This window comes from Saccopteryx leptura, chromosome 1 (assembly GCF_036850995.1).
Source record: "Saccopteryx leptura isolate mSacLep1 chromosome 1, mSacLep1_pri_phased_curated, whole genome shotgun sequence".
Taxonomy (NCBI): Eukaryota; Metazoa; Chordata; class Mammalia; order Chiroptera; family Emballonuridae; genus Saccopteryx; species Saccopteryx leptura.
The window spans coordinates 309,649,473-309,753,840 of NC_089503.1; the positions used below are offsets into that span (position 1 = coordinate 309,649,473).

Sequence of the window (104,368 nt, forward strand, 5' to 3'; positions counted from 1 at the left end):
AAGAAGAAATGCACCTTTTCTCCATTCCCGGGACCAGTAACCAATATGTTGCAGCCCTGCCTAGAGCAGGCCCTGGACATCTCAATCATTTTGAAGAAATACACATGCTCCAGTGCCTGTCCTCAGGTAGTTAAGCCAGGGCTGCAGGAACCCCTAGCAGAATAATTTCATCCAGGCCAGCAATGGCAGAGACTCCCTGGAAGAAGCCACTGCCTGAGATGAATCTTGACAGATAAATAGGAGTTGGTCAGCTGAAGAAGGTGAAGGATGTCCCAGGCTGCGGGAATGGCACGTTGCAAAGGCACAGACGTGTGAGACAGCTTGGTGTGTATGCTCAGGGGTCTCAAAGAAGTTGGGTTTTACTAGAGCAGGGGAAAAAATTTATCTCCTTCCTGTAATCTGAAACAGGGAAGGGTGTCCAGGGTGAGGCTGGGAGATCAGACAATCGGTGGGATGCAGGACGCCATTAGCTCTAAGTAGGTGACAGACTTAGGCGTTCCATCACAGCCCTCCACAGTTGCACTCCAGGCTGCCTGGCACACTCCTATCCAACCTTCAAGGCCCCTCACTGCAGACCCAAACAAGTCATTATGCTGTCTCTTCCCTATAAAAATGAGTCCTCCTAGAGGATAGGAACTTTATGGAACATGTTGTATGTCCCTTGTGCAGGGCTGGTCATGAAGCAGGGTCCCAGCCCAAAGTCCTTACTGGAGGAGCCTCCCCCCACCGCCCCATCCTCCTCAAGCTCAGACACAACGGCCCCTGCGCCCTCTGGCGGATCTAGTGCGCAACTGTAGCGTGCTCTTCAATTCACCCCCTTCCCTGCCCCGGTGCCTAAGGGTCTCTCCACCCCTTCAGAGGTGGGCACTGGCGAACGACCCCGACCCCCGCCCCGCTCCGGCCCAAGAAACTGAGCAATGATCCCAAGGAATAACCGGCAGCAGGCGGCAAAATGGCCTTTTCTGGTTCTGTTTGCATGACTTTCCCTGTCATCAGCCAAAGGGCAAGTCACTCCCCTCTTGCCCTTTTCAGTTTTCTCTTTTGTGAAATGAGAATGAAAAAAGCAGTCCTGTCCCCAGCACGATGCTGGGCTCACCACAGGGGCATTCCCTTCCCTCTTAGGACCTCCAGGTCTAGCTGGATTAGCTCTGAGCAGCTTTTGAGCTCTAAAACTTTCTAAGATTCTCTCTGGAGACTTTTCCCTACCAGGTTTAACTTAGCACTACTAGAGAGAAGACGGAGTTGGCCCAGGCTAACCACGAATGGTGGGGGACCACACTACCTGGGCACCCAGTTGGGCTTACTCTAGACCAGCACTGTCCAATAAAACTTTCGGCGATGGTGGAAATGTTACAAACCTGCCCTGTCCAACACAGGAGCTGCTAACCACATGTGGCTATTGAGTGCTTGAAATTATGGCTATGGGGACTGAGGAACTAAAATTTTAATTTTGATTTCATTAATTTTGATTTAAATCGCCGTATGTGGCTACTGGTAACCATGTTGGATAGTGCAGGCCCAGAAAGACAGCAACCTCCTCAATAAGACAAAACCCAGAGAGAGAGAGGGCGTGCACACACACACACACACACACACACACACACACACACACCCCGTGAGACCCTGAGCACTCTGGCCAGGCCTAGGGGGGTTGGGGTGATGAGGAGACTGCTTGGAATCTCTAGGTGGACAGGTAAGTTGAGGCAAACGTGAGAAGCAATGTGTCCATCCCCATAGCCACTGGCCTTCTAAGTTAGGCCTTGCCATCTTTTGCCTGGACACCTGGAACAACCCCCCTCCTCACCCGTCTATTAAAAGCCCTCATTAGCTCCCCAGAGTCCATGCAGGGATGTGGCATGTTTCATTTCTCATGACGTCAAATGATTGGCAGCAGCTGCGTAGCTGCTTCCTCTGCAGATAGTGTCATGATCAATTGTTGATGTCTGCCTAAGGTGCAGACAGAGACCAATGGTATAACCTCTCTGCTAGGGATTAAAATCCAAAGTCCTTAACTTGCCCAAACAAGGCCCTTTGCAGTTGAGGCCTTGCTAACCTCTCCAGCATCACGTCTCACCCTACACATACTCCGGGGCCCAGCGACAGCAATACCTGCCCTTTCCAGAACATGCCATGAATCTCTCATCCCAAAATCTCCACACCTGTGTGCTTTCTTATTTATTTTTTTATGTTTCCATTGAGAGGAAGGGGAAGGGAGAGAAACATCAATTCATTTCACTTAGTTGTTCCATTTTAGTTGTATATTCATTGATTGCTTCTCATATGTGCCCCAATTGGGGGTCAAACCCATGACCTCTGGCACATTGGGTTGATGCTTAATCCACTGATCCACCCAGCCAGGGCCACACCTGTGTGCTTTTTGATCCTGCTGTTCTCTCAGCCTGGAAGCCCTTCCTCCTCTCATATTCCTTTTCCACATGTCTACGTCCAGTCTGTCATCAGGTACTGCTCAAAGGCTGCCTCCTTCAGGTAGCCTCCCCTGACCACCCCTAAGCTAAGTTAGCTAAATTACTTCTTTCTTCATGGCTCCTAGGCTCCTCTATAGGCCTAATGACAGCATGCATCACATTATACTATTATGTGTTCTCACATGTCCTCCCCTAACTCTTTCCTAACTCTGTCACCTCTATCACAGCAGTCACCTGTGTAGCAGGGGCACACTTGGAGCCAAACATTATGCAGGGCCCTCTCATACATTATTCTCATTAATAAGTCACCAAAGTGGGCACTGGGGGAAGGAGGGCTGTTCTTCCCACCAATATCCCAATTTCCTCTCTCCCCACTGCTATGTATATAGTCTTGGGGAACGTGAATCAAAGTGCCTCCCTGTGCCCCAAGCTGGGCTACTTGACTTATGGGTGGAGTGTGGATATGTTGATAGGAAACGCAGCTGAAGCAGAACCATCCCAGAAGCCCCAGTGCCAGAGGACAGACAGGTATTTCCAGCTGTCTGGACCCCTGTCCTGAATCCTAGACTCCCCCTCTGTTCTGGAATCTCTCAGCTCAGGAGCTATCTCTAACAGTTCACCAATATGTATCCTTTTCATTCGAGTTGACGAGAAGTGACTCACATCCAGGTGACCCCACTGCCCTGGCCACATCACCATGAGACCTTTCTCCAGATCTTCCTTCTGCAGAGCCTCGAGAACAGAGCAGCCAGAGCGCTGAGAGCTTCACACACTGTTTAAGGGAAGATCTACTCTTTGTAGTTAGGTGAATTTTCTTCACTTGGTCTACATGGCATTTTGCATTGATGCTAAGAAAATTAGGTTAAGTGATTCTTCCAGAGAAACACACGTGCACACAGGAGCGTGGGGGGTGTCACATTCCTATTTTGGATCTAGGCCAAAAAGGAGATTTTCTGCTGTGCCTCCAATGCTGGAACTGAGGGCTGCAATCACTGGGGATGGGAACCAGTGATGAGACACAGGACCCAAAAGGAAAAGAAAAAAGAACGATTTCCCCCTAAATCCTCTGCCCCTTGCCTGCCATGGAACCATCCCAAGTGGAATATGAAGACATGGAGTCTCAGATGCCTTCTCAGGAAAGTGGTTCCTTTCTATTTTGTTTTACTGGGCACTGGGATAGGACAGGGCATACAAGGCTGAAAGTTCAGATAATCCCTGGGCCTCCTAAGGATGAGAGGGCTTAGAGCTGGGGGTTGAGGAAAGGGGGACAGGAGGCAGGAAATGAGACCACAGGTGAGGAGGAAGGTGAGAGGGAGGGAAGACCCCAAAGGAGACCTCCCCTGTGCCTTCCCTCCCCCACTTCCTCCAGAAAAGTCTACATGTGTATCATATTGGTCATCTGTTGCTGTGTAACAGATTACCTAAAAACCTGGTGGCTTACTTAAATTAGAAAAAAAAAAAGTTCTTATTTCACAGTTCGTGTGATCAGGAATTTAGGAGTGGGTGATTCTGGCTCAAAGTCTCGCATAAGATTGTGCCCAGGTGTTTTGCTGGGGCTCTGCTCATCTGAAGGCTGGACAAGGGCAGGAGGATCTCCTTCCAAGATGGCTCGTTCACATGGCTGGCAAGTTGGTACTGGCTATTGGCAGGATTTGTCACATGGACCTCTCCACAGGACTGCTTGAGTGTCCTCACAGTGTGGCAGCTGCTTGCCCCAGAGCGAGAACAAGGAGGCAGTCAGAAAATCTTGTATGGGCTACCCTCAGAAGTTATACACTGTCATTTTTGCAATTTCCCATTGGTTCCACAGGTCCACCCTGGTCACTGTGGAGGGGATGACATAAAGGTAAATTTCAGGAAAGAGGTATAATCAGGTGCCATCTTGTGGGCCAGTGGGCTTGAGATCAATCAGTTATATTAGGAGAAGCTGAGGGAGGTCCATGTTCTGCATCCAGACTAGCAAAGACAAAGACCAGAGGATCTAAATCCAGAGGATTCTATGGTTCTGAGAGTCTCTAGTTCTCCTCGTCCATGGATCAAGGGCAGCTCAAGGCTAATGGGGCATGAAGAATATGTATTAAGTTTATTGATGAGGCTGCTTTAAGAAGAAAGGGTGGCAGGTGTATAGCCCCCATAAGAAGTGCCTAAGAGGGCCAAAAACCAAGGTGACACTCCAAAGGATATTTTGAAGTGTTCAGGTGGATATCATTAGACCCAAAAATCCAGTTATAAGAGGGTTCTTAGGGAACCTCTGTAGGGGTGCTGAGGTACCTTGCTTGCCTGGTGTTGAGCTGAGATTCTTGAGTGGTCAGGTTGGCAGGCTGCCTCCCCACCAGATTCAGCAGAGCAGGCCTGGCATGTACCTTGGGCAGGGAAGGAATGGAGACCCCCTGGTGTCCTCACTAGAATATGAACAACTCCCAGACCCAGCCACATCTGATGCAGTCTGTGCCCTAGGTGCAAAGCCCCTCGCCAAGCACTGGGGGTGCTTGGGGAGGGCTGTCATGAACTGCCTTATCCAATGGTGCAAGTGTCAGATTGAAAGTGTCCTTGTCGCCCTCCAGAGGCCTGCTGCAACACAGGTGGGACGACCCTGTGATAGACCATTTTCCCTCAGCCTTCTGAGCCGGGAGTCTCCGCTAAGACACCCCAGGATGAGGTGGAGGGGGTGGAGGAGGCTCAGGGCTCGCTGCATCTCCCTAACTTATGCTGCCCACTAGCCAGAGGCCACTGAGCCCTGCCCTATGGAGGGGGTTGCCATTTGGGTCTAAGCATCCTAATGTGGGGCTTTAGAATTCTGCAGTCCAGGGATCCTGCTGGAGCCTCAGGCCTGGGCCCTGCAGCCATAGAAGGGGGGAGGGAGGTGCGTGAGTCTCAGCTGGCTCAGCGGCCATGAGGTCAACCAGGCAGCCTGCGTTATTAAACCATCTATCTGGCTCGGCCCAGAGGGAAACTGGGGGCGGGGGCAAGCTCAGTTCCACTGCCTGGGTCTGGAACTAGGGCAGCTGGAGGCCCCTGGGAGCTGGAGGTCACTGGCCTTGTGGCCAGGCTTGTCACTGCTAACCTGCTGCTGCTCCAGGCTCCGGATGCTGCAGGGACTGGAGAGCTGACTGGCCAGTTTCCTTGTGTTCTTCCTCCACTCAACAGTCCTCTGCTCCAACTCCAGGGGGGAAATGCCAACTCCTTACACGGCATCTGGAGTTCTCTGCAACCTGGCCACAGTCTACCTAGAACCATAATAATAGCTTGAAATGGGGGCATTTACTCTCTCTTTCAGGCTAATGTCAAGTGCTCCTCATAAATTAAAAGTTTTGATGAATAATGACAACAATCTTACAAGGGATTTAGTGTTACTATTCCCATTTTACTGAAGAGGCTCAGAGAGGCTAAGCAATCTGACCAAGATTGCACAGTGAGGAAGAAGCAAGGCCACAATTCACCCAGATTTTCCTGCTGATGCTGTGGCTGCAGGATCCAGGGGGATTTTAGGTCGGCCATCCCATTCTCAGCCCACATTTAGCTCGTCATTCCCAAAAACTTCCCTATATACCTCAAGTTCTTTCGGTCCAGAAACCTAGTGTCTGAAGGTCCCTGTGGGTGGGTGAGGAACTGTATGGCTCTGTGGAGAATGACAGGTGTGTCTGGCCACTACCAAGTTAATCAGGCTCAAAACCCAAATGCCACCTTGGTGTTGTTACCTGGGATTGCTGCAAATATGACCCATCAACAACTCTGTAGGGAAGCTGTGTCAGGCTTGCTTGCTGGTGTACCGGCTGCAAGCACTTTGCTTGATTAGTGCGTAAGCACCTGGCAGAGGCAAATGTGCACAGCCTATATAAGGTTATGGGAGCTTGCGGGGGGGGGGGGGGAGATCGTGAATGGCGGGTTATCTGCCCACCACTGTGAGGGACCATTTTTGCTGTTTGTGTGCCAGAGAAGAGGTTTTCCCCTGCCTGTGTGCTTGTCCGCCATTGTGAGACATTATCAAATGGAAAGGCCTAACCCTTTCCCGCTCTGCTGTTTCTCTACAGTTTGCCTGAATCCAATGTGAACCTGCCTGGCCTTGGCCACCAGCATTACATCTGGCATGGTGGGCAGGATTCGGAGCAGATTGGTATGGAGCTACCGACACCCTTGGGGGATGGAATAGAGGAGTGGCTGTTCCCAGTGGCTCTCCTGTTGGGGACTGTGGGCTGGGTGTTTTTTACAATCCTGCAAGAAGAAACTAAGAGCTCTATGCGAGAAGCTGAGCAAGGTTGAAAGCTCCAGGATGAGCTGCATATTGAGCAGCAATGATTGTGAACTACTAGAGCAAGCGCTGGAGAAGGAGCCTGACCAGGTTAGAGAGCTGCTGAGCACCGACAGCGCCCAGAACTGGAGCAAGCTACAGGTTCGTAAGTTGCAGTTTGCCCTGGAAGTTGAACGTTGGCAGTGGCAGTTGTTGAAGGAACAACTGTGGGTTCAGCTTCAGGCTGAGAGCCGGCAACCACAGGAGCTGAAGATGGCGCTGTGCCAGCAGCGTGGCTCTGAGTCAGTGGGAACAGGCCTTTCCAGCACCTCTTCTGAGGATGAGGAGTCTCGGGCTGAAGCTATCATTCACACACTCAGAGCTTGGCCAGAGGTCGTCCAGAAGGTAAAAACCCAGCAGCAAAGAGTACCTACTGAGCCCCTGGTAGGCTTGCTGCAATTGTGGGACATAGGGGTGAATGGCATCATTCTCTCTGGAGCAGAGGTGGAGAGGTTGGCCACTGTTGCCACTCGCTCCTCCTTGGGGCAGCATCTTCAGAGCTGTCATGACGGCAGGGATGAGGGGAGAGGCCTGAGGCCCTATGTGAACCTAGTTGCCTATAATGGACTTTTACCTTGGTGATTTGCACAGACAGCTGGGCTGTCAATCATGGACTGATCTTGGACTGCAATTATGAGAGACCCTGATGGGGGGCATGGCACTTGTGGAAGCCTTCCTGCAGCAGAAAGATGCTCGCACAAGTTGCAGAGACACAACAAGGACACTTTTTTTGTTTCAATAGACATGGCCCTGGACTGTACAGGCCCCCCACCTTGTTGGCACTATGGGGTAGGGAGTTGGAGGTGGGCTTCCAGTTAACTCCCTGGGCAGAGTGTTCAGGAAGACATTGTGAAGGGTACCTTTATACTTGTCATTTTTAGTATGTGAGCAACCCTAAGGGGTGGAATGTGGGCAGCTGTGTTAGGCTTGCTCGCTGGTATACCAGCTGCAAACACTTTGCTTGACTAATGCGTAAGTACCTAGCAGAGGCACATGTGCATAGCTTATATAAGGCTATGGGTGCTTGTGCTTGGGGGGGGATTGTGCATGACGGGTTGTCTACCCACCACTGTAAGGGGCCATTCTTGCTGTTTGTGTGCCAGAGAAGAGGTTTTTCCCCTGCCTGTGCTTGTCCGCCATTGTGAGACTTCATTAAACAGAATAGCCCTAATGCTTTCTGACTCCGTAGTTTCTCTATTATCTTCCCCAATCCAATGTGAACCTACATGTCCTCAGCCACAGCATTACAACAATAGTGCAGATTTTGTTATTTTTTTTCATTTTTAAATAAACATCTTATTTTGGAATAATTTTAGACTAATTAAAAAATGCAAAGTTAGGCCCTAGCCAGTTGGCTCAGTGGTAGAGCATTGGCCCAGCGTGTGGAAGTCCTGGGTTCAATTCCTGGTCAGGGCACATAAAAGAAGCGACCATCTGCTCCTCCTCCACCCTTCCCCCTCTCCCTTCTCTCTTTCTCTCCCTCTTCCCCTCCCACAGCCAGGGCTCCATTGGAGCAAGTTGGCCTGAGCACTGAGGACGGCTCCATGGCCTCCACCTCAGGCACCAGAACGGCTCTGGTTGTAACAAAGCAATGCCTCATATGGGCAGAGCATCGCCCCCCTAGTGGGCTTGCCGGGTGGATCCCAGTCAGGCGCATGCAGGAGTCTGTCTGCCTCCCCGCTTCTCACTTAAGAAATGAAAAAATGCAGTTAGCACAGAGAGTTGCTGTGTACCCTCCACCCAACTTCTCCTGAATTAACATCACATATAATCATGGTGCACTCATCAAAATTAAGAAACTAGCTCTGATACATTCCTAGTAACTAAACTCTAGACTTAGTCATATTCACCCATTTTTCCACTCATATTCTTTTTCTGTTCCAGGATCCCATCCAGGACATCACATTGCATGTAGTCATCATGTCTCCTTAGTCTCCTCTGGTCCCTGACAGTTTCTCATTCTTTCCTTGTTCTTCATGACCTTGACAGCATTGAAGGGTATACTGGTCAGGTATTTTGTAGCATGTCCCTTACTTTGGGTTTATCTGATCTTTTCTCATGATTGGTCTGGGTCATAGGTTGGGGAGAAGGCCACAGAGTTATAGTGCCCTTGTCATTGCTTGTCACATGACCGGTGGTGTTCATCTTGATCACTTGGTTAAAATTGGGACTTCCCCCACTTAACAGATTGGAAAACTGGGGTTTAGAGAGACTGAGCTGCTTGTGCTAAAGCAGGGGTCCCCAAACTACGGCCTGTGGGCTGCATGCGGCCCCCTGAGGCCATTTATCCGGCCCCCGCTGCACTTCCGGAAGGGGTACCTCTTTCATTGGTGGTCAGTGAGAGGAGCACATTGACCATCTCATTAGCCAAAAGCAGACCCATAGTTCCCATTGAAATACTGGTCAGATTGTTGATTTATATTTACTTGTTCTTTATTTTAAATATTGTATTTGTTCCCATTTTGTTTTTTTACTTTAAAATAAGATATGTGCAGTGTGCATAGGGATTTGTTCATAGTTTTTTTGTTTTGTTTTGTTTTTATTATTATTATTTTTTTTTCTTTTAGCTGGAAACGGGGAGCGATAGACAGACTCCCGCATGCACCCGACCGGGATCCACCCAGCACGCCCACCAGGGGCGACGCTCTGCCCCTCCGGGGCGTCGCTCTGCCGAGACCAGAGCCACTCTAGCGCCTGGGGCAGAGGCCAAGGAGCCATCCCCAGCGCCCGGGCCATCTTTGCTCCAATGGAGCCTTGGCTGCGAGAGGGGAAGAGAGAGACAGAGAGGAAGGAGGGGGTGGGGGTGGAGAAGCAAATGGGCGCTTCTCCTATGTGCTCTGGCAGGGAATCGAACCCGGGTCCCCCGCACGCCAGGCCAACGCTCTACAGCTGAGCCAACCAGCCAGGGCCTGTTCATAGTTTTTTTTATAGTCTGGCCCTCCAACGGTCTGAGGGACAGTGAACTGACCCCTGTGTAAAAAGTTTGGGGACCCCTGTGCTAAAGTGAGTTGTGAGACAGAATGTGAACCAGGCCTTTCTGACTCCCATTAAACCATGTCTTTGAAGTTTTAGGCAGGAAGTCTGAGGCTGGAGCCCATTCTACAAATGGGAAAGTGAGCAAGACTGCACCATGGACTCTAAATGAGGTTTGCAGCAACAAGACTGAGCCCAAGACTTCTTCTTGGGGGCAAGTCCCTGTCAGGACTGGCCTGGAGGCTCAGAAGCCATAATAGATTCTAACCAGGAAGGGGGAGGAAAGGAGACAGACTGGCACAAGGGCTCAATGGGAGAGGAAGGATGAAGGAAGGAAGAAATGACAAATATGAGTGGACAAGAACAATCCAGGAAGGCTCCCTGGAAGAGAAGGCTGTAATTTTAAGAACAGTCGGGAGGGTGAGTCGGATATAAGGTCCATCCCAGAAGAAAGGAAAGCAAAGTACTTTAGACCATGAGCCTTGGAGTTTGACAAGACTGGCTTCAGTTCTGTGTGCTACCACTTTCTGACTCGGTGATCTTGAGCAAGTGACTACTTCCCAAGCTAATTTGGGGCTTTCTAGCCCCCAGGCTTTTTCTGCCCTGCTCATGTGCCTGAAATACTCCTCCCTGAGCCATCTCTCAAAGCTTGGACCAGCTCCATACTTGGTAGGAGACAGAGCAAAATGAAATGTAAAACACCTTGTTCAAAAATTATTAAGCACTTCATCCTGGAGGGAAGGGGGGAGGGAGACGGGGGGGGGTGTACGGGGGAACACGGGTGACATTAAAATCTATGTAAACACAATGAATTAATTTTAAAAAATTATTCATCATTTCAAACAGTGCAGAATATTAAACCAAGTGTGAGTTTTTTCAAGGCAGAGAGGGTGGCCCTGAGTAACTGCACAGGTCACATGCCCATGAAGCCAACCCAGTGCCCAGCCCTCAGTGACCATCCTCACTCACCCTGTGATCTAACTGCCACATTTTCTTGACAATTCCTTGGCCATTAATCACAAGCTGCGGACAGACGCTGCCCGGGGCCCCGTATCCAGCGGTTGCTTTGCTCACACGTGGTTTGTCCTTGTCTTGCCCTGGGTGAAAGGTTGGATGAGATGAACTCCAAGGTGCTTCCAACAGTTACATTTGATGTCCATTAATTTTATGACTCTAATATTTTTTGCCAGGAAGCTTCTGAGCTCCCATGCCTCAGATGCTAACGGGTTGAGGGGTCAGGTCTTCCCTCATGTGGTCTCACAATCCTGACATTCCTGGGCAGTAGGAGGCTTTAAATGAAATAAAAAGAATTGGACGAATTTCATTCACTTACAATCCGCCAATCTAAAATGTGAAATTAATTGTGATTATTTTGCAGTAATTACTCCATTCTTAAAAGTGCTATGTTCCAAAGGCCATCAATCCATCTCCGAAGGTAGGTCCAAAGGCACTAACCTTCCCTCAATAGGTTCTGTTAGCCAGATTGGCACATTTTTCCATTTTGTGCATTACTGCTTGTTTGTTAACTTTGCTTCCTCCATCCCTCTTATTGTTGAGAGGCAGACTCTTAGAATCAGCCTGCCTGCACTCATCTCTTATCTCTGCCGTGAGAACGTGTGCGAGTTGCTTAATCTCTCTGGGGCTCAATTTCTTCATCTGAAAAACCCAGACTAAATGAGTTCTATGTCTTCTGATTACTATTGGTGCTTAAAAATTCGAGTAGTGCAATAAAACAAAAGAAAGCACACACAACCATTTTATTGCTCACAATTTTGTGGGTCAGGAATTCTTGAAGGGCTCAGGTGGGCAGTTCTTACTTAGGATTCTCATGCAGATGGAGACTTACACCAACCGGGGCTGCCATCACCTGAGCTTGCCTGGGCTGTACTGGGCATCCAAGATGGCTCACTCATACGGCGGGCACCTGGTGCCAACTGTAGGTCGGTGGCTCTGTTGGAGCAGATGAATGAAGTGCCTGCTTCCAGCATGGCAGAATGAGAAGAGTTCCTGGACTTTTTTACAGTGTGGCTGGCTTCCCCCAGAATGAGTGTCCCAGGAGAAACAGCGGAAATTACATGGCCTTTCAATACCTGGCCTTGGAAGTCACAAAACATCACTTCCATTGCCTCCTGTAGATGATGAGCGAGTCACTAATCCAGCCCAGATTAAAGTTGACAGGATATAGATATCCTCTCTTAACCCGAGCCATGTCAAAACATTGGGAGCCTGTTTTTAAACTACATACAACAGTATACATCAAGCCCTTAGAATAGTGCCTGGCATATAGTAAGTCCTCAGATGTATTTGCTGTTGTGTTATACCCCAAATAAAATAAATGGATTGATAAGGCAAAATGGTTTGTTGAAACAACGTAGGGATGAAAATATTAAGAAAAATTCTATAATTCAGAATAAGGCATAACCATAAATAGTGACTAGGATTTGATATGCCTGTAGAATGTGCTAGTTTGGAGAGGTATGATTTTGCAGAAGCAAAGAAGAAAATCAAAAATAGAAAGTACAACCCTAAATACCCCAAAATGGAATTGCATCATCCCTGTGACCAGTATGGGGTCTCTCATGTCAGGTCATCCGGTGCTGGCTGGGAGCCTTTGAAGCTTCCACATCTTTTTCCCCACAAAACAATCAAGGCATTGCTTTGGGGAACCAATGGAGTGTTTCTAGAACAAGTAGAAAATAAAGCTTCCAACACAAAATTGATGACTTCCATCACTAAAGACAGAGAGCAGACGCAAACCACAGAGGTCTTGTTTAAGGTAGCTGGCCTCATAGAAAAACCAGGTACCGGCCATTCTATTTCCAGGACATTTATAAAGCCAGCCACAGAGTGAGTGACAAATCAGAAAAAAAAAACAGAGTAAGGCATTGGCAAAAAATTACTTTTTTAAAAAATTACTTTTTATCAAATAACACTATTAGGCGTTGGGGGGGGGGGGTGGTCCATGAAATTAATGTCCAGTGATGTGGAAGATCAGTAATCAACATGCATGCTAGCTGCCTGACCAGGCGGTGGCACAGTGGATAGAGTGTCGGGCTGGGATGCAGAGGACTGAGGTTCGAGACCTCGAGGTCACCGGCTTGAGTGCGGGCTCATCTGGTTTGAGCAAGGTTCACCAGCTTGAGCCCAAGGTCGCTGGCTTGAGCAAGGGATTACTCAGTCTGCTGTAGCCCCCCGGTCAAGGCACATATGAGAAAGCAATCAATGAACAATCAAGGTGTCACAATGGAGAATTGATGCTTCTCATCTCTACCCCTTCCTGTCCCTATCTGTCCCTCTCTCTGTCTTTGTCTCAGTCACACACACACACACACACACAAACCATGGGTGCTTGCTGATATTTCCCTTTACAGATGCACAGAACTGCTGGGGGTGGGGGGCATTTCAGAATTCAGAACATGTATGAGAGGGTGTAACAGGCAAGTCCCCTTCTTTCTCTTAGCTGAACCCTGGCTGCATTCAATGAGGCTACGTGTTCTGCTCTAAATCAATCTTGAGAACTCTGTTCCTGATTTCCCAGCCTCTCTTGCAGCTAATGGTAGATATGCGACCCAATTCTGACCAATGGGATCTAAGCAGAAAGCAGTTGGTGGGTTTCTAAGAAAGCTTTGTGTTGTCTTTTCTTTTAAAAGAAGTCAGACATGACTGTTGAAGCCCCACACTTCTTACACTTTCTTCACGCCTGGAATGTGGACAGAATGCTGGAGCCGATTGTGGCAGCCATCCTGTCCCTTCTCAAGGCTTCTTGTCATGTGAGGAAAACAGCCCCTGGGTGGCAGGCGTGTTCCTTCTCCTCCATCCCCAAACTGCCAACCTCTCCTCCCCAAGTCATCAAAGACCTTGTTTCTCGATTCACTAAGAACACAGAACCAATGAGAAGAGACTCCACCAATGCCCACATTCCTCTATGGTTAACACTCAGGGTGCCCTAGACCCCGCCCCTCTCACCTCTTCAGGTTGCTCCTCCTGCATCTCTTCACTTTCTCCTGTCTCCTCGTTTTCATTTTTCACTCTCTAGAATCATTCACAGCACACACTGCTAATTCCTCATCTTTAAAAATCTGTGTACTTCGCATCCCCATTTCTCTCCTTTCCTTCACAGAAAGAGGAATACTCAAAGACCTATCTCTATTTGCTCACCCCAGTTCCTCTCCAGCAAGTCCCTCTAGGTGGTCTTTGTTCTTCCCCCACTCCTTGTCAAGGTCACCATGCTCTCACCTCACCTCTGACTTGCCCTATCAGCCATATTAGCCATAGCAGATCACTCCCTTATCCTGAAGCCCTCTCCTCCCACCTTACTGTAAGCTCCATGAAAAACAGAGTATTTGCTGATTCACTGCTCCTTCACCCTTAGGGAGGTCAACACTATTCATTGAATTAATGAAGAAACTGCTAGTTGTCCCCCCAAATCCATCTTCCCTTCTACAGAAATATGTTTTGCTGAATGCATAGATGCCAAGATAAAGACTACATTTCCCAGCTTACCATGCAACTAGGTGCAACAATGTGACTGCATTTTGACCAATGAAATGAGAGCAGAGATTAGTCGTGACATTCCTATTCATGACCTCAAAAGAAAAAGTATGTACCTCTCCTTTGTTTTTCTTCCCTTTCCATGGGCTAGAATGGAAATGCAATGGCAGGAGTGGGAGCAGCCATCTTAAACCAGACAGTGGAGCCACCTATGAGTTAAGGAAAGCAGGTAATAAAATAAATAAAAAGCTGTAACCTATCAGTCACATTAATCTCAGACCAGAGAGAGAGAGAGAGAGAGAGAGAGAGAGAGGAGAGAGAGAGAAGTAAACTTCTATCTCATTTAAATCACTGTTATTTTGTCTTCTGTGGTAACAGACAGACCTATATACTCAGGACTGCACCTTTATTTATTAAAGCATTTGTAGTTGGACTTTTTTCTATCTTTGGCAGCCTGATCTGTACATACTTAAGGGAAAGGTACTTTAGTTTATTCGGGTCCTGTTCATCACCCAGCACAGACACTGCAGGGGAGAACATTTCTGTTTAAGTGATGATGTGAGTTGTGAGCCACGCTATAGACCAGAAAGGGACTCTGAGATCAGGACTGGCTCTTGATCAGACTGCAAGGAAGGGCAAAGTTACAGCTCTGTGGATGGAGGCATTACTTGGGAATGCCAGCGCTCAGTGCTATTCACAGCGAGCAGCTGGTGGAAAACAATGTGCGTCCTGATCTTAATTCAGTACCGAGAGAAACTGAGAAAATTAGTGCAATCAAACCAAGGCCATTGAGTGGACATCTTTGTAGCCAGCTGTCAGAAGAGATAGGCCGAATAATGTCTGCTTTTCCAACCCTCACTATCAAATAAAGGTGCACAGCCAATTTTTTTTAAAACGAGCAACAAGATTAAAAGTCTCTGTGACACAATAACACCAGTGAAAACCATTCCTTTGATTTTAAGAAACATGACTTGGCTATGCAGTCAGCACCTTGAAAAATCTGATTCTGTCACCTTGGGGCTAAATTATGATTTTCACAGTTGATGAAAAGATACTAGGGTTTCATAAGCCCAAACTGTGGGGAAATTTTCTTGATCTCTAAGAGCCTGACTCTGTCTCAGCCCTTGATGATTTTCTCCACTGCTCAGGAGGAGAAATCAATGACACAGCAATGAACATATTAAAGCCACATCCAAGTGCTGCTGCCACCAAGACAGAATCCTAATCCTCTCCAGTGTGAAATGCAACCAAAGCGGAGTGTGGGCTGTTTGTCCTAATGACTCGCCAGCTTGCAGTGCACTGCGCATGGCCTCTTCTATTCTGATGGGCACTAGAAAGAGGCTTCCGTGAGAAATCACTACTTTGTCACTTCAAGGACTGTGTCCAATCTGCAAAGCCTAGAACCAGGCACTTGTGCCCATCTCCGACAACCTGTGGCTGAGTGATGGGCTGTCTGCTTTGGTGAAATCAAGAGCAAATGAAAAGCAGCTGCCTGGATGGGACCCACGAGTTGCTGGTCCAGCCAGCTTGTCACCCGGCTAGGCAGAGGTGGGCCTGGCCCATTCATCCACTCAGCAAGCAATGGTTGTAGGCCTACTGTGTGCCAGGAACACAGAGGTCTGAGGAATCAATAATGAACATTAAAAAATGAACACAGGCCCTGGCCGGTTGGCTCAGTGGTGGAGCGTCGGCCTGGCGTGCAGAAGTCCCGGGTTCAATTCCCAGCCAGGGAACACAGGAGAAGCACCCATCTGCTTCTCCACCCCTCCCCCTCTCCTTCCTCTCTGTCTCTCTCTTCCCCTCCCGCAGCGAGGTTCCATTGGAGCAAAAGATGGCCCGGGCGTTGGGGATGGCTCCTTGGCCTCTGCCCCAGGTGCTAGAGTGGCTCTGGTCGCAACAGAGCGACGCCCCAGAGGGGCAGAGCATCGCCCCCTGGTGGGCAGAGTGTCGCCCCCTGGTGGGCGTGCCAGGTGGATCCTGGTCGGGCGCATGCGGGAGTCTGTCTGACTGTCTCTCCCTGTTTCCAGCTTCGGAAAAATACAAAAAAAAAAAAAATGAACACAAAAAAGATTACAAACAAAATTATCTCAATAAAATGAAGCCTTTCTATTGTGGTAAAGTATACATAACAAAATGTACCATTTTTAAGTACAGTCACACTGTTGTATAACATTCACACCCATCATCTCCAGAACTTGATCATCTTTCTAAACTGAAACTCCATCCTCATTAAATACTAACTCCCCGTTCCTCCTCTGCCAGGCCCTGAGAATCACAGTTCTACTTTCCCTGTGAGTTTGACCATTCTAGGTACCTCAGATTAGTGGGATCACACAAACTTTGTCACTTTGTGTCTGGTTTCTTTCACTTAGCATGATGTCTTCAAGAGTCATCCAAGTGGTAGCCCGTATCAGAATCTACTCCTTTTTAAAGGCTGTACAATATTCCATTGTATATACTTGTTTTATGTGTTTTGTATTTTATCCATTTATCTGTTGATGGACATTAGGCTGTTGCCACCTTTTGGCTATTGTGAATATTGCTGCTGTGAACATCGGGATACAAGATACGTATTTGAGTCTCTGTCGTCAGAGTGCTTTCAAACATCTTTGGGTCTATACCTGGGAGTGGAATTGCTGGATCATATGGTACCTCTACATTTAACCTTTTGAGGAACTGCCACACTGTTTTCCACCATGCCTTCCCCATCTTACCATTCTATCATTAATTTTAAACATATTTTATTTAGATTTTTTAAAATTATGACAAGAATCTTTTCTTAATTTACCTACGATTGGTGGTTCACCTGGACATCTTGTGCCATTATATAATCCAGATGTCAGAGGTCAGAGCGAGGTTGCTCTGGGGGTTTTCAGTTCTGAGGTTCTTGGATTTGAGGGCTGAGATGCTAGGGCTAAGAAAGGTGACGCCGTGGAACAGGGTCTGTGAGTGCACTTCCAGGCCACCATGGTAGACATGGGCTCAGTCTGGTCCGTCTTGCCCAATCTGCTGGTTGCAGGTAGGGGTGTGGGGAGGGGCAGGGAGTCCTGATGAGCAGCAGACCCAGGCTGTGAGTATGGAGAGGAAGAGGCAGAGATGAGACAGATGGAAGAGAAGAGAGCAAGGCCTGGGGACCCACCTGAGAGAAGCCATGTGTCCCAAGCACCCTGGCTGCAAGCTGGCACCATGTTTGAGAAGGCATGAGAGAAGATAAAAACATTCATTCATTTAGCAAACATCCTCTGAGCACCAGCCCCACTGGGAGCTGGTCTACTACGGAAATAAGAAGCTCCAGCCCTTCTATGCATCTCTGTTCTCACTGAGTCTATTCAACCTGCTAAAGATCTTCCCCAAAAATCCATTCCCACCATTTATTAGGAGTTCACCAGGTGCTAGCTTGATTCTAAGGACTGTACGCTGGTTAATATTTAATCCTCACAACAACTCCCATTTTACATGTGAGAGGGTAACTACAGCTCAGAGATGCTGAAAACTTCCCCAAGATCACACAACTGGCACATGGAGAAGCCCACGCTCATCACTCCAAACCGCCTCTCTAAATGCAGGAACCTTTTCTGAAGACTCCGAAGGTGGACAGGAAAAGGGAGTTAACATCACACACTCCACAGGATTTGCTACTTTCTGAAGTCCCTCTTGGTAGCTAGAAACCACCAAGGATTTCTCCTCCCAACCCTCCTCTGATGTCCCTGGGTCCTCCTTCCTTCTGCCCAGATTCCTGCAGTGCCCACCCCCAGCCTCAGCCCTCTGCAGTGACAAATTCCTTCTCTTTCTGTAAAGCAGTGACTGACACACCCAAACCACCATGGCGGCCCCCATCAGAAAGCCCAGCCCTCCGAGAGCAGCCCCACCTCGCTGACAGCAGGCAGGACTGCTGAGAGCAAATATTTTTTCCCTTTGTCACATAGAGGTAATAGACTCTTGAAAAATCACATACTCAGAGGATCACAGCTGAATCTTATAATCTGAGACTCTCCATCAAAGAACCTTAGACCCATCGACTAATAGAATCTTGGAGTCAGTGACTTGAAAATCCCAGAACGCTTCAATCTCTCCATCACAGTCATGGAGCGGCCCTGGTAGGTGGGCCGACATAGAGCAGGTCAGGAAAATGAGGGGTTGGGGAGGCAGGAAGCCTTGGGGTGCAGAGGACAAGGCAGGGTGGAGGAGGGAGGTTCAGCCTGTTGTCACGCTAGAGGAAGCAGTTGGCGGGTGAGGCCTGGCTCTATTACTGATGGTTTTTAATTATGTAAATCAGCCCAGGGCCTGCGCCTGGCACAGGCTTGGCATTCATCAGCTGGCAGCAGAATTAATCAATAAATAATCAGCTGGATAGGGCCTGGGCATGAGCACTCAGCCATACACCCCCACCCCCACCCCCACCCTGGAGGGGTCCTCCAAAGCGGGCAGAGGTGGAGGGATTACATGAAAGCTCTCGCTCACAGCTGTCAGTGCACCTGCACACACACGTGCCTGCACATGTGCACACACATGCATATATGCACCACACATGCAGCTTCAGCTTTGGTCTCATTATGTATGAGCACAGGTGGGCATATCTCTGCACACAGACCGTCAGTCATAGCACCCCCCGTGCCCAGCACACATCTTTCCACTAAAAAACCTAGGCCCAGAAGCTCAGCAGCAGGAGCCACTTGTCACCTCATACTTGTCACCTCATACTTGTCACCTCTATGGTGACACAGAGCTTTGCAGCTCACAGTCACACCAATTCACCTTTACAACTGCCCCGTGAGGCTGGCCCTGAAGGGCTGAGCCTTCATTTCACAGATAAGGAAACTGAGGCTCAGAGGAAGGATGCCCAAGATGGTACCAAGGATCCGTCCTCCACACCCCATCTCCACTCAATGGTTCAAAGAGATTGCAGGCAGAAGAGGTGTAGGGAAGAGACATGGGGGCATTGGGGGAGTGCTGGGGCCATGAAGCTACCCAGATATGCCCTCTGCCACTAAAAGCAGAGTCCTTGGTGACCTGACAGAGAGCGGAGCAGGCTGAGTGGCCCAGTGGGGGTCAGGCCTCCCGACCAAGGTGATAAAGCTGGGCACTGGTCCTCTCCTATGGAGCTGTGATGAACTGCTCTCTCCCACCACTGGACCACTCACTTCCGCTCCCCAGCACTCCCCCCATAAATCAGCCTCCTCCCGTCAGCCTGGGCTGTTCCTTGATTACTTTCCAGCACTGGGGTCAGGGTTTTTCACCACCCCTAGTGGCAGGAGGGGGCTGGCAGGGAGAATCGTAAAATTAATGGACGGATTTCCTCTTCCCCTCTCTTCCTTCTCTCCGCCGCAGGCTTTCTGCCCACCTCTGCTTGTCTCTGGTTGGGATCACTAAATACTGAATGAGGACATGACCAGAGCCATGAATGGATTCCTGAGATCTGGAGCGTTGCGGTCTCTGTGTCTGAGTGTGGCTGACTGTGCAGCTGGGTCAGCACTCAGCATCCCCATCCCTTAGCCTCCGTCCAGGGGCTTCCCTGCAGCCATGTACCTACCCGAGAAGCAGGAAGAGGACTTGTAAGGTGCCCTGTGTGGTCACAGCAGACTCAGTGGGCCCTGGAGGAGACCAGGAAAGGACCTTGACAGTGAGGGGCTCCTGGGGCTTTCAGCCTTTTGAAGCCACCACCCCTTGGAGCAGCTGCTAGAAACTGTAGGCTTCTGCCAAGGTTTAGGGCACACAGTGCTAGGATTTTGAAATATTATAGAGCAGTGGTCAGTGCCTCAGCCAGCCTTTCCACGACCAAATCTAGGCTTAGCCAGTTAGAAGCTGTGTGAGCCTCAGCAAGCTGCTTCAGCTCTCTGTGCCTCAGTTTTCTTCTGTGTAGAGTAGAGTGAGTAATCATACCAGCATTTTGATCATTTAGGTACATACTCTTTTTTTTTTTTTTTTTTTTTTTTTTGCGTTTTTCTGAAGCTGGAAACAGGGAGAGACAGTCAGACAGACTCCCGCATGCTCCCGACCGGGATCCACCCGGCACGCCCACCATGGGGCGACGCTCTGCCCACCAGGGGGCGATGCTCTGCCCATCCTGGGCGTCGCCATGTTGCGACCAGAGCCACTCTAGCGCCTGGGGCAGAGGCCACAGAGCCATCCCCAGTGCCCGGGCCATCTTTGCTCCAGTGGAGCCTTGGCTGCGGGAGGGGAAGAGAGAGACAGAGAGGAAAGCGCGGCGGAGGGGTGGAGAAGCAAATGGGCGCTTCTCCTATGTGCCCTGGCCGGGAATCGAACCCGGGTCCTCCGCACGCTAGGCCGACGCTCTACCGCTGAGCCAACCGGCCAGGGCTAGGTACATACTCTTTAGAAATATCACTGATGAACACAGTTAAGTGCTCTAAAAATTAGCAATGGTTACCATAATTAAAAGCGCTGGTGTGCAGACCATAGTCTGCATCTGAATCCCCTGAGGGCTTTAAAACCCAGATGGCTGCCCCCCCCTCCAGTTCTTCTGCCTCAGCAGGTCTGGGGAGGAGCCTCAAGTTTGCATTTCTATCACAGTTACCAGCTGATACTGGGCCTGCTGATCCAGGGGCCACACTTAAAGAACTGAGTGAGGACCAGGTTGGTGCTCACTCTCCAGCTCAGCTCCCCACCCCCACCCCGGGCAAACTCTATCATTAGGGAACTAAGGCCCAGAGAAGTGAGTGTGTGTCCAAGGCCACACAATGAAGTGGCCCAGACCCCACGAGAAAGAGGAGAGGACACTGTCACCACCACTGCCCTCCTCACCACCCCCATGCTCCAGAAGCAAAGAGGCAGAATTTGCTTTCCCAGCCAACAGTAATCTTTTAATCTCTTTGGCTTTAATCTTTCAGCCCGGCATAAACCCAAATCCTCACCAGGGAAGCAAGGGGTTGGGGGACATGATCTGGTGCCCTGGGGAGGCAAGTAATCTAGGCTTTAACCCCCACACCTCTCCACCAATCTCCGATCTCCCATCCCACCTCTGCCTCCCTCACCCCTGCTCTTGGGCAGCACTTCTAATAGGAGATGAGGAGGCAGGGAGCAGCCAGGTGGGGTGAGGTCAGGTGGAGTCATGTGTTAAAGAGACTCTGCTTTGGGAGGCGAAGCTTTCTTAAACAAGACACCAAAATGTTAACGGTAAAAGAAAAAAAAAATGATAAATTTGGTTTCATTAAAATTAAGAACTTAGGTTCAGCAAAAGATACCATTAAGAGAAAGAAAATGCACAGATGCAGAAAAGATATCTCAATACACATATCTGACAAAGGTCTAGTACCTGAGCTTAAATAAAGAACTAGAAATCAATAAGAACAAAACAAACATCATTTTCTAAATAGGCAAAAGATATGAATGAGCACTTTACAAAAGAGAACATAGAAATGACCTATGTGTACATGAGGAGACATTAGACATTAGCAGCTATCAGAGCTATGCAGAAAGAAACCACTATAAACTACTCTTCACACCCACAGGAATGGCCAAATTCTAAATGACTCATAATATCCAATATTGGAAAGACAAGGATCCACCCTCCAGCACAACTGGTGGGAGTGTCGGTGGTTCAACCTGTCTGAAGAACAGTTGGGCAGTTTCTTACAAAGTTAAACGTAACACCATCTCTATGACCCAGCTATTCCACTCCTAGGCATTTACCCAGGAGAAGGGGAAATGTAAGTCTACGCAGAGACTTGGCCATAAACGCTCACTGAAGCTTCACTCACAATAGCTCTAGACAGGAAACAACCCAAATGTCGTCAATGGATGAATGCATAGAAAATGGTGGTCTAGCCTCATGATGAAAAATTACTCAGCAACTTAAAAAGAAGCAACTGCTGATACACAGGCCACAACCTGGATGACCCTTGCAGGTGTTAAGCTAAGTCCAAGGAGCCAACAGCAAGAGAACATGCTGTATGGCTCTGTTTACATGAAGTGCAAGAACAGTGTCTAGCAACAGAGGTCAGAATGATTGCCTTTGTGGAGAGAGTTAGTGACTGGGAAGGGACATGAGGGAGCCATCTCAGGGCCCCACAGGTGTGGAGGGGGAGGGGAATGAACTAGGTCTCTGGGCCTGGGTCACCTGGGGTTGGGCCTGCAGGAGAGTGTCAGGAGGTCTTCCCAGACAGGCCACCATCTGCTGACCACCCGCATATTTAAGACACCAGCCTACCCCTATCCTGCCGCCCCCCATGTGGACCACTCAGATCTCCCAACTCAGTGCCCGGATGGACCATCACCAATGTCATCACAATTCCTTCTGGAACATGCCTGTAGGCACAGAGCCCATTCTCTGCAGCCTTTTCATCTCCCCCACCAAGGTCCCCAAGGCTGGAACTGCTACAAAGTACTAAGGGGACAATTAACCCCAAAGTAGTAAGGCCCTGAGGGGCCTGGGTCCTGGACTCACTGCTGGGGGCTCCTTCCCCTCACCCTCTTTGGCTGTTTGGTCTGAAACAGTCACAGCACCTAAGAAAAAAAGACAAGCTCCACCTTGGGGTGCACAGAACTCTACTGTACTCTGGCAGAGATCGCAGGGTACCCTAAAACAGTGGTCCCCAACCTTTTTTGGGCCACGGACCGGTTTAATGTCAGAAAATATTTTCATGGACCGGCCTTTAGGGTAGGACGGATAAATGTATCACGTGACCAAGACAAGCATCAAGAGTGAGTCTTAGACGGATGTAACAGAGGGAATCTGGTCATTTTTTAAAAATAAAACATCATTCAGACTTAAATATAAATAAAACGGAAATAATGTAAGTTATTTATTCTTTCTCTGCAGACCGGTACCAAATGGCCCACGAACCGGTACCGGTCCGCGGCTCGGGGGTTGGGGACCGCTGCCCTAAAATATGTCTCCCATTTACCTCTCTAACAAACACTCATGTGGCAACATGCCCAGCCAAAAGGTTTGATTTCTCTGCATCCCTTGCTGCTAAGAGAAGCCAATGAGGGGCAAACGTTAAGTTGTTAGGTGAGATAGAGGAATATTGCGCCGGTCTGTTCCAACCCTCCTCCTAGGAAAGTAGACATGATGGTGAAGATCCGGAAACCATCATGGAGCATGAAGTGACCTTGAGGATGAAAGCCATATGCCCCACCATCAACCCTGGATGCCTACCTCCTGAAATCATCGTGTGTGTGTGTGTGTGTGTGTGTGTGTGTGTGTGTGTGTAACAGAGAAAGAAAGAGAGAGGCTTCAGTCTGCTTTAATTTACTGATATCTCCAGCCACTTATCAGCAATGGGAAGCAATCCCTAACTGATACACAGAAACCTTGTGGGGTAGTATTAGTGTGTACCCCCCACCTTTGCATCCCCACTTTGCAGATGCACCCACAGCCTCCCTACCTCCCTGACTTCCTCTCAGATATCCAGACCTGCATTCAAGTCTCAGCTCCCAGCCACTGTGAGTCAGGCCAATGTCAACGGCGCTCCATGCAGATCCGCAGATCTGCTGTCCGCAGCTGGAGCTATTGACACAAGTGCTGTTGAGACAGCACAGCGCTGGCCTGGACAGTATGCCTGTTGGAGAGATAAAGGGGGAGCTGGATAATAGGTACAAAGAGCAAACAAACAAACAAAACAAATACAAGCCAGGTAGCAGAAAAATCTCCTTGAAACTTCTCATCTATTTTTTTGTTTTTTGTTTTTTGGGTTTTTTTTCCTTTTCATATTTTTCTGAAGCTGGAAATAGTGAGACAGTCAGACAGACTCCCGCATGCGCCCGACTGGGATCCATCCAGCGTGCCCACCAGGGGGTGATGCTCTGCCCATCCGGGGCGTCGTTCTGCTGCAACCAGAGCCATTCTAGCGCCTGAGGCAGAGGCCACAGAGCCATCCTCAGTGCCCGGGCCAACTTTGCTCCAATGGAGCCTTGGCTGCAGGAGGGGAAGAGAGAGACAGAGAGGAAGGAGAGGGGGAGGGGTGGAGAAGCAGATGGGCGCTTCTCCTGTATGCCCTGGCCGGGAATCAAACCCGGGACTCCCGCACGCCAGGCCGACACTCTACCACTGAGCCAACCGGCCAGGGCCTCTCATCTGTTTTTGATGCATGAAATTGAGTAGCTAGCAAGAAGCTCTGGGGTGGAACTAAAGTTTTTAGTTGTCCGGAAAGAGAGGCACTGTTAACACCACACCTTAACCACCCTAACAGACTGTCCTACAACACACGGCTCAGTGGCTGGGAACTCAGAAAGGGCATCAAACTGCCTGCGTTCAAATCGCTGCTCTGTGAGCTGTGTCATTTCAGGGCAAATTCCTTATCCTCTTTGTGCCTTAGTTTCCCCATCTGTGAAATGGGCACCCAGGGTGGCCATGAGGATCATGAGAGCTGACCTGAGAAGAGTTTGGAGCAGTGCCAGCTACTCAGGAGGGGCAATGAGGATCAGCGGTTGTTGTTATGTTCATGGTGAGAAAGTCATATTTCTTTATTGTCTGTTTGTTACAGGAAACTGAATTTACTCACCGGTTTTGGCACATTTCATTCGCTGACTTCATACTCACTGCTCTTATTATAATTAACTCTACATAGAGTCTCCTGGCACCAGAAGGAGCAACCCAGAGCTTTTCCTCTCGCTTAGACTGATGCAAGTAAAAATAAGTGGTAATTATAAGCAATTCATTTGGCAAGTACAAGGTCAAGAATCTCATTTTGGACCCTGGCTGGGTAGCTCAGTTGGATAGAGCATTGTCCTGATATGCCAAGGTTGTGGGTTCAATCCCCAGGCAGGGCACATACAAGAATCAGCCAATAGCCTGGCCGATGGTGGCACAGTGAATAGAGCATCAACCCAGAATGCTGAGGTCCCCAGTTTAAAACCCCAAGGTCACCAGCTTGACCATGGGCTCACTGGCTTGAACTCAGGCTTACCAGCTTGAGCGCAGGGTTGCTGGCTTGAGCACAGGATCACCAACATGATCCCAAGGTTATTGGCTTGTGCCCAAAGATTGCTGGCTTGAAGCCCAACGTCAAGGCACATATGAGAAGCAATCAATGAACAACTAAAATGACACAACTACAAGTTGATTTTTCTCATATCTCTCCTCTCTCTCTCTCTCTCTCTCTCTCTCAAATCCATTTTTTAAAAAAATCAACCATTGAATGCATAAATAAGTGGAACAACAAATCAATGTTTCTCTCTCTCTAAAATCAATAAATTAAAAAAAAATTTCTACTAAAGAATCTCAATTTGTGCCTGACCAGGCGGTGGCGCAGTGGATAAAGTGTCAGACTGGGATGCGGAAGACCCAGGTTCGAGACCCCGATGTTGCCAGTTTGAGCGTGGGCTCATCTGGCTTGAACAAAAAGCTCGCCAGCTTGGATCCAAGGTCGCTGGCTCGAGCAAGGGGTTATTCAGTCTGCTGAAGGCCCACGGTCAAGGCACATATAAGAAAGCAATCAATGAACAACTAAAGTGTCACAATGCGCAACACAAAACTGGTGATTGATGCTTCTCATCTCTCTGTTCCTGTCTGCCTGTCCCTGTCTATCCCTCACTCACACTCTGACTCTCTCTCTGTCTCTGTAAAAAAAAAAAGAATCTCAATTTGTGTCATGAGACAGTACCAGGAAGCTCCCTGCCTCCCGAACTCTCCCCTCTGACACTGGCTGAAATTCCACCCTTAAAGCCAGAGGACCCCTAGGAAAAGAAGCAATTCAGAAGCACAGCATCTTGGAGTAAATGCATTCACGTATCCAGGTCAGCTAGAGGGGAGTGAATCATGCAAGGATGAGGAGGACAACGTCACAGGCAAATTTTGGACCTTCTCAGGGTAGCTGAGGATTCTGCAGCAACCAAAGGCTGTGAATTCAGTCTCATCCACCTACACATGTGCGCACACACACACACACTCACTCACTCACACACACATATAATCGCTTTATCCCAGCAGTAGGGGCCTTAAGCTGCTATCTAGGCTAGCCCCGCCCCTTCCCCAGCTGCACCAGACACCTCTGTCTTAAGGGGTAGGGGGTTCCCGGAGGCTCTGCAGGGAAACCCTGCAAGGCCAGAAGCTAAATGCAACAGGGCTAAATGCAACCAGTGGTAACACATTCATGCACAAACACGCAGTCAGAGACAACACACCAGACACAGACATACACCGAACTGTCCTCCCAAAGGTGTGACAAATCCAGAGACACTACACAGAACCATCCTGTCATGGACAAAGCCAAGGCTCTGCACTCCCAGAAACAAGGGAGACATGCGCAGAGAGAAGCATCTCACACAGACCAGTCTCCCGGGGGCCTCCCTGCCTCCGTGCCCTCATTTCTGCCCCTAGCCAGGCATTCCACCCCAGAGTCTCCCAGCTCCCCTCTTCCACGGGAGCCCCCAGGGAACTAAACCCCACCAGGGTTCCCTTTCATCCCCTATCCACTTCCCAGTACTCAGGCACCCTAGGAATCTTTTCACTCCCCCAGACTTCTTCCATAAACAACCCCCCTAGCCCTGGGAACTGGGGAAAGCCAGGAACAAGGCCCTCACTGCCTTTTTCCTGTGGTCTCCCCAGGCTCCATTACAGGGGCTGCATACAGTAGGTGCTGGGCCCCAAGCATCCCCCTCCTCTTGCCTGGGGCTCATGCCTCTGTCTGTGAAGCTGTGGGCTCGTTTTCCAGCAAGTGCATGAAAGCACAGATTAGAGCAATTACAGAAAAGTCATTGGAGGGCAAGGCAAGAGCCACCGCTGCACTTAATTACCAGCTCCAGCAAGGCATGGGGAAGCACAGACCCACTCTCATAGATTACAAATTTGCTCAGATTCCAGAGCAAGAAGATGTGGGGAGAAGGGTAGCCAGGTTCCATTTTGGATTCTCTTGCTTTTGTTTAAACCTAAGATCTCTGTTGTTCACAATAACTTTCACATCCGTACTCTCAAGAGAGGCAGGCAGGCAGGGAGGAAACGATTTCAGTCCCATTCTAGAGAAGGGGAAACTGAGGCCCAAGGGAGTGAAGAAGGACAGTTGCAGAAGACCAGTCCACCTAGACTGGTCTTACTAGCTGAAGAGTGGCCCCAGACCCCAGGAGAGGCCCCCACTGACTTTGATCCTGTTCTCTGCCCCTCTCCTCTCCCTGGAAAGAATCAGCAAAGGGTTGAGGTCCAGGGCAGGTCCTGAATCAGGCCACAGGCTTGCTGTCCGGTGCTCATGTTGGGCTCAGACAGCATGCCTATGGCCTGATTCAGCATCTGCATGTGGTGACCTTGCCTTTCACCAAATCTCAGGATTAATTGATGGCTGCTGTTCCTGACTGGTTTGTTGTTGTTGTTTTTGTTGGGGTTTTTTTTTCTGAACCTGCGGAAGAGATGTTCTGTGTGCTTTTTACCCCAGGCAGGAAGGAAAGGAGATTTTGCTTAAAATCTGAGTTCAGAGGGTTAATTTTCATGCTCCTTTATCCCATAAGACCTTTCCCAAGGCTGGTCTGGTCCACCTAGCAGCACCCCAGGCATCCTAACCTTCCAGCCAGGCTCACCTTGCTCTGGCCCTGGCCTGAGTGAGAAGCCAGCGGTGAGGCAGGTATGCCCCCTACTGGTGATGGCCTGCACTGCCCAGTGAGACTCCAACCAGGGGTCTAGGTAGCTGCACACCTCCAGAACTGCCCCACTAGGCAAAGCAACATTATAAAGACCTGAGAAGGAGCTTCATCAGGGCCTGGAATGTTAGGGATGGCTCTGTTCCTGTTCTATCAGCAGGGAGCATAAGAGGCTCCTGGGTGGCAAATGGACACCATGCAAGGCCTAGTAAGAGGACAGAAGAGGACCTAGCATCCACCATGGCCCATCAGAGGAACACAGGAAATGTGAGATGAATGAATGAAAGAATGAGTTAATGAATGAAGAGATGAATTCACAGTTCCCTAAAAAGCAATGTGAATATCACTAGTGCTATACAAGTTAGCATTTAGATAATAGTGATGAGTTTGTTTAAGAATTGTATACTTAGGCCCTGGCCAGTTGGCTCAGCGGTAGAGCATCGGCCTGGCGTGCGGGGGACCCGGGTTCGATTCCCGGCCAGGGCACATAGGAGAAGCGCCCATTTGCTTCTCCACCCCCCCTTCCTTCCTCTCTGTCTCTCTCTTCCCCTCCCGCAGCCAAGGCTCCATTGGAGCAAAGATGGCCTGGGCGCTGGGGATGGCTCCTTGGCCTCTGCCCCAGGCACTAGAGTGGCTGTGGTCGTGGCAGAGCTACGCCCCGGAGGGGCAGAGCATCGCCCCCTGGTGGGCAGAGCATCGCCCCTGGTGGGCGTGCCGGGAGGATCCCGGTCGGGCGCATGCGGGAGTCTGTCTGACTGTCTCTCCCCGTTTCCAGCTTCAGAAGAAAAAAAAAAGAATTGTATACTTATATTTGATGTGTGTACAATATAATATACCTGGTCCATCAAATTCATGATTTTAAAAGTGTCTTTGGGTTAGAAGGGTCAATGTAAAGAAAAACATTAGGTAAATAACATGTAGGTATTTCAGGACCTACCATAGAAGGGTTCAATAAATGCTAATGAATAAATGAATGAATGAAGACAGATTATGGATGGTATTTATAGAGCAGTAGGTTCCAAATTCGGCTGCACATTGGAATCCCCAGAAAGCTTAAAAAATCTCAGGGCAGCTATGCCTCTCTGAACCAGGTGTGGCTGAGGAGGAAGCTGGTGTGTCCTGAACAGCTCCCAGAGGAGAAAGCCACAAGCACCCAATATGGGTTCTTTCTAAGGATCATCCTGACTTCGCTGCCATTTGAGATCATGAAACTGTCATCATTGCAGGAAACAAGCTGTTCTTGGATGGCCTGGGATCCCTGTGCCAGGCGAGAGCTTGCACTGGATGAACTGGAAGATACTATGCAAGGAAAGCAAAGTGAGCTAATATTCATGTAAACTAGCTTCTAAATTGACACAAAGTATAAAGTTAATGTGTATTTACTATGGTTTTAACATACTGATTGAGGTTTCTTATTTCTTCACCCTGCACATCATGCTCTGTTTGGCATATGTCTTTATTATCAGATAATATAAATATGACATTACTTCCTAGGAAGAACATATAGAATTTTCTGCTTGAGTTTATTTACAAGGTAGTTCTTCATTTATGGGAATTTTTTCTCCAAAAATTTCTCTTTTTGAAAACTGTAACAAGTTAATTATGAACATATATTAATATAACATCATTAATGTGGTTATAATCTGTTTATCTGCTTTCATTGGATTCTGATTCACTCATAGCAATTTTCAGTTACTTTCTTGATTAGAAGTTGGAGGAGTGTTCAGTGTGGACTTTGTAAGGCGTGCTGTCTGGATCTAAATCCACACATAGTATGGGATGTGCCGGTGGAGTTAATATTGGACATGTGAGTTGTTCCGTTATCTTGTTTGGTATTATTGATAAGAATTTCCAATCATGAGTTTTCATGAATATACCTCTGGGAAAGATTTAATAAAAAATAAATGTTGTGCTATTTGAAAGGATTAACATACAAATTTAGATTGAGCCTGATTTTTTTCAAAAATTTTTATTAATTAGGCCCTGGCCGGTTGGCTCAGTGGTAGAGCGTCAGCCTGGCGTGCAGAAGTCCCGGGTTCGATTCCCGGCCAGGGCACACAGGAGAAGCGCCCATCTGCTTCTCCACCCCTCCCCCTCTCCTTCCTCTCTCTCTCTTCCCCTCCCGCAGCTGAGGCTCCATTGGAGCAAAGATAGCCCGGGCTGGGGATGGCTCCTTGGCCTCTGCCCCAGGCGCTAGAGTGGCTCTGGTCGCAACAGAGCGATGCCCCGGAGGGGCAGAGCATCGCCCCCTGGTGGGCAGAGCGTTGCCCCCTGGTGGGCGTGCCAGGTGGATCCCGGTCAGGCGCATGCGGGAGTCTGTCTGACTGTCTCTCCCCGTTTCCAGCTTCAGAAAAAAAAAAAATTTTTTATTAATTGATTTTAGAGAGAGAGAAAAAAGAGATCAAATTATTGTTCCAGTTATTTCTGTCTTCATTGATTGATTCCTGTATGTGCCCTGCCTGGGGATTGAACCCACAAACTTGGTGCATTGAGATAGTGCTCTAATCAGCTGAACTACCTGGTCAGGGTGAGCTTGATTTTTTATATCAGTTTAATGGTATTCAAGTAGCAATTTTTTAAACGGATTTTTAAGACATAAAACATGAATGGATTTTTCATAGCACAGGGTCAAAATTAGCTCTGTTGATGGCAAGTTATTCTATATTAATTCCATCTTATGAACAAATGCAATTACATTGCAAATCCCTTAACAGAGTACAGTATTAGGCCAGTGTTTTAATCCGTATTAGGAAATGTCAGATTAGCATCCTCAAGGCAGAAGAAACCTTTGACACAATGCTGAAAGCAAATGTGCTAGTTTTAAAGCTGTGCCTGGTTCTCTACATGGCTACAGGGAATACAAAGCTGGCTATCCACTCTCTAGGGCAACTGAGCACATCTACTTAAATGATAAATACACCATCTCTTTCATTCACCAATCCTACTGCTACATATTTACCCTCCAATATAGTCACAGTGCACATGATAATGTGTACCAGAAAATGGAGAAAATTCATTGTAGAATTGTTTGAACAGCACGTTTGGGAACAACCTGACTATTCATCAGTAGGTGACTGGTTAATAAGTAACTATATAACTATTCTTTTTTTTTTTTTTTACAAGAACAGAGAGAGTCAGAGAGAGGGATAGACAGGGACAGACAGACAGGAATGGAGAGAGATGAGAAGCATCAATCATCAGTTTTTCATTGCGAGACCTTCGTTGTTCATTGATTGCTTTCTCATATGTGCCTTGACCACGGGCCTTCAGCAGACTGAGTAACCCCTTGCTCGAGCCAGCGACCTTGGGTCCAAGCTGGTGAGCTTTGCTCAAACCAGATGAGTCTGCGCTCAAGCTGGCAACCTCGGGGTCTCGAACCTGGGTCCTCCTCATCCCAGTCCGATGCTCTATTTACTGCACCACCGCCTGGTCAGGCTATATAACTATTTTTGAAATGCTACTGGCTGTATAAAAGAATGACAACTCATCAACAACAAAAAACAACCCAATTAAAAACTGAGCAAGGAACTTGAACAGACACTTCTCCAGAGAAGATATACAAATGCCAATAAGCACATGAAAAGATGGTCAATAACACTAGTTATTATGCAAATCAAAGTATGAAATGCAAATCAAAATCACAATAAGATACCAGCTCACACCGATTAAGATGACTATTATTTAAAAAGAAAAAATAGAAATTGACAAGTGTTAGCGGGCCTATGGAGGGATTGAAATTCGTGTGTGTCACAGGTGGGGGTGTGCAATGGTGCGGCTGCCCTGGAAAACCATTTGGCCATTCTTCAAAAAAATTAAACATCAAGTTACCATATCATCCAGCAATTCTACTCCTTGGTATATTCCCAAAAGATTTGAAAGCAGGGATGCAAACAGATATTGGTAAACTTGTGTTCATAGCAGCGTTATTCACAACAGCCGAAAGACAGATCAACACAGGTGTTCAGGGTTGGATAAATGTATAAACAAAATGTGGCATACACACAATGGAGTAGTATGCAGCTGTAAGAAGGAATGGAGCTCTGATATGTGGTATAACGTGGATGGACCTTGAAAACATCGTGTTCAAACATTACAAAAAAGTTTTGATGGTGTTTGCACAACATCATGAATATAATTAGTCCCACTGAATGGTACCCTTTAAAAAGGCTAAAATGAAAACTTTTATGTAACATGTTAACACAATTTTTAAAATTTATAATGTCATTTTTAAACGGGAGTTGCAGGTAGTCAAAATCTCCTTTCTTTGAATATAGGCTGGCTTTGGTTATTGGCATCTCATGAAGTGATGATGCAGCATGACCTCGAGGTCAGGTCCTGAGAGGCAATCCAGCATTTGCCTAAATTTTTTGGCTGGAAGCCCCGAGCTAACATGTAGGAGGTCCAGCTACCCTGCAACTTCATGGAGATGCAGAGCAGAGCAAGGTGTCAGGCAAGAGGGATCCTGCGGGTGGTTCTCGCCCTAGACACAAGCTGCCCAAGCTGACACTGAGGTGGACAGAGACGAGCTGTCTTGTGCACCTTGCCCAGACTGCAGGCTGGTATTCAAAATAACAAGTGCTGCTGCTTTAAGCCACTAAGTTTTTTAGTTGTTTGCTATGCGACAATGGATAAATGGAATAGTAAGCATATCACTTATGTATTAGAATTTATTTCAATTTAATTTGAAAATAATCAGATACAAATAAAACAGCTTTGGACTACATAAATGTCCCTTGCAAACCAACTGATAAATTGGGTGTTTTCACTCTCATGGTCTGTATTCTGCCTCTATGAAATCATCAAAGGTTCAAAGATGCTTTCACCAGAATACTGAGTGAAGCTGGGGGAAGGGGTCAGCGGGCCAGAGAGACAGGAACACAGGTCGTTTCGAAGGTCTCACTCACCAGGAAGGCGAGGATGTGGGTGGAAAAGAGAAAGGTCACTGGGGCTACATAGCATGGTCTCCAACCCAGTGGGGCCAAATCAGAGACACACCCGGTCAGCAGGTCCTTGAAATAAAATCCAGAATGTGAGGAATCTGCATTTCACACAAAGAGGATGTTTCAAGAGGCTTGAGAGGAAGTTATATGGTCAAAGCAAGAGACTTTCAGACCAGAACCACTGAGGTGCTAAACGTTTATGAATTAAGCTTAGAAGAATTTAAAAACAAACCCACACTCTGTCTTCCCCCCTAAGGTCTCCCCTGTCTCCTTCCCATGCATGTTCCTCGTCACTCCATCACTCACTGGAACTCCTGCTCCTTTGTCTCCCGATGAGCTGTGTCTCCCTACATCCCTACATGAGTCAAGGTAGGCTAAGCCCCATAGCAAGCACCTCCAAACCCAGGGGCTCAACTCAACACAAGTTTGTCTTTGGATCTTCTAACAGTACATTGCAGCTACTTGGTACACAGACTGACACCAAGGGGAAAGATTGAGAGGCGATTCTGGGACCTGGGCTCCTCCCATCTCCAGGCTCCACCATCCTCTAACCTCCATCCAACCAGCAATGAGGACAGAGAGAGATCATGTCCAGTGAGAGGGTTTTATGAGCCAGGCCTGCACATGGGACATATCCATCAGTCAGAACTTCATCACATGGCCAAACTTACTGCAAGAGAGGCTGGAAATGTAGTCTAGCTGGGGGCCAGTAGGAAGAGGGAGAGCCACCTCTGCCCTACTCCCCAGTATAAGGTGCCTGGCACCATGACTGGCACAGATGTGGAGTCTATGAGTGAATGAATGATGCTTGGGTTGGGTCCTGGGCACTGGGCTGGATGGGCCCTTTCCTTACAAATGCTCAGGATGGACACCAGGGGTAGATTTAATCACTCCCATTTTTGTTAGATTAGGAAACTGAGGCTCTGCGAGCCAAAGCCTCACAGCTAGTCAGTGCCAGGGCCCGGTCTCCAACCCAGGCAGTTTCTGCCACCAGATGTCGATTCTTTCCACCACCATCCCACCCCCACCCCGGCTGCTTCTCCAGTATGCACACTCGCTAACTCGAGCCTCGTTATCTTCAAGGCCACTCTCCTTTCTAACAATCAATGAACCATGTTTGACAAGTGGTGGGTTCCTTGGGGTGGCAGTTGTATCTCGCTTATCCCTATGTGCCCCTTGGCTATCAGAACAGCCCTTAATCACAGCAGGTGCTCAAACCATATTTGGGAGATTAATTTGCTCACACTGACTCAGGCTTCATGCTTTGCTTCTTACACAGTATGGGGGCCACGTACAAATTATAAAAGAAGTGGAGGGGATATTTATTACACAATCCCTCCCTGTGCAGTCAGAGCTGTCTCCCACCACAGACCAGTGCCTGCCCTGAGACTTACTCCTGAAGCTCAGACGAGGGCTGTGGTACATGGAGGTCAAGACCACAGGTGTCACCTGGCCCCTATCAGGGTTAGACCATGAATTCCCACCTCATACACACATAGAATGAATGTCCTTGCCCCAGCTAGTTCTAGGAATAAGAGTAGCTAGAGGCCTGACCTGTGGTGGTGCAGCGGATAAAGCATTAACCTGGAACACTGACGTTCCAGGCTTGTCCATCAAGACACATACGAGAAGCAACTACTACAACTTGATGCTTCCCATTCCGCACCCCCTCCCACCCTTTCTTTCTCCCCTTTCTCTAAAATCAATAAATAAAATCTTGAGGGGGAAAAAAAAAATAAATAGAGGCAGTGGTGGTTCTGTCCATGGTGCTGAACTCCATTCAATCCCACCTGTTCTCTCACTTAGCAACTAGAGCCTCTTGGGGAACAAAATAAAAACATAGGTTCCCTGGCCCCTCCTTTGGAGATTTGGGTTCTGAAAATATATATCTTAAACCCTGGAATATGCTTTTACCAGCACCTGTAATTTTTGGTACTGGCCTGACTCACTCAAGTAGTCAGTCTTTCTGAAGTACCTGGTATATGCCTAGCACTGTGCCAGATACTATGAAGTACAGAGATGCAGCAAATAGGTTCTCTACTCTGGGGAGGAGATATACAAAATCATTCAGGAGGTGTAGGGAGTGAAGAGGGGTGAGAACTCTCCCTGGTTTATGTGGACACTGGGCAAGATACCTTCTTCACCTTCATCCTGCAACACAAGTAGGCATGGGGAAAACAGTTCTATTTATAACCGTAACATTTGTATCTTTCCTTAGATTCTCTATAGCACTCTCTGCAAGGCAGTGTGTGATGCATTCTGCTCCTTCTGACCTCCTCCTGGATCAAGACCGGAGGCGGATTTAATGGCGGGCACACCTGATGCGTACCCTGGGCCTTGACTCCTGAAAGGCCCCACAAAACTGCAACTTTACACTTTTTCTAATGTAAGGGGCCCAATATTTTCTTCTGTGCCTGGGGCCTCAACGACTAATCTGCCTCTGATCAAGACCCAGATTCAACATCATTTTGCACATACAACCTCTTGACCCCTGCTGCACCATAGTCCCCCCAAATGTCAGTCCTCCCCTCTTGTGCCCCATGGTTGCATGTTATCAGTGACATGATATGCTGCCCTGGCTGGGATTTAAGCTCCCTATTGAGGGTAGAGCTTGCACCTGATTCCCCTGTGTAGCCTCTGATGCAGAGACACTGCCCCTCCCAGGGGAGGTGTGCAGTAAGTCCTTATTGGCTGGCTGGCTGGGGAAGTGGTAAGTGGGTGGAGAAATGTATCCAATGATTGTGCCTGAGGAAAGTGCTGCTGGGTTACAAAGCAGCTGGGGCAAGTGCTCAGAACCAAAAGAAATCAGGGTAGGCCTTGAGGAAACCAGGCAACAAGCCAAATACAAATCAGGAAGGGGTCAAGGTCTGCTTCTCCTTTCTCTGGGTGTTTGCGGAGGACAGAAAGTGGAGTCAGGACAGCTGTTTCTGATGAAAACAGATGTTCTCTGGGCCTGAATGTGGGGCATGCAGGAGGAGGCGAGGGAAAGAGAAAAGGAATGGAGAGAGCCATAGCCAGCAAAACGAAATATCCACAGGCCCTCTTCATTTAATTTTACTTCTTATCATGGAAATTTTCAAGCACACACCAAAGTAAAAAGAATAACATAATGATCCCCTGTGTGCCCATCACCAGCTTCAAAAATCACCCCAATTTTGCCACTTTTATTTCATTCTCCCCTCAAGCACCCTTTTAAAGAAAATTCCAGATGTCTTATCATTTTATCCATAAATATTTCAGAATGTGACTCTCACATATTAGAACATTCAAGGAAGACTCAATATTAATATCATACCTAATAAAATTAAACTATCTCTTAATATCAATCAGATACAAAGCGCATTTTTCCTCAAAAAATGTCTTTTCAGAATCCATTTATTGAAACCAGAATTTAAACAAGGTCTATACATTGTATTTTGTTGCCATGTCTCTCAAAATCTCTTTTAATCTCTAACAGTCCTTCCTCTCTTCCTTCTTTTATACCATTTTACTTGTTGAAGAAACCAGATCTTTGTCCTCATTGTTGATTGGGTGGATTGAACCCTCATGGTGTCATTTAACACGTCCACTGCCCCCTCTCCTATTTCCAGAAAACTGGTATTTAGGTTCTGAGGTTTGGTCTGTGTAGAGCCAATTATTTTGACAAGCACTCTTCCTGGGTAGAGCTATGTCCTTCCTATTTCAGGAGCACTTAAAGTCAAATTTTCTTTTTTGGGTGATACTAAAAGTGACCAGCATCACCAGCCCAATCCCTCCATTAGAGCTCCCAGCCACCTTGCCCCCAGTCGTTTATAGCACCTTTTATTGAATCTTAAAGAACTAGTGGAGCTGGAGATCTGAGAAACCCACTCACTCGTTTTTCTTTTTTTTTTTTTCTTTTTTGTATTTTTCTGAAGTTGGAAACGGGGAGGCAGTCAGACAGACTCCCACATGCGCCCGACCGGGATCCATCCGGCATGCCCACCAGGGGGCGATGCTCTGCCCATCTGGGGCATCGCTCTGTTGCGACCAGAGTCATTCAAGCGCCTGAGGCAGAGGCCACAGAGCCATTCTCAGTGCCCGGGCCAACTTTGCTCCAATGGAGCCTTGGCTGCGGGAGGGGAAGAGAGAGACAGAGAGGAAGGAGAGGGGGAGGGGTGGAGAAGCAGATGGGTGCTTCTCCTGTGTGCCCTGGCCAGGAATCGAACCCGGGACTCCTGCACGCCAGGCCAACGCTATACCACTGAGCCAACTGGCCAGGGCCATCACTCATTTTTCTACTCCTCCCACAAATGTTTGTTGAGCATCTACTATGTGCCAGGCAGTGAGCTACAGTAAACAGAACCAATACGATCCCTGGGATCGTGGAGCCAGCAGTCAGATGGGAGCAGACAACAAGTACATGAATAAGCAAATGCCCCCAAAACAGACATGTCTATGAAGGTTAGAGCTATGCAGAAAGCTACTGTAGAGTAAGGTGACCAACAGTGACTGCTGTCAGGTGGCCACTTTGTGATGGGCAACCAGGGAGAGCCTCCCTAGAAGAGGACATTGGAGCTCTATCCAGCCATACAGAGATGGGGGTGCACTCCAGGGGAGGGTGCAAGCAAACAGCCCAGGCATCCACCAGGAGAAACCAGGGGCCAGTGTGCTGAAGCCTGAGCAGTAGGGAGGGAGGCCAGCGAGGAGGCTGCTGTGGTAACGCAGGCGGGACTGACAATAGTGGGACCAACAATAGCGGGACCTGTGGGTGAAGTGCAGGTGACGGCCAGTCCAGCACCCCTTTTACCCCTTTTATAGCTGAGAGCAGGGAGATTAAGATAGTTGAGATGCTACCTGCACCAGGAGCTTCCTGTGCAGTCTCTAGAGACCAAACAGCATGCTACTGGAAGTCTTTGTGCCTGTTTTACAGATGAGACCAGTGAACACTGGAGTCACCTGCCAAAGGGTATAGAACTGGGGGTGGAAAGGAGGGTGGAGCCAGGCCTACTGAGACTCCCCAACCCTTCAGAGTCCTCCCCCACTGAGACTACTTCGGTAGGACCAGATTACCTCAAACCTTGGTTCTGGCACCCATAGCCCTATGACCTGGACCAAAAGGGCCTTCTCGCTATCTGTGCCTCGGTTTACAAATCTGTAAATGGGGATAATATTTGCCTAAGGGGCAAAGCAAGGCCAAGATGGAGTAGTCCAATTTTTCCCCCTCCTCCCGGCCCCTGCCTGAGGGGCCCACGAGGGTACCCTTAGCACAGAGCACAGGCAGCTGCATACTCTCCCATACAGACACACAAAGGGTTAAATCCAGGCTTTTCCTCCATCCCAATTCTGGTCCTTGCTGACTCTGCTACCCATCCCTCTCACAGCTATTCTGGGACAATGGAGGCAGCAGATGGCCTGTTCCCTCCACTCGACCCTCAGAATCTGGGAACAACCCGCATGTCTGCTGCTGCTTCTAAAAGCAGGCCAGCAGGCAGCCTTCCACACAGAGTGGAGAGGACCACGGCTCTGGAGCACACCATACCATCACTACCAGGCTGTGGGGCCAGGGGCCAGTCCTCCCTGGCTCACATCCCACAAACCCAGCATTAGGTCAGCCCAGAAAGAAAGGAGGCTTTGGAAAAGCCTAAGCACTCTGTCTCAGCATTTAACCTGTTGTGTGACCACAAGCACATAGCAATCCCTCACTGGGCTCATATTCCTCCCTGCAAAACAAGGGCTGAGGCTCTGGTGCTCAGTGGTTCCAGAGAGAATTACATCAGAGACAAGGTCCTTCAAGGGATGGAGGGCGTGCTTACATTTATTCAGCTCCTACCTTGGCTGTCAAATCGCTCCTTTATCCGACACCAGGGGCTGAATCGCTCAGCTCCAAATATCCGCTCTGCCTTTTCTGATTCTTGGCCACCCCCAACCCAGGCCCTGAGGGTAGAAAAGAGGAGGGCTAGCTCCCGCATACCCGCACCTCACGGCACACACATACTTACACATGTGTACATACACACATGTGTAACCGGGGCACAACCACATACACACACTGCACATAAGCCTTATGCACAAACATGTAGAGGGTACGTGCTACACACAAACCCTGTCACATCATGACTTACACACAGGAACAGAAGTCACCGTTCACTGAGCCAAAGCCTTTCTCAAAGCCAGGCTCCAGCTGTGCCCTACAAACACCATCATTTCATCCAGACACCAACCATGAAGAAAGTATTGTTTTTCTTATCTATAAGAACAGAGACATCTGAGAAAACAAGCCCAGGAGACCCAGTGGATTCCCCAAAGTTTACACAGCCTGTGAGGGCATAGCAAGGATGTATAATTCGGGACCCAAATCAATACCACCATCGCCACTGTGACAGACAGATCAAAGACCCCACCCCAGTCAGGAACATTTTAGCAATGTGTAACAAAAAACTGGACCAAGAATGGATTGAGTAGATAAGGGTTTAATTTTCTTACAGAACCAGATGCTAGACAAGACAGGTGTGGATGGTTGTCTTGACCTTTCCTTCATGGCAGCAAGGTGGCTGCCCCAGATCCAGACATCACATTCACATTCACAGCAGGAAGAGGGACTATGGGGCTGCAAAACTTTCCACAGAATCCTCTCTATTGGCTTTGCTTAGTTCACACTAACAGACAGAGCTCCGACTCTAGGTAGAGCTGGGCACATAGTAGCTCCTAAGAGCAAGGGAAGCTGGGAAGTGAGCAAAAGAATTATCAAGGCTGGCTGGAGCCCATTAATGGTTCATCATCTGATCTGGGCAGGCTGATTATCCCAAAAAAATGGGTCTGTTAGCAAGGGGTGGGGAGTACGGAGCTTGAACTGGTCAGCAACAATAGTATCTGCCACAGACCCTGCATTCTGCCACATTTCCACCTGGGTCCCCTTGGTGGTTATGGATCCAGGAGTGGGTGGCCCAGTGCTTGACCCCAGGGGAATGACTGAGACACCAGAGCTGGGGGCGAGGACCACACTCCATCCAGGGGCCTATGTAATTCTCTGAGGGTTAGGACTCCTGAGCCCCAGCCCAGCTCATTGGCCCCTTCCCTATTAAAATCAGCCACCCAAGGCCCATGGGAACCCAGCCCCTGGGACCTCCCTGTCCTTCACCTGGTCCCCAGGTTGTCCAATCCACCGCCCAGGAGCCTGGATGCCTTCACCACTAGTCACCATCCAATGTGCAGCTTGCCCACCACTCAGAGGCCCTGCCAGGAATGACCCCCGCCCAGGGCACTTGCCATGGGAGGTGAGGGACAACCAGGGGCCTCAGCTCAGAGGTTGCTCAGCAGTTCAAGGTTCATCGGGCCACCAGCTGTGGGCACCAGGGTGTATCTGGATAAAGGAGGCAATGTAGGGAGCGAAACCTATGGAGAGACCAGAAACGGACAGAACGGTCACCCCACCCCTACCCTCACCCCCACAGGCGCCTAGGGTAGCACATGCCACAAAGAGAGTTTGGAGTAGGGTTTCTCTACCTCGGCACTATTAACACTGGGGCCCGCTATGTCTTCGTTGTGGGCTGTCCTGTCTGCTGTGGAATGTTCAGCAGCGCCCCTGGACTCTACCCACTAGATGCCAGTAGCACATCTCTAAGTTGTAACATTCAAAAATGTCTCAGACATTGCCAAATGTCCTCAGAGGGCAAAATGGCCTCTGGCTGAGAACCACCGGTTTAGAGAGACTTCAAAGGCCAGAGGAGCCATTAAAGATACCACAGCTGAGACTGGATCATCTAACCCTACATATCAGCATCCCAGTTTTTTCCCACCCCATTAGGCTGAAACTCACAGGTACTAGGATCTTCAGGCTTAGAGAATTCAACATTAATACTTAAACCTCTGGGCAGTATAACCATAGTTTGTACACCTCCACTGATGGGGAGTTCGTCCCATTAGAAGGCAGCTCCAATGCCCCAGATGGGGGCCTGCCGAGTAGATCCCGGTTGGGGCACACGCAGGAGTCTGTCTCTGCCTCCCCACCTCTCACTTAATTAAAAAAGAAAGAAAAAAATAAGAAGGCATCTCCCTGGCCCCACTACCCTTGGAAGAGTTTGAGCCTTCTGCCCCCAGACACACAGCTCTGTAGAACTTCAGAGCCAAGAGTCCTTGTTTCCCCAATGGTTACACACTGCAGATAAATCCCAAGTCCAGACACAAAGCCTTGGGAGAAGGGAGAGTCCCCTGCCCCCTTCCCAAGGTCCTTGTTTCCCCAATGGTTACACACTGCAGATAAATCCCAAGTCCAGACACAAAGCCTTGGGAGAAGGGAGAGTCCCCTGCCCCCTTCCCAAGTGAATTTGATGCCACCCTCCTCTCTTCTACCACATTCCAGTCACACTGGCTTCTTTTACTTCCTTGAGCAGGTCTTGTTCCCTCGTGTCACAGGGTGTCACAGGCTGTGCTCTAAGCTGCTCTGCAGTGGTCAGGGGCTGAGCTGAACAGCCCATAACCAACCCGTGGTCAGTTTGGGGGCAGAACTGGAAGGTGCCCTGGTGATACCTTAGCAACCATTCCAACCTTCTACCCACCGAAAAGAACCATTGAAGAATATCAAGGAAACAAAGAGCCTACAAAAGATCAAATAAAAAACTCCCCATTGGCGCCTGAAGGCCATCCATTAAAGCAGCTCCTTTGCTCAGGGGGAACATTTCAGTTTTCCAGGGGCTCCTGAAGAATCCCAGAGGATCAGGGCTGGGAGAGCCCTTCAGATCCACAACACCCAGCCTCCTTGTGTTACAAAATGGGGAGATTATGACCCAGAGAGGGCAAGGTACTTGCCCTAGATCACACAGCAAGCCAGTGATAGAGCAGGCACTAAAATCTATGCCTTTCACTCCCAGCTCGTGCTGTCAGCCCCAGAGTTGCTCCCACATCCCTCCCTCATTGCTCCCCCACCTTTGGGTGACTGGGCTCAGCCCCTATTCCTCCCATTCTACAGGTTCAGGCCCCAGACCCACCTGGAGGGGTCCTCCTTGGGGGAGAAGGGGCCCTGTAGTTTAATGACGTTGAGCTTTCCCTCAAAGACACCATAGCTGAGGGTGACCTGGGCAGGGAGAAACAGAGAAGAGAGAGAAGGATGGAGGGGTGTTCCACTGGGGACCTCACAAGGGGACAGAACTGGGGGAATCAGGAAGGTACACAAGGCATTTTGAGGGCTCAGAAAGCCTGCCTTTGCACCTGAACCCCCATTAGCAGTGGGCACTTCACTGAGGAGCCCACCCCACTCCCCAAGTACTTTAAGCTTCTAGACCACCTTTGGGCCCAACTCCCATTTGTGCCCCCAACAGTCCAACTTACCTGGGAGGCTACAGTGGTTCCCTCATCTACAGATCAGGAAACTGAGGCTCAAGAGGAAGGGACCTTTCCAGTAAGGTGTGTGCCTGGGTGGAGGTTTCCCAAAGGCCCTGGATGTTTCTCTCCCTCTACCCCAGAGTCCCAGGGACTCCATCAGCAAAAGGACATGGGATAATGACCCCAGTCAAAAGGCTGTCAAGGACAGTGGTTACAGATTTATACTTAGGAGCCACCCAACCAGGGTTCAAATCCCCCTCTGCCATGTACTAGTTGTGTGCCATGGTTAGTTCCACTCTCTGGGCCTCAGTTTCTCCATCGGTAGAATGGAAATAATGTTAGTAACAACCTCATATGAATGTTGTGAGGAACCAGAGTTAAAGAAGATAAAGCCACCTATGTGGTTCCTGGCAGAGAGGCTGCTCTGGAAACCCCGGCAGAGTGCCTTGGTTTTGCTTGCCCAAAATCTGTCTCCCCTTTCCTGGCTTCAGGCTCTGAGGTCCTAAAGGGCCCAAAACCACAGGCCAGTTCGGGCCTAGCTGATGTCCACTAGCTCTAGGCTCTGGAGACAGGTTACGTGACCCAAGCAAGTCATCTGACAGCGAGGCCAGCCTTGGGATCTGGTGGAGAAGACACTCTTCTCTTCGGGGTGAGAGAAACCATGGTTCTGCCATCCTGTCAGCAAAGAGGGCAAGCCTGCCAGAGAATGAGGCCAGCAGGGGGGAAGGCAGATGAAAAAGGGAACAGAAGCCAAGCGCCCAGACCCAGCCAGACCTAGCAAGGCAAGCCAAGCCCACAGCTTCTCACGTGCATGGGCCCATAAATGTCCTTTCTTTATCCAGTTCGAGTGACTTTCCTATCACTTGCAGCCAAAAGGATTCTGACTGGCACTGTTGGATGGCTGATCCCAGAGGCCTCCCACCCAGGACCACCCACAGGGCTGGAAACCGACAGGCTGGAGAAGGGCATCTGCGAGGCAGTACCAGTGGGGCCTCAGCAGTCATTATCTCCCTGAGCTTGACATTATGCTTGAGTGTCCTCACCACACACCCCGTGCTTCCCAGTCACATCTGGATTAGAAAGGGAAGCAATGAGCGGTGGACAGGTAAACCTTGATGAGAAAGGGGCTGCTGGCAGGCCAAGTTGGAAAGGGCAGGTCTGGCCCCTTTGGAGGGTAGTAGGGAGGATGGAAGGTTGAAGAAAGGAGAGAGGGAGGTAGTGGGTTGGGAACAAGGCTATCTGACCTGAAGACAAGCTTCATTTTGTCTGTGCAGGACCTTCCGGCCAGCACAGGGGACCAGATCAAAGAATTTTACCATCACAGCCATTGAGGTTTGAAGGTGGAGAGTCACTGTGTTAAGGTGACCAATTGTCACCCTTTAGGGAGGACAGTCCTTCTTTTGTAAGTTCCATCCTCCCTCGAAAAGTGTCCTCCTACATGTCCTCCTTTTTGATATTGGAAGACTAATCTGTAAATGTCCGTATTCGATCGATGCAGTCGATCCATTGCGTGTGATGTGACGTATTTGTATCTAAATGAGTATTTTTTTCTTACAATTATTATTAAAAATTAATAGGCATGTAAGCATAATGACAATGTAAAATATTACAAATGTTTTTATTATGCATTTATCATATTATAGTGTATTATTGTTGCAATAAATAAAATGTCTTTTATTTATGATATTATTTTCTTCAATTTATTTTTGTCCTCCTTTTAATTGTAAAAAAGTTGGTCACCTTAACTGTATGCCCTTAAGGGGGTCCTTTGCTACCCTGGGCCCTGAGTTCTCTGTTGACAGGGGAAAACCCAAACACAAACATCCCCCTTAGGCCGTCTCACCTGCTCCAGGAGCTGGGAGGCCCCCAGCAGCTGCAGGGTCTCCAGGTGGGAGTGGAAGAGGGGGCTGGGCTGCAGGTGGCCACCCAGCTTGCATTCAATTATGTAGCCCACAGTACAGTCATCAGGTAGCCGGATGAGCGCAGATGTGTCCACGAAGCGGGGGCCGCTGAGGGATAGAGCTGCACCGTGGCCGCCTGCCTGGACCCTCAATACCTAGATCCCTCCCTGCCTCCCAGAAGGCCCTACACTGAGACCAGCTGGCAGAGTAGAGCACAGCTCTAGCCTCTGCCTTCTGCATACTGTGTGACTTCCCAAGTTCTCCCTTAAGTCCTTCTTGCTGCAACGTCCCCATACACACACTAGGCTCTACCTGCTCTCAATACCCCTGCCCCCACCCACCTAAGGATCTCTGCTTACCTGGCCCACGGGGCCATCTTCAAAGCCAGTTTGCGGTTGATGCAGAAGCCAGCACCTCCCGTTGCAAACCAGAACTGTACCAGCCTCTAGGGGGAGAGGAGGGGAGAACCAAAGTGCAGACTGAGCCTGGGGTAAGGATGGGTAGGGGCAGATGGGTACAACTGCCAGGCTACCCCTCACCCCCACTGAACATGGCTCCAAAGCTTTTCATTTCATACTTCCCAAGAGTCCTGCTACAGCCTAACATTATTATGCCCATTTTATAGATAAGGAAACCGAGGCCCAAAGTCACATGGCTAATTAAGAGTGATGAGGACAGCAACTAAACCCCAATCTGGCTAGGTTCTGGTTAAAGAAGGCATGTGTGCTATGTCTGCCCTGCACACCTGACCCCTTTCCTTGGAGAAATGTCTCGACCTTATCCCATCTGGTTTGAGAGGGACTGTCAAACATAGAACCTATTCCTCTAGGCCACAGAGGTGGACAGGTACCCCAGGAATGATCACAGGGCCACACCCCTGGACCCAAGGGATTGGCTCAGTAACTGGCACATGATTTAGGCCAGCCAATCAGAGTCCTTTTGTGAACTTTATATGCTACCTGTGAAAAAGAAATATTTTCACCAGGCTCACAAGCTATAATCCTGGTGCCACCTACTTCGGGACACATACCCTGACTGGTCTTGCCACTCCTAACTCCTAGGACCAAAAATCTTTTCCACAAAAGGGGAGAATGAGACCTCTCACTGAGTAAAGAGAGAACAGACAGGCCTGTGAGCCGCTGAGGCCAGCAAGCTCCCTGACATCTCAAACTCTGGAACCAATAACATCCTTTTGGGATCTATACCACTTTCTGCTCCCGCCCAACATCATGAAGGCCTCTTCTAGTTCCTCTGGGAGGACCCATGAATTCACCCATGAATTTCTCTAAGATTTTTGAAAAACACAGTGTTTTGAGAAACACTGTGCCCTTTAAATTCATTGTGACCCATCTCTAGGTCACACAAGTTCCCTAAAGTTAGCTTTTCCCAAGTACACCGTTGTTGCTTCATTGATGCACCTTGCATTGGGCTGCATTTCCCATCATGCAACAACAGTAAAGAACCCTCTGCAGGCAGTTGGGTTCTGGGTTCTCTGCATCCTCCACACACTCTCTGGGCCTGATTTGTCACCTGTGAGTGCAATATTGGCTCTAAGTTCTGAAATCTGATGGTTCCCCTGGCCCGGAGGCATCCTCCTCCTAAAATCTTCTAAGAGCTTACTTCTGGAAACATGGCCCTCTTAGATAGAGATCAGGGCTCAACAAGGCAGAATGAACGGCTTCTTAAGGACCTAACACACAGGAGGTGCCCAATAAATGCTTGCTTAATGGATTAACGAGTGCATGGCTTGTACTCCAGATAATTATAGTAACAACAGCAGTAACAATGTAACTGCCTAACCCTGCTAAGGGCTATGCCACAGATGAGGTGACCGAGGTGCACAGAAATGAAGTCACTGGCCTGAGGTCCCAGAGCTGGTACTAACCCCAAGCCAGAGTCCTTGCCCTCTTTGCTGTCCCATCCTAGGGGACCCCAGGGTCTGAGCAGGCTGGGACACTTTGGGACAGAGTTCTGGCATCCCACTGGTGGTGTGTGTGCCAAGAAGGGCATTCACACACATTGCAGGGGAGTGGAAGGAGACTGGCCCCGATGTGCCCAGCTAAACCTGCACAAGAAGAACAGGACTCGGAGAGGAGAAAACTGAGGCACAGAGAGGTGAAGTGACTTTGGTCAAGGTCACAAAGCCAAGGGCTGGTGTGTGAACCCAGGGCATCTGGCTCCAGAGCAGAGCTCTCGACCTAAAAGATCAGGGGTGAAGCGGTGTGGGACCCTGGGGAGCCCCTCAGCTCACCTGAAATCGACTCACATACACACACCCTGGGGCCCAGGAGGATTTAATTAGGACTCAGAGGCTCATTAGCTGCTGATAATTAAGGTTTTGTATTTCCTGCTCTCTTGGTTTCCCTAATGAAGCAGATGGTGACCTGGGGAGGGAGACATCCCCACTGTGGGCCCAGCTCCTGCTGCAGGCACTGTCACTAGAGAAGTAGCCCCCTGACTCGCCTTTTCCTGGGGCCAAGGGAGCCCTAAAGGCCTGGACCCAGGACACCGAAAGCCTGGGGACAGGTGGGGAAACTACATAACATACTTGTACTAAGAAATTCTTTGTCCATCTGAAAGTCAAATTTAACAGGTATCCTGGGTTTTGTTTATTTGTTTTCTAAATCTGGCAACCCTAATCCATGTCCAGGTCTGGAGTGAAAGCTGGTGTTCGGACCCTGTTGTGCCAGGTGTCAACTCTTTGGTTGTCAATTAGTAAAGTCTGGGGGGGGGGGTCGCCTGGGCCCTAGGGGAAAGGAGTGCTCAGGGGCATGAGGTCAGGGCAAAGGGCCAGCTGGACCAGCAATAGTCAGCATTGTAATAATCTGTACAACTACACTACACTCCAGGTGGCTAGGAGCCCTGCTGTGGAGTCAGGAAGCCTCAGCTCATCCCTGCACACTGTGTGACCAGGACGAGCCATGGCTCCTCAATGGCCAAGGCCCTACTATATGATAGTCTCTCTGCCTTACTGGCATTATCTCAGCCTCCCCATTCCACAGAGGAGAAGACTGAGGATCTGAAACCCAGAAACTCACCCAGTCCTCCACAGCCCAGCCCCTGGCCTGGCCCCACCCCCGAGTCCGGACGGCCAAGGCTGGGCCCTGGCCAGTGGCCAACGCCCAGAGGTGTCAGGGAGGGACAGACCGTACGATTGTGGGGCTGCGGCTCAGAAGCATGGATGGGCCGGTTCAGGCTGGGCCGGCCTACGTAGACATCGAGGGTCTGTGGGAAGGCTTTGAGCAGCTTCAGCAGTGCCCTTGCGTTTACGTAGTTGTCATCATCCACGTGACAGAACCACCTATGCGGATGGAAGGGGGACAATGAGCTAGGAGGAGGCTTCCCAAAAGGTGCCAGCTACTGTGCCCCCATCATCAATGAACAGTTACAGGGTGGTTCACATTTAAGATCATTTCTGTGCCAGGCAGCATCTTGTATAAGCTCTTTTTTTTTTTTTTTTTACAGAGGCAGAGATAGACAGGGACAGACAGACAGGAACGGAGAGAGACGAGAAGCATCAATCATCAGTTTCTCGTTGCGCATTGCGACTTCTTAGCTGTTCATTGATTGCTTTCTCATATGTGCCTTGACTGCGGGCCTTCAGCAGACCGAGTAACCCCCTGCTGGAGCCAGCGACCTTGGGTCTAAGCTAGTGAGCTCTTTGCTCAAGCCAGATGAGCCCGCGCTCAAGCTGGCGACCCCGGGGCCTCGAACCTGGGTCCTTCCGCATCCCAGTCCGACGCTCCATCCACTGCGCCACCACCTGGTCAGGCTTGTATAAGCTCTTGAAGAAGGTGTGCCCATTTAACTAGTAGGGACTCAGACTCAGAAAGGTTAAGACATCTGTCCAGGTCATGCAGCCAATAAATGACAGGATTTGGACCAGTCCGCCCAAAGACAGGCCACAGAAGCCTGACATGATGTAACTCACAGACCCAGACAATTTTACTTTTTTGACACAACACCCCATTCAGGAACTGGCCTGAGGCAAAGATCACACCTATCCCCCAGGCACCCAGAGGCACTCACCTTAGCCCACTGGTCAAGAAGGCATCAAACTCAGCAGCCATCTTGCAGGACAGGGCTGGGTGGCTGTGCTCTGCAGAGCAGTTGGTGACCACAAGGTGGGGCCCTGGAGAAGTAAGGACATTTCAAAGCCACCCAGCCCCCCCCCACACACACACACAGCTCTGCACACACTCTGTGACAATGCAGAGCAGGGCCTCAGAGGGACTGGAGCAGTCCCCCCACTCCCATTTTACACATGGGGAAACTGGGGTCGGGGAGGGCGGAGCTGCCCAGGGTCGCATCGCTGATGGACAGGAAGCTGTACTGGGACCCTGGTATCCTGGGTCTTGTCCAGCACAGCCCCTCCCCACACTCACACCCATTTCCAGAGAAAAAGCCTGCTCTCCTCCTGGGCAAAGGGAAATCCCCACATGGCTAGACTAGGCAGACCTGTGTCTTGGAGACTCCCAGGCCAAGGGACAGCCACCCCACCCAGGCCAGGCAGTTACCCAGTCTCTCCTGGAGGCCTTCATCCAGGCTGTCAGTGAAAACAAATGTCTGGAAAGAAGAAAGAGGAGGCAGGACTGGGCTCAGCCAAGGCCATGCGTGGGGTTGGAAGAGCCCACAGCCCACCATGGCCACGCCCCTGACCATCTACCCATCCAAGTAGATACACACAGCAGACACCTGTCCTCCTTCAGTGACAGACACACACTCCTCTCAGTCACACGCTCCCTTAGGACAACATGACTTTCTTAGCTATCCCCCCACACACACAACACACACACAAACACACACTGTGAGGGTTAAAAAAATATTAATACTTTTCCCCACCTTGTAAGTTCTTCTAGCTGGGCTAATAACCAAATTATCAGAGATAGAATAACAGGAGGAAATCAAAGTTCCAATGCATGCCCATGGGGAATCCAGAGAAGCACGAAAGTTCCAAATATAGTGAGGCTACGTCGGGTGTCTAAGACAATCTGGACAAAGGAGGAAGCGAGGGATGGGGTCTTAGATTACAGAAGTGAGAATGGGCAGTTTTCAGGTAGTTGAGCAAGAGCAGAACATACAGGCAGGAAAATACTTGTTCACAATGAGACACAGGGGGTATCTAGCTAACAGGCTTGGAGTCTCCTTGCTCAGGTGAAGTTGTTAAGGTGAGTAAGCCTAGGTTCCCTTCTGAAAGCAGAAAAGGGGGGAGTGTCTTAATGAACAGATTAAAATCAGTATCCCAAAGAGCAGCTTCAGGGTGGCAATACTTTTGTTCCCTTGACAACCCTGCTCTTGTAGACACAGCAACCCATCCGTCTCATTTACACTCAGTCCCCTTACAGACCAGCACCCACAGGGACACTCTCAGTCACACACCCTTGGCAGAATCATACCCTCTCCCATCATATAAACACACACACAGAGTTCCGCTTGGCTCCTTCACAACCACATATGCACAACTCTAAACACTGTCAGGAGACAAACTGTGAAAAGGCCCACATGTGAGGACACTGTACCACTTAGGGGGACAGCCACAACTTTTATCGCAGGGGCCCCTACACATCTCAGAAATATTCTGTTATGTCCGAGTCCAGCTCTCCCAGATTGGACAGGCACCCCACCAGGACACTCTTGGTCCCTGATGGCCTCACTAAACATGGACACAGGTACTGTAATCTGTCCCCCTCCCAGATGGCAAAACTGAGGCTAAGCGACTGACCAAGGCTGTGCCATTGGCAAGTGCCCAGCTGGGATTCAAATCCGCGGGCCTGGCACACTCCCTTGCTCTCAAATCCCACCGTAGCCATGACTACCTCTTGAAAGGCACCTCAGACTTGGAGCCTCACACTCCGAGCTCTCCTAGTCCTATACTTTCTCTCGGCCTCCCCATCTTCCTGGGACCAACACCTTGGGGCTGCCGTGCCTCTTCTCTTTCTCTCACACACCCCCATCCAGTCTGTCAGCAAATTCTGCCCACCCAACCTTTAAATGACCCAGAATGCAACCTCTCCCCACCAGACTCTACTGGCCATGCTGTGGTCCAGCCCACCCTGGTCACCTCCTGCCTGCTTTGCAGCAGTCACCTTTTCCCTGGGCTCCCTGTTTTGTCCTGACCCAAACCCCAAGTCTGTTTTCAACACAACCCCCGAGGGAGCCAGTAAAATAAGTTAGGCCTTTCTCCCCCTGATCCCTGGCAAACTTTTGCCACCAAACAGCCACCAGATAGTGGAACTCTCTGGAGTTTGGAGCATGAGCCAAATGGGCCAGGGAGTTTGTTGATGGGCGAGTAAGGCAGAATGAAAGTGGGGGGAGGGAGCACAGCAGGACCTGGGGGCTGGGCAGGGTGCACGGGAATCCTGAGGTTGGCAAAGAGCAGTGGGCAGTTTCCTCTGAGCAAGGGTTGCATTTGATTTGTTTAAAGAAGAGGGGACCCTGACAATAGTTAAAACCTTGCAGGAAAACAAAGGCACAGGCAGCCTACTGGGGGGAGGGGAAGGGGAGCTGAAGGGGCCATCTGCTACAGAGGGGAGGTGTGGGGCTGCACTGTTCCCCCCACCCCTCCCACCCCAGCCCTGGAGGGACTGTGGGGAAGAGAAAGGCTCTTCTTGGATCACAAAACATGCCTCCCCCAGCCCACCCTGTCTCTGCCTGGGACAAAAGCCAACACACGAACCACAGCCCACTGCCACAAAGGCCCACCTGCCACCAGGCCACGCTTAACCAGCTGGGGCGGTGCCCAGCCCTGGAGTTAACCAGCTCAAGCCCTCTCCTGATGGCAGTGCTGAGAGAGGCCCCAAGACCCTCCTGTCATATACAGATGGGGAAACTGAGGGCTGACAGGGGGAGGCCTTGGCCAAGGTCACAGAGACAGATGAGCCAAAGAGGGGAGACAAAGGGGCCCAGATATGGTGGCAAAAGTGAGTCTCCCTGTCTCCCCTCCTCTTCCTCTGTTTGAGCATCCTTCCTTTTTTCAACTCTGCCTTAAAAAACAAGAGTCTAGCCTCTGCCCTTGAACTGGGGGCGAGAGCAGTGTTCAACTGAGTGTATTCTCATGCCTCTGCTTAACTGTGCTGTGTCTTCCCCTGAGAAATGGCAATATCAATAGTGTTGGCCAGGGACACTCCCCTAACCCCTTCAGTTCTGTCTGGTCATAAATTCAAATGATATACAGCAGATTAACAAGAGAAAATCCCATTTTAATACCTACAGAAGGGAATACACATAAGTGTGAAATTCCAAAAATAGTGAGACTTCTGGACTAAGAAGGGGGAGGCAGGCAATTCACAGGTAGATAAGAAGGAGCATTTGGTAAACAAATCCTTGCAGGGCTATCCAGAAATACTGGGACACAAAGGGGAGTCTGGCGAGCAGGTTTGTTCTTGAATCCTCCTTAACTGTCACGCTTAATTCAGATATGCTGAGGTTCCCTTCCTGAAGCAGGTTTTTCTGTCCGGGTCTCTCTTTTTTTTTTCCTTTGGAAAAATTTTTCAGTATATTTTGTTTGTTTGTTTTAAGATTTTATTTATTCATTTTAGAGAGGGGAGAGAGAGAGCGAGAGAGAGAGAGAGAGAGAAGGGGGAGGAGCAGGAAGCATCAACTCCCATATGTGTCTTGACCAGGCAAGCCCAGGGTCTCGAACATTAACCTCAGCGTTTTAGGTTGACGCTCTATCCACTGCACCACCACAGGTCAGGCTCTGTCCGAATCTCTTTAGGTAGGAAAGACACAGATAAAAACCTCTTCCTGAGTTTGTTGGGCTTTAATTGTTTTCAACTCAACACAATCTGCATGCCAGGGTGACACATTCTGGGGAGACTAGAATGGTCCCCCAACCCCCATACCAGCGACCCCTGGGGATGTTGTGAGGGATAAGGAGAGTGATACCTCTGACCCTCAGCCTTTAGATGCTGGGCAGCTGGCAGCTTCTCCCTCTGGCTGCCTGGTTGGCATCAGGGATTGAATTCGGGACACAGAGGAGTTGGCAGCTTGCTGCTCCTCTGCTGGCCTGATCCTGCCAGGCCCAGCCACCCAGGCTGAAGGCCCAAGGACCCTTTTCCATAGCCCAGTGTGACCAGATAGCTCTGGGATTCCTGGGTCTCAGCAGAGAAGGCAGGGCCCCAGGAGGGAGGTGGGGGCTGGGTCCCTCTGGGCTCTGTCCCCTCAGGCCTTCAGGGTAATGCTCAGGAAACTATTCCTCCTCTCTGGCCTCAGTTTCCTTGTCCGGGGCAAAGGCACCACCATGGTGATCAGGATAAAACAGGAAAGGGCCTCAGACCACGTGAGGTCACACTCCCGGGTACACACAGACACAGCGCCATAAACAGGAAGGTCTGTGGGGAGGGCCAGGCTCAGCGACTTCCGCAAGTAGAACCAGAATCTCCCCCCAGAGGAGAAGCTGTGAGGTGTGTCCCAGGGCAGAGCCAGGGTGCTGGGGTCCCAGCAGGAAAAGCACTAATCCAGAGTACTAGGACATCAGGGTCAGGCTATTGGGGTGGGGTGCCCTCCCCAGGAGGCTCTAACCTCTTCTAGGCACCACCTCCCCCCATCCTTGGTCTCCAGGAGTCCCCAAGTCCCTCTGAAGGCTCAGTCACTCCCTTCCCTGAGTCACCTGCCAAAGTGGGGACAGAGAGAGAGAGAGAGAGAGAGAGTGTGTGTGTGTGTGTGTGTGTGTGTGTGTAAGTCTGCCCCTCCATCACCCCACAGATATGGTTCCCAGCACCCCCTAGTAACCAACTTTGCTGGAGGAGGGCTCTGGAAGTGGGAAGGGGAAAGCCAGAGGAACTCAGCTTGTCAGAGCTGCCTCTGGGGAAAGACAAGCCACAAGCTCCTGTCACCCACGGGCCTCTTGTCATAGCATGTCTAGTACTGACATTTTGGCTCCATGCATGTGAGTATGCATGTGCGTGCGCATACCTGATCCCACATGCTGAGCAGACCCCTACCCTGCCCCCTGCCCGCTGCTGCCTCAGCCACCACAGCTACAGCACATACCGTTCCTCCCTCCCTCGGAAACTGCCCCACAGGATATGAGCACAGGAGGTGAGGTGGTATTCCTCTTGGCACACCCTGGGAGTCCTGGGGGCAGGGGCTGTTAGGAATTCTGAAAGGAAGCCCCCACTCAGGCCCTCTCCCCGACAGGCCCCACCTGGACAGTCCCTCCTCAGGGGCTCAGCTCCTGTTCTCACATCACCCAGGACCTGGGCTGGGGGCAACCTGGCCAGGCTCATGTCATCAGGACCCCTTAGAGGCCTCTGCCCTAGCTGCCCAGTGACCACCATTGCCCCCAATGCCAGGCAGGGCCAGGTTGGGCAAGAAGAGTCAGGGAATAGAGGAATCCCCAGGAGTGCCCCAGAAGCCTGGGGCATGAGCCCAGCCTGCCCCTAAAAGAGACAGAGCAGTGGGTCTAAGGGGCAGTTGGCTCCAAGGCCAGAGAGGGGCATAACCAGGATTGCAGGAGACCAGGGTCCTGGGAGGAAGGGGGAGTGGACAATTTCTCCCTCAAGGATCTCAGGGACCCTAACCCAGTAGAAAGGCCCCTCAGGCCAGGGGCCACTCCTAGGGCCCACAGTCACCAGCTTGTCACCTGTTTCCTGGTCCTGGAGACCCACGTGTCGAGCAGCAGCTCCAGGCGAGAGCGGTGGAAGGCACGGGTGGTCTTGACTGCAATGAAGACATCCCGCAGCTGCAGCTCAGGGGGCCGTGCGCTTGGTGAGCTCAGCCTGGGGGGCTCCTGCACACTTTTCGGGGACAGGTTCAAGCGGTACCGAAGGGAGAGGAGCCCCATGCACAGAAGAGTGAGGAAGACTCCTGCCAGGCCCCGGAGAAGCCGGTACCGCATTGGCCCTGGGACCCCAGACAGCTCAGCCCCCAAACCCCAACTGGACAAGGAGGAGAGGCTGGTCAGGCAGGGGCCCCGGCAAAGGCTAAAGTCTGGCAGGCATCAAGGAGAGGCAAGAAGGGAGAGGGGGGAATTGGTGCTTTGGCCCCAGAGGCCGAGCCATAGCAGACCCGCCGCCTCCACCAGCCCTCCACCTGCTCTGGCCGCACTCCCGCTCCAGGCAGCTCTAGGCCTCCGGGCCCCGCCCCTCCCTCCAGAGCAGCCCAAGAGGCGGGGCCAGCCCATTGGGAGCCCCGGAGGTGGCTGAAAGAGGCAGTTGAAGGGACAGCCCCATCCCTGCCAGCTGCGGCAATGTGGGTGGGGGCAACAACAAACCCTCCATGCCCGGATGGAAGGGAGGAGCCCTCTGGCCTTCCCACTCCCCAGAGACTGTCAGCGTAGGTTATTCTACACCCATCATTTTATAGTGTCCTGATATCAGCCTCCCAGCTTTTACTCACACTGCTCCTCCTCCTGAAGGCTCTCACCCATCCCCTGCCATCCTCATCCATGTTCCCTCCCCCAGGCTTAATTCTTTTTCCACTTTAAGGCTCAGCTCAAGGGTTCCCTCCTCCGGGAAGCCTTCTCTGATGCCCCTCTCCCAACTTCAGGGCTCCCACAGTAGTTTGCTCAGTTTCTTTTGTCTTCACAACAGCACTAGGATTGTTATTCCCAGTTTACAGCTGAACACGTAAGGCACAGAATGATCTCAAATGATCCAGCAGCAGTCCTGGCTAGTTAGTTCAGTTGGTTAGATATTAGCCCAATATGCCAAGGTTGCAGGTTTGATCCCCAATCAGGGCACGTGTAAGAATCAACCAATGGATACAAAAATAAGTGGAACAACAAATCAATTCTCTCTCTCAAATCAATCTTTAAAAAGTTTTTTTTGCCTGACCGGGCAGTGGCGCAGTGAATAGAGTGTAAGACTGGGATGCGGAAAACTCAGGTTCGAGACACCAAGGTCGCCAGCTTGAGCGAGGGCTCATCTGGTTTGAACAAAAGATCACCAGCTTGAGCCCAAGGTCGCTGGCTCAAGCAAGGGGTTACTCGGTCTGCTGAAGGCCCTCGGTCAAGGCACATATGAGAAAGCAATCAATGAACAATTAGGGTGTTGCAATGTGCAACGAAAAACTAATGATTGATGCTTCTCATCTCTCCATTCCTGTCTGTCTATCCCTCTCTCTGACTCTCTGTCTCTAAAAAAAAAAAAAAAAAAATTTTTTTTTTTTAAATAAAATGATCACTTTAGTCAGCCACAGAGCCAAGTGGAACCAGGTCTCTAGCCCACAAAAGGCTCCCTAAGGGTGCGAGTCCCTAAGGGTGTGCTCTGTTGTACCCCATCTCACTCAGCAGTCACTATTGCTTCCTCTCTTCCCCCAGGCCAGTGGACAGACAGAGGGCTTTCTCCTTCCATCACCTCTATCTAGTTTTGCACAAGGTCATTCACATTTCATCCTTCCTCTGCTAGAACCGTGCACTAGCTCCCATGTCCCTTTTTGAACAAAAGTCAAAGACCATACATCATCTTACAAGGCCTGTGTGAGTTGGCCCCTCATTACCTCCAACCCCACCTCCTACTACTTTCCCCTTGTCCCATCAACTCCAGACCCACTGGGTTTCTGGCCAATCTAGGCACTTACCCACTTCAGGACCTTTGCACATGCTATTTCTGCCTGGGCCTCTCTCCAGAGAGAGCTATACATCTTACTCCCTCACCTCCTTCAGGTCTTTATATAAATGTCATCCTCACCCTGAGGCCCCGCAGACAACTATTTAAATTGCAATCCCTTCTCACCACTGAGTTCCCAGGTCCCCCCAGCCTGTCCTTCCTAGGCCCCCTTTTCTACTGTTCTTTCCATAGCACTTTTTATCTCCCAACTTCATGTATAGTTTATTTATCTATTGTCTATCTTCCTTGTGAGAATATCAGGGCAGAGATTTTTGTTGTTGTTGTTGTTCAATGAATCCAGTGCCTAAAACAGTGCCTGGCACATAGTAAGAGTTCAACAAATATTTAATTAAACACAAGAAGGGCCATTATGGCTATGAATTGAACTGGCCCAACACTACATTAGGACTCTGGAGAGTATAAAGGAAAACCAACCCTCTGAATCGCCCTCTTGTGGGCCAGCCAGCCCCGTGCCGGCCCCTCCAGAGCCCGTCTCTCAGAACACCATCACCAAGAGACAATCCCAAGCTTCATGCCACACGGAAAGTGACTTCATTCTCTGAACTTTTCTTTTATCATTTGTAAAATGGGAACAGAAATAAGACTTGGTAAACATTAATGAATTAGTGGGCTCCTCCACTCCATGGAAAGGCCACCTAATATGGGGATAGGCAGACAGCTGAGCCCCTGGGTTCCCGTATTGTCATCCAGACTCATAGGTCCTTAATAGACCAAGGACTGAGCACACAGCAAGGAGGGGAGAGGTTCATTTGCCTAAATGAGAATGACCCAGTCTCCTCACCCAAGGAGTCCACAGTCATTCACAAAGACCTACCATCCTGCCACAAGGCAGGGTATGACATGGCCGAGGAGAAGTCCCCAGGGCTGAGAGAATCAAGCAGGCTTCATGGAGATAATGTCTGAGCCAGATCTCAAAGGACACTAAGAATTAGGCAGTCCCCAACCCTGGAACTTCCCAGTCTCATTTCCTACCACTCTGTCAGTGGTCAAGCTCAATCTATTTTCTGCCTCTGAGCCTTTGCTCTTGAAGTTTCCTCTACCTCAGTGGTCCCCAACCCCCAGGCCACAGACCAGTACCAGTCCATAGGCCATTTGGTACCGGTCCGCATAGAAAGAATAACTTCCATTATTTCCGTTTTATTTATATTTAAGTCTGAATGATGTTTTATTTTTTAAAAATGACCAGATTCCCTCTGTTACATCTGTTTAAGACTCACTCTTGATGCTTGTTTCGGTCACCTGATACATTTATCTGTCCCACCCTAAAGGCCAGTCCGTGGAAATATTTTCTGACATTAAACCGGTCCATGGCCCAAAAAAAGTTGGGGACCACTGCTCTACCTAATAACCTACTCCTCAAAAACCTCCCAGGGGGCTACCCAAATTCATTCCTATAACCAAGAACAGTCATAAGAGGACCTAGAGAGCACATAGGCACACAGGACCAATAATGCATCTTGAAGAATCTCAAACCCCAAGCTCAAGTGGCACCTCCTCCAGTGGGCCTGCCTGGATTTCTCCCACTGGAGGGGGCCGTCCTCTCTGGAGGAGCTCTAAGGGACCTGACTGCATGCTGAAGGTTTGCTCTTGATCTCCTGGACTCAGCTGCCAGCCCCCTTGAGCCCAAGACCACACCCTGCTGGCCTCAGTGTTTCCACTCCAGGGCACACTCCTTTGATGATCAGACAGAAGCAGGGCTAAGCGTGGGGGTGGCCCATCTGTGGGGCCCTCCTCCGGTCATTCGGGGGCAGGTAAGGTAATGCCAGCACAGATGGCGGGCGGCTCTGGGATGAGTCAGGAGCGAAATCTGACCCTTCCCAAGGGCAAGCAGGGGCCTGAAAGGTGGTATCAGCCTGAGCTGAGGGTGGGGACAAGTGGGGGGAGTTGAGGGGGGCCCCAGACCAGGGAAGCAAGCAAGCAAAAGGCCAACAACTTCTATGACAAACTGTTTAATGTTCTATAATGTGCAGCTTCTGAGTGAGAAAGGCCCATTAAAAATCTATGAGCCGTACATTCCAGTGATGGAGCAGCCAGGCTCCTCCCTACCTGTGCCTCCAAGAGGGGGCAGGGCAGGGAGCAGGTGCTGTGAGAACATGGTCCTGGGTGTGCTCACAGGGCACCCACGCGTGTTAGTGCCCAAGTGTCATGGGGGTGGGAGATGTGACATTTACACAGGAGAGAGAACCACGGACACATGCGTGACTAGAAGACACAAGGGGCACAGGTGACAGTGGAGCCACAATGCCCACGTGTGGAGGTATACACAGAAATGTGAGCTGGACAGTAGAACTCACAAAGGGCGGGCTCAGGGCTCCTGTGAGCAGGCAGGCTGAGCCTTGTATGCTCAGGAGCCCACCCCATGAGAACTTGTGTGTAGAAAACTGTACACAGGACTGAGAACTCAGACGCTCTGACATAAGTGATGGCAGAGGATCACAGGCCCACGAGTGGGGACACAGACTCGGGGCTCACAGGACGGCCCAGAGCAGCAAGTATGGGGCGAGCGGGTGGCAGCTCCGCCCAAGGGCTCTAGCAGGATCACTTGGTGAAGAGCCCAGAGGTGAGCCCGAGGGCCTGAGGAGGCTCAGCACAGGGAGGACCCAGCTCAGCCACAGATACCAGGGTCCCCGCTGGTGGTTTCTGAAGTGCATGAGGAAGCCACAGGCATCAGAAGGGGTCCCTCAGGCCTCGCTGCTGCTGTAGCCTCTGCCGCTGCCACACTCCACCCACACGAGGCGGGCCTGCTCCTGCAGGATTCGGCCACGCACAACCTTGGCCAGCTCCTCCGAGTGGCTCCACGTGTGGGCAGGCACCTGCACCCAGGAGCAGGGCAGCCCCCAAAGCAGCTGCTCCAAGCTGCGGCACTGCCGAAGCAGCTCCGAGTCCCGCGAGCCAGGCCGGCCCAGCAGACCCCTGCCGAGAGATAAGAGTGGGCAGTGGGCACAGTGGGGGGCAGAGATGGACAGAGAGAGACAGACAAAGATATAGAGTTAGAGAGAAAGGACAAACAGATAGAGGAAGACAAAAAGAGAGAGAGATGGCAAAGGAAGATGGAGAAGAGACAGAGACAGGCATCCACAGAAATGAGGAGGTTCTGGGGTCCTGCCTCACCTGACTTCCCGGACATTCTTCTCGGTCACCTCCACGTGGATGACAATGGGGTAGATCTCATTCTGGACCAGTTCCCGCACGCCCCGCGTGCCCAGCTCCAACAGGCAGTGCTTCTTCTCAGGGGTCAAGGTTACATTTTACCCCGAGCCCAGAGACACTAACCTCCCTGCCCCCCCATCCCACACTGAGCCCCCTAACACAAGCCCCTGCTTCCTCATCCAGAGGACCTTGGCAGTGAGGGAAGAACCAGAAGGAAAGGCAGGAGACCTGGGGAAGTAAGTCACTGGACCACAGCCTCCCCATCTATAGGATGGAGCTAACTGCCCCCACCTCACCCCATCCCACCCACACACAGAGTCACAGTCAGCTCCCGGGGAGTGGAGAGTCTCAGGACAAGGAGACATATCAGCCAATACCTTGAGCATGACCCATACAAGGTCCACTGCCCTAGCCCACCCATTCATGGGTGAGGAAGGAACTTCGTCACAAAAGGGAAGGGACTTGCCCAGAGCAGCACAGGCCTGCACTCAGACTCCGGCTCTTAGGCCCCCCCAAAAGGCAGCCCCCACCCCAGCACCTACCTTCCCAAAAGACTCCTGGATGGCACGAATCCTGCTGCCCAGCCCAAGGATAGCAGGCCGAGCCTTGGGAGCTCCAGGTGCTGAGGGTGCACACTGTTCCTCCCCAGACAGGCTTTCTGCAGAGCAGGGAGAAGCCAGAACAAAGGGCCAGTGGGCCTGGCTGCCCCAGGCTGCCACCCTGCCCTCCCCTCTCCAGACACAAAGGCTCACCTGCTGGGCACACTTGGAAGTCCAGCCGGGAGTTGGGCAGATCTAGCAGATTGCGGATGAGCCGAGGTGCCAGGCACTCAGGCAAGAGCACCACAGGCCGCAGGGAGGGCACCAGCAGCGGCCGCACCAGGCTGTAAGGTTTGAGGCTCCATTCTGGCTCTGTGGCAGGGGAGACGTGCAGAAGAGATGAGGGTACAGGCAGGACCCCATCTCCTCTTTCCTAGGGCAGCCAGCCCTCAATACGTGAAACCCCATCACCTCTTCTCAAGCCCTGTCTCCTCCCTAGGAACAGTTGCAGTAGGCTCCTTATTGTTCTCTGTCTCTCTCTCGCCCCCTACAGGCTATTTTCTAATCAGCAGCCAGAAAGAGGTTTAAAATTTTTTTTTATCAATTATTTAGAGCAGGGGTCCCCAAACTATGGCCCACGGGCCGCATGTGGCCCCCTGAGGCCATTTATCTAGCCCCCTAGATAAATGGGGGCTGGAAGGGGCACCTACTTCATTGGTGGTCAGTGAGAGGAGCATAGTTCCCATTGAAATACTAGTCAGTTTGTTGATTTAAATTTACTTGTTCTTTATTTTAAATATTGTATTTGTTCCCGTTTTGTTTTTTACTTTAAAATAAGATATGTAAAAAAATAAAATAAGATATGTGCAGTGTGCATAGGGATTTGTTCATAGTTTTTTTTATAGTCCGGCCCTCCAACCATCTGAGGGACAGTGAACTGGCCCCCTGTGCAAAAAGTTTGGGGACCCCTGATTTAGAGAGACAGAGAAACACGGACTTGCTGCTCCATCATTCATGCATTCATTGGTCGATTTGCCTGCACCACAACAGGGATCGAACCCGGCACAACCCTAGCATGTCAGGACATTTGTCCAACCGAGTCATCTTGCCAGGACTAGAGAGAAGTTTTAAAACTAAAATCAGATCTTGTAACTCCCCTGCTTCCAATATACCCGTGACATCCTTTACATGGTGACCCAGCTCTGTCAGAGCCTGACAGCAGCAAGCCTCGTGCCCCATCACAGACTCCACTCCTGCCACAGGAGGGCAGACCTCCCTTCAGCTGCCTCCAATCACAGGGCCTCCCATGCCCTGGGGAGGCTGCAGCCCCACCCTGGCACCCAGTTCCCCTCCACCACAAGTGTCACACTGTGCAATTATGTCCACTAGTGGACATCTGCCTCCCTCTCTGCCCAAAAGGCAGTAAGCTCCAAAGGGATGAGGGACCACTGTGTCCTCTGGACCAAGCACAGAGCATGACAGAGCTGGTACTTGATACCCATTTGTTGTACTCAATGTCCTTCAAACACACCATGCACAGCCATGCCGCTGTGCCTTTGCTCAAGCTGTGCCTTCTACCTGGAACAAACTCTTCTTCATCTTTGAAAGCCCCAGTTCACACAGTCTCCCTTGCAGGATATCTTCTCTCACCACCTCCTCCTCCTCCTTGCCCTTCAGAATTGCTACCCCCTCATCTGGGCTCTCCTAGTCCCTTATCCCTGATGTGACCCAAAGCCTCACCCTACTGCCTCCGGGAACCCATTCTGGGGTCCTCACAGTGCAGCTACACATCCTCTACCAGACAAGAACAGGCCCAAGCTCAGGCGTGCCCCATACTTATAGAGACCCTGAACATACTTGGACACATGCATCTCCCCCACTGACCAGCTCCCTCAAACCTGCAGGCCCACCTCCCACCAAGGGCAGCCTTGTCTGTCAGGCCCCTGGCATGGGCTCCGTCCCACTGGAACCCTCACAACAGGCCCTTCCAGGCCAAAGGACATCCAGAGGTCCTTTCTGGATCCAAAGGACATTCCTGGACTCCATGTGCAGCCCAGGCTGCACCTTCACACCTGTGCACTCACCTGAGCAGGGTTCCAGCAGCAGCTGCTCCGTGGCATCTCCTGCAGGGCTCCCAACATGCTTGGGCTTCACTAGCCGCAGCTGGTCCAGTGCTCGCTTCTTCAGCTGGGGAGGGAAGAGGGCAAGAGGGGCACCTGTGAGCTCTGCTCTATTCCACCTTTGGGGAAAGAAGAGAGTAAATGGAACCCCAGGCAGAGGGGGCCCCATGCCACTGCTGTCCAGGCACCAAAGAAAAGCCCCTTCCTTCTGGGCCTTCTCCTGTCCCCACATTCCTATGGGCCCAAAGAAGCGAGCCTGTCAACCAGTTAAAGCTGAAGGAGCTTTAGGTCTACCCACTCCCATTTTACAGATTGGCAAACTGAGGCCCAGAGACCAGAGGAACCTAAGGCCACAGAAGAGACAAACTTTGGGGTCTCTTCCCAAGAATTAGCAATGCGGCCTTGGGGAGGAAGGTAAGTGAAACCAATAACGAAAGCATTAATTATACCAATAGCTAACAGGTATCGAATGCCTGAAATGTGACAAACACTAACTAGACCCGCATGTGCATGAACTTCTGAAGCCTTCTATGCCAGGGGGCCAAGCAGGCAGTGTTACTGCCCATTTCACAGATGAGGATACAGAGCTTCCAGGGTGGTTGTCTAAGACTGCACGGCTGATAAGTAGCAGAGCTGGGATTCAGATCCAGCCAGTCTCGTTCCAGAGCCTGAGCTCTCAGCCCCCTCTAGTTCCGTGAGCCTCTCTGAGCCTCATTTTACCCAGGTGTACAGGGGGCGGTCACACAGCCCAGTCTTAATCCAGAGACCTGCTTACCATTCGCCAGGCATGCTCCTGAGCACTAGGCACACTCTTACCTCATTCAGTCTCCAAACAACCTTGGATGTGAGCCCTCCTGTTCTACTTGCTGGGACACAGATGATCAGCCAAGTACAAGGGAGGATGCAAGATGGGGGGTCTCTCTCCTCTCCTCCCCCAGAGAATGAAGCCTGGCCTTTAGGACCCACCCTTGGCAGGCCCTCTCCCCAGACCCTCACCCAGCTGGCTTACATTACTGCGGGACCCTCGGTGCCGGCTGGAGGGCAGGCATTTCTCCTGAACTTCCAGGAGCTGCTGGGCTCTGGGAAGTGGGGGGAGAAGTTATGTCATGTGTTTATAGGGAGACAGGGCACCCCTCACCTCCTCTCCTCTAACCCCCCCCATTCTGTCCCAAAGGACGGTAAGGGACTGAAGAGGAAGGAAGAGGCCCCCACCTTGGTCCCGGCTCCCAGTGAGACCCCATTCCCAGGCCCCTAGCTCTGGGTCACCTCTGATAATTGGGCACTGTGCCCCGGTCCAGGTCCCGCAGCGTGAGGGGGTCAACCCGTGTGCAGAACCACTCCTGCCGCCGTTTGTACGCCGGGTCCACCAGCCGTAGGATCTCTTGGGCTTTCACACACAGGGCATGGGGGTCTGCCCGCTCAGGCAAACTGAGGTTGGCTCGAATGTAGAAGGGTTCGGCACCCAGCCTCTTCACCCAGGCATCTAGGGCCTCATGGAAGGACTGGCAAGCTGGGCATGGACAGGGCAAGGAGCAGCAGGGAGAAAAAGAGGACAATGAAGTCAGGGATCAGATGTGGCCATCTCAGAAGCCTAAGCTGCCAGGACCGCACCTTCCTCTTCTTAAAGTATAAGTCTGAGAGCCAGAGAGAACAGGGCTTGCCCAAGGCCACCAAGCCCACTAGGGACAGAAGTAGGGCTTGAACCCAGGAGTCTGGACTCCTTTCACTATCAGCTGCTTATGAGGACAGAGGAAGGGCACAAAATCAGATACCAGCATGAGGCAGTGACACAGAAAGGAAGGGCACTACCAAGAGTCAGGAGACAGAGCATCTCCCTCTCAAGCCGCAGCTGTCCCACCTCCATGGGCTGGATGAACCCTCTCTTGGGCCCTTGGCTCTTACCTTCTAGAAGTGGTGAGTTCCCAGTCCTTCCCCACAGGCCAGACTTACCCTTAGGGTCCAGCAGGAAGGGGAGTGTGGATGCTTGGTTCCAGGGCAAGGTTCTCTGCTGGGCCTCACCTTCCAGGCCTGCCCCCTCCAGACCAGCAGCCTCTGCCTTTGGCTGGGAGAAAACCCAGGCAGGGAGGGAGGAAAGTCAGGGCAAGGTTCTCTGCTGGGCCTCACCTTCCAGGCCTGCCCCCTCCAGACCAGCAGCCTCTGCCTTTGGCTGGGAGAAAACCCAGGCAGGGAGGGAGGAAGGTCAGCTTCCAAAGGGAGGATAGCCCTGGCTCTGGAGGAAGGCTGAATGCGGGGCTGACCATGTCTCACTCTTCAGGCCTCCACCCAGGGATGGGATTCGGCCAGTTCGCACCGATTCAACAAAACTGATACCTAATTTTTTGTTGAGTTGGAAGAACTGGTTGTTAAAATGGTACTTGTAGTCAGGGTTCTCTCTAAGTGGGTGCCCCGGCAGCCACCCAATGTGGAAATCACAAATTTACATTCCTTACACTTTTTTAATGTTCATCTGCACAACAGCATATTCTAAGTGCCTGCAGTAATGTTCGTTCTGTCCATAGGTGAAAAAAATTTGATGGAACTATGCTTGTAATATTTATTTATTTATTCACTTCATAAAACTCATTATACCTTTGATGAAATACTACATTTTAATTTCCTCGCGTTTGTTACTTCAGTAAACAAACATATAATGTAAATAGAAAAAGTGCCAAACAACCAGGGGGTGACAACTTGTATTGTTTTTTTGTCAGGTATTATTTAACATTTTTTCATTAATATTTTAAAACTTTCTTATAACATAATCTAGTTTTGTGTACCTCTTTTATTGTTCTTATTTAAGTATTAAATGCATGAAATAATAAATACCTTTCGGTATATCTTTTTTTATACTTAAAATGGTCATTAGGGCAGAAAACCGGTTGATAAATTACTTGAATCCCATCACTGCCTCCACCTTAGAGGGCAGTCAGACTCAGCTCCCTTCAACAGGACTCCACCCAGCAGCCAGGTCTTTCCCACATTAAAAATCGGGGATTTGTCAAGGTGCTGTCATTCTGCCCCACCTTCCAGTCCTTGCCCAATCAGATTTCACTTAATGCTGGCTGAGGCGGGCAACTAGCCGCTAATCAGTGAGCCTGCCTCCTCTTTCGCTAATCCCCAGAAACTCCGCCAATCAGAAACTACGCCCAATGATCTAGGCCCACCAATCCAGTCCTGGTTAAAGCACTAACTCCACTCCACTCCCAGCCCGGGAGAGGGGAGGAGACTCACCTCTCTTGGTTCCACTTTGGCAGACCCTGGCCCAGAGAGCACCCTTCGCACTACGGTCCCAGACCAGCTGTCCCCAAGGAACGGCAGGCCATCTGGACTTCTATCCTGGGGTTCAGGTCCCCCCGGGGGACTCCGGCCAGACACTTGGATGGCCAAAGACCTGAGAATAGACGAGGGAGGTGGGAAGTAGAATTCAGGCAGCATTTTGATTTAGTTCAACATTCTTAGAAAACCACAGTATCTCCCAATAGGCCATGACTCCCACCGCGGTCCATTACACCTGCTGTGCCACTGCCTGGAAGGTACTTCGCCCTCTTCTCCACCTAGAAAATTCTACTCATCCTTCAGGGCTCAAGTCAAAAACGACCTCCCCCTCTCAGACTCCTACAAGAGGCTAGGTGCAGCTTCCTGCAGAAACTCTGTACCTGCACCTGGTATGTTGCCTTTTGTTTACTCCATCAGAAGAAACGCCCTCAGAATCCACCTGCTCTAGTGTTCAGCTCTGGATCCCCAACACCAAACCCAGTGTTTGGCACATATACATGACTAATAAAAGCTCGTTATGCTCACAGTCTAGGAAGGAAGGTCACCATTAGAACACAACACAGAGCAGAGACGGTTACTGCCAGCAGTGGAGCACAAAGGGGCGTGGCTTCCCACGGGAAGCAGCTGCTGGGCGGCACCATGGTGAAGAACAGAACCACCTCAGTAACAGGCAGAGAGGAGACGGTGCTCCAGGCTGGAGGGTGGGCATAAGCAAAGGTATAGAGCCAGAATTCAGAATTATGGAAAATTTTAATAACGACAATAATAACAGCCAACACTTACTGGGTACTTCCGATGAGCCAGACACTAGGCAAAGCTCCGTGCCCTAATTAACTTATTTAAGTAACTTCGTGGGAAACAGACCCTGGAAAAGGCGAACTGTAGCCAGCCTACAAAGGGCACAGCATCTGGTCTTCCTCTCATGGGCAGTGGGAGCCACTGATGGTTAAGACAGAGTCACCAAGATCGTCGTCATGGCAGGGCTCTGCTGCTCCTTATGGCCAGGCTCAGAGAAAACTGACCAGAAGTATACTCCATGACCCCCGCGCCCCAGTACTGGGGAGGAGAGAGGCCAGGATCAGTGGGTATGCCCCAGCTGAAGAGGTGGCCTATGCAGAGCTCAGGTGTCCACCCACTACCTAACTGCAGCATACAGCCACACTGCCCCCTGCTGTCAACCTGGGGTGAGCAAGGCTACAAGGACCTTAACCCAATCAGCACTCAAGCAGAGGGTAGAACTTTGGCTCTAGGGAGACCATGTTGGCTCCTGCCCCTTCAATCAAAACAGAGAGCCAAGCCCAAGGGGCTAGGGCTGGGGCCGGTGCTGGGGCTGGTGCTGAGGCTGGACATGGGTTCTGGAGGCACCAGAGCTGTCATGACAGAGTCCTCCAGCCCTGGGACTGTCCTGGCTGCATCAGGGTGGTGTGGAAAGGCCTCTGCAGACCTGGCTATGCTGCCCAATGGCCTTGTGGCTGGAGCAACACAGTCCAACTCCAAATCCCAGTGTTAACTGTGCCCTAGACTTGGGCAAGTAAACTGGCTGCCTCATTCTCAGTCACCACATCCATAAAGCAAGACAGTGATGGCACCTGTCTCCCACTTGGCTTGTGAAGGTGGACGAATTTAAAGATAGTGCAGGTAGAGGGGGAACCAGAGGGCTCCAGGGTCTTTCAACTGTAGGCTGGCTCCTGACTGGGAAGTGAAATTGTTTCTTAATGGAATGTAATAGAAAATATAAGCCTGTCTTCCTTCAAGTAAATCCAGCTGTCTCATGACCCTTGTGTTTCAGGCACATATATTGTACATACAAGGTTTCTGTCACTGTCAGTTACAGACCGAAGAGTTTCAGAAATGTGGCATGAAGAGCGTCAGCCCGTTCTCTGGGGCCAGATGGCCTAGCTGTGTAACCACCAGTCTTCAGCAGCACCCTCTGCATCTACCTACTATACAATTCAGTGAGTTGAAACAAGGGATGCTCTTAGAATAGTGTCTGGTAAGAATTAAAAGGCCAGTCAGTGTTACCATGTCTGAGTCGGGACAAGTCACCCCTCCGTGGCACACAGCCTCCTCACCTGTTTCAAACCCACAGTGAATCACTATCACGACTTCCCCAGACCCAGCGAGCAGCCTGCACCAGGGCCCTCCACCCCTGTCCGAGCACACCCCTCTCCTCCCTGCAATTCCAGCGTCAGGGCAACTGAACTCTCCAACCCGATTTCCAGACTCTAATTGCCAATGCCTGCTGCTTCCTGAAGACACAGCTCGGGCATCCTCTCCTTCAAGACCTCCCTGCCCACCCCGCCAAGATACCAAGTAATTTCTCTGAGCCTGCACAGCCCCTGGCTGCCAGCTCTCAGCACCTGGGGGCTCGCTAAGGGCAGGATGCAGATCAAGTCCCTCTCAGTCCCAGGCCTCAGCAGACAAGCAGGACACAGGGGACAGAAGAACGCGGTGTGGGGCAGGGCTACCTGCTCCAACCTCCTGGGATTCCGGGGTCTCCAGCAACACAGTCTGGCTGACCCCCAACCCTGCCTGTGGGCTGTGTGAAGGATAGGGTAACCTGTCCATCAGATGAGGGCTCCCCCAGTATCAGGTCAGGAGGTCAGGTCGTAGGGAAACAGAGGCATTGGGGCCACTCCTTCACTCTACCAGCTACAAGCAGTAATGGACCAAGTAATGGACCTTAATGAGCACCCCCTACCCCACCCCAGGGCACTGTGGGAAAGTCAGTGTACATAACTCTAGGCAGTGTACATAACTACTTTGTTCCAGGTCAGGGAACTAAGATGCAGAGACTTGAGCAAGGCACACAAATTACTTCATTTAATCCTCCCAACAACCCTATGGGAGACATCTATTATTCCCATTGTGTTAGAGAAGAGGGAAACTGAGGCATGGGAAAGTTATAACTTGACAAGAGTTACACAGCTGGTGGGTGGTAGAGTCAGGCAATGACCTGTTGACACCCTGTGCAAGGACAGAAGCTGCCAGAGATCCTCAGTCTCTGAACAAGTAAGGGCAGGGGCAGGTCCTGGCCAGGGACAGCACCTGGCGCTCTCCCTCTCCCGCCCCTCCCACTCAGCACCTACCTGTCTCCCAGCCCGTCCATCTGTCCATCGTTCTGCCTGCCCCAGCACCCCCAATGCCCACCTTTTCTGACCCCAGGACCTCAGCAGGGCAGGGGAGATGAGAGCTGAAAATACCTAGGATGTGGTGAATACTGAACACAAGGGTGAGATTACAGAAGTAACTTAGATTGAAGGGAGGCACTGTGGAGTTCCCACCTCCACAACAAAGTGGACTTAGGACAAATTCCTGATACTCTGAGCCTCGTTTTGCTTATCTGTATAATGGAGCTAAAAACGCCAATCTTGAAGGCCACTCTCGAGAAATAAGCAACAAGGGTAACAATAATATTAGCTAAGGGCTAACATTGCCGCTCGCTCTGAGCCAAGCACAGGGCTAAGCCCTCTAATAGGAATACTGGAACTCCCACAACGACCCAAGGGGACAGGGCACAATTGTGACCCCATTTTACAGAGCAAGAAACTGAGGTACTGGAAAATTAAGTGACGTACCCAAGATTCCACAGAGAGCCGAGATTTCAGCTAACAAAGTCTGTCTTCTTCAGTGTGCTGTCACACTGCCCCAGGACACATGCACTGGCGCCTCACCTCCCTCACTGCCTGCCACCTGCCCCTTTCCCTCTCCATCCACCACCCCTGCCTCCCCCCAATCCCTGGTCTCCATCTCCCTCCTTCCTAGGGACAGCATGGGCAGCAGAGGTGGCCCCATTGTCATATGGCTCCTGCTCCCTCTGCCACATCCCGGCGCCCCCTGGATTACAGCCAAGACCCCTTTTGCAGGCCTGAGCTGGAGGGAGGAAGGGCCAAGTCAGGCAGGAAGGGAGGTGTCTCCACCCCTTCCCCCCAAGCACGTCCTGCACAGGGAGAAACAATGTCACACTGGGCCCACTGCCGCGGGAGGGGCAGGGGGAGTGAGGGTGGGGGCAGGGCCCTAGACTTGGGCCTGGCCAAGCTGCTTCCAGGAGGCTGGAGGCTCCTGGTTCTGCTCTGCCCTGATTTCCTGGTGACCTGTTCTCTGTATCTAGCATCCCCACTTTCCAGCTCTGACATCAGCACTTCCTACGCCCTTTCCAAAACCGAAGATCACTGTGGACTTTGGCCAGGGCACTTCCCAGCTGAGTAATCTCGGGCAAGCTGTTTTACCCCTCTGAATCTCAGTTTCTTCCTCTATAATATAGGGGTGATCACAATAATGCTTACCTCCCAGGACAGAGAGAATGCTATAAAGCAACCAGCAGCTGGCCTACAATTAGTAATAGCTAAACCCTAGCAGGCTTCCCAGAGTGCACCGCCAAAGGCCACACTTTTCCAGCCTGACTCACAAAGCCTGCTATGGCTCAGCCTTCCCTCGCCCCACCCCGTGCTCCAGTCAAGGCCAAACTCTAAGCCCCGCCTAAACAGCCTCTGCTCTCTCCCTCTTCCAGTCATCCAGCTGCCTCCCTACCTGTTCTCTCTCCAAGGCTGAGTTCAAAGGCCACATTCTCAGCCAGGCCTTCTCTATCTCTGCCCCCAAGGTCCGCTCTAAAGCCTGGCCAGGGAGGCCACTCATTGACCAATACACAGAGCTCACTGCCTCCAGCACACTCTGAGCCAATGTGTTTCATGACTCCTGTCATGGGTTTTGTGGCCAGCCCAGCGGCCAAGGTTCCTGAGGAGGCCCCACCCCACCCACAGCACGAAGCTTCTTTGCTGGGCGGAACCTGTGTGAGGTCAGAGCTAGGTAGAACAGGCAGAGTGCTGGTGTTTGTAACAACTATCATTTACTAAGCACCTACTATGTGCCTAGAAAAGCTAGGTGTTTTACTGATATAGGTCCTAAATTTCAAAATACCCACATACAGAAGGAATAGATGACTATCCCCTTTAGCCAATGTGGAAACTGAGGTCCAAAGAGGTAAAGTCACCAGTCACACAAACAATAAATGGTGGTGACAAGATGTGAACCCAACATCGGCCTGTGTCTAAAAACCTGACAGTTGAACCCTGACTAGCGGTGCAACTGATAGAGTAATGCCCCCAAGCACCGAGGTCACCAGCTCAATCCCAGGGTCACCAGCTTGAGTCTGGAGTTGCCAGCTCAATTCCAAGGGTGTCAGCACAACCCCAAGGTTGTTGGTTCAAGCCCCAGTCAGCACTCAACTCTAAGGGCACCAGCTCAGTCCTGAAGTCACCAGTTTAAGCTCCAGTCAGGGCACATGAGAAACAATAAAAGGCACAACTAAGTAGAATGAGCTGATGCTTCTCTCTCTTTTTCTCCCTCTCTCTCTCCCTTCCTCTCTCTTTCAAAAAAAAAAATAAAACATAAACTAATATAAAATAAAAGCCTGACAGCTGCATAAAGCAAAGGCTTAGCTGCTGCTCCCTCCCACCTTGCCCCGCTTGCCCTGCTCCAGGAATCCGAGGGCCTGCGCCCTCACCTCTACCACCCCAGACGGCTTCCATACCTGTTGAAGAGATCCACACCACAGCCTCTGCCCAGAAGACCATCTGGCTTTCCCAAAGGCCACACACTGTCGGAGGATGAGGACGAGGAGAGGCCAGGAGACCAGGGCTTAAGTGTCACATTCCCTGGGAAGAAGTAGTGGGGTTCAGGAGTGCTAGACTGAGAAACTGAGCAGAGCCCAGGGATGACTCAGGGCCCAGGGGCTTGGGGCCTTGCCAGGTTTGAGGCCTCAAGAACACATTGGACCCACCAGGCTCAGAGCTGGGTCAGGGCCTGCCAGGATGACCCTTCAGTTTCCTAGAAGAGGGTAAAGGGTGGGCCAGAATGGAGGAGAAGCCCCACACAGCACACTCGGAACCAGGACTGAGCTCAGGATAAACCAACTCCCCCAGAGGCCTCCTAAGCAGAGCCTTCCTGCCTGGCCAGGGCACAGCGGGGCCTGCAGAAGGGGTACACAGGCCAAGGGCAGAGCAGGCAGCATAGGCCTCAGGTGAGCTAAAAAGCTGCCCCCCCCAGATGGGCCCTCCCATGGGGTTCCTGAGGGCCCTTACCTGTGATATCTGACATGCTGCTGAAGGACCTGGGCAGAGAGAAGGCAGGGAAGAGTAGGAGCTGAGGTTCAGTGGGCATCTGCCCCACTCCCTCCTGCCCCCATGCTACCAAAAGTCTGTGTAACCCCCAAGCAAATGCAGGCTACACCCAAGCTGGGGGTCCCAGGCACAGGGCACTCATGCCACACAGCTCCCCTAAATTCACAGGGCAAGACATTAACATCCTGACCACAGCCCCATGGCCTTCCACCTAGAATGCCCTGGCCTGTCCTTTAATGCCACCCCTCCAGGAAGCCTCCCTTGACCTCTCACCCTTCATCTCAGCCTCACTCTCTATCTTGTCACGTGTGGTTCCTGGGCCTGCCTCCCACACCAGACCATAATCCCTTCATCATACACCCCATTCAATGCAGATTTGCTCATCCTATCAAGCCCGTGACTGGGATGTACACCAGGAGGGAAGTAGATCTTCCCCGCCTTTGGTCCCACCACCAATGGAGATGGCTTGGTTTTTTTCTGACCCCATTGACTGCAGATGACCAAACCTGGAGCCAGCTTTCTTGCCTGAGGCCCCTGATGCTTTGAAACATTCTCTGCATGCCCTACTCCCACACCAGCCAGGCTACCTCATGGCTTGAGGAACTTTGAGGCTCAACTTCCATTGCCAGGTGCTTGACTGGTGCTAAGCACAGCCTGCCCTTTCTTCACCTCTGACTTTAGTCATGCCTATGACTCTCAGGTCCTGGGTTTCCAGTGCTCTAGCCACTATGGCAGTAAAGGAAGGTGACTGCCTAGAGCTGACTCTGGCATTAGGGATCCTGGGAGGTGCCTGGCCCTCTGCTGCTCTCTCCCCAGTCTGTTTACCTCTTAGCAGGTGCAGGGTCCTCCTCCCGCTGCCGGCGGAGGATGGAGCCTGCGCTGGGCGGGAAGGGCAGGATGGACAGGCGGTTGATTTCCTTCTCACTGTCTGTGGCCTCCTCCTGCAACACAACAGGGCCTCGGTCACCCCCACTGCACCTTCCCACAACTCAATGCACCTAAGTTTGTGCCAGATGAGAACTGGAGCTCAGAATGAGGACTGGGCTCTACAAGATTACACATGAGTGGCCCCAGGGTCTCCTGGCACCCAGGCCCAGAACAGAGCCTGCTCTGGGTGAGTGTAAATAAAGCACTTGGCCTTTGTGGGTCTCAATTTCCTCCTAGACCTGTCAGCAAACTGGAGAGCACCCAACATGTTAGTAATTATGTGAATGCTCTCAATATCCTCTTATTCACGTGGGCAGGTGTCTTACCGAGGTGTGAGGCTCAGATCCCCCCATGACAGTGGACTCCTCAGCTGCTTCTGGGCCCCCCAACAAGGAGGGGAATTCACTCAGGCTCCAGGTGCTGCTGAGGTTGGAGCACAGAGAGTGGGAGGAAGCGCAGGCCTGGAGGAGGAGAGGGGGGTGATGAGGTCACTTACTGAACACCAGCTGTGTGCACAGCAGGAATGAGAGCAGCCCCTGCCCTCATGGAGTGCTCAGCCTAGAGGACGCAAACTGTCAATAAGCAGACAAATGAAGGAAACAGCCCCACTGCCAAGAGAGCAGGGAAGCACTCAAAGGCCCACCCAGCCTGGCAGCATCAGAGTACTTTCCACAGAAAGTGGGCTTTGAACTGAGAACTCAAAGTAGGTACTAAGTAGATTAAGTTGGGGAGAATGATCTAGTCCAGGGGTCCCCAAACTTTTTACACAGGGGGCCAGTTCACTGTCCCTCAGACCGTTGGAGGGCCAGACTATAAAAAAAACTATGAACAAATCCCTATGCACACTGCACATATCTTATTTTAAAGTAAAAAAACAAAACGGGAACAAATACAATATTTAAAATAAAGAACAAGTAAATTTAAGTCAACAAACTAACCAGTATTTCAATGGGAACTATGGGCCTGCTTTTGGCTAATGAGATGGTCAATGTCTGGTTCCATATTTGTCACTGCTAGCCGGGACAAGTGATATGATGCGCTTCTGGAGCCGAGACGCGTCACCGGAAGTAGTACTGTATGTGAGCGACGCCGCGCTTTACGGTGCCGCCACATATAGTACTCCAGGAGCACAGGATGAGGATGCATCTCACTGACCACCAATGAAAGAGGTGCCCCTTCCAGAAGTGCGGATAAATGGCCTCAGGGGGCCGCATGCGGCCCGTGGGCCGTAGTTTGGGGACCCCTGATCTAGTCAGATAGGACAGTATGTGCAAAGGCCTTGAGACAGGACTATAACACATTCCAGGAATTCAAAGGCTGAGACCCAGAGAACCAGCCTAGAGGGAGAGAGGGCCCACCTGAAGGGTCTCTGGGATATAGTTAGGGCTTTGTCTTTACCTAAAAGCAAAAAACCACTGAGGGTTTTAAAAAGTGAGAAGTCACAGAGTCACACTTTCTTTGTGTATTCCTCCAGGTTTAAACACCTGGCCAGCTGATTATCTCCAAGCAAAATCAAGATAGGAAAAGGCCAAGTTCTTGGCAGAGGTGTAAGAACTAATATCTAGTTTACAAAGGCTCTGGGGGCCCAACTCCAGTACTGGCTGGCTGTGTGACCTTGGGCAAACCCATGCCCCTCTCTGGGCCATATGCTATTAGGAAATAAACTAGCTGGTCTCTGAGGGGCTTTAGGTCCCACATTTTGCATTCCAAGATGCTCACAGGCTCCTGGGCAGCTGGGCTCCTCTAAGTGCATGCAAAGACAGGCTTCAAACTAGTCTTAGTGCCCCAGGAACCCCAGGAACTCAGAGCCCCACATGCCTCTGTCCTGTTCCCTGAAGCACCAACCCACACCCGCCCCAGCTAGGGTTCCCTACCACGCCGGCATAGTCTCCATCCTAGCCAAGAGCTCCCTCCAAGGCCAGTATGTTCTTGACCCAGGGTTCTTGACTCCAGCCAAGACCATATATTCTCTCCCAGAACCTGTGTCTTCTCAAGCCCAGCTGAGGTTTCCCAGTGGGTCCCCTGTGATCCCATCCCATTAAAGGCTCCCATCTGATCCTGCAAATCCCAGTTCCAGCTGACAGCTCCTGGCAGTTTCCTCATGTTCCCACCCTCAAGTGAGATCTCCCAACAGGCCCCACATGTTCCAGACCCTGGCCAAAAGCTCCTGCCAAGATCCCAGCATGCCCACCAGGACCCTGGACTTCTGCCCATCACCTTGAGGCAGGAGCCGCCCTGGGCCCGCTGCAGCTGTGCCTCCAGCAGGGCCTTGGTGCCCTCCAGGCTGGTGAGCGTGGTCAGCAGCTCATCCCGCTTGGCTTCCAGGCTCCGCACCTGCTTGCGGTACTGGTCCTTCTCGATGAGGCTCTGCGAGTACTGCAGCTGGATGCGGTCACGGCTCTGGATGGCCTGGGGAGAGCAGCCGGGAGGGGGAAGGCACCACACTGACTCAGCTGTCCTGGCCTCCCACCGCACAGATGGTAGCAGCAGGAACGGTACTTCCTGCGTGCCAGGCCCTGGGCTTAATATCAGTTCATTTAATCAGCACACTCACCCTCCCAGTTAGCGATTCTCGTTATCCTCACCTTATATATAAGGACACCAAGGCAGCAGGGGCAGAGCTGGGATTCAAACCCACGCAGCCTAATTGCAGTGTCCAGGTTCTTACCATTGCCCAGGAATAACTTAAAACTATGAGAGCTACTGTGTGTAGCCAGCTTAATTCACTGTATCCCAGCCTAGTGGAGGAGACTGGATTTCATCCCAACCCATTGCATCCAAAGCACTTTTCCCCACAATGAAGACCTGGGTCCCTGAGAGCTGGGCCCGGGGCCTGGACCTCCCACCTCCTGCCTCAGAGGGAGGTGGGGCCGGAGGCCCAGCGGCCAGGAGCAACCCGGTGGAGTACAGATCCGTGAGCCCATCCAGATCACAAAATCAGAATGTCCAGGGATAAAGCCTCATATCTGCCTTTTCACCAAGCCCACCAGGGGATTCTAAGGCCAACTCCACTGTGCAAACTACAATTCCCCGAGTGGGATTCAAACGTGGTCCAATGACAAAACCTCTTGCCCTTACCACTGTGTGGGAGCCTCACACAGAGGCCTAGGGGCCTATAGGACCTGGCCCGGGTGCTCAGCTCTCCCTGTGGCCTCAGCTGGGGAGGGCAATGGTGCCCAGGGCCTGGGAGCCAGAATTTTTGAAAATTTCTTTACCAGTGTATAGTTGCAAGCACCTCCTCTGCATAGATCTTATTTTTGATGTGGAAAGAATAGAGATTCAGAGGTAATGAACACCAGGACCAACTTCTGAACTGTCCCAGGACTCAGGTGAGCAGGTGTGTTCAGGGGACAAGGCTAGCATATATCGAGTGCTCAAGGTCCTGTGTCTGTGTTTCTCCTGGCCTACCTGCCCCCTCCCAAACCAATCAGTACACTGTGAAAGTCTCTTTTCTACAGTTCTGGTCCTGTCCACTCCTCCTCGTGTGCTGGGTCAGGGCCTCATGCATAGCGGGCTGGGCTCACCTGGTCCCGCTCCTTCTCAATCTCCTCCAGCTGGGCCAAGACGGTGGCCATGCGGTGCTTGTACAGGTCACAGTCCTTCTGCAGCGTGCGGTGCTTCAGCCGCAAGTCCTCCATCTCCTGCAGGTACTGCGAGCGGGCGGGCAGGTGGAGCGGCACAGAGTGGAACATGCCCCCGTCAGACCACAGGGCTGGCAACCAGGAGAAGCTAACCAGCAGGTAACCCGCAGGTCCAAGGAGAGAGGCCTAAGCCCCAAAAACAAATCCCATCCCACCTCCCCAGCTGGGCTTGACTCCACCTCATTGGGCCTCAGCTGCCTAATCTGTAAAATAGGACTCACAATAATAATGACTCCCTCCCAGGCAACCTGAGCCTCCCGTTCTAACTGCAATCCGTTCTCTTGCCCTGCTCTGCCTCTTGCACAGCCCTCACTACCCTCCAACACATGAAGTGATTGACTTAGGTTGTGTGCATGGCATATGGTTTGTCTCCCCTGCTAGAAGTTACTCTCCACAGGAACAGAGACATTGTTTTATTCATAGATGTATCACAATAAATACTTGAGAATGAATGGATACATCGTTCCTAGCACAGTGCCTGGCACACCTGCAAGGAATGTCGGGTCAAGTGAACTGGTGATGCCCACCACCCTCTCCTCTCCACGAGCCTCCCTACGCTGTTTTAAAAAGGAAGATGGGCCTGACCAGGCGGTGGCGCAGTGGATAGAGCGTCAGACTAGAATGCCAAGGACCCAGGTTCGAGACCCCAAGGTCGCCAGCTTGAGCGTGGGCTCATCTCGTTTGAGCAAAAGCTCACCAGCTTGATCCCAAAGTCACTGGCTCAAGCAAGGGGTTACTTGGTCTGCTGAAGGCCCACGGTCAAGGCACATATGAAAAAGCAATCAATGAACAACTAAGGTGTCGCAATGCACAACGAAAAACTAATGATTGATGCTTCTCATCTCTCCGTTCCTGTCTGTTTGTCCCTATCTCTGACTCTCTCTCTCTGTCTCTGTAAAAAAAAAAAAAAAAAAAGGAAGGAAGATGGGGGCGGGGCAGGGCAGGGTGGGGATGGTGAATGGTGGTGGACTTTACCTTGTCCCGGAGCTCCTCAGCCCACTGCAGCTCCCCTTGCACAGCGTGTAGCTTCTGGCACAGCTCCTGCCTGCTGTCCTGCGCCTCCCGCCAGTCATGCTCCAGGATGTCCAGAAGAATGCGCTCCGAGCCTGGGGTCCCCACCCGGCTTGCCTCCTGGGGATCAAAGTTCAGGGCTGCCTTAGCCTCTGGTCCAGGGCCAGCCCTGAGTGTCGGAGGAAGGGGGACACACAGCCCTCAGTCCCATACCACTAGTTCTGCTACCTTGGCCAAGGGCTTTTTTTTCTTTTTTTCCAGAGAGAGAGTCAGAGAGAGGGATAGATAGGGACAGACAGACAGGAACGGAAAGAGATGAGAAACATCAATAATTAGTTTTTTGTTGCGACACCTTAGTTGTTCATTGATTGCTTTCTCATATGTGCCTTGACCATGGGGCTACAGCAGACTGAGTAACCCCTTGCTGGAGCCAGCGACCTTGGGTCCAAGCTGGTGAGCTCGGGGTCTTGAACCTGGGTCCTCCGCATCCCAGTCCGATGCTCTATCCATTGCGCCACTGCCTGGTCAGGCAGCCAAGGGCCTTAACCTCTTTAGATCTTGGTTTCCCAGTTTCCTGTCTATAGAATGGGCGTGGCCCCACCAACCCTGCCCACCCTCCAGAGAGCATTCTGGGGTGCAAATAAGGTAAGTGGATGAGACAAATTCAGCCAGGATCTTATTCCTAAACGAGAACTAGACCTGCTTTCTCTTCCTCTGGTCCCTACCCGCCACCCAGAGCAGCAGATGGGTAGCTATTTCCAAGGCCTATTCCTTCCCCTCTGACAAGGGTTCTTCACAGGGGCTGAGCCTGGCACAGGCAGGCAGACCATGGGCCCAAGATCCAGCCCCCAAACCCACACTCCAGCCAGGCACCCCCAACCCTATGAAATACACCAGAACCCTGGCTCCCATCCCCCACTTCCTGTGTGGCACAGCAGCCAGGCAGCCAGCCCACACTGCCCTGACCTGCCACAGGACACCCGGCAAGCCCTGGGGCCACCCAGACCTCAGGAGTCCCAACCTTTCTGGGGTCACAGACTCTTTTACAAATCCAAGAAAAGCTGGGGCCCCTCCCCAGAAAAGTACTCACACAAAATCAGGTGCATAGTTTCAAGGAGTTCAGAGACCTCCTGGAGCCACACACAGACCTCAGACTAAAGGCCAGGGAGAGGAGTGCCCTCGGAGCCCAAGACAAGAGGCCAGCCAGGATTCATCCAGATCTCAGACCTGGGTGTAGACTCCTCATCCTCTCACCCCACCTCCACCCCACACAGTGGTTCCCCTCCTACCTGCTGCCGACCCTCCTGCAGCTCCTGCAGGGATGCTGTCAACCGCTGGTTCTCAGCACGCAGCTCAGAGACCAGGTCCACACTGTCTGGCTCTTTCTCCTTCTCCTCAGCCCCAGGGTGAGGCCCCCTGGCCCTGCGCAGCAGTGCACACTCCTCCTCCAGCCGGCTCACCTTGAGCTTCAGCTGATCCACCTGGGTACCAAAACATGGGTCAGCCCAGGGAGGGACCCCAGCAAGGCCAGTGGAGAGAAATCCTGCTCCTAACCCCTGCGTACCTCCCAGATCCCCAGCAGAGCCTGAGCAGAAGTCCTCTTGGACTTGTCTATGAAGAAAGTACAGGCTGGGAGAATACTATGAGGAAGGAAGGGGGCAGCAAGGCCAAGCCACCCTCCCAGGGGACTCTGCTTCAAGGACTTCTGGCTGAGGTGCTGCATCACAACACGCTCGTCTGTTCATCCATCCACAGTTCCGACACGGACTATATGCAATGGACCCCAGGACCAGCACAATGGAGGAGAAGGACTGTACCGAGAAGAGGGGGCACCAGAGTCTGGACCCATCTCTGCCTCTAATTCAGTGTGGCCCTGGGCAAGCCATGGCCCCTCTCTGTGCCTCAGTCTCCTCACCTTCCAGGGAAGAAGAGGAAGAGGATGGCTTTGAGGGGCTCACTCAGGACAAGAGCCAGAGACTTTCCAGGTACCCCCTCTAGAAGACTGTGCTGTTAGTTCATCCCCAACAAGAACTTCAAGCCCAAGGTCCAGGTTTCAGTTGTACTACCTTTTACCCTCTGTCATCCTGAGCAGGTAAAATGGACCCATTCAATCTCCCAGTTTCCTTACCGGTAAAATGGACCCATTCAATTTTCCAGTTCCAACACCTGCCTCCCAAAGTCATTGCAAGAATCAAACAAGACAAAAGGTGGGCAGAGACTTTTAAATTGTCAGAGGCTAGCTGTAGAGCTGCCAGGGGTATGACAGTGGCTGTCTTCACAGCTTTAAATAAAATCCCGAGGTGCCACCCATTCAGTGTGTGCAGCCAGAAGCTGGCCAGGGTGTTGGACGAGTGGCTGAGGTGTCTGCCTGGCGGACAGCAGCTATGCATGATCAGTTTGCTGGGTGATGAGTGCACTCAGCCAGAGTTATTTTCCAAATTCATGTGGGGTCCGAGGTGGCTAGACAGTGACAAGAGTAGCAGCAGGTGGCAGGCCACAAAATGAAGTCATTGTTGGAAAAAGACACAATGACCTCTGTTGCTACACTCAGGCATGCCAATGTCTGGTGCCCTAGCAGTGCCCTGGCCTCTCTTGGAAAATGACTTGCAGCCTCATACTCTCAGAGCTGAGCATGGCCACACACACACACACACACACACACACACACACACACACACACAGATCTGGAGGCTGGGTCAGGAGTTCCTCCTCCGCAAAGGACTCAGAAAGAAATTCATGATTCTCACATTCCTTTCCTCTCACAAAACATGCTTTGTGAACCACTGGAGAAAGACAGCTAGTTACAAGGGCAAGAGTGGTCACACCCTTTGCAGCAAACCGCAGCCACACACCACGGCCTCCTGCCTGACCCTTGGCCAGCAAGCTCCCTTGATGAGCTCAAGCTCAGGGGACAGGGCACTGGGAGTCTCCTCTGAATGGCAGGAAATACGGATGCATTTAATCCTAGCGTACAAACTCACTTAGCACAAAATTATAGTGTTGGTTCCTTAAGTTTATGTTGCTTAGAAATAACAGCTCATTAAATTTGCACCTTATAAAACACAGTGTTAAATCACAGCCACCACACACCTGTCCATGGGGGAAAGGGACCCAAGCTGCCAAGACAGGAACTATCAGCTGTTCTGTTCACTTCCATCTGCAATGCTTTTGTTAATTTTTGTGGCAAAAAAAAAAAAAAACCTCCAAAAATTTAGGCAAATTTACAGTAGCTACATTAAAAAAAAAATCTTTTATTTGAATTTCACCTATTACCTTCTACTCCTTAAACTGGGAAAAAGCAGCCATTCTCTGCCTCGTGGCAGATTACCTTATCTATAGGTGGTCACAGCACACCTCTAGCTAATACGGAAACACAGAGACATCTCCAACACCTCTTCTTCATCCTCTTTCCCCACTCTCGGAAGCCCTAGATGGCTGTACACATATATAGGACATTCCCCCAGTCACATGCACACATCTGCCACTTTAGGGGACCCAATTCATAATTATACCCAACCCAAAGGTGAGACAAGCCATTCTGGCCACAGCCCCTCCCTGGGCCAGTGGCCATCATGCAGTCCTCTCTGAGCAGTAGAACCCTCTCTTCTAAGAAAATTTCACAGCAGGTCTCTTGTCCATTTCAGAAAAAGAGAACATGGATGAAGATGGAGGACCCTGGCCAGCTCTCCCCGCCTGCCACCCACCCCACCCTACCCCAGCAGTGCCAAGAAGAAAGTCAGAAATTCTCAAGCTTGGGCCTGACCAGGCGGTGGCACAGTGGATAGAGCGTCGGACTGGGATGCCAAGGACCCAGGTTCGAGACCCCGAGGTCGCCAGCTTGAGCGCGGGCTCATCTGGTTTGAGCAAAGCTCACCAGCTTGAGCCCAAGGTCGCTGGCTCGAGCAAGGGGTTACTTGGTCTGCTGAAGGCCCACGGTCAAGGCACATATGAGAAAGCAATCAATGAACAACTAAGGTGTCGCAATGAAAAACTAATGATTGATGCTTCTCATCTCTCTGTTCCTGTCTGTCTGTCCCTGTCTATCCCTCTCTCTGACTCTCTCTCTGTCTCCGTAAAAAAAAAAAAAATCTCAAGCTTGGGACCCTGGGGAAGTGCTCTAACCAACCTTTCTGTGCCTCAGTTTCCTCACCCATAAATGGGGACAATAATAGTGCCCCAACCCTGTCCCAATAAAGTTGCTAGAAAATTCAAGGAGTTGGTGGCCAACAAGCAGTGAGGGCCATGCCTGGCACACAGGAGGTGCTATTTCATTATATCATCCTTATCTGTGACCTCCTGCCTCCAGGATCATGAGGAAACTGAGGCACAGAGAGGAAAGCCTTGCCCAGGCCACCCTTCGCTCAATCTGCAGCCAGCCTTTGGGCCTCAGACAGCCCCACCTCTCACCAAACACCAAGCAGGTCTTTAGAGAACAGCCTCCTGGTCACCTCACACCCACACATCAGCCTCCTACACCCTCAGGCAGCCCTGGCAGCTGGGTCTTCCAGCCCATGGCCTCAACACTCTTGACCAGGACTCGTTTACCCAAACATCAATATGCTGGCATGCATAGCTGCAGGCTCCCTCACATGAGTGCACCCACATGGACAGCCTCCCACAGGCACTTGCAATGCCACAGCTTCCACCAAGGCTCATGGGGACAAGGGGCTTCAAATCCCACAGTCAGAATCCCCCCCAGGGACCCTTGCACAGTATTGCTGGAGAGAGCCTACTGTGTGCCACTGGCTCTGTTAAATCCTTGACAAGCATTAGCTCATTAAATCCTTGAAACAATTCCCTGGTGCATTGAAATACCAGTTTCATCCCCATCCTAAGTGTCAACAGGAAACCAAGAAGGGAGTTCGGTTTCTCCACCTGTAAGAGGCGGGGCCTCTCTAACTGCTGGAGAGGATGGAGAGGGCTGGGTGAGATTTCCCCTGGACGAAATCAGGCAAAACAGCATCATGGGCAGAGGCTAGCGCTGCTGCCAGTCAGACCTGGTTCAAATCTATATAGGTTCCATTTTCCAGGTTTGGGATAAGCAAGTCCCTTTACAATCTAAGCCCCAGTGTCTGGGTTTCAAAATGAGAACCTAGTACATGGTGCCTTCATGGGACCATACGACATGATGCATGTAGGCTGCATGGCACACAGCAGCACTTAATAATAATGACAGCAGGAAGTGGAGGAGGGTACAGTGGGGATAAATGGCAATGGACAGAGACTTGACTTGGGGTGGTGAACACACAATACAGTGTACAGATGATATGTTGTAAAATTGGGCACCTGATACCTGTATCATTTTGTTAACCAGTGTCATCCCAGTAAGTTTAATTTTAAAAGTAAACCTAAAAATAACAATAATAATAGCAACAACAATGGCTGATGCTGATACAGGTTTTGAGCACTACAGCTGTGGGGGGGGGGGGGGGGCTGTCTTGTACACTATAGAATGTTTGGCACCATCTCTGGCCTCTATCCACTAGATACCAAGAGCACGTTCCTAGTTGTACCAAACGTGTTTCCAGATATTGCCATTGTTCCTGGGGGCAAAATCACCAGTAGTTGAGAACTACATCATAACTCAATGAAATAAGTGCCATCAACACTCCCATAATACACAATAGAAAACTGATGCATTAGGGTGGTGAAAGAACTTGCCCACGGTCCAACAGCCAGCAGATAGTGGCTCTGGGACACAAGCTGGCTACTATATTACCTTTTCTTTCTTTTTCTTTCTTTTTTTTTTTTTTTTTTTGGCAAAGGTCGACCCTTTCCACTCTTCCCCACCCATCTCCCAGGGCCTACCACCAGCTGCAAGTCACGGCTGCGCAGGACGGCAGAGTTCTTCTCCTCACTGAGCTGTGCCAGACGCATGGCGATCATGTAGTTCTCATCCTTGAGCCGCAGCAGCTCCAGGCTGCCCACCTCCCAGTCTTCCCGCAGCCGCTGGCAGCGCTCCTGAGCCTGCTGCTGCTCTCGAAGCCGCTGCTCCAGCCCTGCCCGCTCCTCCTCTAGCACCCTGCCTCGAGCCTGCAGTTGCTGCTCCCGCTGCAACTGGCTCTTACGAGCCTCTCGCAGCCGCCGCACCTCAGTCATCAGAAACTGGGTCAGACCCTCAGGCCCCTCCTCATCTGCCAGGGACAGGGGAGAGAAAAGTTAAGTCAGGCAAATAAAATCCACAGGTAAGCAAACTGCACAGAAAACCCAAACTATAAAAACACTAGATGAAAGTTCTGAGCCCTGGCCGGTTGGCTCAGCGGTAGAGCGTCGGCCTGGCGTGCAGGGGACCTGGGTTCAATTCCCGGCCAGGGCACATAGGAGAAGCGCCCATTTGCTTCTCCACCCCGCCCCCCTCCTTCCTCTCTGTCTCTCTCTTCCCCTCCCGCAGCCAAGGCTCCATTGGAGCAAAGATGGCCCGGGCGCTGGGGATGGCTCTGTGGCCTCTGCCCCAGGCGCTGGAATGGCTCTGGTCGCAGCAGAGCGACCCCCCCCCCCCGAGGGGCAGAGCATCGCCCCCTGGTGGGCAGAGCGTCGCCCCCTGGTGGGCGTGCCGGGTGGATCCCGGTCGGGCGCATGCGGGAGTCTGTCTGACTGTCTCTCCCCGTTTCCAGCTTCGGAAAAATACAAAAAGAAAAGAAAAGAAAGTTCTGGAATATATTTTTATAATTTGAGCAGCACAAAATCAGATGCTATTAAAGAAAAGATACTTAAATCTATATAAAAATGTTAAAATTTCTGAATAATGAACAATGTAACAAAGTTAAAAGGCAAGAAACAGAGCAGGAGAAAAGTATAACAAAGGATTCAGAGCCATAATATATAAAGAGTTCTTATAAATCATTAAGAAAAGGCAAACAACCAAATAAAAAATGGGTAAAAACTATCAGTAGGTAAGTCCAAAACAAAAATGGCTAATTAATATGCTCTACTTCACCAGCAATAATAAAATGATAATAAACACTAACATTTGACTTTATTCTTTGGGCTAGATACATACATTAATTTATTTAATCTTCATGACAACATTTAAGACCTACTTAAGATAGGTACTATTATTTTACCTACCCTAAAGACAGAAAAAATGAGGCATAGAAAGGTCATTTGCCCAAGGTTTACTAATTAGTAAGCTATGACCTACATCTCTCAGTGAGTATAAACTTATACTTTTTGATATATCAAACTGGCAAAAATATCTTTAAATCACCAGGAGTCATGAGGGTACAGCAAAATTGACACTCATACACTGCTGGTGGGATGTATGTTGATTTAACATCTAAAATATACATACTCTTTGAGAAATTTTACTTCTCAGAACCTCTCCTCCTGAGATATATTATACAATTGCACAAAGGCACACAGAAAAGATGTTCTCAACATGGTTTGCAATGTTGTGAAACTGAAAACAACCTAGATGTCCATCAAAAGGGGGCCAATTAAATACTTACAGCACAACATCACTAATGGACAGTACGCAGTCATTTAAAATAAGTGTAAAGGATGTGGGAAACACGAAAATCAGTTGTTCTGAGAAAAAGCCAAATATGGAGCAATACATCTAGGATGATTGTGTGTGTGTATAAATGCAAAGAAAAGAGAGACTCGCCAAAGTGGTACCAGCAGAGCAAAGCTGAAAGAAGAAGTAAAGATCTTCCCTTTTTATTCTAAAGTCACCTGAAGTGTTTGAATTTTTTACTTAAGAAACTATAAACCCATGTATGCCTAACACATGCATGTCTGCAAACAATTTTAGGAACTTAAGTAAGTGTGTGGGCTCTGAACTCAGACTAACTGGATTAGAATCCCAGCCCCACACTCAGCCTGCTATAGAGCCTTAGGCAAACCTCTTCAGGTCTCTGTCCTCAGACTCCCTGTTCAGCAAGGATAACAGGAATGCCTCTCTGACAGGGACAGGACAAAGAACTTCTGCATGGGTGTTCAAGGTGCATGCCGCTGTGGACCTACTCACCAAGAATCATGGAGCAGCGTTGGGCGGGCTCTTGGCCCGTGAGCAGCGTGAAGTGCTCTGGATAGTAGAACTCCAGGGCTTCCAGGAAGGCCTCATAGCCTCTCTTGCCACGGCAGCGCAAGATGTCCATCAGGCGCCCTGGGAAGTGGTGGGAGGGTGCCCAGGGTTCAAGGTGAGGGCTTCCCTCAGTGCTTAGGGCCCCCCCCCATGTCCAGGGTCCACATTCCCCCAATTTTTAAGCCATTAACACACACAGCAGCCTGCCTCAGCACATCATGGGGAGAGCCAGTCTGCCACAGCCAGGAGAGCCAGAACCCCCCATAGCATCTTTTTGCTTCAACAGCAGGGTAACACCCCACCTGCCCGACCACACACAAACACACAGCTGCAGGGCCAGCAAATGCTGCCTGCCTTTCAATGACATAAAAGTCCCCTCTATCCCCAAAAGCAAAGTAAAATATTTCTCCCACTGGCCAATTCATACAAGTCCACTAGACCCTCATCCCTTTGCCAGCCCTGGCTCAAAGACACTCACTGAGGGAGAGGACACCCTCATTAAGCTGAGATGGCTCTTGAGCACTTGGGGGACAAATGACTGTCCAAAGAGTGTGTGGCTTACAGAGGAAGGGGGGTAGAGAGAACTGAGGAGATCAAAGGGCACAGAAAGATGCCTGTCCACCAGCTGTGACCCAGAGGTCGCTGTCCTGGCCTGCCCTGGCGACCACATCCAACCCCTTGCTCTAATGTGGGCCCAGGAAGTGGGAGGAAACCCCAAGAAAGAAAAAACCCAGACGCCGGTGTGGGCACGCGGACCTGCTGGGTCTTTAGGGTGGTTCAGGAGGTGGCAAGATGGTGGGCACACCAATCATCCCGCTCAGCAGATGTGGAAACCGAGGCCCAGAGGACCAGAGCTGTTGGCCTCGAGCTCCAGGGCTCAGTACGCGGAGCTCGGGGGGCACCGCGCACTGAGGCCCGAGCCCGAGCCCGACCCCTGCGGCTCACCGGTGCGGTTCACGCGGCACGGAAAGCGGTAGGTGCTCAGCACCTCCTCCTCGTCCTGCTCGTCGATGACCCGGCACTGGCGCAGATAAGGCGTGAGCTTAGCGGGGTTGAGGGCGCGTGTCAGCCGGTGCCGGACGCCCTCGATCCGTTCCCACAGCGCGTCCTCCTCTGCCTCGGACCCCGAGCCGGCCCCAGCCTCCTCCTCTGCCTCACCAGCCTCGGCTCCACCCGGCATGGCCGCGTCTTCGGGGTCTACGGGCCAGAGGCGCGGGAGATCGGCGGGGTGCCCTGAGGCTGGAGGGCGCCGGCCGATCCCACCTCGGATGTCACCCGCCAGACCGGCCGCCCCGTGTCCCCGGCGCCCCTCTACTGCGCCCCGTCTGCGCGGCAGTGTGCGGTCCCCGCAGCCCCGACTCACCCCGCACGCCGCAGCCGCCTCGGGCTCCGGGCTCTGCGCTCGGGCGGCGGCTCCGCCGGCGCAGGGGAGCAGGATCCCGGGCAACCCCGGCACCACCCCCGTCCCCGCCGCTGCCGGGGCTGCCGGGGCCTCCCCACATCGCCGCCCCGGCCCGGGCGGAGAGTCTGGCCCGCTAGCCCCCCGCACGTCCGCCCGCACGCCCTGCCTCCCCGCCGTCCGGCCGCGCCTCCCCCAGCTTCCTGTTTCCCGCCGGCTCTCCCGGCCTGGCTCAGCGGGGTCCGCGCTGCCCGCCCACACCTGCCCGGCCTCCGGGTGGGGCGGGGCGAGACACGCAGGTTCACACCCTCCCGCACGCTGCAACACACCTTCCCGGTCACACGGCGCCGGCTCCCCACGCCCACAACACGTCCCCCGCTAGCCCCCCCCTCCCCCCATGCCGTCTCCCACCCGCTGGTTAGAGGCTCCCGCTCGCATCTGGGGCAGACCTCTCCAGCTCAAAGACACACCAGCACACAGTGTCACACCCAGAGCTCCCACAGCACAGTGATCCTCCACAATCCACACAGCACACCCACCCTGTACATATGCCACACACTCGGTCACAATCCTATGTGCCTCTCTATTTCTCAGGAAATGACCCATAAGTGTGGGGCGAGGGCTCCCAGGCTTCAGAGAACTCTCCCAGGTCTCCCCCACCTCAGAGCTCTCCCTGTCCACAGCAGTTCTGTGGCCCTATGTGTAGGAGCACTGCCCTAGAGCATTGCACCCTGATCCTAGCTGGCCCTCTAACCTGGGCAAGTGCTTGTTTTCTTGGGTCTCATTGACCCCAAATAGACTGCCAGCTCTGGCACCTTCTCTCAAGCTTCAAAGCAGTCCCTGGGTGGGCAGCAAAGGACAGGTCACCACCACCGTCTCAGGGAAGAGAGTCTGAACCCTCAGAACTCTCCTAACTCCCAACCTACACAAAATCTCATTAGAGACCATAAGGTCCAGGGATCTTACATTTCAGGAAAAATGTTCCTCCAAATGCTGGACCCAGAAATGCTTGGATTTGGGTGTGTGATCAAAGTCAAATAAGTCTGAAAAATCCTGCACCCATACTCCTCTCTCCCCCTTGGGAAGCTCGTGGTCACTTACCATGATAAAGTTCATACCCATATCTGCTGGTACATGCGATACCATATCTCTGGGCACTGGAAACTGCCAGTGGTGCCTGCTGAAAGCGAGGGTTAGAGGGGACAGAGCTGGTACAGGAAAGAGCTGTGAGCTCCCCAGACTCCTTCTGTATCATCAAAATGCCATGTGCAAGTGTATCATTTATCCAAAACAATAAAAGTTTTCAATGAATAAAGGCTCTGAAAAGCCCTGTAGTAAAGAAATTGGTTTGACTTTACACATCCAGATGTCCTTTCCCAAACTTAATTACCCACAGAAGTTTGTGGTAATTATTTTTATTTGTTTTTGTTTGAGGGATCACCTGTTTAGATCCAGGGGAAATGCTTTGGAAGTACTGAAGTCTAGTGCAAATTCCTCAATTCACAGAGGAGGAAGCAGAGGCCCAACAGGACAAGGAAATTGCCCAGGTTCACACAGAGAGGCCACAGTGGGACAAGCCAGAGCCTAGCCCCAGCCCTTCTCTCTCCTCTCCCAAGCTCTGTGCTCAGGCACACACCAGACCTCCCTCCCAACACACCCCTTCCTCTCTGTGGCCCCGGGTGCCCTCAACCTCTTGTACTCCTCCCACCAGCCTGCTCATTGTGAATATTTTTAACTTGGCCGGGAGAACAGGGTGGAAGCCTTGGAAAATGAGGCTGTGGTTAATTATTTTCTCATCAAGAAGCCTAAGCAGGGCCCAGAGAGAAGGCCCAGAAACCAAGAGGCCTGCCGATAAGTGAACAGAGAAGAGAGGGAGCATGGAGTCCTGGCAGGGGCTAGCTGGGTGCCCCTGGTGCCCACCACTCCTGTGGTTCCCGCAGACACCATGTTCACATGTTCATGTGTGTGAGTTACACACACTCAACACACAGTCATGTGCACACACAGTGCCCCGCAGTGGGCATCAAGCCATGTGGGAGGCAGGTGGGGACGTACCCGCTTCCCCACAAAGCAGAGCCTCCTCGTTTGCATCCAACCTCTGCCCTGAGTATGGAAATGAGCAATGAAGCATCACCTCCATTATTGTCCTCTTGTGGGTTCTGCTCCAGCCATACCAGGAAGGCAGGGACTAGAGCAGGGAAAAAGGTGTCTAAACCTCGTACCAGAGGCCCTGGGTCCTATCCCAGGCTCACTGCCAGGAGTACTGTTCTTTGGAGCCTCAGTTTCCTTCTGTAAAAGCCAGGTGCTTAGTAATGCCAGCCACACTTAGAGAGGGAGAGAGAGACTGTCTAGAAACAGTGAAAGTGCCCTAGAGACCTCCATTTGACTTTGTTATGGCTCCTTAGACAAATGCCTTTCCTCTCAAATTCTACATCTGTAAAATGGGCATAATAGTCCTCCAGTACAGAAACTGCCTCTGAGCTGCAATTCCTTCACCTGTGAAATGGACACAGGGACATCAGTCCTCTTTCCTGCTTCAAAGTAAAGCATGTCCCCAGGCCTTATACCAGTCCGTGTCCCACCACCTCTGACCCTGCTGGTTGGTCCAAGCCACATACCACCCACCCACCCACAGGCCTCTAGTTTCTGTTGACTCTGCAGAGGGATGGCTTCAAAAACAGAACAATTTTAGCTCCTGCTTAAAACCCTCCAAAGGTTTCCCACCAAACTGGAATAAAATGCAAATGCCAGCTGCCCACCCCCCTTCTCCCACGGCCCCCCTTACTCATTGGCCTCATTCTGTTCCTGGAACTTGATCAGCTTTTCTATCTCAGTGAGGTCTTTTGTCCATCTGTTCCCTCTGCCTGAAATGCTTGTCCTTCCATTCCTAGCATGGAGGGCTCCTTCTTGCACTTCAAGTCTCACATTAAATGTCAAGTCTCACATTAATGTCCTGTCCTCTTGGGACAGGAGCACCTACACAGGAAGAGCACCCCTGCACGGTTCCCCTGAACCCCCCAAAACCTCTCTGTCCTATTTTCTTCACAGCACTCATCTCCAAGAGACAAATTTCACTTTCTTTACCTGGTAGTTGCTGCTTCCACTCCAAGAAGAGAAATGACCTTGGTCAGCAGGAGTGGGCTGGAACGTTCCAAGAATAGTGAGGATGAGGAATGAAGCAGAACAGTAGAGGAAGTCAGCTCTCTGAGTGGGGGACAGAGCAGAAACCCACGCAAGTCACTGTCAAGGCTTTGGTTTTCCCTTTTATCTGTCATTATTCTGTTATTATTGCCTTACCCACACCAGCCTACAGAGGCAGGGAGCCACTTTTCATTCATTCCTTCAAGGCTGCCCCTTGACCTGGCACTCTCTTTCCTCTTTGGCAGCCTCTGTTTACATCCCAGGAATTGGAGCCTTGATTTATCTCTCTGGCTAGACTGCAAATGTGGACGCATGGCAAACCTGAGCTCCCCCAACCCAGGCCAAAGACTGATTGCATCTTTTCTGGCGGTTTCCTCACCAAGAGCAGCACCTGGGTCCCACCAATCAAGACATGGCAGTGCCCATCAGAGGACTTGGCACATAGTAGGTGTTCAACAGGAGACTGGGGAGAATTCCTTTTGATGGACTGTACAATACCAAAGCCAGACCACTCAGGGTTCAAATCCCAGCACAACGTGTTTTGTGACCCTAAGCAAATTCTTAAACTTTTCTCACACAGCCTGAGTACAGGCTGGAGTCTAAATGAACACACTCAACTGAATTCATAATGTGATGTCTTTTCCCCAGCGCTCAGTAGGGCACCTCTGTACTCTAGGTCCTCTCGCTGGGACCTCTTCCATGGGCCTGGAGAAGGAAGGGGGTGGGCTGGGCAGTCTGTCGTAGCCAGTCACAGGACTCTAGGCGGGAAGGGTCTTTAGGACGATCATTTTACATCAGCCACAAGAAAGAAGGAAATTCTGCTATTTGTGACAACATGGACAGACCTTGAGGGCATTATGCTAAGTGAAATAAGTCACACAGGGAAAGACAAATACTGTATGATCTCACTTATTTGTGGAATCTAAAAAAACCCCTCAGAAACAGAAAACAGATTGGTGGTTACTAGGGGTGGGGAAAATGGGTGAAGGGGGTCAAAAGGCACAAACTTCCAGTTACAAGATTAATAAGTTCAGGAACTGCAGTGTACAGTATGGGGACCATAGTTAACAGTACTGTACCACATATTTGAAAGTGACTAAGAGTCCTTATCACAAGAAAAAAACAATTTGTAACTATGTTAAGTGATAGATGTTAACTAGACTTATTTTCTCTTGTTTTTGCCATATATACGTAAGTTAATCATTCTTGTACAACTGAAACTAATACAACGTTGTATGTCAATGTTACTCAATAAAACTGTGGGGGAAATACTGGCATTTCACAGAAATTGGAGGTACCGAGGCCCCAGGCTGCAGTGTCCTGAGTGAGCCCTCTGTTCTCCAAGGCAGAGACAGGACACAGTGACACACGGGAAGAAATGACCTGCACGAGCTGTCCTCCAGAATTACATGCTGGGGACTGCAGAGGCTGGAAGAAGGGATAGACAGGCCCTGTTCCTGCCTTCCCTTTCCCCGTGGTTACCCACAGCAGCCTTGGTGTGGGGGAGGGGATGGAGAGTAGAAACAGTGCCTCTCCCTCATTCCTATTGGGAACAGCTGCAGAGAGATTTGTGCCTGCCTGTCCTTGGGCTCCCATGGCGCTGCAAGCTGAGCTAGGCAGGGGCAGGTCCCTGTTTGGGGGTCCAGGCTGGGTGGGGGGCTACAGAGAGCTGGGAGGAGACAGAGAAAAGGGCCAGAATTGATGTTGGGCTTCTCTCCCCAGCCCCCTCTTGGTGGCTATGCTCCCTGACCACATCACTGGTCCGCTCTGTGCCTCAGTTTCCCCATCTGCACCACTCCATCAGAGAGAGATGCCCCTCCCAGCAAGCCACCAATGCTCCTTCTGAGAAAAGATGGTACCTCCAAAGAAGACAAAGGGTACCTCCAAGGGCGTCCATGGGAGCTCAAGCTGCCTGCCAGCTCTCCCAGGACACCCCAGCAGAGGTGGCCACCTGAGAACGCTGTCTGGAGCCCAGAATTTTAGAGAAAGACCTTAGGAATCATCCAATCTGAGTCAGTAGGACAGGGTAGACTAGGGGACCAGCATGCTGGAAGTCACAGGGTCCTATGGGCTTGAGGGCTGTGTGTCTCCCTCTGCTGCTGGGACCAACTGTGAGGTCACGCAGAAGAAGCCCTGCCCCTTCAGGGAGAGCGTGACCCTGGGGGGCACTAAGAAGTGGAGACAATAGTGGTTGTGTGTGGTTAAATGAATGACTTTCTGTGAAGTACCTGGCACAAAGCTGGTGTTCAGTGACAGCAACAGTGAACAGTTTCGAGAGCTCATCTTATACAGGACATACTATGTACTGAGATAAGAAACCCCTCTTTTACTAAGAGGCTTAAAAGGCATTTTATGATTTAGGCCATGCGTTCAGAGAGATTTTGTAAATATGATTTTTATACTTGTGTGTGATTTACACCAGCCGATGGCATTCCTGCTTAGGAAGGGCTATTATGTTGTAAATGGAGAGGTTTTTGTGCTAGGTTGTTTTTGTTGTTGTTTTTGTGGCAGAGACAGAGAGAGGGACAGACAGGAAGGGAGAGAGAGAGAGAGAGAGAGAGAGAGATGAGAAACATCAATTCTTCGTTGTGGTTCCTTAGTTGTTCATTGATTGCTTTCTCATATGTGCCTTGACGGGGGGGGGGGGGGGGGGGGGGAGTCCTACAGCAGACCGAGTGACCCCTTGCTCGAGCCAGTGACCTTGGCCTCAAGCTGGTGAGCCTTGCTTAAACCAGATGAGCCCGCGCTCAAGCTGGCGACCTTGGGGTCTCGAACCTGGGTCCTCCACATCCCAGTCCGATGCTCTATCCACTGTGCCTCCACCTGGTCAGGCTGTACTAGGTTTTGAATGGAAAGAGGAAGGAGACTTGGACCCCCTCCCTTCCCCACACCTGTGAGGAAGAAGGTAAACAGCCAGGAATGCAGGAGGGGGAAGAGAGATTTGAGTAGCCCTTTCCTCTCCCCTTTCTTTCTCCTTAATGGGCCATTTACAAACGCTTATCCTCTGACATCATGTAAGCCCCCCCCCATCCTGAAATCGTGTGTTGACGTATGTACCTCTAGACAAAGGAATCATGAGATCCATGTATGTGAACTTGTGTTCTGTAAAAGGTATATAAGATGTAATTTCGGGGAGCACGTGTCTTTGGAGCCACAGGCCCCGCGTGCTTCGCTGACTTTAATAAATTCTCTTTTCCTCTTATAGTTATCTGAGTGTCAATCCTCCATTGGATTGCTTTCCTGTAACAGTATAAGCGTTTTCTAAAATTAGTTTCTTAAATCTTATGAACAAAAGTTCCTTAAAGAGGTAAAAAGCGGAAAGCCTGAACTCTGACCAGGGACATAGAAAACTGAAGCTGAGGGAGAGGCAGGAAAGGGCCGCACAGTCCAGGCAGCAGGAACAGCCCGCGCAAAGGCCCAGGGTTGGGAAATCTTGTGTTATGTTCCCAAAGGCCCCTCATTCCTCTCACTTGCTGGAACTTGCTCCATTCCGAGCCTTGGGTCCTGCTCACTATAGTCCCTGTGACTCAGACCCACCCCCAGCGGAGAACATGAGGTGAGTGGGCGGGTCCTGCCCGCAAGGCAGGTGAATAATCCTCCTACCGCCTTCACTGAGGGAACTCCAACCCCATGCTAGGTGCTGAACTCGTTCCATCTCACGCAACCCCAGAGGGCAGGTCTGTTACAGTCCCAGGTGCAAGTGAGGAATCAAGGCCACGGGGCAGAGCTGCCCTGTCCCAACCAGGAACCTGTTGACTGCAGCACGCTCTTGGGAGAATAAGCATCCTCCTTGCGGACATGGAAACTGGGTTCAAATTTCTTGTTTGTTGTTGGGCTTTGGGGAGCTGGAACCTCTTTTCTGGGCCTCATTTTCCCCATATGCAGTGGGGGTAGCCTGAATAAAAAGAACCTGCAGTCCTGTACCAGCTCTGGAGCCAGACTGCTGCATTTAAACCCCCCTCTCTCTCAGTGCCTCAGTCTCCTTACCTGTAAAATGGGGAGGATACTACCTAAAGTGCCCTGCACATAGTAGACATCCAGTATAGCATTGGCTATTGCAGTCCATGAGGACTCTATCTGCCAGAAAGACCAGTGACTCTAATAGATTCTGCCCCGCTCCTGGCCTCCCCATTTCCCCCTCATTCTGCCTAAGCCCCAGTACACCTGGACCCTACAGGAACCTTAACACTAGACCCACGCCCCTCTGTCTGGAATGCTTTCCCCTTCCCTTTCCTCAAGACTGGCTCCTCCCTCACCTCCGAGTTTCAGCTTGGTGATGTACCCTCCCCAGAGAAGTTTCCCTGTCCTCCAACTGTTTTTCTGTCTCCAGCTCCTATTTTTGCCCTTTGAAGCTCTCATGAAAATCTGTCAACTTTTTTGATGTATTTGTCTATTTCCACCCCCATAGAATGTAAGCCCACAAGGGCAAAGATGGAGCCCACCTCCTTCATTGCTGCACCCCTAGAGCCTAGCCCAGTACTTGACACACAGCTGGAACTCTGGAGATATGGGTAGAACAAATGAACAAATGAATAATACATATTAGATTTCCAATGCATCTCACACACTGAGTCAGCTCCCAGAGCTCAGAGATGACAGGACTCCAGGGTCTGGAGCAATAATAATAATTGCCAACATGGCAGAGAGCTTGCTGCATGCGGGGGTCATTGTGAGTGCTTTCCATAGATTAATGCCTTTCATCCTCACAAAGACCTGGGAAGTAGCCACTGTTATGATCCCATGTTATGAATGAGGAAACTGAGGCTCCGAGTTAAGTAATTTACCCAAGGGAATCCAGCCAGGAAGTGGGAGATCTGGGATTTTAACCCAAACTCAGTCTGGTTTTGGAGTCAGCTTGCTTTATTCTTAATAGACTTTTTATTTTAGAGCAATTTTAAGTTCAAAGCAAAATTGAGCAGAAGGTACAGAGATTTCCCATACACCTCCTACCCCCCCCCCACACACACACAGCCTCCCCCATCATCACCATTCCCCCACCATCAACTTGCTTTTAAACACTGAGCAACACTGGAAACAGGAAGCCTTCCTGGAGGAGGTGGGGCAGAAACTGGACCTGGTAGAGTGAGGCAGGGAAGTCATTCCTGCCTTAGTGAACGGAGCGGACCTGGGTGCAGCTGGCATGACTGGAGAACAGAGGGCCTGGAGGAAGCCCTGGGGAATAGTGACCAGGTGTTCCGGTTTCCTACTGGTGCATATCGACCCACCCCACAACATAGCATCAAACAAGCACCACCATTTATTCAGCTCTTGAATCTGCAGCTGGATAGCTGGTCTCTGCTCATGTGGCATCACCTGGCACAGATCAAAGGGCGCTAGCAGCTGGACAGCAGGGCTCCTCAGGTGCCTAGCTGTGGTCTCACTGCATGGTCTCTATAGCATGGTGGCATCAGGACAGCCAGCTTCCTACATGGTGGTTTCAAAGACATATGTCACAGGAGAACCAGAGGAGGCCATCGCCCTTTCTGACCTGGCCTTGGAAGTTAGCCCATGTCACCTGTGCCACATTCTATTGGTCAAAACAGTCACAAGCTCTCCCAGGCTGAGGAGGAGGGGATGACGGGGCATATACTATAGCTCTTGATGGAGAACTGGCCAAGTCCTGGAAGAGCATGTGTGGAGTGGAAAACACTGGTCTAGTAGATATTCTTAAAAAATTTATTCTATCACAGCAGGTGACTAGGCTGATCAAGGTGTCATTTAGGGAGCCTGCATGGCACATTCAGTCTCCAAGTCCTGGCTGGAGGTGACCTTATGCCTCAAACCTTTCTTTAAAGTTTTTTAAAACTTAAAAAAAGTTTTCATTGATTTGAGAGAGAGAGAGAGAGAGAGAGAGAGAGAAGGATCAACTTGGTTTTCCACTTAGCTGTTTAGTTTAGTTGTGCACTTATTGGCTGCTTTCCATATGTGCCCTGACTGGGGATCGAACCCATGACCTCAGTGTACTGGGACAATTCTCTGTCCACTGAACCACCTGACCAGGGCCTTAAAACTTTTTACTAGGTATAAAACACAGTAAGATGCACAGATCTTAAGTGGGAGCTCAATGGATTTTTACCTGTGCATACATCCAGTTGACCACCAGCCAGGTCAAGACCCGGGACGTTCCTGGAGCCCAGTCAGGAACTCCTCCAGAGGCAGCTGCTCTTCTGTCCTCCATGGCCATGGATTGCTTTCACCTGTTTTTGTTCTTCACAAAAAATGGAATCATGCAGCATGTGCTCCTTTGTCTCTGGTGTCTCTCATTCACTACATATCAGTAAGATTCTTCCACATGGGTCCATGTCTTTGTAGATTGTCCGTTCTCATTACTGAATAGTATTCTGTTGTGTGACTACACTGTTTATGGGCATTTGGGCAGTCCCTGTTTGGGGGCTATGAGTAGTCAGGTACACTTCTTCTGATAAACATATATATGCCTTCCAGTTGGAGTCACACTCAAGAGTAAGCTTAAGCCCTGGCCAGTTGGCTCAGCGGTAGAGTGTCGGCCTAGTGTGCGGAGGACCCGGGTTCGATTCCCGGCCAGGGCACACAGGAGAAGTGCCCATTTGCTCCTCCACCCCTCTGCCGCGCCTTCCTCTCTGTCTCTCTCTTCCCCTCCCGCAGCCAAGGCTCCATTGGAGCAAAGATGGCCCGGGCGCTGGGGATGGCTCTGTGGCCTCTGCCTCAGGTGCTAGAGTGGCTCTGGTCGCAACATGGCGACGCCCAGGATGGGCAGAACATCGCCCCCTGGTGGGCAGAGCGTCACCCCCTGGTGAGCGTGCCGGGTGGATCCCCGTTGGGCGCATGCGGGAGTCTGTCTGACTGTCTCTCCCTGTTTCCAGCTTCAGAAAAATGCAAAAAAATAAATAAATAAATAAGAGTAAGCTTGATTGATCATAGGGTCGGCATACATTCAGCCTCAGTCAGTCTACCTGCTTGTATCATCCTCCCACCAGTGTTGGTGGATGTGAGTTCCATGTCCTCACCAACACCTTAGGTGGTCAGTTTAATTCTAGGCAGTCTATTGGAATTGATGTGGCAACCCCTGTTGTAAACAAAATCTCACTAAGGGCCACCATTTCTAAGATAGGTCAAAGGAGAGATGAGCCTGACCTGTGGTGGCGCAGTGGGTAAAAGCATCGACCTGGAACACTGAGGTCACCAGTTCGAAAACCCCGGGCTTCCCTGGTCAAGGCACATATGGGAGTTGATGCTTTCTGCTCCTCCCTCCCTTCTCTCTCTGCCTCTCTCTCTCTCTCTCTCTGTCTCCTTTCTCTAAAATGAATAAATAAAAAAATCTTAAAAAAATAACTCAAAGGAGAGATGACATGAAAGCCAACACCTGTCCAATGGGGAGCACGTGGGTGCATCTTGCTATTGTCTTATTTGATTTTGCTTTATTTTATGTTTATATCTTTAGTGAGTGATTCTCTGTTAAGTTAAAACTACTAACATAGCCTGACCAGGTGGTGGCGCAGTGGATAGAGCGTCGAACTGGGATGCGGAAGACCCAGGTTTGAGACTCCGAGGTCGCCAGCTTGAGCGCAGGCTCATCTGGTTTGAGCAAGGCTCACCAGCTTGGACCCAAGGTCGCTGGCTCGAGCAGGGGGTTACTCGGTCTGCTGTAGCCCCAAGGTCAGGGTACATGTGAGAAAGCAATCAATGAACAACTAAGGTGTTGCAACAAAACTACTAACATAAAGCATCTGTGATCCCTTCTTCAAAAACAACTTGATAATGACAAGTAGCCAACAAAGAGACAATTCTAAATAAATGAACTCAGAAAGGGAGACGTGGTGGGAAAGGGACTAAGGGAAGCATTGAACCCACTTCAACAGAGAATTAAAACTAAACAAGTAGCCCTGGCTGGTTTGCTCAGTGGTAGAGCATCAGCCTGGCATATGTATGTCCCAGGTTCAATTCCCGGTCCGGGCACACAGAAGTTCCCATCTGCTTCTCCATTCCTCCCCCTCTCATTGGTGTTCTCTCTCTCTCTCCCCCTCCCTTCCTGCAGCCACAGCTCAATTGGAGCGAGTTGGCCCCACGCACTGAGGATGGTTCCATGGCTTCAGCCTCAGGTGCTAAGAAGAGTTCAGTTGCTGAGCAAAGGAGAAATGCCCCAGATGGGCAGAGCATTGCCCCCTAGTGGGCTTGCTGGGTGGATCCCAACTGAGGCACATGTGGGAGTCTGTCTCTCTGCCTCCCCTCCTCTCACTGGATTAAAAAAAAAAAAACTAAACAAGTGATGCCTTTCCGGTGGTGACGACTTCCCCACAACAACATGCCTCTCGCAGTGGATGTCCTCCACCCCTATTCAGAAGAGGAGGAGAGGAGAGACAAGAAGAGGCGCCTGGTGCAGAGCCCCAGTCACTCCTTCATGGATGCGAGAGGCCCAGGATGCTGTAAAGTCAAACCATCCTTAGTCTTTAGCAGTGCATAAATAGTAGTCTTGTGTGTTGGCTGCTTCACCATCCTCCGTCAGCCTGTGGGAGGAAAAGTAAGGCTGACAGAGGGTGCTCCTTCTGAAGGGAACAGCACCAAACATACCTGGAACCAAGATGAGTGGGGAACCATCCCAATACACACATTTTGGATTAAAAAGAAAAAAAACTAACAAGCAAAGAAGTTATGGTGAAAAAACAGACAGAATTTAAATGTTCTAAACTTTAACAAAGCAAAAATAATATAAAGAATAGTAACTGACTTGTCCTGCAGTGGCACAGTGGATAAAGTGTCAACCTGGAATGCTGAGATTGCTGGTTGAAAACCCTGGGCTTGCCCTAAATAAACCCATAAGCAGGGAGGAAATAGAAACAACTATCAAAAACCTCCCCAAAATAAAAGTTCAGGCCCAGACAGCTATACTAGTGAATTCTATCAAACATTCAAAGAAGACTTGGTTCCTATTCTACTCAAAGTCTTCCAAAAAATTGAAGAAGAAGCAATACTTCCAAACACATTTTATGAGGCCAACATAACCCTCATACCGAAACCTGGTAAGAACAACACAAAAAAAGAAAACTACAGACCAATATCTCTAATGAATACAGATGCTAAAATACTAAACAAAATACTAGCAAATCGAATACAACAACACATTAAAAAAAATAATACATCATGATCAAGCGGGATTCATTCCAGAATCACAAGGTTGGTTCAACATACGTAAAACGGTTAACGTAATACACCATATCAACAAAACAAAGAACAAAAACCACATGATCCTATTAATAGATGCAGAAAAGGCATTCGATAAAATACAACACAATTTTATGTTTAAAACACTCAACAAAATGGGTATAGAAGGAAAAGATATCAACATAATAAAGGCCATTTATGATAAACCATCAGCTAACATCATATTAAATGGCATAAAACTGAGGACTTTCCCCCTAAAATCAGGAACAAGACAAGGTTGTCCACTTTCTCCACTCTTATTTAATGTAGTGCTGGAAGTTCTAGCCAGAGCAATCAGACAAGAAAAAGAAATAAAAGGCATTCATATTAGAAAAAAAGAAGTAAAGGTTTCACTTTTTGCAGATAATATGATCCTATATATCAAAAACCCCAAAGACTCCACAAAAAGACTACTAAAACAATAAACCAATACAGTAAGGTCACAGGATACAAAATTAATATACAAAAGTCCATTGCCTACCTATATGCCAACAATGAAACATCAGAAAATGAACTCAAAAAATAATCCTCTTCATGGTTGCAACAAAAAAAAAAAAAATACCTAGGAATAAACATAACAAAGAACATAAAGGACCTATATAATGAAAACTACAAAGCATTGTTAAAGGAAATCAAAAAAGATACAATAAAATGAAAAAATATTCCTTGTTCCTAGATAGGAAGAATAAATATAGTCAAAATGACTATATTACCCAAAGCGATAAACAAATTTAATGCAATTCCCATCAAAATTTCAATGGCATTTTTTAAAGAAATGGAACAAAAAAATCATCAGATTTATATGGAACTATAAAAAACCCTGAATAGCCAAAGCAATCCTAAGGAAAAAGAACAAAGCTGGGGACATTACAATACCTGACTTCAAATTATATTATACAGTGTGTCTGTAAAGTCATGGTGCACTTTTGACCGGTCACAGAAAAGCAACAAAAGACAATAGAAATGTGAAATCTGCACCAAATAAAAGGAAAACTCTCCCAGTTTCATACCTATTCAGTGCAGTTTGATGTGGGCTCATGCACAGATTTTTTAGGGCTCCTTAGGTAGCTATCCCGTATAGCCTCTACAGACTCGTCACTGACTGATGGCCTACCAGAACGGGCTCAACCAAACTGCCAGTTTCCTTCAACTGCTTATCCCACCGAGTAATGTTATTCCTATGTGGTGGTGCTTCGTTATAAACGCGCCGATATTCACGTTGCACTTTGGTCACAAATTCGAATTTAGCGAACCACAGAACACACTGAACTTTCCTCTGTACCGTCCACATCTCGACTGGCATGGCCGTGGGCTACTCTGCTGTATACCTGGTGTTACGTCATCATCTGCGCATGCGCACGTGCTGCCACATCATCCTACAGGAACTGGGACGGTTTTCCTTTTATTTGGTGCAGATTTCACATTTCTATTGTCTTTTGTTGCTTTCCTGTGACCGGTCAAAAGTGCACCATGACTTTATGGACACACTATAGAGCCATGACAATCAAAACAGCATGGTATTGGCAGAAAAATAGACACTCAGACCAATGGAACAGAATAGAAAGCCCATAAATAGAACCACATATAGATGGTCAAATAATTTTCAATAAAGGGGCAACAACACACAATGGAGAAAAGAAAGCCTCTTCAATAAATGGTGCTGGGAAAACTGAAAAGCCACATGCAAAAGAATGAAACTCAACTACAGTTTGTCCCCTTGTACTAAAATTAATTCAAAATGGATCAAAGACCTAAATATAAGACCTGAAACAATAAATTACATAGAAGAAAACATAGGTACTAAATTCATGGGCCTTGGTTATAAAGAGCACTTTATGAATTTGACTCCAAAGGCAAGGGAAGTGAAGGCAAAGATAAATGAATAGGACTATATCAGACTAAGAAGCTTTTGCACAACAAGAGAAACTGACAACAAAACAGACAGCCAACTACATGGGAGATGATATTTTCAAACAACAGCACAGATAAGGGCCTAATATCCAAAATATACAAAGGACTCATAAAACTCAACAACAAACAAACAATCCAATAAAAAAATGGGAAGAGTGCATGAACAGACACTTCTCCCAGGAAGAAATACAAATGGCCAACAGATATATGAAAAGATGCTCATCTTCATTAGCTATTAGAGAAATGCAAATCAAAACTACAATGAGATACCACCTCACGCCTGTTAGATTAGCTATTATCAACAAGACAGGTAATATCAAGTGTTGGAGAGGCTGTGGAGAAAAAGGAACCCTCATCCAGTGTTGGTGGGAATGTAAAGTAATACAACCATTATGGAAGAAAGTATGGTAGTACCTCAAAAAATTAAAAATAGAACTACCATGTGACCCAGCAATCCCTCTACTGGGTATATACCCCAAAACTCAAAAACATTGGTACGTAAAGACACAGCCCCATGTTCATTGCAGCATTATTCACAGTGGCCAAGATACAGAAACAACCAAAAAGCCCTTCAATAGATGATTGGATAAAGAAGATGTGGTACATATATACTATGAAATTCTACTTAACCATAAGAAATAATGACATTGAATCATTTACAACAACATTGATGGACCTTGATAACATTATATTGAGTGAAATAAGTAAATCAGAAAAAACTAAGAACTACATGATTCCATACATAGGTGGGACATAAAAATGAGACTCAGAGACATGGACAAGAGTGTGGTGGTTATGGGGGTGAGGGGAGGAGAGGGAGGAGGGGAGGGGCACAAAGAAAACCAGATAGAAGGTGACAGAAGACAATTTGACTTTCGGTGAGGGGTAGGCAACATAATCAAATGTCAAAAAAAACCTGGAGATGTTTTCTTTGAACATACGTACCCTGATTTATCAATGTCACCCCATTAAAAAAAAACACACAAAAAATCCCCCCTGGGCTTGCCCAGTCAAGGTACATATGGGAGTTGATGCTTCTTGCTCCTCTCTCTCCTCTCTCTTTCTCTTTCTCCCTCTCTCTCTCCTTTCTAAAATGAATAAATAAAATCTTAAAAAAAAAAAAAAGAATAGTTACTGGAAAGTGGGTTGGGTGGAAGTGGGTCGGGAGGAAGTGGGGGAAAGTGTAAAACAGCTCATTCATCTTTTATTTCAAAGAGTCAATTCATGCTGATTAAGTTGAAACATTTAGGGTTTTTAAAATAATTTTATTTATTGATTTAGAGAGAAGGAGGGAGAGAGAGAGAGCAATATAATAGTTGCTTTACTTTAGTTATTCATTGATTGCTTCTTGTTTGTGCACTTGACGGGGCAAGCCTGGATTTTGAACTGGCAACCTCAGTGTTCCAGGTCAATGCTCTACCCATTACACCACAGGTCAGGTGAAACACTTGGTTTTTTTTAATTACTCTAAATATTCCAGCCTGACCAGGTGGTGGCTCAGTGGATAGAGTGTTGGCTTGGGACACTGAGGTCCCAGATTCTAAACCCCAAGGTCACTGGCTTCAACATGGATTCATCTGGCTTGAGCGTGGGTTCACCAGCTTGAGCACAGGGTCACCAGCTTGAGTGTGGGATTATAGACATGACCCCATGGTCGTTGGCTTGAGCCCGAGGTCTCTGGCTTAAGACCAAGGTTGCTGGCTTGGCTGGAGCCCCCCAGTAAAGGCACATATGAGAAAGCAATCAATGAACAACTAAGATGCCACAACTATGAGTTGATGCTTCTCATCTCTCTCCCTTCCTGTCTGTCTGACTCTATCTATCCCTCCCCCTCTCACACTAAAAAATAAAATAAAATAATTAATTAATTAAACATTCTAGCCTGACTGGTAGTGGCACAGTGGATAGAGCATCCACCTGGGACACTGACGACCCAGGTTCAAAACCTAGAGGTTGCCAGCTAGAGCACGGGGTACCCGGTTTGAGCATGGGATCATCAACAGGATCTCATGGTCATTAGCTTGAGCCCAAAGGTCACTGCCTCAAAGCCCAAGGTCACTGACTTGAGCAATGGGTCACTGGGTTGTCTGGAGGCCCCTAGCCAAGGTATATATGAGAAAGCAATCAATGAATAACTAAAGTTGATGCTTCTCATCTCTTCCCCTGTCTCTCTCTCTCTCTCTCTCTCTCTCAAAAATAAATAAATAAGTACTATAAATATTCCAAGTAAAAGATAAGATAGTCAGACTAGATAAAAGCAACAAACCCAACTATATGTTTCTTATAAGAGATATAATTTTATATAAGACAGAAAGGTAGAAAACAAAAGAATAGTGAGAGATATACCACACAAACAATAACCAGAGAACTCTGCTATCCTTGTTCCAATGTTACCAAGTAGACTTTAAGATAAGAAGCATTGGCCCTGGCCAGTTGGCTCAGTGGTAGAGCGTCGGCCTGGCATGCAGAGGTCCCGGGTTCGATTCCTGGCCAGGGCACACAGGAGAAGCACCCATCTGCTTCTCCACCCCTCCCCCTCTCCTTCCTCTCTGTCTCTCTCTTCCCCTCCCGCAGTGAGGCTCCATTGGAGCAAAGAAGGCCCAGGCGCTGGGGATGGCTCCTTGGCCTCTGCCCCAGGCGCTAGAGTGGCTCTAGTCACAGCAGAGCTTCGCCCTGGAGGGGCAGAGCATCGCCCCCTGGTGGGCATGCCGGGTGGATCCCGGTTGGGCGCATGCGGGAGTCTGTCTGTCTCCCCGTTTCCAGCTTCAGAAAAATACAAAAAAAAAAAAAAAGATAAGAAGCATTACTAGAAATAAAGAGGACATTTCAAACAAGAAGATATAACCCCAAATTTGTATGCACCTAATAGCAGAGCTTCAAAATATAAGCAAAACAGTGGAACTCACAGGAGAAACAGACAAACCCGTCATAGGAGACTCTAACACACATCTCTCGACAAATATATGTGAATTTAGCAAAGTCACTAGAAAGGGAGGTCAATGTACAAAATCAGCTATATTCTATCCACTGGCCACAAATACATATAAAACAACATTTTAAAACCAAAACCATTAAGCTCCTAGAAGATAACATAGGAGACAATTTAGATGACCTTGCATTTGGTGATGACTTCTCAGGTACAACACCAAAGACACAATCCATAAAAGAAAGAATTGGAGCCTGACCAGGCAGTGGTGCAGTGGATAGAGCATTGGACTGGGACGCGGAGGACCCAAATTTGAAACCCCGAGGTCACCAGCTTGAGCATGGGCTCATCTGGTTTGAGCAAGGCTCACCAGCTTGAGCCCAAGGTTGCTGGCTTGAGCAAGGGGTCACTCGATCTACTGTAGCTCCCCGTTAAAGACACATATGAGAAAGCAGTCAATGAACAACTAAGGTGCCGCAGTGAAGAGCTGATGCTTCTCATCTCTCTCCCTTCCAGTCTGTCTGTCCCTATCTGTCCCTCTCTCCGTCTCTCTCTGTCTCTGTTACAAAAAAAAACAAACACACACACAAAAAAACCCCACAAAATAAAGAATTTGATAACTGTACTTCATTAAAGTTAAAAACTTCTGCTCTGCAAAAAAACACAGTCAAGGGAATAAGAAGACACAAACTGGGGGGAAATATTCCAAAAGACATATCTGATAAAGGACTGTTATCTAAAATATACAAAACTTTAAAACTCAACAATAGCCTGACCAGGCGGTGGCGCAGTGGATAGAGCATCAGACTGGGGTGCCAAGGACCCAGGTTCGAGACCCCAAGGTCGCCAGCTTGAGCACGGGCTCATCTGGTTTGAGCAAAGCTCACCAACTTGGACCCAAGGTCACTGGCTCAAGCAAGGGGTTACTCGGTCTGCTGAAGACTCACGGTCAAGGCACATATGAGAAAGCAATCAGTGAACAACTAAAGTGCTGCAACGAAAAACTGATGATTGATGCTTCTCATCTCTCTCCGTTCCTGTCTGTCTGTCCCTATCTATCCTTCTCTCTGACTCTCTCTCTGTCTCTGTAAAAAACAAACAAACTCAACAATAGTCCCTGGCTGGTTGGCTCAGCAGTAGAGCATCGGCCCAATGTGTGGAAGTCACAGATTTGATTCCCAGTCAGGGCACACAGGAAAAGTGACCATCTGCTTCTCCTCCTTCCCCCCCACCTTCCTCTCCCACAGCCATGGCTCAAATGAGCAAGTTAGTCCCAGGTGCTGAGAATGGCTCCATGGCCTCACCTCAGGCACTAAAATAGCTTGGTTGCTGAGCAACAGAGCAGCAACCCCAGGTAGGCAGAACATAAGCCCCAGATGGGGCTTGCCAGGTGGATCCCAGGGGGCAGGGGCACATGCGGCAGTCTGTCTCTCTGCCTCTCTGCCTCTCACTTGATAAAATAAAAACAAAACTCAATAATAAGCCTGACCTGTGGTGGCGCAGTGGATAAAGCGTCAACCTGGAATGCTGAGGTCGCCAGTTCGAAACCTGCACTTGTCTGGTCAAGGCACATATGGGAGTTGATGCTTCCTGCTCCTCCCCCCTTT

General features: G+C 50.2%; 2 protein-coding genes and 1 pseudogene across 5 annotated transcripts; 1 reads left to right on the forward strand and 2 right to left on the reverse strand.

Moving 5' to 3' along the window:
• Positions 1-39,066: 39,066 nt before the first annotated feature.
• MFNG (MFNG O-fucosylpeptide 3-beta-N-acetylglucosaminyltransferase) lies at positions 39,067-53,914 on the reverse strand. 3 transcript variants are annotated; one of them, XM_066358337.1, is made up of 8 exons: positions 53,412-53,905; positions 48,343-48,391; positions 47,855-47,957; positions 46,973-47,126; positions 44,185-44,270; positions 43,768-43,933; positions 41,591-41,676; positions 39,067-39,966 (listed from the first exon to the last, which is right to left on the reverse strand). In XM_066358337.1, the coding sequence occupies exons 1-8, from the start codon at positions 53,664-53,666 to the stop codon at positions 39,906-39,908; spliced, it is 960 nt and encodes a 319-aa protein (XP_066214434.1). In that variant the 5' UTR covers positions 53,667-53,905; the 3' UTR covers positions 39,067-39,905. The 3 variants fall into 3 exon arrangements, 2 of the variants coding, with proteins under 2 accessions (XP_066214434.1, XP_066214433.1); XM_066358336.1 differs by having other exon boundaries at positions 39,067-39,998; positions 53,412-53,904; XR_010748094.1 differs by lacking the exon at positions 39,067-39,966 and having other exon boundaries at positions 46,864-47,126; positions 53,412-53,914.
• A 3,417-nt stretch (positions 53,915-57,331) lies between these two features.
• CARD10 (caspase recruitment domain family member 10) lies at positions 57,332-85,841 on the reverse strand. 2 transcript variants are annotated; one of them, XM_066358339.1, is made up of 21 exons: positions 85,571-85,841; positions 85,153-85,404; positions 84,151-84,288; positions 81,990-82,315; positions 77,471-77,662; positions 76,146-76,301; positions 75,054-75,179; positions 73,747-73,938; positions 71,856-71,990; positions 71,428-71,543; positions 70,564-70,592; positions 70,014-70,137; positions 64,439-64,598; positions 63,158-63,269; positions 62,474-62,717; positions 62,217-62,286; positions 61,172-61,274; positions 59,301-59,459; positions 59,091-59,206; positions 58,510-58,622; positions 57,332-58,311 (listed from the first exon to the last, which is right to left on the reverse strand). In XM_066358339.1, exons 1-21 carry the CDS (start codon positions 85,707-85,709, stop codon positions 58,080-58,082), a joined length of 3,234 nt encoding a protein of 1,077 aa, XP_066214436.1. In that variant the 5' UTR covers positions 85,710-85,841; the 3' UTR covers positions 57,332-58,079. The 2 variants fall into 2 exon arrangements, with proteins under 2 accessions (XP_066214436.1, XP_066214435.1); XM_066358338.1 differs by having other exon boundaries at positions 58,510-58,625.
• Positions 85,842-97,028: 11,187 nt separating this feature from the next.
• Positions 97,029-97,309, forward strand: LOC136388396 (small ribosomal subunit protein eS27-like; annotated as a pseudogene).
• The last annotated feature ends 7,059 nt before the right edge of the window (positions 97,310-104,368 follow it).

Bases quoted from the DNA above. Each gene is read 5' to 3' on its own strand.
- MFNG (XM_066358336.1), bottom strand. From the start codon at position 53,666: ATGCGGTACCGGCTTCTCCGGGGCCTGGCAGGAGTCTTCCTCACTCTT. The intron at 48,392-53,411 runs GTGACAAGCTGG...TCTTCTTTCCAG, and splicing joins TCTCCAGGACCAGGAAACAG to ACATTTGTTTTCACTGACAG. The intron at 41,677-43,767 runs GTGAGACGGCCT...CTCCCTGCCCAG, and splicing joins CCTCCCAGCTCCTGGAGCAG to GTCACCCTCAGCTATGGTGT.
- CARD10 (XM_066358338.1), bottom strand. From the start codon at position 85,709: ATGTGGGGAGGCCCCGGCAGCCCCGGCAGCGGCGGGGACGGGGGTGGT. The intron at 76,302-77,470 runs GTAGGAGGGGAA...TTTGATCCCCAG, and splicing joins TGCAGGAGGGTCGGCAGCAG to GAGGCAAGCCGGGTGGGGAC. The intron at 59,460-61,171 runs GTGAGTGCACAG...CCCCTGCCACAG, and splicing joins GCTGCTGGAACCCTGCTCAG to AGCCAGAATGGAGCCTCAAA.